The 103,081-nt window shown below is 38.1% G+C and overlaps 10 protein-coding genes across 39 annotated transcripts; 5 read left to right on the top strand and 5 right to left on the bottom strand.

Moving 5' to 3' along the window:
• The first annotated feature begins 5,233 nt into the window (after positions 1–5,233).
• Positions 5,234–13,651, top strand: LOC103715406. 2 transcript variants are annotated; one of them, XM_039130255.1, is made up of 6 exons: positions 5,234–5,493; positions 6,601–6,792; positions 8,463–8,884; positions 8,981–10,224; positions 11,373–13,108; positions 13,235–13,651. In XM_039130255.1, the coding sequence occupies exons 2-5, from the start codon at positions 6,641–6,643 to the stop codon at positions 13,026–13,028; spliced, it is 3,474 nt and encodes a 1,157-aa protein (XP_038986183.1). In that variant the 5' UTR covers positions 5,234–5,493; positions 6,601–6,640; the 3' UTR covers positions 13,029–13,108; positions 13,235–13,651. The 2 variants fall into 2 exon arrangements, with proteins under 2 accessions (XP_038986183.1, XP_017695804.2); XM_017840315.3 differs by having other exon boundaries at positions 5,235–5,493; positions 8,463–8,899.
• A 1,312-nt stretch (positions 13,652–14,963) lies between these two features.
• On the bottom strand, positions 14,964–18,598 carry LOC103715593 (cyclin-dependent kinase F-1-like). The gene is made up of 2 exons (XM_008803306.4): positions 17,854–18,598; positions 14,964–16,130 (listed from the first exon to the last, which is right to left on the bottom strand). Exons 1-2 carry the CDS (start codon positions 18,340–18,342, stop codon positions 15,186–15,188), a joined length of 1,434 nt encoding a protein of 477 aa, XP_008801528.2. The 5' UTR covers positions 18,343–18,598; the 3' UTR covers positions 14,964–15,185.
• Positions 18,599–18,610: 12 nt separating this feature from the next.
• LOC103715510 (cytochrome c-type biogenesis CcmH-like mitochondrial protein) lies at positions 18,611–22,858 on the top strand. Its single transcript, XM_008803200.4, has 4 exons — positions 18,611–18,722; positions 19,336–19,500; positions 21,704–21,835; positions 22,479–22,858. Exons 1-4 carry the CDS (start codon positions 18,627–18,629, stop codon positions 22,659–22,661), a joined length of 576 nt encoding a protein of 191 aa, XP_008801422.4. The 5' UTR covers positions 18,611–18,626; the 3' UTR covers positions 22,662–22,858.
• Positions 22,859–25,687: 2,829 nt separating this feature from the next.
• On the bottom strand, positions 25,688–28,786 carry LOC103715673 (rac-like GTP-binding protein 2). 4 transcript variants are annotated; one of them, XM_039130254.1, is made up of 9 exons: positions 28,620–28,786; positions 28,390–28,516; positions 27,859–27,946; positions 27,655–27,764; positions 27,021–27,084; positions 26,852–26,916; positions 26,696–26,761; positions 26,352–26,481; positions 25,688–25,925 (listed from the first exon to the last, which is right to left on the bottom strand). In XM_039130254.1, the coding sequence occupies exons 2-8, from the start codon at positions 28,486–28,488 to the stop codon at positions 26,389–26,391; spliced, it is 585 nt and encodes a 194-aa protein (XP_038986182.1). In that variant the 5' UTR covers positions 28,489–28,516; positions 28,620–28,786; the 3' UTR covers positions 25,688–25,925; positions 26,352–26,388. The 4 variants fall into 4 exon arrangements, with proteins under 4 accessions (XP_038986182.1, XP_008801650.1, XP_026664774.1 ...); XM_008803428.4 differs by having other exon boundaries at positions 26,352–26,458; positions 28,620–28,783; XM_026808973.2 differs by lacking the exon at positions 28,620–28,786 and having other exon boundaries at positions 26,352–26,458; positions 28,390–28,606.
• Positions 28,787–30,392: 1,606 nt separating this feature from the next.
• On the top strand, positions 30,393–33,406 carry LOC103715755. 3 transcript variants are annotated; one of them, XM_039130252.1, is made up of 5 exons: positions 30,393–30,687; positions 31,998–32,267; positions 32,383–32,523; positions 32,685–32,814; positions 33,092–33,406. In XM_039130252.1, the coding sequence occupies exons 2-5, from the start codon at positions 32,070–32,072 to the stop codon at positions 33,262–33,264; spliced, it is 642 nt and encodes a 213-aa protein (XP_038986180.1). In that variant the 5' UTR covers positions 30,393–30,687; positions 31,998–32,069; the 3' UTR covers positions 33,265–33,406. The 3 variants fall into 3 exon arrangements, 2 of the variants coding, with proteins under 2 accessions (XP_038986180.1, XP_038986181.1); XR_005513392.1 differs by having other exon boundaries at positions 30,396–30,687; positions 32,685–32,897; XM_039130253.1 differs by having other exon boundaries at positions 30,426–30,536.
• A 3,185-nt stretch (positions 33,407–36,591) lies between these two features.
• Positions 36,592–37,626, top strand: LOC113463491. 2 transcript variants are annotated; one of them, XM_039130251.1, is made up of 3 exons: positions 36,592–36,912; positions 37,010–37,168; positions 37,317–37,626. In XM_039130251.1, exons 1-3 carry the CDS (start codon positions 36,709–36,711, stop codon positions 37,470–37,472), a joined length of 519 nt encoding a protein of 172 aa, XP_038986179.1. In that variant the 5' UTR covers positions 36,592–36,708; the 3' UTR covers positions 37,473–37,626. The 2 variants fall into 2 exon arrangements, with proteins under 2 accessions (XP_038986179.1, XP_026664864.2); XM_026809063.2 differs by having other exon boundaries at positions 36,614–36,912; positions 37,028–37,168; positions 37,317–37,619.
• Positions 37,627–40,787: 3,161 nt separating this feature from the next.
• Positions 40,788–52,748, bottom strand: LOC103715837 (protein RTF1 homolog). 22 transcript variants are annotated; one of them, XM_039130236.1, is made up of 10 exons: positions 52,634–52,748; positions 52,307–52,562; positions 51,938–52,060; positions 51,514–51,563; positions 50,280–51,417; positions 43,844–49,760; positions 43,671–43,756; positions 43,397–43,577; positions 43,087–43,163; positions 40,788–43,010 (listed from the first exon to the last, which is right to left on the bottom strand). In XM_039130236.1, exon 10 carries the CDS (start codon positions 42,985–42,987, stop codon positions 41,008–41,010), a length of 1,980 nt encoding a protein of 659 aa, XP_038986164.1. In that variant the 5' UTR covers positions 42,988–43,010; positions 43,087–43,163; positions 43,397–43,577; positions 43,671–43,756; positions 43,844–49,760; positions 50,280–51,417; positions 51,514–51,563; positions 51,938–52,060; positions 52,307–52,562; positions 52,634–52,748; the 3' UTR covers positions 40,788–41,007. The 22 variants fall into 22 exon arrangements, with proteins under 22 accessions (XP_038986164.1, XP_038986162.1, XP_038986175.1 ...); XM_039130234.1 differs by having other exon boundaries at positions 43,695–43,756; XM_039130247.1 differs by having other exon boundaries at positions 43,128–43,163; positions 43,695–43,756.
• A 2,973-nt stretch (positions 52,749–55,721) lies between these two features.
• Positions 55,722–60,308, bottom strand: LOC103716292 (transcription factor bHLH68-like). Its single transcript, XM_039130226.1, has 9 exons — positions 59,892–60,308; positions 59,138–59,441; positions 58,698–58,775; positions 58,394–58,459; positions 58,125–58,190; positions 57,894–57,944; positions 56,653–56,697; positions 56,419–56,463; positions 55,722–56,300 (listed from the first exon to the last, which is right to left on the bottom strand). The coding sequence occupies exons 1-9, from the start codon at positions 60,128–60,130 to the stop codon at positions 56,166–56,168; spliced, it is 1,029 nt and encodes a 342-aa protein (XP_038986154.1). The 5' UTR covers positions 60,131–60,308; the 3' UTR covers positions 55,722–56,165.
• A 16,276-nt stretch (positions 60,309–76,584) lies between these two features.
• LOC103716346 (peroxisome biogenesis protein 2) lies at positions 76,585–84,606 on the bottom strand. Of its 2 annotated transcripts, none has more exons than XM_008804343.3 (8): positions 84,424–84,606; positions 83,980–84,093; positions 83,731–83,887; positions 82,679–82,815; positions 82,479–82,579; positions 81,950–82,067; positions 77,221–77,387; positions 76,585–76,865 (listed from the first exon to the last, which is right to left on the bottom strand). In XM_008804343.3, the coding sequence occupies exons 1-8, from the start codon at positions 84,544–84,546 to the stop codon at positions 76,739–76,741; spliced, it is 1,044 nt and encodes a 347-aa protein (XP_008802565.2). In that variant the 5' UTR covers positions 84,547–84,606; the 3' UTR covers positions 76,585–76,738. The 2 variants fall into 2 exon arrangements, with proteins under 2 accessions (XP_008802565.2, XP_026664999.1); XM_026809198.2 differs by having other exon boundaries at positions 83,980–84,067; positions 84,424–84,561.
• Positions 84,607–87,304: 2,698 nt separating this feature from the next.
• Positions 87,305–101,901, top strand: LOC103716539 (ER membrane protein complex subunit 1). Its single transcript, XM_008804604.4, has 12 exons — positions 87,305–87,517; positions 88,217–88,344; positions 88,516–88,578; positions 90,693–90,814; positions 90,949–91,064; positions 91,168–91,975; positions 94,430–95,161; positions 95,262–95,483; positions 95,638–95,733; positions 95,840–96,034; positions 98,116–98,229; positions 101,492–101,901. The coding sequence occupies exons 1-12, from the start codon at positions 87,417–87,419 to the stop codon at positions 101,750–101,752; spliced, it is 2,958 nt and encodes a 985-aa protein (XP_008802826.2). The 5' UTR covers positions 87,305–87,416; the 3' UTR covers positions 101,753–101,901.
• The last annotated feature ends 1,180 nt before the right edge of the window (positions 101,902–103,081 follow it).

Genomic DNA, 103,081 nt, shown 5'->3' with positions numbered 1-103,081 from the left:
AGAAGTTCAATCATTTAGGGTCAGAAACTGACTGGTCAAATCGAATTTTTTTTTCTTCAGGAAAAGACTTTGATCAAATATTATCTCCATTCCATAAAGAACTAGATAGAGCAGCATAAGTAAAACTTAACGTGAAGTCAAGAACTAACTTTTATAGAATTTTAATTTTTTCTTAATTATCTCTATTGATCATATTTATTTTTGAAGAACTAGTTCTATTCAAATTAGAAGAAAAATCCAACCCAAATTATACAAGGGAGGATCTCAATAGTATTATAAATAGAGGCTATGTACTTCAGTTTATAAGGTTTAGATTATTAATAAAAGAAAATACGACTTAAACCTTATTTTTACATTTCTTTCATTTATTTCTATTTTTTTTGATAGATTTGAGTGGAACGGCTTGAGAAAAATCTTCATTCTCTTTGACTGGATCATGCTCACTACATGGATATTGGTATAAATAATAAAGAGTTTTTAATCAGTCATAAAAGTTCATTGCTTAATATGGATTAGCTTGTGTAGAGTTCCTTGTTTGCTATATGGATATCAATATTAATGACGAAAATTTTTTGCTCGATTGTACAACAAAAATTTAATTATTAAAATATTATATTTATTATAATTTATTATATTATTATATTTTATTTCAAAAATAATTGAAAAAGAGAAGGAGAAAAAACATATTAATGATATCCATATGAAAGATAGGATTTTTTACTCCATCATTATTCAAGCTCTTTGCTTAATATTATGACATAAATTTGGTTATTAATTTTTTTTATTTATTGTAATTTGTTATGCCGTTGTTTTGAATTTCAACAATAGTTAGAAAAAAGAGAAACAAATACTATATCTTGCACAATAATATATATCCAATGCATCGCGCGGGTTATATGCTAGTATAAAATAACAAGGATAGGGCTCTTGGCTTATGTGACTGCTTGGAACACAGATGCTAGCACCAGCCACTAGTCCCCAGACAGCAGTGATAGCTGATTTTTCTGTTATTTTTTTGAATTTATTGTTATTTTTTGAGGTTTTTGTGGTGGTTTGGACTGATTTATCTGGAAACGATGAGATCTTCGAGAAGATTAGTGGCAGTGGGTTGGGATCAGGTGGAAATTTAATTCAATTCGGTCCACAAATGGGTTTTAATTTGGTGTCAGTTCGATTGCTGAATTCTACTGGGTAAGAGAATGGCAGTCCCTTGAGGAGGCACTCTTTGCCGCATGTGTGTGGCGATCATCTCGTCTTTCCTCGTTTGGAAACCACCTTGGGTAGGTTTAGTCTGCACTCTTCGTTGCAATCTCTTTTTATAATGTTCAAAGTGTCAGTGGAAGAACAAAGTTGTGAACTTTTTGGGTGGAATTCATGGCAGAGTTGTCAATGAATCTCTTGAAAGCATTTCTATGGATCTTGGTTTTGCCGGGAATACATTGGCAGAAGGTAATAATTAACCGTTCCAATGGATCTTTTGATCTTGTTGTTCTTTGATTTGCTCGAAATTTCTGAAATGGGTTGGATGCAAGGCTTGTGGTCAGCATGTGTTTGGGTGGTGCACCAGTTGGGTGTTTATTTAGTGGGTCGATTGCATATGGGATTGGGTGACGCAGGAGATATTACACACACTGTGCACCATATGGTCATGTGAGCTACTAATCACAATCTCTTATTTCTATAGGCTTTATGTAACAACTCAGGACTTCATCCAAAATGGCTAACTGAAATGTATTATTTGAGTTTTTTGATCCTGTATAAATACCTAAGATCTACCCAGCAAATAACCGATGTGGGACTCCATTCATCAAGCGTTCGGTGCACCGCTCTAAAACTGAGTCGCTGTGAGTGGTGACATGCACGGCCATGTGGCGCACACCTTTTAAGGTATTATTTCTCATGACTCCAGGCTTGCCAGTTGACTGCTTTGCCCATTGTTTCTAGAGCTTGTTTAAGGGAGCGTATCCACATCATAAACTTTATCAGTTTTTTTCTCTCGTCTTTGTTAAACTCATTTGGTTTTTGCAGCATCTCAAAAGTTAAACTTCTTTATTTCTTAGATTTTTTTTTTTTTTTAAATTGTTCCTTTCAGATGCTAAGTTTGTTCTATGATGTTGCATTTACAATGCTTCAATGACCACTCCAGAGGGTGTGCTTCTAATTGGTAGATTCTTGGTTGGAACATGACTTGGCATTGGTCCGGCTGTAGCTTCCCTGTATATAATGGAGGTACATCAAATTTTTTAATTGCTCGGCAGTATCCTTTAGTTCATGTTTTTACGTAGTCCTCACTTTTATTTTGCTTCTGTATCTGTTATGCTCTTCAGGTTTCTCCTCCTTCTGTGAGGGTGCTCATGGTAGTTTCATTCAGATTGCAGCCCTACATGAATGAGTCTGAAAAACGATGGAAATTTGCTGATGCTAGAAAGGACCATCGGTAAAAAATAAAATGCGCGAGAAGCATCGTCTTGTTATTAGTTTCCACTTACGCATCCTAGCGTCGTCAAGTTAAGATTATTTTTCCGACCCTTGGAATTATATCATCACTCTTAATTGGCATCCCAGTGAAAGAAATCATGGGATGGCAAGAAATATAATGAGATTTAAACACTTCTTTCGTGTGTTTCATCATCAAACTTCGATCTCTGCCTTATGATGAGTATCCGGTTTCTGCTGTCAGATGGTGAGTGTGCTTTTGGTTATCAGCTGCTCCTGCTGCTTTACTTGCTCTCTGCATGGATCTGTGCTGAAAGTCCTCACTGGCTCTATAAGGTTTTCAATTCTCTTTCACAAATGATGGTTAATTCCATCGCGATCACCATGCAGTTGGCAAATGCATGCATTCACTAGTTATTGTAAGATCTTGTTACAAATATAACTACCAAAAATCTTATCTTAATGCTCCACAACCAAGAATGATGTCTTTTAAAACACAGGAAAGGCTTCAGTACCAAAAAATAGTAAAAAAAAAAAAAGACAGGAAAGGCTTTAGAACCACCTTTGATAATGCCTAATTAAACCCATTAATGATGATGAAGATCTGCTGTTGGCACTTAATTAGAAATTAACAAGGATTCGTTTATGTTTAAATTAATGTTCTTCCAATCGTTCTAAATTTTTTTCGCTCAAACTACATGTTTATTAATGAAATAACAACTAGTATATATGTAATAAGATCTCTAGAGTTACTATCACATCCTCATGGTCTCATACATAAAATTGTACAATTTTTTCAAGTCTAATTAACATCATTTAAGCATTTAATTTATGAACTTCATTTGTTTAATTTTATCATTATATGAGTTAGTTAATTAATATTTTAAACATCCTCTTAGTTGTCAATACCAATTTACAAAGGACTATTATGTGAACATTTATTATGTCGCACCACACCATTATGTTGTCTCATATGCTATAGTTTAAACTTGGAAATTGTTTGTTTAATGCATATGCTGATGCATTGATAAATTTGACGGTGTTGTACACCTTAAATCATGGATAAACTTATAAAATTTGAGCGTAATAAAGTTGCAATGTTCATCGCTAAAGGTAGCAATAAAACTAACTAGTATGAGATCTTAGTGGTACCACAGCTGAAAGACATTGCCTTTTCCTATAATTTGAAGGCATATTATACATATATTTCAATTATGATTTTTCATAAGAATAATGGGCTAGCTTTCCATATCCTACAAACATCACCTCTTTTGTACTTTTTGCCATTAAGTTAAATGGAAGCAGCCATTTACCAATCCCTAATGTTGAAAGCAGAAAAAGATGACTTATTAAAGAAAACTATCACCACATATAAGATATATTGCATCTAATAAAAACAGTTTATATAGGTTATATTGCATCTAATAGTCGCTGTTTGTTTAAGAAGGATTTAGTCTATTAAATATGAAAAAGGTATCAATATTCTAAAATGGAAGTTGCTGATCAAAAAGCTATGACACAATGTGATTATCAAGTTGTTAATCTCCCTATTCTAACCTAGAAGAAGAAGCGCCATTTCAATAGTTATGATTAAAATACTCTTAGCACAATATCGAAACTTATCTTGGTTATGTTTTATAGCTACTTTTAAATGTCTTACACATGATGAATGGCATGTTTGAAAGTTAGCTTCACATCTTGCTCTCCGATTTTTTTCTTTCTTATGCTTGCTATAGATTCAAAACAAAAACTTTATACTGAGTTAGAATATTTACTAATCATATTGTTTTTGAATAGGTAAAGAGGTTGGGAAAAACATATAAACTCAAATATGAAAATAAGCTAACACTAGCTTTCTCAAAATGATCTTATTTTGAATGTCCAAAAGAAAAGCTCATGCACATTGAATGACGCATGGGGTAACAGATTCTTATTAGTTAGTTAGTGGTTCAATGATGTATCTTTTTGTTGCTTTCTTTTTGGTTATAGCTTGCCATAGAATAACAGAAAGCAAAATCGCCTATATGTTATGCAATAGAAAACCAAGTTTTTACTAGATGCCAATATATTGTAATTGGAAGTAATTCATGCTATAGTCATGATACAGATTCTACTAATACCACAAATAAGTTTATAAATAAATTTACATCGAAAACTTTTTTTCCCTCTCATTTTGTGCTTTTTAAGCATATTTAATTACTATGGATCTTTCTCTTTTTTTCTCTTGGGACAAGTGAGAAGGCTCATGTCTAGATGGTCTACATTGAAACTCTATCATAGTCCTCGATTTATATCAAATTTGTCTCCTAAGCTTATTTCTCTTATTTGCATTGCGGATCAACATTCAAACATACATCACTATATGAATCAATTTGACACATGCTATAGTTTGGAAGCGTTTAACGCAGCTAACTCATCAACTTACACGCCAAAAAAATTTTGTCGGTGCTTCAACAATGAACGATGTTGTAGACTTTAGTCCTTTTTTTTAAAAATTTTACAAATAAATGCCTCCTATAGTGTGTTGGCTTTTGCTACTGGTACTAGGGTGGAGACATCTTAACAAACTTGATTAGTTATATGTTAATCTTGAGCCAGGGTTAGGGTTAAAGGGTTTTTTTTTTTTTTTTTGTTTTAAAGGGCAGTGGGTGAATTGCGTTGAGGGAGTTAGTGGAGGCGGGGAGGCATCTGATTCGGCCTACTTTTTAATTTTCTTACACCATGGGAGATGACATGTCATCGGAGGCCCAGGCTTTGCAAAGCGAAGATATCCATGTCCACATATATATACTATAAATGCCATGTCCATTCACCTCCGCACTCTCTATCTTTCCACCTTTTCTAAACCCTAGATTAAAACCCATGCTCTCCCTCCCCTTTCGCGCTCCAATTCTCGAAAATCCGTGGCTAGATTCCTCGCGGAACTCGTCTCGCCGGCTCCATCGGTGAGAAATCTCTCTCCCCTCGGTCTCATCTCGTTTCGCCGTGGAGTAGAGGGCGATGAGCTGCCCGAAAGAAAAGTGACTACTTTTTATCCTATATCTCGCTCGATTGGAGGTATTGGTTCTTAGTTTTCTCTATAATCTTTCCTCGGAGCTACTTTGGTACTGTTTGATTCTATTAGGTGTTCTTTCTACCGTTTTTCTTATCAGTTTGAGTTTTGATATGGTTTCCCCCATTTCACCTCGGTTTTCCCATCGGGTTCTCTCTGGAGACGGCCTTTGTAATTGTTGTCGATTGCTTTGAGGTCCGGTTTAGAATCGGAGAGCTGGGTACTCGAAAGAATCTTCTTTCTTCTTTTTTTTTCTTTGTAGGTGGATCTTTATTTGTTTGTTTAGGGGTTTTGGATGCATGATTTTATGGGGTGAAACTTTATTTTATACATTGAGGTTTTAAGAGCAATTGGGTTTGATCGGTTAAAGTTAGGAGATGATACATCTTCCCCCTCGTTTTCTGGATTTTGTAGAGGAAGAATATTGATATGGATTTTGGGTTTTGGCTTCGCATGCGTGATTTCATGAATTACAAGAGCTTTGAGTGGTGGGTGTTGGTAGGTATGACGATCAGTTACTCTATGAGGAGCTTCCATAATAGTGTTGTTCTAATACGATGTTAGGATGTGTAGTAATCTCCACATAAGCCCTAGACTGACGTGGGATTTTATGTACTTTGAACACAAAGAGGTGGGTTTAGAACATAACTTATTAAAAGTACCATCTTTCCTTATATTTCATGTTGTAAATGTGATCATTGTCTAGCAAAAGCTTCTACTATTACTTCTTTATTTGTTTTTCATCACTGATTTGTGTGAGTTCATGGCTCGGTGGCAAGTTACAAGTTGAAAGTTCTTCTTGCAGTTTCTTATATTGTTCTATTATTTGACCATGATGTGTGGACTTATCATTTGTTTTATACATATATCTAAAGGTTGTAAGTAGTTAGATCTTTTGTCTTCCATTGCCAATAAACTAAAGAATGGACCTTTATGTGTGTTACATCTTTGGTCTTCCATGAGCAAGCACAGAATATCTTGTATTTTCGACCTTAATGGATGCAAATAGAGGTGACCTTGTGCTGTTTTTTCTCGTGGGAATATGATATGATGAGTGACTTGCTGTTTAGCTAGTTATGATATTGATGATAACCTTTTCTTTTACGTTATAGGGCATGCTTAGTAGTGGTAGTATTATGCTGGTTTTGCCGGATGGAAGTAATTTTTGTAGAGGAGAGCAATTATAGAAGGGAGCACATTCTTATTTCCCAGTCTAGCCCTTCACTAATAGAACCAAGACTCATTGAGCATGCTGAAGTTGATGGTGTTCAAGGGACAGAAACTTGTGACCACTTTTCCATTCGGTAAGTCCGTCAATCACCCATTAGTTAGTGTATTAGCCTGTATCACTTTTCTGAATGTAACAATTTTTATTTCAGCATCAATATAGGATTAATTGAATCTAGGTTGGTGATATATTTCTTCCCATACACGATATGAATTTTTTTGTTATTAGGACCTGCGGCTGTGATTTGTCTATCCCTGTGTTTATCTATACATATCTTTGCGGGTGTGCATGCATGCCCTCTTGTGCCACATCACATATCTCTATCTATACACAATGTGCATTTTTATATATACATATCTATCCCTATCTTTATTCTATGCACGTTATGTATCTTTATCTGTTCATATCTATTCCCGTCTTTATCTGTACATATTATATATTTTTATCTATACATATTTTTCCCTATCTTTATCTGTACATATCTATGCGGGTTTGCGTGCATGCACTCGTGTGCTATACATACATACATGCATACGCACACACATACATACTATAACTGATCACGAGCCTTCTGGCCCGCCCAGCCCGCCTAGCCTGGTCCGAAATTTTTCGGGCTTGGACATTAAAAAAAAGGCCCATGGGTCGGGCCTGGGCAGGAAAAATGGCCCGACCAAAAAATCAGGCTGGGCCTGAGAACTTTTAAAAATGGCCCGGCCCGACCCCATGTTTTATATATAAAGATAGAAAAATACATCCAGTTTTAAAGAGCCCATTAAGCTGTTGGGCCATTCTGGCCCATTTTCAGATTCCAAACAAAGAAAAAATCGGGCCTGACGGGTCGGGTCGAGCCTGTTGGGTCGGGCCTGGGACTAGATTTATAAAGTCGGGCACAGGCTTGGATAAAAATTTAAGCCCGATAGTCGGGCCGGGCCTGGGCATAGCCATCAGGCCTAATTTCTGCGGTAGAGCCCGGCCCGAGCCCGGCCAGCCCGGATTTTGATCAGCTCTAATACATACATACATACATACATATATGTATGTTTGTGTATATCCATGCTCGCTTTTTTGTATCTATGCGTTCTTGTGGGTGTCTGTGTGTAATGTTTGCAAGCTATATCACACACACACACATATACATATAGACACACAGACATGCATTCGGGGGGAGGGGGGGAGATGTGTGCGTGTGGGGTGCTTGCCATGCATGAGTGAACAAATCAGCCAAAAAATTTATAGGTGTGTACATATGAATGCATATTGCAGTGTATTTAGTTACATACATACATAGGCACATATGGCTTTGGTTAAAATATATGTAATACAGATGAAATTTTTTTTGCAAACCACATAATTTGCCTAAATGCCCTTACTTCGACTGCTTTACACCTCACAGAGAAGAGGGCATTTTATTAATTGGTTTATATTTGCAAGGATACATGTTGTGTGTATGCATGTTCACATGTATGAATGGGTCTGTATCTGATTGGTGATCAGTCAGCATTCCGTGTCCTTGTTTCTCTTAAGTCTTTATCTGTTTTTCAAGGAAAATATCTTGAAGTACCTTATCAGAGAATTCCATTGATTGCATGCAACTTTTATGGTTTTCGGAGTACTTCGCTGTTTGAAGAATAGATTGTCAGAGTACTTTGAGAGTCTTTTATCTGTTTAATCATTCAATTTCAAAGTAGCAGCAAAGCAATCAAATATACCTCCTAGTTTTTCTAATATACTCTGTCTTGACTGCAGCGGATACGTTGCTGAGATTCGTAAGACAGATCCAAAGATATGTTGGCCATTCTCTATGTTTCATGACCAAACATCAGATAAACATATCAGCCTCCTTCCTCCTCTACCTGTGACTAAATTTAAATGTTGGGATTGCCAAAACTGTCTGCGTAAAGCTAATAATTCTGCCACAACAAGAGCAACTGAAGCTCCTTCTAATATTCAGAATATTGAAGCAAACAATGGCACTTATATTCTCGGAAACACCTTCATATCCTTTCATGCCAATGATAAAGAGTTGCTTCCTGGCTTTCATCAACTATCTGAAGAGAAAATTGTAGATGATAGACTAATTGAAGCAGGTAGTTCTGTTAATATGACTAATGATGAATGTCGCCCATCAGCAAATTGTGGCAAGAATACAAACAACTATGTAATTACAGGTGCAGACACAGAAGGTTGTTCACTCCCCTTGAATTTACGTTCCCCTATTTAACTTAATGATTTCATTTTCATGACTCATCTATTGGTTTTCACAGGTTTGCAAGCAGCCAAAGCTAGCCACGGTAGCCGTCAAGGGATCCAGAATCTATCAAGCAACAAGCCTACATATATTGTGACAAAAGGTGAAGCATGCCACATGGGAGGAAGAGGAGAACGAAATGTGATATCGACAGAAAAGTTTTTTGAGGTTTTGTATTGCAAGGACATGGTAAATGCTAAATCAAAGAAGACTGAAGTAGTCAATGGAAGTACCGATTTCAGGATGGTTGCTGGCCCTTCTTTTATTGATAATATATCATGTGGGGAGAAAGATGAACAGTTGGTTAAGGAAATGGGCAGGACAAAAGAACTATGTAAGAAAGCAGCCAGAGAAACTGAAGTGCCACTGGGAAACAATATTGGTATTTCAGAAGTTGATTCTCAAACTGCTGTTGCAGCTTATGTCTCTGACCTGGACTCCAAGGGGTTAGAGGAAAGTGACAATGAAACATCTGACAATAATGTGGCTTTGCCTCAAGTTACTGTCCAAAGTCAAAATGGTGCCAAGCAAGTGGTCACATCTGATGGAAACCTGCAACCGAAAAAGGCTAGGAAGGTGCGTCTATTAGATGACATCATGAGAAGTGAGGAGTTGCACTCATCTGGTAAGGTTCATATCTCTGATGGTAATGAAGAGGCCAATCAAATTGAGGACAGAATTGATAGAAGGCCACATTTATCGAGAAGGAAAGATCAACATTTTGGTCCTAAAATTCATCATACTTCCCGAGAAACCAAAGTGAAGTCTTTGAAGGGTAAGAGGAGATATATAGATCTTGAAAATGTAGATGATGGATCTTCTCTAATGCATTGGCTAGAGAAAGCACGGGAGAAAGTAAAGACAAACAACAGATATAGAGAAATCAAGCACATTGATGCTGCAACAGATGCATCAGCTGAAAATAATTTAGTGCATAGCCTCGAAGTCTCTGGGGCGAAAGAACATAAGCAAAATGCTATTGCATGTATGACGCTAAATGCAATGCATCAGAGCTACCTCTTGCCCCGACAAGAAATTAAGACTAACAAGGACATTGTTATTGTTGATGGTAAAGCAACCAAACGAATGAATGCCAAAACAATTCACTCCAAATCAACAAGAACAATAAAATCCAGGAGGTGCTTGCTTCATGGTCTAAAAACTCATGGCAGCACTAATGAAAAGGTTACCTTGAGAAAGAAGAAAAAGACGGAACATCAAACTGAAAATGAAGAATCTTCCCAGATGCACTTCCCAAAGGTAAGGACGTTTAGTGTTGCTAATACTCATAGAGTTTAAGTTCCTTTCCTTTATGATGTTTAGTGTTGGACTGATGTTCTTATGCTGTCATCTCTTATTAGTTTTCCTTCTTATTGTATTATGGAGTTTGCACAACGAGATGCATTCTAGTTTGATTAGGTTTTAAAATGTACTAGGTCAAAGACTCAGAAGTGTCAACTTTTGGTTAAAAGAGTGAAAAAGGATAGTAACTAGCAACTAACTTCGCACTACTGTGTGTCCGTGCTTATGTGCATGTGTATCTTGTGTCTGTCATGTGGTTCTTCTTGTCTATTCTACTTGTCTTGGTTTAATGTCTTCCTAAAACCATGATGGAGAACTTGATTAGGGTTTTAAATTACCAAATGTAATACTAGATCTATTCCTCAAAGAAGATCAATAAGAGAACAATGAGGCACCTTGTCTAAGATGGTGGAAATTTATGGTTAATTAAACTTTAGGTCACAGGTATTAATGAAAAAAAAGATTAACTGGTTGAATAAGGGGCACAAGACACTGTGGCTGAAAGAATAGGTATATTCCTTGGTCAAGGGAAAAGGGATCATATGAAAATACTTTCGGGTGGGTCTGTAAAAGGGAAGGATCTTTAGAATGAGCCTTTTGATTAAGGTTCTGAGGAGTTGTAAACTAAAAAGCACCAACTAGAGTCATGAAAATTCCTATATTTATTTATCCATATTCACAGCATTAGACATATGTATTTAAGTTCTTGTTTAATGATGTAGCATAATGCTACTTCCACGGCTTAAATGAATTAAGTTTGTCAGATTAATGATAAGTACTACACCAACTACTATATATATATATATATATATATATATGAATTTTGAGGTATCTTTTTCAGAACTTGGTTTGTTTTTGGCTGATGATTACCATAAATGTCATGAAACTCATAATTGTATATGCTTTACAATTACTAACATACATGCATGATGATGCTCATGTTCTTTATACTTCTCCAATCTATAAAGCATGTTATGTCTTTCCCATGGTTATACAAAAAATGTATATATCAATGGCCTAGTATATATTCTTGGCAGTAGTTGATGATGCATTGGATCTAGATCCCATTAGACAAAAGAGAGATTGAGAATGTCATTGGATTTCAGGGCCAGAAAAATGTTGCAGATGAGCGGGAAACCACACAGACATGTGAGCTGGGAGCTTTGGATGACATCCCAATGGACATTGTTGAACTCTTGGCCAAAAATCAACATGAAAGACGGCAGATGAATGCTGAGGTTGCTACGGTTAGCGCACATAATCTATTGGAAAGGACTGAAGTCATGGAGGATAATCATGTTTTGAAAGTCACTGAAGGCCATGGAGACAAGGTACTGGATGCAGTGCATAGGAACCTTTGCCAGCAAAAATATCTGTGGAATAAGACAGGAAATAGTGTTTGGACTGCTCTAAGAAGTGACAAGAATGCTGATGAAAGCATGGAAGATGACTATGCTGCCAGCCATGGGAGACAAAACGATCACATAAATCTAAATCAAGAAGAGCTTACCAGTGCCACTACAGGTTCCCTAACACCTTTGAAATGTAGAGGTCATGCTAGTCTTTCTGTGACTGATACAAAGAAAAATTACCATTCACAGGATCACAGCTGGAGCAAAATGGGGTCGCAGACATTAGAATCATGTCATAAAGGTCAGGAAATTTTAGGTCAGAATACATTCAGAAATGCCCAGGGGGAGTTGCCAGTGCTATTAAAAGGAACCACCTTTGGAAGAAATACTCAAAAGGTCAATGCTGGTTTGAATCATATGAAAATGTTCGGCCATAATACCTTACTTCAAAAAAACCCAAAGACAGTTCCACTCAACATTGATTGTTTGAAAAAGGTGGACCAGGCTAAAATTCACCTCCAAAATAGGAAAGAGAGTGATTCAGCAGTGACATCTTTTGCAGAGGCAGGAAATACACATCATTTAGAAATGGTGAGGCCGCACGATCTATATACAGATGAAAACATACCAGCATTGTATTTGCTCAGGCTGATGGATTCAGCGAAATGGTCAAGTGTCTCTCTTCAAGATCTGCCACATGCAAACCATAAAGGATCTCATCGGGAGCCTTATCTTTGTTCCACAGATCAATGTAAATTGATTGACTCACAACCTAGACTTAAAAGTAGTCAGGCCGCAAAGCCTCCATTGTCAGTTCAACACCCTCATCAAGTTCAGCATCAAGAAATTTCTTGCAAACCTTACTGTCCATTTCCAAGAGTTGGTGGTTTTGGGTCTTTGTTGCAGAGGGAAATCACAAGCCCTTCAGACAATTCTGGAACTCAGTCTGGTTTCAGAATTGGATATTCCAGCAAAATGACATCTTTTGAAGCTAATAGAAAGGATTCTTCTGAACTTTCATACATAGAAAATCAGGCTAGAGTTCCAAATACCCAGAGCCCTGTTTCTAGAGATGAGAATTCTAAACACCCCTTTTCTGCTGTAAACTCTAATGTGCATCCTGGATGTTCTTCTGCAAGGAATGACGTAATTGATGTAGAGATGAGCAGTAAGAGAGCAGCATTTCAGCCCCTGAATAACCATTGTGCAAAGGAAATATGCGCTATTAACAGAAATCCTGCCGACTTCACCATTTTAGATGAGGCCAATGAATATATGATAGAGAGTGATAATATATGTCCTAGACATACAACCCCCACTAAGAAACCACAATGTGCATTTCATCCTGATGGACAGAAAATGCATAAAGTGAGGAGATTTACTGCTTTAAATGGGTTAATGAGAAGCTGATTTTGTTTTCGGGCAGATCTCGATGTCAAGTATTCTTCTATCTACTGGAACCCCTTAAAAGATTTTCTGAAGTACTAGAGGTAAGATTCCTGTTTCTGCAAACTTTCACCCTCAAAGTCATACGGTGGTTTTTGAAATATAGATTGATGCAAATTGCATAATTTGATTGCTAGGACTATTTGCTGATTCTGGTATGCATGTTGCAGGCTTGATGCTGTAAGTGCAGAAACGAACACGGCCAGGAGAGCGATAATTTATCATGTGCTTTGACCTCAAATAAAGTTCTCAGCTATCACTGCTGTGGCTGCCCAATGACCTCTCTCTTGGTTAATGTGCAAAAATAATAAAACTGGGTGCCAATAATCGATCTCAAACAGGAAACAGTCAACTCTTGTGATCATAAATTGGCTAAGTAGGGATCATAAACATGGATCCGGCTGTCTGCTGCTGCTGTTTGTAATATATTGGCTCAAAGCATTTCAAGTGTGATCATGACTTTTTCATGGCTATATGTATATAAAACAATGCAATGTGATTTAGCCCTGTAAGTTAGACTGTCTGTTCTAAGTGCCGCATCAATGTAGGATAAATTTATCAATCCAAATGCTCTGTTCTTTTTATCAGATATTTCCTCGCAACAAGGAGAGGGAATTTGAGGTGAAACCTGAGCAACGAGTTGTACTTCAAAGACAAATGGCATCAGCACTATTTGCACTCTCCCCCCCTCTCCCACGCACATTTTGACTTACCTAACATTTTGAGGTCTGTTTACATCTGTAAGTTGGATTTTGATATGTTTTCTACCATGGGTTTTAGCATGCTTCAGTTCACCATTTCAGCCGTCCTATAGTTCATCTTGTAGCTACGCCTCATGTGCAGAGTCACGGAGTTGTCTTCGGTTTGAAAAGCTCATTTCTTGACGTAGTCATAATTCTTACCCAGTTCGTGTCCTGCCTCATGATTAAAACAGCCTTTGCAGCGTGCATATCGTCCTTTTCAATTTGCGCGCAGAGTTGATTTCGAAGCTTGACTTCTGTTTTAGCACGACAGCAGCTTGCTTTTTCCCAGCGGCGAAAGGGACACGGTCAACTTCAGTCAACCATGGTCAGCTGTGGTTCATCGAGTAAGGTCATCTTCAACTCTAAAATGACTCTGGAATTGCTCCGGCGAGAAAAGGGAGCCATGCCATGCAAGGTCCGGAATACTGCTACGGCTATGGAAAAGCACTCCATTGTCTCGAACCCATCAGCCTCTTTCTCCATTCTACCTTAATAGCTTGAAATTTTCCGTCCACAAACGGCTGGTATTTTGGCGGGTTGGTGTCCATCATCGAAGGTGAGAAATCTCAGCCTCTCAAATTCATATAATTAGTATATTCTCCCTCTCTCGCTCTCGATCACATCTAACAAATCTGGTTCTCCATTCTCTCTCTCTCAATTCCATCTACCTGTCACCTCCCTATCTCTCTTAGCTGAGCCCGAGAAGGACCAGCCCCAAACCCTGCACTCACTCGAAACAAGTTTCGACTCCTTGTAGCAAATGGGATGATGCTTACAAAATGTAGGGAATTTGAGGCAAAAGAGGAAGCAGATAAGTGATTATCCATTCAAGCATTATGAATGTATTTGTTTTTTATTCAGATTTCCAATCTACCCGTTATCCAGAATTTAACGCACTAGTCATGGAGGAAAAATAGCTGATCTACGAACTTCCCGATCAAAAGTTGGGTCTCCCGACCAAAACACACTGGTGAATAGCAAAACCTCCTGAAAGCTTGATAACGACTATGATCACCTGAGAATATATATATATATATATATATATATATATATATATATATATATATATATATATATATATATATATATATATATATATATATATATATGCAACTATTTGCAGCATTTTCTTTTCGCCAACTCTGATAAGTCCTTTTCTCTGCAATCCCAAGTTTCTATACAACTTTTCCCATCCGATTGATTCGAACATTACTGGAGAAAATTGCAATTATGTTTTTTCAGCATCATTGATTACTATAAACACAGCTCCTCATCAGCCTTCCCCATGCATATACAGTTAAGGTTTATGAAATTTTTGCATGCCTATCTGGTCAACACAACGAAAATATACAAAAAATACTAATTGAGGTTGGCTGCATCACGAGAACCTTATAGAGAAACCCTTTTCAATGGTTGTCGCATCCATGCTGCCGAACTCATCAATATCAGAATCTGAACCCAAATCCCTGTAATCAGCCCATTCTCCTGGAGAGCTCTCGTCGTGCCCATCCTTTATGGAAGGAACTGTCAACTCATTTACAGGAACAGGCAGAGGCTCTTCAGCAAAGTATCTGTCTTGAAGCAGCTCCATTGCTGCAGCTCTACTAGCTGGATTATAGCAAAGAAGCCTCCTTACGAGATTAACTTCAGCAGCTGATCGATTTGGCAGACATGCTTCCAAACCAGTTGGGTTTTCAACTTTACTAAAGAAGATCTTATTGTAATCAGGTAACTTGGAGCAACCTGTCCATGTTTCTTCGGTTAAGTCTCCCAAGACGGTAATAATTTTACCAAGCTGATTGATATCCGATGTCCCTGGGAAGAGAGGTTCAAAACTAAGAAGTTCAGCAAAAATGCAGCCTAGCGACCAGAGGTCAATCTCTATCCCATAATTTGTGGATCCATAGAGAAGCTCCGGAGCTCTGAACCACCGTGTTCCAACACATGAGGTGAGGGCACCGGCTTCATCATCTTCTTTAACCTCTTCTACCTCATAAGTATAGGAGCCTTTGAAGGGATCATCTTCCACATCCCCAGTACTACACGTGGCAAGACAAGATGCATCACAATCTTGCAGACTCATCTCCTTATCAGTGTCTTCCATTGCATATTTTGCCTTGAGGTCATCCAACTCCCGCAGATATTCATCCTCGTTGGTAGGTCTCGGCTCCAGAGAATTCTGGTTTTCAGGTCCATCTAGCCATGGCTGGTTTCCCACCCGCACGTCTGCAGGCTGTTGTGGTATCCATGCCTCAATCTCTGAACCTTGTTGATGTGGACTACCGTTTGTGGAGATAAATCTAGTTTCCTCAAGTATCCTTGACTGACAAACCAAAAATAGACAATTTGTTGAATATGACAAATTATAAATCCAATCAAAAAAACACTTAAAGTAAAATCTACTCATGGTTTAAACTTTAAATGCACCCCCCTGCCCTGTGGCTCACAGATAGAGAAACGAAAAGGAAAAACTAGAAACTATTTAGTGGGATGCTGAAGTACCAATATGTTTGCTCTCTCAAGCAGATATACATAATCACATATAAGTGGATATCTGCACTATGTTGTATGTATCTAGAAATCATTATTATATCTCAAACCAACTTGTCAGTAAATACTGGATGACCAAACAATAAAGCAAAAAAAAGGGGCAACCAAATAAAGTGCATGGTAAGTTGAGGTAAGAGGCTATGTCAAGATTGGTATGAGTGTTGGGATCATCATCTGCAATTCCTACAAGGGCTCAAGAAAAGACAACAATTTTCAAGTTCCATAAGGATCTCGACAGAAAGAAAGAAAAAAAGTTTTATCAGCTCTGCTAAATTCAAGTGCTCTAAGTGACATCCAAAGCCGGTTCCATCTATATTCATGCCCAATAAAAAGACAGTACATAAGAAATAGGAAATGCAGAGATTACAATGAGATGAAGTACCAATATCCAACAATATTTCAACTTTTGAGTGTTTGAACACTTTCAGAAGCTTCCCCTTGAACCCTACTTGAGTCCTTTGTCAAACTGTTAATACCCTTATTATATACTCTCCCATAACAAATCCGAATTCTTATATGTGTCATCCATTTGCCTGATACCACATCTTTTTATAACAAGCAAAAATCTACAAAACAGTTCAAAAAATATTTTTTAACTTATAGTATTGACATTTGCTGCATCTTCCACTATCCCTAATAACATGCACAAAGCATAACCTACATACTCTTCTAATACCCATTCTTAGTATATTTTAAAGGTCATCCTTGAAGAAATTATACAAAAGAGAACCACTTCTTTCAGAGCTCACAATCCCATATCTTCACAACTTTAGCTTCCTTTTACCTATAAAACCTAGACCTTGGAATCACAACACCTTATTGTTTCTCTCTACCTTTCACGTTTATTAATTCAAAAGTCTAGCCAGATAAGCAGCTAATTGAGTCCACCAACAACTTTAAAATTAAAAAAGAAAAAAGATAAATCAAGGATTACATTAGAAAACACTAGATCTCGACATCAGGAAAATGAGAAGAAAGACATGCCTCCCTGATATATAACTAACATACCTCTAGTTTTTGTCTAATGGTGTTGATTGTTTTGGCCCTGATGTCAGTCATTTGTTGTCATAAAACACCGTATCCATGCATATTACTAAGGTTTAATCCGCCGATGGCTAACATCACTTATTTCTTGAATAATTATGCTGAAATGGAACTGTTATCGAAAAAAAGGTACTAGGAACAAGCTTATAAAGCATTTGCAACTATTGCCTTCTATAGTAACAATTTCTCATCTCCACACTGTTTAAAAGTAATTGTCTGTTTTACTGGCAAAGAAGCATTCTTTCGGCTATAAAATTGCAATGGGAACAAAAATCATAAAAACAAATAAACAGAAAGCAATTCTTCTTTATCCACCAAGACAAGCACAACCCTAGTGCGTGAAATCAGTGATTCTGTGTTCAAACAAAAGGACTCCGGAATTCATAGAAGCAAAATAGAACCTCAAGAAACCAAAAGATAGCAGCAAATTAGGAGAAAATTCCGGCGGATACCTGCCCAAAATCCGCCAGCTTGAGAATCCCCTGGGAGGAGATGAGCAGATTGGACGGCTTGAGATCCCGATGGACCACTGCGTTCCGGTGGCACGCGCCGACCCCCCGCAGAATCTGGAGCATCCACTGCTTGACCTCGCCGACGGCGATGCCGCCGCCCCTCTTGGCGTCGCGGATGACGGAGGCGAGGTCGGAGGGGAGGAACTCCAGGACGAGGACGGCGTCCTCGTCCTCCTGCCAGAAGTACTCAAGGAGGTCGACGACGTTGGGAGAGTCCCGGAGGATCTGGAGGGCCTCGATCTCCCGGAACGAGCTCTGGTAGTCGTGGATCTCCTTGAGGGCTACCAGGACGCCGTCCGACCGCCGGCAGGCGCGGTAGACGTCGGCATAGGCGCCGTAGCCGATGCGTTCCAGGATCTCGTATCGCTGGGTGATCTCCGACCGGCCGTAGATGCTCCAGCTCCGGGAGGAAGGGGGAGGCGGAACCATGGCGGCGGCGCGTCAGGAGGAAGTAAAGCTAGGATTCCGGCGAGGGTTTCTAGGGCACGGAGTGGCCGGGCTTTTCGACGACGACTCCGAGTAAGCCCCAAGGGCATAACGGCTCTACGTAAATGCGTCTGCTATGACCTCAAAAATACCACAATACCCCCCAGCATATGGTGCACAGGAAAATGCTGTGCGGAAGGAGAGATGGTATTAATGTAAATAACCTAAAGTTTAGGGGCATTAAGAGTAGTCGGTGTGTTTTATAATAATATAAATCCTATGACGTTATGTTTGATATCCGGTTTGAAGTTTATACTGGTGTGGGACCTTACAGGCTAGGATTTTCCCCTACCTTGGTTGGACTTGGAATTCTAGAAAAGAAGGTAAACTAGCTTCATGCTCCCGTAATAGGAATTTCTTTGTTAACTGAGTATATTACTTCCTAAGAATTTCTAATTTCCCCGTCATTATATATTGTTTGAATTCCTTTTCTGTTGTAATTTGTTGTTTGAATTCTTGGAGTAGAATCAAAGAAACATATGCAAAATTCTATTGCCTATTGTTTTAGATATTATGCATGAATTGAGGTGACTGTGAGGGCTATAGTTAAGCAGGAGTAATTTGCAGGTTACCTGTTTGATAAAATGGTTTAAAGAATAATATATGTTTAAGTCCATGCATGAGTTAACTTTTAAAAGGGAAATAGAAATGTTCAATGAAATGCCTCACTTGAAATATATAATTGAAGAGCTAGTTTAAAGGAAAGTGCAGTTCTAGTTTGTGAGCTTCTTTGTGATTCTGGAACTTGCAACAGAACACCTTCTTTGATTGGGGGTTATAGCTTGAAGATTGGTATCTATTAACTCTCGTTATAGCTGCTTTTGTTTATGAATAATAGAATAAAGCTAGTAGATAACTGATATTCATTAGCTAAGTTGCTTCACTATATGGTGCCAACAAAAGCTCAGCCTTCGTGGCTTTTGATCTATGACTTAGTTTTGGGAGGAAGCCTCTTTTGCAATGGAAAATGAAGAAGAATTGAAGAAGGCTCAGACCATAGAGGCCCGGGCAAGGAACATTAGTCATAACGTCCGGTGCACTGAATGTGGGAGCCAGTCCATTGAAGACTCACAGGCAGATATTGCCATTCTTCTCAGAAAGGTATTGCATCTCACATTTTCTTTTGCTTTCTCCATTTGTAAGTTGTCCTTATTAACGGGCTTCTGTGTTACTGGTGTATCTTAATTATGGGAACATACTTAAAAGGAGTGCAGACCCAACCTTAAGAATCTCAGTTTGTCTATTCTATGATCTAACAAAATAGATTTTGTGGCCGGATGCATAAACTTGTTTATATATATATATATATATATAAAATGATTCAGCATAGATGCAATGATCGTGCTCTGAAACCCTTAAAATAAAATTAAAAGAAAAGGATTTCTGCTCAAATGGTAGATAACTTCTAAAGAGGAGAGGCTTCTCATGGCCCAGGGACAAAATGCCCTTAATCAAGTGTTTTTTTGTAAAAATACTAAATAGATGGAAATGCAGAGCAGGGGCCTTAGGCATGTTTGGTGAGTAGTTTCTCAAGGCAGTGGGATTTGCACTTAAAATGCCTGTTTCTTTTGGTAACACACCCATATGGACTCTCTTATATATAGGGAAAAGGAAAGATACATCGAAGTGGGATTATACTTCTCAACATACATCACTACTGATTGCACTAATTCTATCTAAAATATCAATACAGCCATTCAATCGAACAGGTTTTCACTTGAAGTCACAGCCTTCCATGGGATACTTCTCCTTTTTGGGAGAGGAAAGTTACTCCTTCCCCTTAAATCAAATTCATTCATCTAATACCCCTTACTCTTGAATCCATCACACGTCCATATGGCAGGGATAATTTCATCATTGGATGCCATCATAGGCATCAATCAAATACTTTCTCCTCCTGAATTAGATGGTGTTAGATGTGCCATGCCGAAGTTCTTTGTTGATGGGATCACATCTATCCGCTACATATTGTTTTCTCTTCAATCAGTCACATGCATCGCACATGCTGTATAACTTTTTGTGGGTTGTTTGGATTGTTAGTTTCCATCAAAATATCACATACTCCCTCTTGTGCAAGGTTTTAAATACTAGTATCTAATCTCGTACCCTTTTTTTATCAACATGCTACTATATTGATACAGTATCAGTATTAACGATGTACCAAAATTAAGATATTCTGAAAATTGAAAACCATCAGCACCAATCAGTATACATGGTACAGTACCGCCAATATGTATTGGTACGGCCAGTATGGTACCGGTATAGTTGTTTCGGCAGCCCAACACCTATATCGGTGCCGGTTTCATACAAAAATGGTATAGTACCAGTCATGCCATCTCATTTCGGTGGTTTTTGAAAACATGCTTTTGTGTCAAACTGTCAGTTAGATGCAAAGGACCTGCCTAGTAACAAATCTTATTTTAATGGAATTACAATGTCTATCGAATAAGTTTCCCTAAACCAGTTCCTTGAGTTGCTAACATTTCTTTAAGATGCTGTTAATATCCGGAAACTTCTCATGCTACAGTTGTGACTTGGGACAGTTTCTTTATTATTTTCATAAATTAAGACATAACCCTTTCTGAAGGTAGATCTATTATTTCACCTCTGCACAAAATCTTATGTTTATCGATCTCTTTGATCTAGAGCCTATACTTGCTTCAGCTTCAAAGATTCCCTTAGGTAACTTCTCTCTCTCTCTCTCTCTCTCTCTCTCTCTCTCTCTCCCCCTCTCTCTCCCCCCCCCCTACTTCATTGCCCCATGACTTTTGAATCTTTCTCCTTTGGTTTTGTGGTTCTTTTTTTTTTTAAAAAAAAAAACCCCTTATCGATCATGTTTACTGTCTCTGACAAATTGAGACATCTCGAGTCATCCTTTAGCCATGAAAGCCCTTTCAAGAGCATTCCCTTTTGCCATGCTACTCTGAATCTGATGCATCCCTCTCAGGGACTAACCTGCATGACCTGAGTGATGGTCCTGCCACTCCTGCACATCCCTTTCTTTATTATTAGCACACATCGAGTCTAAATTTCTGTAACCTGTCCAATAACTCATTTTGCCCTTTAATGTAACTTGGTCTATTAAATTCCACATTGTTGTATTTGTTGCAGCTCCAAGGACAAGTAAATTTTACAGGCTTTTGTGGCTTCTCATCTTATAACTTTTGTGCTTCAACATATTGTAAACCTTATGCTAGAGTATTGCTTGATAGACATTTTGCCATGTTTCTTTGAGATTGTATCACTTGGTGGCTGAAGAGTGTTGCCTTTTATCCTCTAGTAAAATTTTTCTTACATTGTGCAGTTGATTCGAGATGAGGTCCGAGCTGGAAAAACTGATAAGGAGATCTTTAAAAAGCTAGAGGACGACTTTGGGGAGACAGTACTGTATGCCCCAAAATTTGATCTGCAAACTGCTGCTATCTGGTTATCACCGGTCAGTCTATTTTGACAACCTACATCCCTAATTACAACTTCTATTACTAGTAGTCATTTCACTTGCAAAAATATTAATGCTTCCAGTTTATTAGTGACATATTACTGAAAGATATCAAGTGGTTCTAATAGTTTAGTGATGGCATGTTAACAGCATGGCTATATATTAGCTTGAAGTTATGGATTATCTCCTTCCTTTTGCATTAGCATATAATGGAGACTTTGGCTAATGCTTGATGGTCGAGGTTGTGATTTTTACTGTTTCGCTTCCTGTTTTCACATTTCAGTACAGCAGTATAGTAAGCTAGAGCATCCTATTAACTCATCTATGTTTCACTTCATGAGCTATTAATTAATAATATACTCCCTTTTTGGCTGGTTAAGGATGGTTGTGTTTACTACCTGCAAAAACTGGGATACTGACTAATTGAGACTCGCGAATAAGAAGATGCTATTCTACATACCAACTTGAGAGTTTTGTCTGATGCAACATCACCATAGATACATACTTACCGAGTATGCAGATCTCAGTGACATTAATGTCCATGGAAGGCTGTCGATGTTAATTGGTCTCTAGAGTCGCATTATACATTACTTGATCATATTAATACACTGACACCAATTTGTGAATGAATCATGGACAGTTCCTTGTTGCGGGGGCAGCAGCTGGCGTATGGGCTTACCAGAGGCACAGGCGGAAGACTAATGTGCACATCATGGCGCTGAACCTTGTAAGAGGCGTTCCTTTAACCCCCAAGGAGAAGCAGGCGATGCTCGACCTCCTTAAACCACCACCACCTCCAAAGAGAAGGTGGTGGGGCTGGTGAAACACATTGTCGTGTTTGTATAGCCTAGACATTCCTTCAACCAATGTTTTGTATTTGTAACTGAACTAGCTACTAGCCACTGTTTTCTACTGATATATTGTTGGGTAACACCCAGAAACCAGTTGATGCCAGATGGGTCTTAATACCCAGAACAAGGTCATGGGGAATGAATGGAGGAAGTGTTGCATTTTTGAAGTGATCTTTTCCCTATAGGACACTCTTGTCGAGCAGCATCTACAACATTTAAAGCCAGAGAAGCCAACCCACTGCAATGCATTACAACAGGATGCAGCTAGATTGTTCATACTGTAAAGTAAGACCTATAAAATCCATCAAATCAGGCATTCCATCTAGTTCTCATCTCATGTTTTGAAGCCCCAACTTGGCAAAATGGTCCCAAGCCTGTGTTTCATGGCGAACCATTTCTGGAGGGAATGGTTTTCTAACTCATATGGATGTAGGTTATTCTGGCATTGCTCGGAAAGCATACAGTGATTGAGATCAGTGAAAGAAACCATCTTGTGAGCTGCAATGGGTGGACCTTCGCCTAAATTGACATGAGAAAAGGTGAACACTGGATCACGCCTCCTTGCACGTATTACCATCTGCAAATAGCGTTGTCTTGGCAAATACAAACTTATTGACACTTTGTCTACGGATGTGAAATTTTGAAAAAAAAATACACCAACAGGCTATGAATATGAATACGTATAAATTGCTTAAAGAAAAAAATGATGGCAAAAGATCTAAGCCAAAATATTTCATTGGTTGATGAGATTACAGTCATCCATCATCTCCTCTAGAATCACATATGCGCCTTTTTTTTTTTTTTGCTAAAACCGATGATTCATACTATTCGGGTACGAATGCACCTAGAAGAGTCAGCATACAAAATCTCCCGGATAGCACCAGGTAAATCACCCTCACCGACCCATAGTGAGCCGCCTGAGTGGCACGCAACAAACGCCGCCACCCAGTCTGCCGCACCATTGGCCTCCCGATATACATGCCCAGCTCGAAAGAGCACCCCCTCCCTCACCATCAACCATATATCCCGGAGCAGTGGGTGAACTGCCCTATCGCTATACGGGCCCTTCCGGACCCAACTGATCACAGTGGCCGAGTCTCCCTCCAGGATGATGGAGCTCGCCCGCAAAACGGATCGCGCATATCGCAACACATATGCGCCTTCCTTCTCAACCTATCACAAGATTGGGAAATGAAGAGGAAATATTCAACTTCAGAAATTTCATCCTTTGATTGCACCGTCATACCTCCTCTGCTTTCTTCTCAATAAAATATTGATTTAATCCACACATTTTCTTTTCTATTCCTTCCAATGTAAATAACAAGTGCCTAGTTCTAAGAAAACAACATGGCAAACCTTAAACTATGGTTGCAAATTGCATGATGATGCATCGGTGCTTCTGCATACAAACTTCGCAGAGTAGTATCCAAATTGCTTTCTTAGATCAAGACTTACCTAGTGCGAGTAGTATAACATTTTTTAATTAAATTCTCCTGGTATTCTTTGATATCTTATATCCCTGTTCATATCTTTTATCATGGGGATGAAAAATCTTTATACACTAATGCAGGAAAAAAATTTACAGCATATTAAGGAAAAAGAATTGTCTCAACCAAAGCGTGCCAAAAACGTAGAAGATTAACCAACCTACTCCAGTGATGCGAACATGCCCGTGAGAATGAGGAGGTAATATGTAAATACATCGGCACATCACTAAGCCTACTGAATTGTTTATATAGTTATTTGCTCTAAATGAAATCAGCATAAAAAATATTACAAGAAGCTTGCTTCAAAAACTACGACACTACGAAATTTATGCGTTATCATGTGCCAAAACTTAGCAACCACAACTAAAAAGCCTAAATTCGTTATCATTTTTGCACCATTTATGTATCTTACCTCTCCAGTAACTTAAAGTAAAACCAGTGTTGCTGGCAAGATTAAGATCTCCTTAACAGGCATTAGATGTTATTGAAACATTCGACAACATGATTAGATCTTCACAGCTACTTATGCTTGCTTTCTTTTTATTTGTTATTGTTCATGACATGTTGAGTGTTTGAAGGTTGCACTCTGGGCAGCTTCATGCATGGTTTGCTGTGGCAAGTTCTCGCCTTCTCTATTTTAGGTACCAGCTACCAGCAAAAGCTGAGACTAAATACAACCTGGTCCAGGCTCCAGCTGAGGATTGGAGTGTCCATCTCTTTTCCCCATGCTGTGCCTTCTCCTCGGAGAATATAGAGAGCTCCAAAACAGAGGACTCGACCCGTTGAAAGGTAATCAAATCCTTTTCCTACCATGAACCATGACTTGATGAGTAATGCCCCAGATATCCCAATGATCAGATGACATCCAAAATATCCAAAGGACATAGTGCTAACTTCCCGAATGCCTAGTTTTTAGATAATCTTCTTCCACGAATACATGTTTCAGTTGCTATTCCATGGAAGAAGGCTCTCTCGATTGTGCTAACGGTGCTCGTTGGCAGGTTGTATGGGTTACCTTGCTCAGCAACAAGAAGCAAGCAATTTCCTTTCAAATTCCGGTATAGAAATGACTTCTGTTGGTTGTTTGTTGTTTAGCATTTTAGCTCTCCATACCTTTCCCTACTGCTAAATCTGAATCTTCTGAGTTGGAGTTTGCCTACATTAATATGGTTTTTTCCCACTTTCCCGCACCTGTGCAAATTGACATCAGAAGTTCAAATACTAGCCATTTTACAACTTTTTTAGGTACTGTAATCCTGCAACACAAATTACAGTTTATTTGTCTCATTAACCGCATGCATCTCATTTAATCTAATCTCCAACATCTCTGCCTTTTCAAGCACGTATCCATAATTTTAACTCTTCCCGTCTTCCACTTGTTTTCTTGAGAAGGTTGTAGTTCTGGTGCATGTCTTGTTATATAGTCTGAGGGCATGCATGAGTTATTTTAACTAGAACCTTATTAGAAAGTATGAGTAGGCTCTTTTGGTTTGTGCATCCTATGCTCGCTCTTTTTGATCTGAAGTCCAGCTTCACCAACAAAAGTTTCATTACACATTCATATACCACATATACATAGAAAATATCCAGATCGAACGGGACACATACAACATGAAGGTAAAAGATGTTCAGTTCTCACAATAACATATGTTTCAGCTAACATGGACATTAGCACATCTACCTACAGACAGGTCAAAATAAGCTGCTTTCATGTACTACGCAACACACGCACCTCCACATATGAATCTCCTGCAGAAAAAAGTTGACATACATGTCATGATAGATAGGATTGAAACTTTGTCACAAGGTTCCTTTAAATTGATATGGATGCCATCTGGCCGACCATCTTCAGGGTAGCTTTATGTTTTATTGTCTCTTAGAAAATACCAAATTTAGAAATTATCTGGCCCAGGATGAAAGAGGATGGTGACATATTATTCTGAACATATTGCTTCTATCTAGCAGAAAAATCTATATCCTCCCAACTTCGGGAATCAAGGAGAAGTGAAGAACTGTTTAGTTCAGAGAAAAGAAATGGCATAGCTAGGATGAAATTTATCTATTTTTCAATGAACTCTATCTCAGGATTAAACAGAAAACTGAACATTTGTATTGTTGAATCTAAAGACTGGTCATAAGGAGCTCGAAGACAATCGCAATCAGCTACTTATTTACCTCATCGAGCAACCAGAGTTTCTTCTAGTTTTCTTCTTCACCATGTCCTTCTTTCTTGATGGTTGAAGAACCACCTTGATTGCAGTGTCAAAAACCGCCTTGATGTTCTAATCCAAAACAGAATATTTTTCTGAGAGAAATATCAGCACTGAAATGGACGAGGAAATAACAGAAAAGTAAAACCTCTCAGAAAATGTCATTAGGACACTCAGTTTTGGTAACAAGGTAGTGGGGATGGTTACATATCAAGGCTTGAAAAACTAGAGGAAGGCAACACAAATAAACTAATATAAAAAGCCTAACTTTTATTTTCATTTAAAACACTTATCTCTGGAGGAACATACCTGTTGTGTCTTCGAGCTGCATTCAATATATGCTGCAGCACCTATTTGTTTTCTAAGTTCTCCCCCCTAACACAATGATAATTAGTCGAAATGCTCCCCAAATTTTGGTGATTATATGACTAAAACTCATCCAAGATGACCACAGATGTCACTTACTTGTGCGGACGTAATCACGGATGCGCCTGGATGACCAGCGAGGTATCCTTTATTTTCACGTAGATCTGAGAACATTGCAAAACAAGATAACTAGTGTTGTTTCTTAAAATGCAAGCTCACACTATATCATACAAACCAAGAATTATTCATATGCAAACTCATTACGAACCTAGCTTGGTTCCAACTAGAACAATTGGGACATTGGGTGCAAAGCGACAAAGTTCTGGCATCCACTGATAGGCGAAAACATAAACAAATAATCATCTATTAAGTCATTGTTTATTTGAAGTCATAAAAAGAAAATAATTGAGAGCTTGATACCCAACCGGTGCTGCATAATTCTGTTAATATAGCATGTCACTTGAGAGGAAACTCAGAAGCATCTTCATAGATAACAAGCACATAGTTGCAACAGATGAAAAGAGTACATTAATCCATATGCTTCTTAGAGACCTAAATGAAGGAAGCATAAACTTCCGACCAAACATGATCGGGCATTAAACTGAAATTAGAACAACGCTCCGTTCGAACGCAATCAGAACACAGCCAAATCAAAAAATACAGGAAAAGTAGGGTGGCGGAAAACCGAGTCAAAGAAAGCACTGAATGAGGATACAGTTCATCATTCGACTTCCCGTTTGACCAGGGAAAGCACTAGAGTGTAAAGACTGAGTTGGAGATTTGTCGGTTTTGCTTTATTTCAAAATGAGAAGAAGCCCATTTGCCCAAACACCAAGAATCCAATTCCACAGTGGAAAGGTGAAAAAAGAGAAAAGGTACCAAAGTGATACTTTGATTAATACCTTCTTAAGAACATTCTCATAGCTTGCCCTGCTAATTAAAGAGAAGGCCAGAATGAATATGTCTGCTCCTCTATAACTCAGTGGCCTCAATCTGCTATAATCTTCTTGGCCTATTAACCAAGACATACCAATGTAAAGGCATTGCAAACAATAAACTAGAAAACAAGCAGGATAAAGAAACTGAATTGATGATCTTCTAAGTACCTGCAGTGTCCCACAGTCCCAAGTTGACAATGCTCCCGTCCACAGAAAGACTAGCACTAAAGTTATCGAAGACGGTGGGAATGTAATCCTGCCCGTGAATTCAACAACATGATGGAAACAAGTGATGGTACAATATTTAGAAAGAAATAGTTCTATAGTGAGGAAAGTAAGAACCTTTAAGATACCATAAAATGGTAGAAAAAAGGTAATGAAAAGCCAGAATACTCTGATGAAAAAAAAAAAGATAAAAAGAAAAACAGAAAAAGCAACCAAATAATAATTACGGAAATAGATTAAAGCCTCGAATGAACTAAATCAAGAAATACCATACATTACTTGTTCAAGGAACAGGGTGTGAAGACTTAACTTAAAATTTATGACTAATAAAAAGAAGAGAGTAAATATGCGACATAAATCAAGAATACCAAACAAAAAAATGTTAAAAAAACAAAAAAGGTGGGTACCTAACTCATAGCAACACAATGATAAATTAATTACTTGATATGAATGGGATGGAGAAGTTAAACATACAGTTGGAAACTTGTTGCTGGTGTAGCAGATGAGCATGCAGGTCTTCCCAACAGCTCCATCTCCAACAGTCACGCATTTTATGAACTTTGTGGCACTCATTTCTCTCACCAGTCACCACCCACACTACCTAGCAGAGAAAAGAACACAGCACTCTTACAGAAGATGATGAAACAGCTAGAACGGTAAGATAAAAAGAAGGGGAGAGAGAAGCCCTTAGCAAGCAAACTAACCAGAAATTGCCAGAGAGGAAGAAGAGGAAGAAGGCAAGTCTGAAGTTGGGAAAACAAAGAGGAGCTGATATAAATTTTTATTTTGTGGGGTTCAGAATATATATCGAAGGAAGAGGATCGAGAGAGGCGAGGATCTTCTGCACTTGTCTGCCACGCCATAAATGTCGAAATCTAGCAAGAGATTTTCTTCTTTAATTTGAAACAACTGTGGAGAGAGACGTCAGAACGTGACCACTGTGGAAATAAATGTGGCAGTAACTATCGAACTCGGCCGTAGCCGTGGAACGGTATTAGTGCCGGAATCACGTGAGTCGCACGTGTTAAGTTTGGCCTAGAAACCATCGCACCCATAAAAAAAACGTGACTCATGGCATGAGGAAGACGACGGTTGCCGTCCAATTCACGGGACCCATAAAGGTTTTTTTTTTTTTTTTTTTTTTTTTGGCCACGGTCGCAGATTCCCAGTCCAAGAAAAACTCAACGACTGAGCGGAGGATCGATCCCGATTTTTAGATTTATTTCTTTTTTTTTTATTTGTGATAATTTAGTGGAGGGGATAAAGTTTGGCAATTATTTTTTTTTAAGGAAAAAAAAAAAAGAGGAAGGGACGAGCTCACCCCGGTATAGCAGTCTTTATTGGGCCTCCACCTCATCAAAAGAATGTTCAATGTGGGAAGAAATGGCCGTGTGTTAGGCATCTCGATCCGTTTTACTCATATTCTTTCCATTCATAGACCCGGCTCAGATATCTTTCCAGATTCTGGTACGAATTTTTCGTATGAGTACGTCATATCTGATACCACCAAAGCTATCAGCAAAGTAGTAGCCGTTTCAAACTTCAAGTCCGAGCATCCTTCGAAAGGATATCTTGAGTGCAGTATTATATAATTCTTCCTATGTTTATACAAGTGTTCATCGTTTTATATTCTGTCGGTCATGTTCAGCATTTAGGATAGGGCCCACGTATACAATTAACATCTCCCTTCAAGTAGAGAAAGCAAAGAAAGAAGCAAAGAAGGAGAAGTTGTCTACCCTGAAACGTACCTTTTGTCCTTTCATACAAATAAAAACACTAATCTCTTAGCTCTTACGGGCATTCTTTTAGAAAAATAGAAACATTTTTTTAAAAAAATTCTAGCTCCTTACTTACTTGAGTGACTCAATTTTGGTCTACTTTTAAGTCAAATACAAGCTGCTTACAAAACAACTTGTATCTTTCTGGATAGAACGATAAAATTTTTATTAATAAGACAACGAAGTTTTAATGAATAGTTGCTCTACAATAGAATTAGGAGTTTTTCTATCCTTGTTTTGTAACTTTCTATAAAATTACTTGCTGACTTAAAGAGAGCGTGCAACTGGATTGCGTTTCTCTTTTGTGTGGCTGAAAGAATAAGTAAACAGTTGGAAACATAAATATTCCTATCTTTCAAATTTGCACCCATGTCAGTAAGGTTCTTTAACTAGAACTTCTAAAAAAACTGTGTCAATATTAAGAACTCTTATAACTAGGGCCAATTATGGGCCAGTCCTCATATCTAAATTATATTTTTTTTACATAAGATTATTTAAAATTTGATATTTTTTACATCCAAATTCGGCCTTGATCAGCTCTACCTACAACACCATCCGGCAATCTTACTTCCTTCAAAAATCCCCTTCTATTGGAGAACTCATCAAACTTGCGCTCTCTTCTCTGCTGCTAGATTTGGTGCCCTAATTTTTATTTTTTATATAGTTTTGGGAAGCTTATTTAGTACTCTCTTTCTAGGTAATTTAGCTTTGAAAAAAGATAATTATAATAGTCTGGGAAAAAAAAGGTACCGTAGCGACATCCTAGAGTCCTAGTTGTCGTGTTTGGATTCCCCAGTTCGTATCTTGCGGGCGTTTTCGAAACCAAGCAGTTTATCGCTCATTGTGAGAATTCGTACATATAGATGTTTAATTTTATATCGATTAGATACTGGATTGTTCTTGTACGGGATAAAAAAAGGATCCAAACAGGCTAATTTTTTTGGGTAAGATCTTGGATTGAAAGTCCGCGTGGATCACGTTCACACCCAGATAGGCGACCAGAGTTGGGCAACGGGCCGTGCCGGGCCGGCCCGGCCCAGGCCCCCCGGGCCAAAACTCTAAACGGGCCGTGCCTGGCACGGCCCGCTTATGAAGCGGGCCGTGCCTGGCACGGCCCGTGAGGCACGGAAGGCAAGCCCGGCCCGGCCCCCGGCCCCTCTATTGGTGGGCCGGGCCGGGCACGGCACGGCACGGGCCGTGCCAGGCACGGCCCGTAACGGGCGGTAACGGGCCGTGCCAGGCACGGCCCGTAACTGGTTGTAGTCTAATAAAGACTCCAGAATTCCAGTCCTAGTATGACGATTTTAGATTAAAAAAAAAAGATCCAGAACGAAAATGGGTTCAATTATTATGTGTCCAAAGAATTTATAAATTAGCAATGTCCAGAAAAATTTTAGCATAACATAATCTTATGTTCATTCATATGGACAAATACTCACAAATGTTCCAGAGATGAAATATACTTAAACATCTTATCATTTCCCAGTTGACATATATTGTCGATTGAATTTTATACTGCAAGATCTATCAAGGTTTTCTACAAAAGTAAACTATTCCATAAGATTCAAGAGTTACGGATGAAAGCTTTCAGCTCAAACATTATCGCATTCTGGATTCCCATTTAGCTATCTAGTGAAGTTTTAATATGTTTTTCCATTCTGAAGTAGCAAACAAATGGCACATATATATTCTTTAAGCTAGTAAACAATGACCAATTTCAGACCATTAGTGCTTAGCACATTCTTGGCCCGTTTCTTTTTCACTAGCTATACCGAGCAAAGCCTTGGCAAAGGAAAGCACAAAAGGAAATGGGGGCAAAATTACAGCAGCATAATGGTATCTGAATGATTAAGACTGTCTTGCTATATGCAATTATTCACTACCTACATAGAAATAGATAATAAAGTTCCAATCTAAGAATTCTTTGGACCATTTGGCACAGCTATCTCGTAAGAAGTTACAGAATTAGTATTAAAAGAAGGGATCAAAGTGAAATAATTGTGCATGTCAGTAATTCTTTGGACCAGGCACGGGCCGTGCCAGGCACGGCCCAGGCCCTTATGGGCCGTGCCGTGCTGGCACGCGGGCCGTGCCGTGCTTGGCCCGCGTGCCTAGACCGGGCCGTGCCGGCCCAGGCCCGAAGCGGGCCGTGCCAGTGGCCAGGATTCGCTAGCCCAGCACGGCCCTATCAAAGGGGCCGTGCCAGGCACGGCCCGTCACTGTAGCTGGCGGGCCGTGCCAGGCACGGCCCGCTTTGTGCCGTGCCGGGCCGTGGGCGGCCCGGCCCAGTGCCCATCTCTATAGGCGACTTTTGGTTGCAGGAGACAGAGATATAGCGAGCGGGCGACGACGGGAGGAGAGACCGAGAGGACGGGAATGGGGATGGAGGAGCGAGAGAGGGCGGCCAGGGACTGGCTGGAGGGCATCATCGCGAAGGGCCAAAGCCAAGACGCCGGCGGCGAGGCGGTGTGGAAAGGCGGCTTCTTCGACGCCCTCTCCCTCTCCGGCCTCCGGATCTCCCGCGCCCAGGCCGGCCGAGCCCTCTGCTCCTTCCGCGTCCCCGCCCACCTCACCGTTAAGTACCTACCTCTCCTTTCCTCTTCTTATTCATTCCCTTCTCTCCTTCCTAAGAACAAGAATCGCTGAACCTAAACCCTAGCCTGGATTAAATAAATCCATTTCCGCGCAGGACGGGGAGGGCAATTGGCAGGCCGGGGCGATCGGGACGGTGATGGACGACGTGGGGGCGGCGGCCATCATGACCACCGAGGGCCTCATCAAGGTCTCCGTCCAGTTCGACATCTCCTACTTCTCCCCTGTCCGCGCCAACGTACGGACGTCTCTTCCCTTCGTTTTATTTTATTTTATCCCCAACAACCAAACCATCCATCCAATTCCAATTCCTTGCAAGTTGCAACCAATTATTATTATTTTTATCATCGTCATTGCTATTCTTGATGATGATGGATAATGGAATGGGATTGGGAGCAGGAAGAGGTGGAGATCGACGCACGGATTGTGGAGCACAAAGGAGCCAGAAGGCTGACGGCGGTGGTGGTGGAGATACGGAAGAAGGGGAACGGACAGATGGTGGCCGTGGGAAGGCAGTGGATGACATCTGGTCGCCCCTTCCACAGCAAACTATAACAATCTTATTATCAAGAACGAAAAACTAGAGCAAGCATAGCAAATATAGTTGTCAAGGCAGGCTTTTGGATGAATTGTCCCCTGTGAAATTGTAATCTGTTCATGTTTTCCTAATTAAAAGGAAAAAATTATCACTGGAACAAACAAATTTTATCATGACTTCGATCGAGTTTTGATAAGAGGGGTGCAAATTCCTGGCTGATAATTTGCAAAAATCCAAGTTAACAAATTTCATAATTCTTTGCATGCAGATGCTACGTGCGTTTCGAGATTCTGCACGATACTTGGAGAACAAATGGACAAGTATTTCAAAAAACTCATTAAAATTCAAGTGCAAGAGCGGAGGAATGAGAGAGAGAACAGAAAACAAAGAAGAAAGGAAAAGAAAAGGAGCAAGAAAACAGAAGGATCAATACAAGGTTAGAAATATATTCATTGCCCCAAACGCTATCAATGCCTTTTTAATTGTCAATAACATAAATCTACAACCCCTGATTATCATGGGGTGGTGATGTTCCAAACTCGCTACCTTGGATGAAATATCAAGGAAATCAAATTTTCCATAATCCTAGCTTCCCTCAACTATTAAGTTATGCTTGTTTAGAGAACCAATTTTTTTTATGCACCAAGTTGTTAAATATTGGATTGTGATGAAGGATGTTATGTGTCAAATTGTGATACTTCAAGTTCCAGTTTTCTTCTGTGTGGAAAACCTATAATTGAATCATAGAGGCTGCTTAGTGGACATGAAGCATGGCTTCTTGTGAGTAATTATGCCATAGAAGCTACTTAGTTGACTTCAAAAGTGGCTTTTTGTGAGCAATATCTGAACACCTTCTTTTAATGATACTTTTATTCCATAGAAGCTACTTAATGGATCTATAAAAATTCATCTTGTATTGGGCTATCTTAAACTCGAAATAATGGGTTGATGAATCATTAAGACTGAAAAAATTAAAAGAGAAAACATTTAAAACTCTGAATATCTTAAGATTCAACTTAAATGCCCAGAAGATGTTAAGTAAAAGATTTAGTGGTCTGAAGGGAAAATGAGTGTATTAAGGGGGTTCTTATTATTGAACCCAGTGGACCATGTTGAATGAGCTTGATGTTAGCAAGAAAGGAATTCCAAAAATCCCTGCACATGACAATGAACATTCAAATGTATGCACATAAGTTTTGCCCCTCTGTTAACACTGGAGGACTACCTTTCATGATCCCCATGCAAAAATTTGAACATTCCAGGCTAAGCATATGGTTAATTGAGATCTATATCTGCTAGAATACCATATCTCTGCGTCTCTGTTTCAGGTCTGAATATTTTGGTTCTTCCATAATACTTCAGAAGTCTGGGATTCATGGAGAACCATATTTTCGATCTAAAAACATAAATATAACGAACCTAGCTAATTATGATGTAAGTGGACTCCGTTCGTCTCTCTAAAAAAAAATTGATGATGATGGATGATAACGAACGATGAGGAGGAAAAATTTAAACCTATGTGGGACACATGCATGCATATGCCTCTTTAGAACAATTCACTCTCCCTGCCTTGCTTTAGACTTTAGAGAAGATAAATGTGTCACTGAATCTGTTCCATCTAGCAAAGCAAAATAGATTACAGTCATCTGAAGCATTAGAACCCTTTAATGTGATTTTTGACAGGCAGGACAAAAATTTTCTTTCTCAAGGCCTTTAATGTGATTATCCTTGAGTTCGAAGCATTTTTAATAAAAATTAAAACTTGTTGGAAGATGTTGGAAAGCTAGAGAGATTTTGACAGCATGCCCTCTAGCGGGTGCAGTAGGCAGGTGAGCTTGCGACTCTCTGTATACAACACGACATTGGGGAAAAAAAAAAGAGAAAGAAAATAAGAAAAAATACATTAAAAATGACAAAAAATCTCATTTGGAGTTTTTATTGGAAATGGAAAGTCCTGAGCGCACATATATTTTGATCTTATTAGATTTAATAGAGAAATTGTTGAATTAAAATTATATAGAATATCTTCGTCAATGATGTAGCAAGTGATGGATTGTCAAGGGGACAATCTAAAAAAATTTATACTAGCAATATTTCATTGCCATATTATATAATATTTCACTGTCATATTATATATATTTCACATACAAATATATTTTGTAATTATAAAAGGAAAAATCAAGGGACCAAAGGTTTTTTTTTTTTTTCCTCACGGTCACAGATTCGAAGTCCAAGAAAAACTTAACAACTGAGAGGAGGATCGATCCTGATTTTTAGATTTATTTCTTTTTCTTTTTTTTATTTGTGATAATTTAGTGAATGATTTATTTTGAGCTTTTTATTTTTTTTTGGTGAGGTGGGAGGGATGAAGTTTGCCGATTATACTTTGAAAGGATATCTAGAGTGCAATGTTATATAATTCTTCAGATGCTTATACAAGTTTTCATCCCTTTATATTCTGTCGACCATGTTCAGCATTTTGGGTAGGGCCTACGTATACATTTAACATATCCCTTCAAGTAGAGAGAGTAAAGAAGAAGTTTACAATGAAATCATAAATTATATATATATATATATATATATATATATTGTTTTTTTTATACAAATAAAACAAAAATCATTTAGCTCTTACGGGCATTCTTTTAGTAAAATAGTAATATTTTTTAAAAGAAATTCTAGCTCAGCTTACTTATTTGAGTAAGTCAATTTTGAGCTAAATTTCAAGTTAAATACAAGCTACTCACAAAACAACTTGTATCTTTCTGGATAAAAAGATAAAATTTTTACTAATAAGACTAAAAGAAGTTTTGATGAATAGTTGCTCTACAATAGAATTAGGAGATTTTTCTATCTTTGGTTTGTAATTTTCCACAAAATTGCTTGCTAAGTTAAAAAAAAAATGTGCAATTGGATTATGTTTCTTTTTTGTACGACTGAAAAGATAAGCAGACAATTGGAAATATAAATGTTCCTAATCTTCCAAATTTGCACCCATGTCCGAGAGGTCCAATAACTATGACTTCTTTAAAAAAACTCTGTCAATACTTAAGAACTCTTGGTTCATGTCTTGTGGGTGTTTGGGTAAAAAGGTACCGAAGCGACAGCCTAGACTCCTAGGGCTCGTTTGGTTCGCGGAAAAGAAAGGGGAGAAAATGTGGTCAACAAAAAAGTAATGAGATGTCTCTTGTTTGATTGGAGTTTTCAAAGAAAAGAGACGGAAAAGTTGTATTCCCATGGAAATATGATTCCCACATTTTATAGAAAAATCTTTTCCATGAGAAACATAGGGAAGTTACTTTCTCATGAGGCGGAAATCACTTCATTTTTATTTTTTCCTAAAAAGACCCTTCAGCATTAAAAAAGCATTAAAGAGGCATTAAAGATCTAATTTTTATTAAGGGCATAATAGGAATTATACATAACTTTTTCAGAAAAGTATATGGCCAATCAAACATAAATACTTTGTAAATTTGTCACTTTTCCATGGTCAACCAAACATGCCAAAAATATTTTTATAAACATTCTTTTCTTAGAAATTTGTTTTCTATAAATTATATTAAAAAAAAAAAAAAAAAAAAAAAAAAAAAAAAAACCTTCTCGCGGACCGAACAAGCCGCGAGCGTTTTCGAAACGAAGCAGTCCATCACCACAGCCAGTACAGCAATAGCAGCAGGGCGGTCACTCCTTGCGAGAATTCGTACGAATATATGTTTAATCTTATATCCATTATATATTGGATAGTTCTTGTACAGGATAAGAAAGAATCCAAATAGGCTATTTTTTTAGATAAGATCTTGGGTTGAGAGTGCGCGTAGATCACATTCACACCCGGTAGGCGACTTTTGGTTGCAGGAGACAGAGAGAGGAGAGACCGAGAGGACGGGGATGGGGATGGGGATGGAGGAGCGAGAGAGGGCGGCCAGGGACTGGCTGGAGGGCATCATCGCCAAGGGCCAAAGCCTAGACGCCGCCGGAGAGGCGGTGTGGAAGGGCGGCTTCTTCAACGCCCTCTCCCTCTCCGGCCTCCGGATCTTCCGCGCCCAGGCCGGCCGAGCCCTTTGCTGCTTCCGCGTCCCCGCCCACCTCACCGTTAAGTACCTACCTTTCCTTTCCCTCTTCTTATTTATGCCCTTCTCTCCTTCCTAAGAACAAGAATCGCTGAACCTAAACCTAGCCTGGATTAAAGAAATCCATTTCCGCGCAGGACGGGGAGGGCAATTGGCAGGCCGGGGCGATCGGGACGATGATGGACGACGTGGGGGCGGCGGCCATTATGACCACCGAGGGCCTCATCAAAGTCTCCGTCCAGTTCGACATCTCCTACTTCTCCCCCGTCCGCGCCAACGTACGGACGTCTCTTCCCTTCATTTTATTTTATCCCCAACAACCAACCATCCATCCAATTCTAATTCCTAGCAACCAATTATTACAATTTTTATCATCGTTATTGCTATTCTTGATGATGATGGATAATGAAATGGGATTGGGAGCAGGAAGAGGTGGAGATCGACGCACGGATAGTGGAGCACAAAGGGACCAGAAGGCTGACGGCGGTGGTGGTGGAGATACGGAAGAAGGGGAACGGACAGATGGTGGCCGTGGGAAGGCAGTGGATGACATCCGGTCGCCCCTTCCGCAGTAAACTATAACAATCTTATTATCAGGAACGAAAAACTAGAGCAAGCATGGCAAATATAGTTGTCAACTATGATCATAGAATCTACTTCTTTTAATGATACTTTTATTCCATAGAAACTACTCAATGGATTTATAAAAATTCATATTGTATTGAGCTATCTTAAACTCGAAATAATGGGTTGATGAATCATTAAAACTGAAAAAATTAAAAGAGAAAAAATTTAAAATTCTGAATGTCTTAGGATTGAACTTAAATGCCCAGAAGATGTTAAAGTAAAAGATTTAGTGGTCTGAAGGGAAAAGGAGTTGAGGTTGATGTTTAGCAAGAAAGGAATTCCAAAAATCTCTGCACATGACAATGAACATTCAAATGTATGCACATAAGTTTTGGCACTCTGTTAACACTGGAGGACTGCCTTTCATGATCCCCATGCAAAAATTTGAACAATCCAGTCTAAGTATAAGGTTAATTGAGATCTATATCTGCTAGATACCATATCTCTGTTTCAGGTCTGAATATATTGGTTCTTCCATAATACTTCAGAAATCTGGGATTCATGGAGAACCAGATTTTCGATCTAAAAACATAAATATAATGAACCTAGCTAATTATGATGTAAGTGGACTCTGTTCGTCTCTCTAAAAAAAATTGATGATGATGGAAGATAACGATGATGAGGAAGAATTTAAACCTATGCGGGACACATGCATGCATAGGCCTCTTTAGAACAATTCACTCTCCCTGCTTTGCTTTACACTTTAGAGAAGATATATGTGTCGCTGAATCTGTTGTTCCATCTAGCAAAGCAAAATAGATTACAGTCATCTGAAGCATTAGCACTGCAGTAGGTTACGCAGAACTCAAGTCTTTAATGTGTTTTTTGACAGGCAGGACAAAATTTTTCTTTCTAAAGGCCTTTAATGTGATTATCCTTGAGTTCGAAGCATTTTTAATAAAAATTAAAACTTGTTGGAAGATTTTGTAAAGCTAGAGAGATTTTGCCAGCATGCCCTCTAGCGGGTGCAGCAGGCAGGTGAGCTTCTCACCCTCTATATACAGCATGACATTGCCCAAAAAAAAAAAAAAAAAAAATTAAAAATGTCAAAAAAAATCACATTTTGAGTTTTAATTGGAAATGGAAAGTCCTAAGAGCACATACATTTTGATCTTATTAGATTTTATAGAGAAATTGTTGAATTAAAATTACATAGAATATCTCTGTCAATAATGTAGCAAGTGATGGATTGTCAAGGGGGCAATCTAAAAAAAATTATACCAATATTTCATTATCATATTATATAATAGTACACATACAAATATATTTTGTAATCATAAAAGGAAAAGTCAAATGGATAGTATCTTGTTACATCAAATTCATATACGTGTCTCATATAGTTATGGTTAGCGGCTGTTTTTAAAAAAATTAGTTTTGTCATATCATATAATTTGATATTTATATTCAGCTTAATTATATTAGTAATTTTTTTCCTTCATATCTTTGATTTCATGATGCTTAGGTAAGAAAAGTACTTTAGGTGCGCTGTATCATTGTTTTTTTTAATACTTCATCAGACAGTAATTTAGGTGCACTAAATAATTTTGACAAGTCTAAAAGTGCAGCAAAATAACCTGTTAAATAGCTAATTTCTACCCCAAAACCTACTAGGTACCCCTTTTCTGGTTATAATATTAGATAGGGACAGGATTTTAGTTGGATCTGGGTTTAGATATGGCCAAACCCGACCTCCAACCTCTTTGACACCCCAGTTGTATACCTAAAAGCTGTTTGTATGTGGCCTCACAAGAATGAAAATGTAGCCATGCAATCTCATTTCGGTCGACTAACCAAGGATATGCCAACTTCATCCAATTACAGTTCATGGTGGCATTCCTCCTGGCCCTAGACATAGAACTCATGACGATCAGAAAACCCATGCTTAGTCTCGTTCAGTGCCCTTCTCCATGCTAGAGAAAGTAGAAGGTTTGTGATGGATGCCGGTACACAGCTCAGAGCATTAGTAGGTTTAACTGAAGATGTTCAACAAGGGGAGTTTTAGAGAGGTGGAATTGCATAAATTTGGTTAAAATCAGACAGCAATTCTAACATATGTCATCAACCGCCCTTCGTCCCTGCGCAGCTCCATCGAAAGTTACTTCGGCCATGGTTCAGCTTGCAGCATTTGGACTGCTTTGTGAAACAAGAGTTGCATTGGAATTTGCATTACAATAAATCAAGCATAGGAAAAGCACCAGCTACAACCAGTGGACTTGAAGGAGGTCAGGTTATATGCAATCAAAGAGACCCTTAACAGCTCTTCAATCATTACAGATAACAATTTTCCTACATCAGAAGGATCACATTGATAATTGAAAGGAATTTTCAGTTCAAGAGAAAAGCATGTTTATATGCAAAAGACCATACAATCAGGGATTCGGTTCCCCAATAATTTGTGATGCAGAAGATCAAATCTCTAGTGACAGAAACAATAAAAGCAGAAAGAAGTACTAAAAAATTCTCATATGATAACATGTAAGGTTCCTTCAATATGGAGTCGGAATTAGCATCTGCTACCATCAGCTGTGATGTTTTGCAAGGATTAACAGTCTATGAGTTTATTGTGCACTGCATCGTGCTCATAAATGAAAATGGACTTGTAACACCCGTGCATCACAAACAAATTAGTAATCCCAGAGACATCTTTCCAAAATTGTGGATTGTGCATAGCTGCACTACAAACAAATAATAATTGGGGCATTTTTTTAAAGAAAGTTAGACTAGCACCGAACTAGCACTACTAAGCCAAGTTATAACTCTGACTTTGTGCATGAAGATCAATGCTGAATGTCTAGCATGATATCAAGTAAAAGTTAACATCTACACCATGAAAAGGTCCGCTTAAAGCTGTTGCTCAGACAACAGCAGATATGCCCGCCAAATTTTATAAATTTGACATGTTTCTTCATTAATGGGTCTGTTGACAGGAAAATCTAGCTGACATGCATGCAAAATTTTTTAAATTTGCCATATTTTTTCATTCATGAGTCTACAAACAGGAAGATCAAAAGCAGCCGGTTGAAAATAAATGTTGATGGATGAAGATCTCAAGCACCAACAATTTATTACCAGCAAACATGACTACCAGTGTAAGACAAAACTGCCCTAAAAACTGAGGACAAGTTCAAGCACAAATTAATTCCTTTGGTCTTTGGATTGAGGTTTCAGTATCTGACAAGGATACTTGCATCTTTAAAGACAGGGATACCACTATGCTGATTAATTAAACAAGAAACACATCCAAGAGGTTTCAGCAAACAAGTTCAAGCATCATCAGAACATAAATCCTAATCACCAGGTTCAAAACTTGTCATTAATAAAGTAACTAATATCTTTTATGAAAACAACATAAACTCCAAACATCAATTTTTAAAAAGTCAATAAAGGGGAAGGCAGATGGGAGCATGATGGAGCAATCCAACACACAAAAATGGAACAAAAGAAGTTCCAACCAGATATTGGTAGACTGAAACCTGTTTGAAGCAGTCATTCAAAGCAGACCCCTCCGTCTCTTGTAGTCACTGACTGTCAAAGTTAAAGCATGTCGCCGCCCATCACTGTCTGGAACTTTGTATCCAGTTGTTGCTTCTATCTTCTGTTTCCTTGACATAAAATTCAAATGAACAGCTTGAGGACCCCCAAACTTCTGCAGGGCAGCCAAAGAGATTGACAACTCAAAATCATGCAGCGTGTTTGATTCTGTACCCTGGTCCACTGGTGCACTCGTATCTACCAACTTCCCTGCACCGGCTGCTGCCTCCAGAGCTGCAGCAGTGGCTGCTACACCAGCCTCAACTCCACTCAGTGGCCCCACAGCACCTGCATCTCCATTACCTGTTGTTGCACTTCCATTATTACCATTTGCAGCGGCTGCATTCCCCTCCCCCCCAGGCTTTGACACATAATAATTCCTGGACCTAGTCCACCTCCTAGAAAAGGGATCATAACCTGCCTCCCCAGCCTTTAAGCTTGTGTTCACTGGCTTCAACTCTGAGGCATTCCTAAAGTTCTCAGCTCGGTTCTTCCTATTCATCTCAGCCAATCTAACAGCTTTTGCATCCTTCTGTTCTGCTTGCCGAGACATGTCCTCTAACTCCTTCAGCCTTGCTCGGATCCTTTCCACTTCTACCTCATCTCGCCGACTCTCCGCCACTTCCATCTCCTTCCTCAACCGATCCTTCTCAGCTGCAACATTGATTGGCCTCCCCGAGGCTGACTTCTTCTCTTGCAGCATCTGTTTCACGGTGGCTGCTGAATAGACAAAGTTGTTGATCTTCTGAATAGCTTCCTTCTTATCCTGCACATCCTGACGGGTTGGCATCCGACCACCACTCTTTTCAACCTCGTGTTGCCATTCCTTAAACTCCTTCTCGAGCACCGGAGAGTCTGAAACGTAAGCCATCTCATACTTCACTGACATATTACCCCATGTCAAGTTCAACAACTTGTAAGTTGTATGATGCTCCAGCTTGTACTGTCTACTAGGGTCAGCTGCTTCCACATTACGAACTAAGAAAAGCTTATATCTGGCACCAGATCGAGACCCAACCTGGACTCTTACAAAGCACCCAAGAATGAGCTCTTCAAAGAAAGGTTCCCTGAACCACTTCACCAGCTTCGACCTCCGAATCGTTATATCTTTGATATCCTCAAACTTCAGTGGATCCAATCTGGATGGGGAATCATCTAATAAATCATCCTCCATTTTGTTGTTCCCTGGGAACCTCTCATCCTCACTATCCATTCTGCCTCCGCTTTCACGGTCATTGCTCAAATCACTAGGAGGACTGGCTGCTGATCTATGTTTGGGAGGAGACATATCCTGATTACCAGCACCACTGCTACCTCCATCTCCAATTGCATCCTTGAATCTACTACGATAACCCTCTGGAGCTTGCTGTCTCATCCTCTTGGCACGCAGCTCATCTAAGGCACTCTTGGCGGCAGTCCTATCTGTGCGGGCTGATGAGCGGCTGCGGTACGGAAGAGGGGGAGGGCTTTCTTTCTGGGACTTCTCCATTTTTGCTGATGATGCTCTTGCCATCTTTTTCAATTTGTAATCATCTATCTTCGTGCTCCGCTCTGCTAGTATCAGCTCCCGGTCCAGCTCAGACATCTTTCCTAGTTCCTCCTTATCCGCTTCATCCCTGTAAAGATCACTTCCAACTGATGGAGCGCTGTCAGATTCATCATCGCTGTGCCTGTCGTCATCGTCGTCGTCGTCATCCGCCCAACCACTCCTCTTGTCTTTCTCAGGCGGGTCGAGCCTCTTCTTAAGAGGGACTTGAGAGCCTGCTGGTTTCCTTTTATTGTACCTAGGGTTATCAGAGTCATCATCCTTGGAATCACTTCCATCAGAGTACGAGCCCTCCCTTCGCCACCTTGACTGAGGGCGAGAGTGGTTGTTCTTCCTCCCAGATGTGCCCGTTCTCCCTGCTGCCTGCAACAGCAGGTTCTCCAAGTCTGCCATGATCAAAGATCCCTCCAAACAATCTACAAGTGTTTATCACAATCAGTTAGATAAGTATGCAAAGCCAATTCTTTTATTAGAAACCCCATCAAAACATACATCAAGAACACGTCAAATAAGTAGGCAATCCCTTTCTTCACCTACAGGAAATCTTCCAAACGAGCTTTACAGAGTACCTGAATGCAAGATTCGGAATTCTTTCAAACAAACTAAAATTTTGACTATAAATACTAATATCGCAAATTATAAGACAGCAAATATATAAAAAAATCTGAGTAATAAAGAAGTATCTGATGCCAAAATTCTGTTATAGAAGATGATTAACTTGAAAGAAAAGAATCCACCGCTTAAAAAAAGAAAGGAGCCCTCATCGGATTCAGCCCTAATAAAGGTAGAATTTTGGACATACCAGCTGACGAGATTTTACAAGTTTTCTTTCTTGAACTGATCTTGCCAACCCTGCTTGATGATTCCCAGCATCTTCAGATCAGAAAGGGGATCTCGTATGGCATGAAACAACGGGCTTTCCCCTAGATTTCCTTCGAGAGGAGCTTGACGCAAAGTGGGGCAACGCTGGGTCTTCTATTTATCTGTAGTAGCTTAGAAAACCATCAACAAAGAAAAAAAACCACAGCAATCCGCGGAACTCAGAAGAAATATCGATCGAGAGAAGCGATTAGTACCAAATAAACCGAGGGATAAGATACCTGCGATCAAAACACCGATAAAAACCGGTTTTTGAGACTAAAAGGATCGAAAAATCGGTGACCTAACAGAAAAAATCAACAGCAAATCGCTTTATAACGGGAAGAAGAGGAAATCGAATCAATCAGGGACCAGAAGACGATCGCCATACCTTGGGCTCCCTCCCGATTCGATCCCCCGATGCCCCTTTCTTCCAATCGCCCAGAGACGAGCAGGAAAAAAGCGAGGTTTCTATCACGGCGGAGAGAAAAGGGAAGGAATTAGGGGGAGAAATAATTCCGTGGAAGGGGCACAGAGGAATTCGAAAGGTCCGTATGTCGGGTACTGCGTTTGGCGACCGATACCGGGTATAAATCGGAATACCGAGTTTTATAGACGAGAAGAAGCTTTTTTTCACCAAAATAAAAATAAAAAAAATAAAAAATGAAAAACAGAAAAACTAAGACTTGAAAATTTTAAATGCACCATACATGCACCCAAATTTCATATAACGGGCTAATATTTCAAAATGTTGGCCAAAAATTTAAACAGAATGCATTGTTTAACATAAAATTAAATTTTTATTATTATTAGAATAATTATTGTAAAAGTAGAAGAAACCATCCACAGTTGCCAACTCTCGCATTTCGGAAAGAATTTGGCGGTTTAAAGTTCGGAAGAGCAAGTCGTATGGATATATCGTAAAGAAATTAAAAAAAAATTACGATAAGGGTTTAATATGAAACGAAACAAAAGTTATTGACTATCGCACTAACGAGATTTTAAATTTGGCGGTTGGCGCTACTTTTTTTGATATGTCCGTTGCAGAGAGATTCTAGGTTTAAATTCTCATGAATTAAAATAAATAATTTGAAGTTCGTAAATGAAAACATGTATAGATCTAGTATTAATATATGGGAAAAGTAAAGAAACAGTTTAATGGCACGAAAGATGTCAACGTGCTATTCTAATGGGATTTTAAGTTTGACAGATGGCACCGCTATCCTTAGGGCATGCACCGGAAAGAGAGGACTCAAGTTTGACTTCCTATGAATTAGGATAGATGATTCGAAGTTTAAAAATGGAAACATTCATAAACATCACACAAATACATTAAAAAAAGTAGAAGGAAATGTTGATAATTGCATAATATGGTCAATTGTTGCACTAATTAGACTTATATTTGGCAATTGCATCACTCTCCACAACATATGTGACGGGGAGATTTCACGACTGAATCCCCATCTATTCTAATAAATGATTCGAAGAAGGCGTCTTTATATGGCTCAAATATAAGGTACACAAGGAATGTAATCCCAATGCCAACCTTAAAAAGTTGTAAATTGCTACAATCTCCTTATACGAGGTAGCTTGCCGGCTTTATTCACCGGCTAAGTAATGCTCGATAACAACAAAGGAAATTGTCAATTATGATGAGGGAAAGACAAAAAGAATATTGATCAAAGTGAAAAACCAATAGTATTAGGCTTGTTTAAAATAAGTTTAGGTCAAGTATGGATTAAGCTTGAAGTTAATCTACCTAAATGTTGAAAAGGGATTCGTAATGGTACCTAAACTTGATCCAACCAAATCTGAATCTGCTTGAGATTAAGATAATTTTTCAGTGAGTAGAATGTTAATACACAAAAACAACTACGTGGCACATATGGCACGAAAGAAATACAAATATATTCTTATAAAAAAAAAAGGATGATGGTCGCTTCCTCCATTTTCCAATTCAAAGAAGAAATCTTAATTCACCTTGAATGCAATTAATGTTCCCTTCGAGTTTTTAAGTTTTACTTTTTGTCCTTCCTAATGCCAAAAATTAGGTACGACCCCATTTCACCCCTTTCAGGACCCTTGATCATCAAGAACATAACTGGGTATATAATTTATCCTTGTTATTCCAAATATTATTTCAAACTCATCTCCGCCTCCTGAAATATATTATATTCATTCTCTGTGTTTTTTTGAGCAAATATTCGTTCTGAATTTTTTTGCTCATTCTATTCACTGATGCTCTTATCTATATATATTACAATTGGTCTGACCATATAATTTCAACTCTAAAGGTCTCATGCCAAATAACCACGTTACTCGAAGATAGGATCCAAGCAGATGGCCTTTGATAGCTAAGAACATGTAAATTTAATGAGGACTTTGTGCAAATCTCCACGCCCATAATTTTTTTTGATAGTTTGTAAGTTCTAGGAACTGAAATGAATACAGCTATTGCTTTTATAGATCAAAACTTCTCTACGTGCTACCTACACGACAGGATCTGAGATTGTTTCTTTCTTAATATATGCTGCACTTTTTTTTAAAAAAAAGAAAATTATCAATAAGATTAACTACTGTTAATACAACCAGTGAAAATAAATAAGAGTCAAGCCATTCGTCAGGTTATAAGCATATTGTAAAAGTTTTCTAGACTTTACAGTGTCATTTAGAAGTGCAACTTTGGGTCAACAAGGATATGAATCACTAGCAGCATTTCGTGCCGCCAAGGAACCCAAAACAGAAGCTTCGTTGGACTCAGAAGAGCTACCACCAGCTAAATCTCAGAGGTTCTAAGAAGCTGTAAAGGGAATTTGTTGTTGGAGGCAAATGAGTGCAACTGCAGCCCTCTCTATGTCAATTGGAGTCGCATTATATTTTGGATCTCAGAAAAATGCCCTATAGGCTGCATTACCAATAAAGCTCTTAGCACTGCAACTCCCTTTCACTGTTATCAATATAGGTTTATCAAAAAGGAAACCAAAATTAGAAATTCTTACTGAGTACCGAACTCAAAATTAAATTTTGCAGGAGCTCATTAGAAATGGTTTTCCCATTTTTTCCATTACAGAAGCCATGCCTAAAGAAATTTTTAATATGGTTAACATGAAGACTGACTTCTCATGGATACATAACTATGTTCATGCACTATTACTAGATCTCAGTATTTCAAGATATAAAAAAAAAAATTGTCATGATACATTTCTGCCATATATAGTGATGTGGTTTTGTTGGTAATCTACCATGAAGCTGTGCATGACTTGAAACCTTAGGCATTAATCAGAGAAACTTAGATTCTTAGCCAGGAAGAAAACTAAGATTTCTTCAAAAAATTGAAACTTCATTTTGTGCCTCTGTGCTCTTTATGCATCACAAAGCATCAGCATTTCAAAATCAGACAAAAAAAGTGTTCAAGTTCATGTAATATTACTTTAAGATGTCATAATGAAAAAGAAGTCTAATTAATTCATAGATATAGTACTCCATTAACATCTCTCACTATTTGTTTTTCTTTCTAAAATACCAAACTCATTACTTATTTGCATCATAATTAATCATGAAACTTATACAGAGAAGGTGGGGTGATTGTTTTTGAAAGCTTTGTGAATAGAAGAAGACTGAAACGTCGAATCTTTGACAATCGGTGTAAGACCATAAATATTACCTCTATTTCTTAGAGAATGCGAAGTAATGATTGTCAACAGGAATCCAAAAGGCATGCTCTCTAATTTCAGGAAGTTTATTTACTGGAAAGGCCTCCTCTGGCTGGCACAAAACAAGTTCAAAGAATTCCAAAAAATGTTATTATTTTCATTTATATCAAAATCTGAAAAGTTCAGATAGCCAGTTTTCATGTATAATCGGCCTTGGACTCCAAGGATAGCTCATCACTGGGCCCATCTCCATCTTTGATCAAGGACAAGATTAATACAAAAATTAGTATCTTTAAATTTGAAACAGAACATGAGACAATGAACTGAAAGGAAAATCAGCACCTGCTTGTAACTCCTCACCAAATAAAGAGAATATCAATCCTATGAAGTTGAAGGAAAGTTGCAGGAAAAAAATGGTGAACTTCAAATTTTTTTGTCACTAATTAAGCATGCAAATTCGCAGTTTAGCTCCTAAGACAACCAACACTTGGATGCAGGTAGGGATGTTTTAGGAGCATCCCTTGATTATATGTCAGAGTTGATTTCTATCTAGCAACCATATCAGTACCTTCCAAAATAATCTCTTTCGAGTGATTTTGACGTCACACCTAGCTTAGGCAGAGGCCAGACATGAATAAACCTGATTGATATATTGGTTAAGTACAATTTGACATTATGTAGCCTAACTTAATCCTAGTTGAGTTTGTCGAATGATTAAATGCTTGATCATTTTGGAACAGGAAATTGATACTTTACTATGAAAGAACAATACAAAAATAAACTTTTGACAGGCTAACATGACTTGGGTCCATCATTTGGCACCCCTCAGCACATGTGCTGCAAAGAATTTCCTTTGTTCAAGCATGGATGGCGTATGCAATAAATCCTATCCCAAGGGCTCGATTGCATAAAGATATATTGCTGAAGAGTATTTGACATTTTGTTCAAGATATCATGAAGGTGTAGACACAACATTTAACCGATCTCAAAGAATTATGAGATTGTAGAGAATGCAGAACCTTACAAGTTCTTATCTAATGGAAGAGTATTAGGGAAGGTTGAAAGTATTGTTCTTAACTAAAAATCCTTCACATAAGCACATCGTTGTGTTACTTTACAGTGACAGAATAATTGAGTATCATGGGTTAGTATAGTTATAAGATGATTAAATTCAATGCCCTATCACACAATGTTCTTGACCAAAAATTTAATATGTATGCAGAGAATTTTTGGCTACTCAGTGACAAGTCAACCATAACATTCGTCCTAGCCCAAGGATTGAGCAAAGATGGTTAATCGAGTTATTCCCCGATTAAATTTTCAAACATGTTAGATATATAATATATAAAATATGCATTAATTTCAGTAAGGATCAGCAATGATTAAATAATAATTAATTATATCTTATTTTTAGGTATCGATGATGAAGAGCAATTGTTCAGATGAATTAATAGCGCTATTGCTCGAGGTCCTAACGATATTGTCAACAGATATACGGTTTCAACATCAATGGTTTTAGATTTCATACTAAGGAGCGTGAGAAGTTTAGAAAAATCCAGAATAGTGGAGTTATGGCAGAAGCGGATGGAAAAAACTTATTATGATACACTTACAGATATTTATGAATTGGATTATTGTAGAAAGTTTAAGATAATGTTATTCCAATATGATTGGCTGATGTAAACTCATATAGAGGTTTGAAGCAAGACACAAATGGGTACATAACTTATAAATTTCTTAAGGTTGAAACATAGTGGTGTGTTATTGAAGGATAAGTCATTCGTATTTTCATCTTAAGCTCGACAAGTATTTCCTGTGCAAGATCCAAAAGATAAAGCATGGATTGTTGTTTTTAAGACAAAACCTAGGGACTTATATGATATGAGGAAAGGGTTGGAAATAGAGGACGATGACACTTACACTCAATGCATGCCTTACAATATTGTGCTGACTAATAAACTAAATACTTCAACAAGTTGGATTGGGATGGATTTATTAAACAAGTCAACTTGATGTATTGAAGAAAGGTGCTGCAATTATATAAATGAATACCGGGCACATTCGCGCAATTTACCTTTTATGAACAGCTTCTGTGGAAACAATTATGTTGTTATTCTTATTGCCCAGTACTATGAAAATCAATTCACCAAGGAAGTGTGGTAATTATGTGTACTTAAAATTAATTCATTTAAGGGTGTACTAATTTTGTGCATCTATCCACAGTCAATCACATTCCTACAGATTATAATTATGACTCAAGATCTTCGTAAATGTTTGGTACACTTTGCACACCATACTTGACACTATTTAAGAAGTTTATTTTAGTATGTATCACAATGCTTGATGCTTTTCATTTTTTTTGTCTAATGTCTTAAATTATGAGCTAAATTTGATATTATTTGCTGGATTGTTTCAAGTTCGGTCATCAAAACCAGCACAAACGTCCTAGATGATACAGGTATTTAAGATTGGTTAGAATATGGTTTACAGAATATCACATCATGTCAATTGCATATTTTGAAGCCATCAAAAGCTGTCTCATTTGGAGATTGATGGGCCAACCAATTGCAAATGTCTTATTGTCTTCTGTAGCAGGTTTGAGCATTTTTCCACAGCAACGTGACACACGGTAAAGTACAGTACAGTACTCTGGGTCTGAATCAATCAATAGTAACACAATTAGCAATACATTCGACCATGGATCTAGATCAGATGGTTAACTTTATAATTAAGATATTGCAAGTGAGCAGGTTGCTACAGCTAAATGGCTAAAATTACTGTCATCAAACATTGTCAATTAACCCTTGGTACAGATATTGATCAGAGCTTTAGCATTTTAAGCATTTCGGCACAGTAAATCCCTCCCTTACCACAGAAGCTTATCAATAAACAGCTTTAGCTTTACAAGAATGTATTAATTAATAGTTTTCCATCTTCTTGTGTTATAATTGCACACTTTTTAGGTGTGCTAATTGCATTAACAAGATTACAAGAACATACCGAATTAATGCTTGAATCCAGCTCATAGAGTAACATATTATATTAATATGCAAGCATGATGAGCCAACTGTAGTGATTATTGCTATATCCAAGTTTAGGGAAATGGATGTTTGTATACATGAGTTAAATCATAAAAAGCATATGAATTGGGAAAGAAAGCAAAAGAGGCATAACCTGAGGAGGAACCTCTAAATCTGGAGGAGCTGGATCTTTCCCAGCTATGAAGGGGTTTCCCAATATTAGCTTATGCTCACCCATGAAGTACCAGATAATTCATTATAGGACTGATAAATATATAAAATTTATATCCATGAGAAATCATTATAAATATGTTGAACATTAAATTATGAATTTTAACTTCAACTGAAAAGTATAATGTCAATTATAAGAATAATTAGCATGATTTTAACACAAAAAAAGAATTATGAAGAGATTATTTTTGGGGTCTCCAACATCATGGTAACACCGGTATTAGACAGCAACAAACCAAACTTAATTTGTTAATTTCTATTCGTCCAATAATACACAAACATGTTGAACTTTTCTCTTCAAAAATTGAAAGATTAGCAAAAGTGGGAAATTTTCTCTCTTTCATATATAAGCAATGTGAGTTTGACTTATGGCTGGAACCAGTTGACAACCTTTTCTTCCCTGCTCATCCAAGAAATCCTAAATCTGTTGGTAATTGATGACATGTGTGGGTCAACTTTAGTGTAAGAGGGGTACGAAGAAGCAGCAAAGCATGAAGGATCAATTGTTATCGTATAAAATATAATCTTTAGTAAAAAGTACTTTATTATATCCATCTAAAGATGTCCTGACATTAACAAAAATTAGAATGCACATTTGGAGTGTTTTTCCCCTGCCTAACTCTATCCTCAGCTTCTGCTAACTTGGGGTGCTTCTATTTGGACAAATTTTTCTATTTATATTTCTTAGGTCCCAAAATGTTCACCGCTATAAATGAAAAATCTTCTAAAAGATTATATATGTGCATATCACTATCAAGATACTTTAAGACTACGTGAGTGAACAATATATTTGTTTACTTGTAAACTACCTATGTGCTATGCAATAGTCAAAATGGATAATTTAAGATTATGTGCACAACAACTAAAAGCTGGCACAACATATAAAATTTAGCTTTAATTCGAGGCCAGGGGTTGCCCTATCCATAAATCATATATGAACAATATATTAGGAAAAGACTATTAGATAAAGCAAGAAAAGACTTATCTCCAAAAGGTTTTTAGAAGATTCTTCCGTGCTATCCACACCAAGAATTTGAGCTCCAAACCTAGTAAACCAAAGCCTGTGCAATGCCGTGTATTCTCATTCCATTAGGAAAGGCAGGATTCTCTACCGACTACATGAAACAGAAGATTTGCTGACACTCAGGGATCGATACCTTGAAGTACCAACTTCAAAAATGCCCGAGCAATCCTGTCAAAGTGGTATCTGTTGGAACCAGATAAGCATATAACTTCAACCATAGTCGGCTAACTAGAAGACTACTCGACAAGCATAATGCACTACTAATTTAACATCAAATTAAATGAATCTTAATTAAATCTTTCATTTTGGCCAAAAGAGCATAATCATGTAGCATCTGTATCAGATGACATAAATCCACTCATATTGTGTTTCTGTAAATGAGATTAGAACGAAAATATGTTGATTTGAAACGTGATGCGAAGAAAAACTCTGCAGGCAAGAAGCAATCATAACACTTGGAAATCATATCACGCAACTTTACATAAAGACCAGTTCTTGGATAAAGACCAGAATGGCCGCCATATAAGAAAGCAAAAATGGAGATTGGAAGCTATTACCATCCAGAGTTCAAGAAAATCTGTGAACGAAGATCGATCCCTTGTAAAAGGGGAGGAAATTCAAGAAACGGAGCAATTCTTCGCTGAAGACCAGAGAGCCATACAGGAGAACAGCATTTGTAACTGGAAGCCATAAACACAAAGATTTTAAGAAAATCCATCAATAAAGATCAATACCTTCTAAAGGGGGGAGGAATGTCACGAAACAGAGGTGTTCTTGGCAAAAGACCAGTCTACTACATAAGAAAGCAACATTATACATACACACACTAAGATATCAAGAGAATCTTAGACAGAGATTCCCAAATTCATCCAAACCGACGTAGACAGAAAGCACTCAGAAGGGGAAAAGGCGAGAAAAAAAACTACCTATTGTGAGAAGTCCGAGACTCTCTGTCCGAAGGAGTGGGCAAGTACATGCGCAACGGAGGCCGCGGTCCGCTCTCCGCCAGACACCGCGACCGCCGCTACAGCTCGAGTTCTTGGCCGAAGCCCCTGTTCCGCTTCGGAGAAGGACCTTCGGAGAGAGAAAGGCGCGGCAAGTTTCCTGCCGGAAGCGGGCGGCGGAGACCGGGCTCCGGCGGTGGCGGCGTCCATGTTAGAAGACTTCTCGGGTTCTTGGCATCTGAAACGGAGAAAGGATCGATAAAAAAAGAAAAGAGGGGGAAAAAATAGAGGAGGGAGATCGGACGGTACTTTACAAGGGAAGGAGTCGAAGGCACGACTGCCGTGGGAGCGGAGCTGCGGGCAGTCGGGGAGGATATTTTGTATGCGAGATGAATATTGGGGCCGATTGCCTTTGCCTCGAGGGTGACTCTTCCACGATAATTAATTGGATACGAAGTGTCAATATATAGGGATGGCCATTCTCTGATGTGGAACATGCGTAGATTGGTGCGGGAGCTAACTTTCTATCAGATATCTCATGTATATCAGGAGACGGACAGTGCAGCAGATTGGGTCGCCTCCCATGTTGTCCGGTACTTTGGAAAGATTTTCTGAACTAACTTAGAGTGCATCCCACATTTCTTATTTTGTTTAGTTTTCTTTGATATGTCAGGTTATATTGACGTTAGAGGTATTTGAAATGTAATATCGTTTTGACAACAAAAAAAAAAAAAAAATCGAGGGCCGAGGGTTTTAGACGGTTCGGATGATTGTTTGCTACTAAAGAATGATCGATCCTCTTTTGCGACGTAAACCGTTTGATGGCGCTTCGTGCAGATCATGAAGTGACCATTGCGCGATCCAACGGTGGATGCGCGAGAACTGCCCTCTTGGCTTTTGGATTTGTGTGTCGTCTGGAGAATAATAAATCTTTGCGTTCCACAGTTGTGGCAAATGATTTTTGTAGCAGTAATAAATATTGACCGTGGGATTAGGGATGGAAAATAGATTCGATGGCCCCTGATGAATGGGACCCGTTCCATTTTTTATGCGTGTCCGCACACAAGTCAGAGCGTAGGAATCTTATCTAGGGTTGGAATAGATGGCTAGCATTATCTGGGGTTGGAATCTTGAATTTGAAGAATCTACACAGGCCATGCACGCGGTACGTTACCTTAGTGTAGCTTTTTCTCCAAAGGTACCAAGTGAATGGGAGATAAATGGGGATGGCAATTTTTTATCCTACCCATTTACTTAACTTGGATTTCGCCCATCTAATCCAATTTTTGCACAGGTTGGGTATAAGTTCCAAGATATATATATATAATATTATTATTTTTGATATATATATATACACACACTCACACACTTATATTTGTTTAAATAAATTTCTAGAGTGAATTTGAGTCATTGGATCAATTATCTAATAGCTCAAAATCTAACTAGATTAATAAGAAAGGTAGAAGGACTACTAAACCTAAACCACCTTTAATTTCCACTCTCTTCTCCTCATCTCTTCACCCTCTCTACTCTCGGCTCCCCCATAGAACCACTGTGCCTTACTGCCTACTTTCCTCCTCAGTTCACCACCAACTCAGCGTAATCTTATGGATTCATAGACGTTGATTGAGATTGCAATCTATGTGGTTTCGAGAAATTATCAGCACGGCAAGATGAAATTGTGGAGCTGCTCTACGTGGCTGGTAGATTGGTGCCGAATCTGCTCTCCTAGCAATGGAGATAATGATGGCGCAGGAGGCGACAACCAACCAATGAAGAGCAAGAGTGGAAGGTGAGCATTAGCCTTTAGCTCATAAATAGGTGGATATTGCACCGCCTCCATTGATGAATGAAGAGCGGCTAGAGGAAGATGACAGTAGGATGGATGATGGCCATAGAATCGATCAGAAAATTAAAATCTAGATTATTGTAAAGTTTTTATAAAAATCTAGTCAGATCCATCTTGTCCTTAAATTCTCTAATTCCATTTTATTTTTCATTTGCTTTAATGGTACAAAAAGGGTCAATTTCATAATGATTTTTTGTGGAACAATTTAAGGGTTTTTGGGTAAACATGCTCCAAATTAAATCTTGTAGACATGGAGATTAAATTCGAGGCTCTCAACATAATGAAGCAAATCTTTTTTTCTAAAAAATTCATGTTCTTGTCTCATAAAATAAAACCCATTATTTGCACCATACCTAGCTAGCTAATCAAATAAGTTGGTGGGTTGGCTACAGGTCGGACATGCTGGCCGGCCAAGTTAGGTTCGGGTCAAGCCCTATGAGCCATGATATATGAGCTCAGCTCGATCCAATCCGACATGAACCCAATGACTGCTATCCCTCGCAATGAAAATAAGCTGAGTCCTACCTGAGATTACTGGTTTTGCCCGAAAAGGTCAAAAGAAAATGATAAAAGATGTTCCAAGTTGAGCAGAAGTTTGACGGCGCATATACTGGTATGCGATTTTGGCTAAAAAAATATTTCTTTTATGACTCTTTTTGTAAGACTTCATTTAATAATTGAAGATTTTTTTTTTTATTTGGAAGTCTGATGACGTTTCAACCATTTGTGATATGCTTCTCCAGTGCCAAAAAAGAAACTAAGAAATCAGTGCATACTTGTTACTTTGAATCAATTAATGTATGATCTGCATTAGCTTTTGCACCATGATGCTTAATTGTTAGAGGGCCTATTGTACATCTAAGTGGCATCTGAAACAACTTGCAGAAGAATGCAGGGCCCCAAGCTTAGATTTAGCCACTTAGCCTATAGTCTTTTGCCCATTAGTAATTTCTTCCTTACACAAGAAATTGAAGCCTGTATGTCTTCTCTCCTCTTTTGATATGGTTGGGTGAATTAGTATAGGCTTGTGATGTCCAATAGCAGCCCGTAATGGGAGGGCTTGTTGGATTAATTATATAAAGACTAGGTCCCTTCTCGGCTCCTGTCCAATTAAGAGCCATCATTTAGTCAGGAGAAGAAGAGGAAGATCTAGCTACAACATTCAAGAAAACACTTACATGAATACCAATTGCTCGTGCGAATTGCATACATGGCTAGGATTAACACAAGTATGATGTAATTTTATTAAATTCATTGTTCTAAATTCATATGTGTGATCTTGGAAATTTTGCAAAAACATCAAAAAAGGCACAGACCCTCTATAAATTATTTTCATATTTTTTTTACTAGTGTAAATACTTGATTGCAGGTATTCTACACGAAAAACCAAGGTCATCTTAGCTCCAAACATCTAAGAAGGCATGGCCCCTCTAGAAAACATTGTCATCATTGTTACTAGTATAAAGTTCTTTATTGCAGCTAGGTACACTCCATGATCATAATTAACCATTCATGAAATTTCAAAAAAGCAAAAGTGAGCTGCATGGATAAACAAAACTAGAATTTAATTACTACCATTGCTATTGATTCTGATTGGGCAAACCATGCTACTGCCTCCTAGAGATATGAGCAGTACTAATCAAAATTAAGTAGGATAACTTCAACTCTTTTCTTGACTGAGAAAAGGACAAAATCTAAGTCCTAATATCTAATTACATGTCGATAGCATTCAAGAGGAGTTGCAACAGAACTGGAATTGAATATACATCATAGTGTTCAAGGTAGAGTTCTAAAGAAGCATGTCTCTTTAAATCATGAGGTATATATATATATATATAAAGTCCTCACCATCCTGATTTCTTAGCACAGTTGCTCTCCTAGAATATATAGTGCATAGCATCATGAGCAATCAGCCTTCAGTTTTAGCAGAGTGACTGCTCATGATGTTATGTCCTCGTGGAAAGCCTCAGGCGTGCCGAGATGTTGCTGTACCTATCGAAAACCCCCACCAAGAGATGGAGCCCAGTAATCAGCTCCGTTGTCACTCCCAACATGCAAGGTGCAGGACACTGGAACGAGGCAAAGCCCTCTACTCCTCAAATCCTTCTTTGGCTCATCATTGGCATCCTAGCATTACGAACAATGGAATTTTGAGGTGAATCAATTCAAAACACCACCAGATAGGATTCACATATAATTATGACTGAATCGAATGAATTAGCTGCTTTAAAGTTACGCAAAGTACCTGATCAGGTGGTCCTCTTTTCTTGGTGCAATTGTCATTCAACAGCTGTGGAAGGAATCGCAGTATAAGATATTAGTAATCTCAAATATTTAAGGGAGCCTAAAAGCTGTAAAGTTGAAAACTTTGTTCGTGGACGCCTTTTCGATGTAAAGAGAGAGCGAACTAATGCGCTTCTTTTTAATTACAAGGCTTAGCTTGCTTTTTTGAGGAGGGCATGGATCCAATGAAGTATACCTGACCAGGGTCTTCTGGAAATATACAACTCCTTTCTCCTTGTGCCTAAAAAATAACAATGTACGCTAATCAGTATCAAACTAAGAGATAATTGGAAAAGTTCAGATCTTGCAAAATATGGTGGGTTACATAGACAACTAAAAAAATGTTAATGTTGATTTAAACCTGAGCATGGTAATATTGCACCCTATGTGGCGGTCCAAGTTCAGTGATATACAGTTAGAGAATCATATAAAAATATTCTACATTTTTTGCAGATTTCTATATTAATATGAGCAGATTTATTGCAGTGGTGTACTGAACTTACCAATGCTGCTAAGCTAAAATAAAGTTGCTGTAAGCTATTATAAAGAATATTCTCATAACCTTGCGACCAGGTCATTTCAAGTGGAAAGTTGCAATTTTAAGTTGCTCATTTTCCTACGTCCGAAATTACATTATAGTTTCCTCTTATTATCAAAAAATAAAAAGAAAAAGAAAAAGATTGTTTCCTCAAGCAAAAAATTTGAAGTTCTCCTACACTCAACAAAAATAATCTTATATTTACTAAGTAGTTAATGTGGTAAAGAAAAGATCATCTGCTAAACCTATTACTACAAGCTAGCATATATATATATATATATATATATATATATATATATGAAGAAAATATCTCATAAATGCCAATTTTTCTGATATATTAATGTGACTTTATACTCAATGATCTCATGGTGGAATATGCAAATGAGTGTGATTATGGAAGTAGTCAATACCAAAGATCCAACAATGTCAAGAGCTACACATACGTGAGCTCACATTCATCCATGAATTTACCAAGACTTCTAAATGAATTACCGTGACCATATTTTTCTAAAAAGAAAAGGTTCTTGATTCTCTTAGTCATCTAAGTAAAAAAAACAGCGATTGTGTTCCTAGCCATGCAAATAAATTTGGGATTTTAAGTAGCTAGTGAAGCTTCTTTAAATCATAAATCAAGTCAAAATGTTAAAATTTTTCACTTCCACCGATCTCTGATATGTGGGACCTTGAGAAAACATTCGCGTGCAAAAATGTTTGACGCACGGGTGCACCTTGTGTACTGATGCACGTGTGACTGTGTGCGCGTGTGTGTGTGTGTGCGCGTGTGCGTGAGAGAGAGAGAGAGAGAGAGAGAGAAGGGGAGAAGGGGAGCCGGGGGAGGTGTTATAGTACTAGCAGCCTTGGGAGGGGGGGAGGGGAGTGGTGATGTTTTAGTTACTTACAGGCTGCCTCACGTTCCCTGATCGACTGCCGAAGTACGGGGAGCTCAGAGCCTACATGAAAGAATGGGATGGGTGAGTGCCTCTGAGACAGCATAATCTCCCAAAGCACATGACAATACTAGACACCAATAACTAAAAGATGCTACATAAAACAACACTGTTGGTCTGCACCAGAGAGAGAGAGAGATCGAGAGAGAGAGAGAGAGAGAGGGGGTGAAGGAGGGGTTAGACCTCGATTTGACTCTGGAGGAATCTGATGTAGCCAATGGCTTCTAGCAGTACAGACGCAGTGTCAGTCTGCAAAAGGAGCCCCATGTCAGATCTTTATTTGAATACCAAAGCAAAAGAGATGGGGAAAACTATAGATTTATAGTTTTATATGTCAAAAGAACTGGAAGAGCTTGTATCAGTAAAGGGAACTGGGACTGTAGAAAATACTGCTGAACTGTGTCTACCTCGATCTATAAATCTGAAAAAGGCTGTATTGGTAGTGGTAATACCTTTCCAAATGGGGAGACTAGCTGGTGAAGGGCTGTTATTCTATCCCCTAGCTTCTCCTTCCTCACCTGAAAGTATGCAAGAGAAGACAATATCTCTAAATTGTCATCAGCTGAATTGCCAAACTTTTGATCTTTATTCTGATGGAAAAACAGTGCTTTCGATGCCATATATAACCATGTTTGCATGTTCTTCAAAAAACAAAAGAGATGAGCCGCATCTCACATTGAAGAGAGAGAAGGGAAGAGAGAGAGAGTTATGCATACATGGATCCACTAAATTTAATATCAATAAGAGGATATAAACCTTGAAAGTAGAGTGTGCTGAGGAGGGGCCTTGAACCCTAGCCTTCTTGAAAGCTGCACCAGTTGCTGTGCTGTTGCACTTGAGAAAGGAAAAAGCAAAAAAAATCAATGAGGGCCCATATCTAGGTCTCCCTGAAATCAAACTTAAGAAACCATGGCAGGAGAATGATTCTACTGCACCCTTAGCAAGAGAACATATTGTTAACAATTTCGATGAAAAGTTTTAAAACCTTTAGAAAAAAGATTCCAACCTAAGATAGCATGATTTTTTTTTTCTGTTTTTGAGAGAGAGAGAGAAAGAGATCGTGAAAATTTACCAATATCAGAAGCACGTTACAATTATGAAGCCAACCTTTGATAGTCCCTAACAGAACTCTCAAGAAAAAGAAAAAAGAGTTCTTATTTTACAACAAACAAAAATCGCAGATATATTTATCCAACCTCAGATGACTGATCTGATGGGGGATGCCTCCTCTCTCCCTTGCTGTTTGAGAAGTCCAACATGTTGCTGCTGAAACTAGTCGTAACACAAGATCTAGGAGAGGAAACTGGTAGAAGAGACTTAGAAGCATGGATGTCTCCATTTCCATGGCTATAAGCGTATCCACCTTCAGAACTCTCCTGCTTTACATCAATCATGTATGCACATGTTGATGGGTATACCATCTGATCATCCCAATTCTCTATCTTTTTAGCTTGGAAAGTAGTGAAGCTACATCTCTCCTCTTCCCCCACAGGTCCTCCCCTGGAATCAAATCCACCAAAAAAAGGAAAAAAAAATCCAAAACAAAAATTATTCCTATATCAGTAGACAGTGTGAGGAAATGGCCAGAATTTCGCAAGAATTGATCAGAGATAAAGAAAAGCTAGATAAAGAAGGATATCTAAAGAGGATAAGATTTGAGGTAAGTAAACATACACAAACCACTCATTATATATTTCAGAAACGTTCATCAAGAAGAAACTGAGAGAATAAGTTATTGCTTTCTTTTTAATTTTTCTTCCAGTTTCCACAATAAAAGAAAAGGATTTGAAGGACTTGGGCGAGCGTGATGCATCCATGTACGGGTTCATCTTTAAACATGAACATGAAAACCATTGGAAATTAAGGAAAGAGATACAACAACAGACACCATGCACATAGATAGGGAGCTAGGGAGGGGGTGGGGGAGAGAGAGAGAGAGAGGATCGTTACGGTAACAGCTGGCTCCATGACTCTGGTAGATCTGGGTTGTCATGCCAGGAGGTCATGGGAAGGAAATTTGAAGGCTGGTGGTACTGAGGGAAGACTGAAGAAGAAGAGGATGAGGAAGAAGAGGGTAGGAGAGGAGAAGTCTGTTCCGGGGGTGGCCTCATATTACTCATGCCCCTCCAGCTAGGGTTCCCCCCCATGATCTGCTGCACCAGAGAGCTCTGAAACACCCCTCTATTCATTCCTCAACTCAACCCTTTGGCCTCTCTTGCTCTCTCAACCCTTCTTCTTTTGATCCCACCCTTTTCAGCCACCTTCAGGTCAATCTTTAGAAGCTTTGCTTCTTTTCCTTCTTTGGATGAGGCTTGGGAGAAAAAAGCACAGGCCCTGTTAAAAGCAATGGTTACATGGGTTGGGGAGTCTTTTGTTATGTATTCCTTCCTTCCTCTCCTCCTTTCTTTATTTTCTTTTTCCTCACTTTCATTTTTTTTCCTTGCTTTTTCCTGCTTTTGCTTTATCATAAAGTGGGGCACAAAAGGTGGTGGCAGTGCATTCAGAACAAAAGGAGTGGATTAAGAAGAGACTAATTTCTTAATTTGAGTTGAAGGAAGGGCTAGGGTTAGGGTTATAGGTGGCATTCTTATCTTTTATTACTCCACCGGTACATGGGATTGAGATGTGACGAGGAATGAGTCGGCCACAACAACAACAACAAAAGCTATAATAATGTTTGATAGGTAAGAGAAGGGGGGCCAACCAATGGGTCAATACCACCAAGTGCTTGTACGTGTTTCACTCCATAATAAGGCCAAATATGATTAGTAAGCTCATATTTTCATGGACAGTTAGTAACACCGTTAAAGCTACAGAGCATCCATGATTGAAAAAAAAGAACGACAAAATCAATTGCCCGAAGAAAATTAAACACATTTTTAGTGCCACAGTGTAATGGCCTCAAATATTTGAAAGTGCAGATATAATTTTGTGCTCGAGTATTAGTACACTAGAGATATTCAAGAATGTAAATATTAAATATAATATTATATATATATATATATATATATTATAGCAACCAAAAATGCTAGTCAAAAAGATGTTATTTAGATTTTGTGGCCTTATATAGTCAGTACCATGATAAAGCAGATGTTGCTTACCAAACATGTTTGGATAAAGCCAAATCTAAGATCTCTCAAATACATAATCGATGTAGAACTAAGTATACACTTATACGGGCTCTCACATACTTCTTTTGTTTAATCCTTTGCATCCTTGCTAGGCTAGAATTCTAAATTCTAAATTCAATCAAAGCTAATTATAAATATTATAATCGATCCATGGTCAGTTCAAAAGATCCCATGTTGCAATGTTCCCAAGTCTACATGGACCATGGATCGGGTTCTCTCCAATACTAGTTGTAACAATCCAAACGCTCATCTAAAATGACTAGTCAAAAAATCTTATTTGGATTTCTTGGTCTTGTATAAGTATCCAAATTTTCTTCGTTATACAACTGATATAAGATTAAAAACACACCCAACTAGTCTCTCACATCCATGATGACTATTGTGCTTATTGTCTGTCGGAAATATACATTCACAACATAGTAGGGGTGATATAAACTATCATAACCACTATTTTTAACATTAGAATGACTGTCTATTTTTTTAAATCATGGCCTCTCCCATACTAGAATAAGATGATTTCAAAAGAAGAAGGGCCAAGGCATCTTTCACTTAAAGTAACATGTCGCAATATGATGAATTGCTACATAGGACTGAATATTAGTCTCCTTCATTTCACCTCCATTATGCTCTGACTTATAGAAATGAAAATCTACTGCTCACCAAGCATGAATTGCATTTAACCATCAATGAAAGAAGGGAACTAAAACATAATTCTCTTTCCAGAAGCTTGGAAAAACACATACGTATGAGATGTTAGGAGGCCCTATCTTAAGCTTTAGCTCCATATTGGCAGGTACAATTGCAAAGGCCAAAATGTAGCATCTATGCAAAAAAAGCTAGTAGTTTAAACATACTTAGTTTCTTCTTTGTATTATCAGATTGGCAATTGTATCTAATAGCTAGTTTTAAACTCAAAATAGCAAACCAATAAATATATGGTACTTCATGAGGCAACATTTACGGGGAAAATACTAACATGACATTATCACTACGATCATGTGACATGAGCTGTTGTAAAACCTACGCACTAGTGCTTCTTTTATTTGCGAGAGGAATTATAGGAGCATGGTTGCAAATGGGTTTGATCTGCATCATATTCAACCAAGACCAATATCAAATTAATTTGGCATAACCTAACTTCTAAGTGTGGCTCAAATCACAAATTTGGATTAGAGCCTAATATGTACGGTCCTACGTACTGGGACCATGAAAGTTTGACCAAACCTTCACAAAATCCAACCTTATATTGAGAAAAGAGGACCTTTGCCGATTAGACATGGACCCAACTCATCTAAATGCCAATCTAATTGTTGTGTAGGTTAGGTGGATCCAGATTTAACGTACATGCATCCAAATTTGCATGCGTCTGAAACCAGAGGTCATACTTAGAGGTCGATCAGGCGAGGTTCTCATCGATAAACTTAAATATACTAAATAATACCCAGCTTGACCTATCATGACCTAACAAAATTATTCTCAAAGATTGGACTCCAATATATCGAACTTTTACCTAACTTCGCCATAAGCTCATATAACTATAGCCTATTAACACCCCTCAAGTGAATATATCACCTTGGAATAAATGTTGGACATACAACTGATCCAAGCTCAATCCAAGTTAGCCAAAAATAGACCTCATCGATGGAATAAGCAACTTGTAAAGCAATTATTTAGTTCATAATATAGGCAACAAGCAACTTGTAAAGATTAATAATATAAAGCACTTTGAGCAAATATGGTATGTAGCTAGAACAATGATGCCTCTATCATTAGTGTCATCAGAATAAATAATTTCGGGGGGGAACTGTAGGACATGAGTGTATCAGTATTCTGAGAACGATGTAGGTAAAGCTTTACCCGTTATTGCTTGCAAAATCAATAAATTTTATGGGAGCTGAATTTAGATGTAAACCTTGCATTATTACCACCCAAAGGTTTCAAGATAAACCTTGGCATTTGTACTCTTAACTATCTACTCGACAAGCAGCCAAGACCTAGGTCATAGACCTGTTATTTGTTAATGATTGATTAGTAGAAGGATACGGCAAACAGAAGTTGCTGTTCCTACGTTTCTCCAACAATGAGGAGCCCACACTGCATTACGATAACGCACAAAAAGTAGAGCTCATTCTCTCCAGTTGTTTTTGCCTCCTAACCTTTGCCTTGGGCGCATAAACAAAGCCCTCCATTGGCAGGCCTAAAACGCCGAGCCGGGGCGGGTTTCAGGGGGCTTAAAATACGGTGAGGTTTGTGGTGTCTCCGGAGCCGTACCCTGCTTACAATCCTTGTCTCAGGCGCCGTGTCCTTTCTGAGAACCTCCTTTTCCTTTTTATACTCTTTTCTTCTTAACTCCTTCCTCGGAGACGCATCCCTCCCTCTTGTCTTCTTCTGGCCGCGCTCATATTCCTTTCCGAGCGGTGGCACCGTCTCTTTTCATCCTTTTGGTGAGGTGTCCGGGTTAGATCACGAGGCCAAAGTTACAAACTCCACTGTGCGCCGGCCCTAAAAGCCCGGAAGTCACCCCACTTGCCACCTCAAAGAGCTTGATGCCATGACTGGAGTTAGAGGACAAAAACTTTATTTTGAAAACAGGCACAGTGATATGATACTTGCCTGCATCTCTTCTTGTCTCCTTTCTTAATAGTATCTCTGGCTTGTCATTGGAAGTAATTCTACCAAGTGCCGCTATTTTACCCTCTCAGTTGTCCGCTTGACATGGCAAAGAGAAGAGAAATAAGTGGATAAATGTATAAGGGAGCAGTAGTGCTTCATGATATTTCTCTCTCTCTCTTTTTTCCAAAACATCATCAATGGCTCCGGACCCTCTCCAAATACTCCATGAAACATCTCATCTTATCAATGAAAATTTTGTCCTTAATTGGCTACCCTCCTTTGTGACATTATTATATACTATAAGTCTCATATATTAGCTAATGCTCATTATTGAGATGAGTATCCCGATATCATTGTACTAGATGCGAAACCTAACACTAGGCATTTTCTCTTATTAATAAGAGAAAGTTACATTGCCTTCACTAGATCTAGAGGGAATCTATTGCCTATTGTGCCTGAGGGGGAAACCAATGCACAAACATAGAAGTTCCATGCACGTTTTTTTACCCTAAGAAAGCACATGAAGAAGATACCTGGAAATTCTTTATCATATATGTGGTCTACCATATTTATATATTAAGTAAACTTGTTACATAAACTTTAAGTGAGATTGTTATGGGAAACCCTTGTTTCAAGCTTCATAAAATACTGAGAAGCAGAAACCACGGCAAGTTACGATGATAGGAGTCTTGGGTCCTATATTAATTATTAAGCTGTATGGGCCCAACTGGTGCATAGCTCTACAAGTAGTGGACTATTGTTGCTGGAACCGAATATTATACCTGATTCCTATTAGTGTGGCCCCTAAATCCAATTTGATTTGTATGTTTCTATTGCTTGAGCTGTAACCGAGCGGCAAGCAAAATTTATCCTGCAACAGCGTATTTTACGGGCCAAAGCAGTCCTTCTTGCGGGCGACTTGGCCACAATGATTGGCTGGTCTACAGAGCACTGGTAGCACGGGGAGAGAGGGATGTCACCCCCTTCCCCAGGACATTCAAGCTATGGTGAATAATGATGTTGCTTTCCCGGCCAAGCATGTCTACAGAAGACTAACGAAGCCGTGGATTAGGTAGTTTCGTAAGTGGCTAACTATAGTGGGGAGGGAGGGTTGTGGGTTGAAAAAAAGGAGCTACTTTGAGCACTCTGAGATTTGTTATTTTTTGACCTTTTAGGTGCATCCATACTAGATGTATACGAGCCATCCGCTCTAGCAAAAAAAAAAAAAAAAAAGTCCTGCAACGATTTGGCTTCAGATTATTCGGTTGTCTTAGAACTTGCCATCTCTACCTAACTAATTAATCTTATCAACTTTGGCTGTTTAAAGTATGATAAATGGACATAATACAAGTTGAAGGACAGCTGCATGCATCTGGTAGCCTTTTTTTTTTCGAGAACTAAATAGCCTAATATTTTGTGACAGGAGATATAACTTCCAATCGAGACAGATTTCTTCCTCTAATTATTGGTTCTAATTCACATCGTCGTTTGTTTTGTTTTCTGTGTCATGGTGGTGCTGCCCGGAAAAAATTACAGAATAATGCTTCTCTCTGCAGAGATGCATTACACTGTATATTCTCAACCTATATCTTTCACGTTTCGAGGTGGCATGTACGGCGCCAGATCCTGCACCAGACAATCAGATAGTCCAACATGATTTGCCATCTTCATCCACTTCACGCATTGCCTCTGGTTTGGGTTGTATCTTTCTCACAAAAAGATGGCCGGTCTTCTTCGCCTATAAATTTTAAAGCGCTTCAAAGCTTTTCATTCATATGTATGTATGGATCTTGAAGCAATCATTGTGCAATCTAATGGTGGATTCGCATAAGAAAAGCAGATCTTTCTTTGGCTGTCCGTTGCCACTGTATCCACTGAAGTAACACAGCATCTCATCTTTATTTTTCCTTGTTCTTTTATTTCAAACCTTTCGTTTTGCTTTGCCTGTTTTCAACCTTAATGCTTTTAGACTATTGAAAGGCATCTCTTGGCCACCGCTTTTCCAGAGGGCGTCTCCTTTTCTTTGTACTTAAGGCTAGAGACGTGGCATGCAAAGGAGAATATCAAATAGTTAAAGCTTGGTGCAACAGTACGTCAGTACGTACATGGCTTTAGAATCTCTGGCAAAACCACCACCCTCCAAGTAATAAAACTTTCTGGGGAATGTTGACCATGAATATTGACGAGACCCCAATAGAGTTCTCTTCCTTCTTGGAACTCGAAAGAGAGAGTAGAGCGTACAGTTCAGAAATATTTCCAAGCATGTCTTTAAAAAATAAAAATGTCATATTTTTGTCAAGGAAACAAAGCATATCATTTGTAAAATGTTTGTGACTTAGGGCTGTATTACTAGAAGTTATCGTAAGTACAGCATCACACCAACTCTAAGCAATTCCCAAGATGACCCAATGGTAAAGGATACTATCGTCTAAAATGAGCGCGAAAGTAGGCGACTATAGAAGGACTAAAATGGATACAAAGATGCTAGCAAAATTTTCAACCATTTTTTACAAGCTTCTAGGATAATTATTGTGAGCATCCGTACGGACGTGTGTTTAGTCCCACATCGGTGTAATGCTGAATAGATCTTGGATACTTATATCTTCCGGCTAGTTATTTTAGGTGAGATCCTGATTTATTACAAATAGTATCAGAGCGGACCCGGCCCATAACCAATGTGGAATAGGGTACACTGCAGCACGGATCCATTAAGAGCTGACCACGGCCCGATCATGGTGTTTGTGATTAGATTTGAATGAATTTGAACCCTTAGCCTGACGAAGACGTCATGGTTTAAACGGAGGGAGTATGTGACGACCCGTGTGGACGTGTGTTTAGTCCCACATCAGTTATTTGCTGGGTAGATCTTGAGTACTAATACTGGATCAAGAAACCCAAATAATATCTTTTGGCTAGCCATTTTGGGTGAGGTCCTGGTTGTTACAATTATGAGTATAGAGGGTAGTACATCCATACTGGATATTGCACCAATAATAATCTTGGACTTGTTCGAATAGTTATTTTCCTTTGCTCAGTTATCAGAGATTCTGAATTCAAATCTTGGACGGTGCATCTCCAAATATTGAGACCTAGGTAATTATAATGTGTGTGGGTCTTCCTTAATGTATGAATTATATTTTTCTTGATGTCTGGATGGTGTGGTTCATATAACATGTAGTCATCTTCCATGTATATAAACATGAACTAGAAGATAGTCCCAAAAAAATAAAGATACACCAAATTTTTTTCTCAAACGGAAAACATACATTGAAAAATTCATGATAGTTTTATGGCGTATGAAGTTAGATAACTTTGTTGTGCCAAGTGAATGATTAATAATTATTCATCTATAGATCAGACGTTGGTGGCCCGTAAGCTTTGCGTGCATGCTTTTCCAATATGTTTACCTTGTGATCTCTCTCATGTTCGCTTTATGTGTTCTAAAATACGCAATTCCCCATCTATTTGATAATTGATGAACCTTTCTCCAACCTTATCCTCTCATGACACCGGAAAAAACAAGAAGGAATGTCGTCATTTCAAATATTCTTCCAAGCTAAGGTTAGGGTATATATGTTTCTATATATATATGTCCAAGAAACCCTTTGTTCTTTCGTTGCCTAAATATAGAAAAAGTACCTCTCTTGTAATCTTATTAAACAGAGAAGCGACCAACGTAGGAAAGCAGCGGACGTGCGAGCATGTGGACCGATCATTAAAGATTTTATGCAATAAGAAATTAGTAATATTCTTTTCAATCGTTTTCACTTTAGGGTTTGGGGGAGCTTTTGGAGGGCCAAAAAGCACTTTCTGGCCCTCCAAAAGTACTTTTAGCTAAAAAATGGTGTTTGGTAAATTTTTTGAAAAGCTGTTTCAGCTTTTGCGGGAAGCTGAAAACAGCTTTTGGGGGGGAGCTCCAATTTGGAGCTTTCCGAAAATGCTGTTTTCAGCTTTTTCGGAAAGCTGTCTTTTTGACCAAAATACCCCCATGTAAAAAAAAAATTCCTCCCCCCAAAATCTCGTTGTACCACCTGTTCCTCTCCCAACCGACCTGCCCCAAACCCCCCCTCCCCCCCCGCCCTGTTCCTCTCCCAACCCACCAGCACCCCCACCCCTCCCCCCGCACCGCCGCCGCCGCTGCCGCCTCCCTCTCCCTCGCCGCCGCTGCCGCCTCCCTCTCCCTCGCCGCCGCTGCAGTGCCTCCCTCTCCCCCGCCGCTGCAGTGCCCCGCCGCCGCACCCCCTCCCTCTCCCCCACCGCAGCGGCAGTGCCTCCCTCTCCCCCGCCGCCGCACCCCCTCCCTCTCCCCTACCGCTGCAGAGCCGCACCCCCTCCCTCTCCCCCGCCGCTACACCCCGTCTCTCTCCCCCACCGCGGCACCCCGTCCCGCTCCCCCGCCGCCGTAGTGCTGCACCCCCTTCAGCGCCGTCGGCCACCGAGACTGCCGCCGGCCTCGGCCCGGCCCCCTCCGGCGGCCGCCGCGGCCTGGCCCCCTTCCGGTGCTACGGAGAAGGGGGCAGAGGAAGGAAGGAGAAGAAGAGAAGAAAAAAAGAAAAGAAAAAAAAAGAAGAAAAGGAAATAAAATAAAAGAAAATAAAATAAAATAAAAGAATAAATAAATAAATAAATGTATAAATAAATATTTATATAAATGAATGAATGAATGAATAAATAAATTAGATAATAAATAAATATATTTCAATGGATAAAATAATAAATAAATAAATGTATAAATAAAAATATATATACGAATGAACGTATAAATAAATAAATATAAAGAAAAATAATGAGTGAGTGGCAAATAATCTGATCCTTATGATATTGATAAGTACAGTGAATTTGTCGCCATTGCAAATAGTTAAGTAAAGAGATAATCTATTAAACAGATAAATGGTTATTTATTATTATATTATACTATAAGTATATTATTATATTACATTATATCATAATACATTAATATGTAATCTTAAATAATTTAATATTATGTTATATTATAAAAAATTAATTTATACTAATAATATATTATTTTATACCTTTATTATTGTATTATACTATACATATTATATTATATTACCTTATATCATAATACATTAATATGTTATTTTAAATAATTTAATATTATGTTATATTATGAGAAATTAATTAATACTAATAATTATAATATTTTATACCTTTATTATTGTATTATACTATAAACATAATATATATTATATTATATCATAATACATTAATATGTTATGTTAAATAATTTAATATTATGTTATATTATAGAAAATTAATTTATTCTAATAATTATATTACCATTATGCTATGCTATGCAATATCATATTACTATATTATAATAATAATATTTTATATTATAGTAATATTAAACTATATCGTATATTATATATTAATATATGTTATGTTTTATCATGCTCTATTGTATAATACTATGCAATGTCCTTTATAGTAATTTTATCATATAAAAGTACTTTCTCAGTTTATTTACCAAACCTATGTTAAAGTGCCACAGCACTTTAAAAATATAGTTACCAAACAACAAACAGCTTTTTATAACAGCTCTACTTCAGACAGCTCTACTTCCAACAGCTCTACTTCCAACAGCTCTACTGCCAACAGCTCCCCCAAACAGGGCCTAAGTACTAACCCTCTTTCAGAGCCAACAAAATAACTCATCTTCCTTCTCTATTTTAGCTCATTTATTTATGTCTCTTTAACATATGATCACATAAAAGGAACCACATTAGATTGAGCTCGATATAACAAAAATTATAAATCATATATACGCACACACCATATACTACACATTTCCAGCATCTAATATTTAAGAAACCGCCTCTTTAATTTGACTACAAATAGAAAATCTCATGCGTGGGGCAAAGCTTAATATATATAGAAAGAGAGATGGACTTGGCTATACTTGAGTGGATCTCTATTAGATTTAGATTTGATGATAAAAATTTTGTATCCATGATGTGAGCTATTAAATATGATCCACTATCTCTAAACTATTTACACACCAAAAATCATATAATTTGAATATCCCCATCTTATGCATCAGGTGATCCAAACATTGCACAATCTAAATAACATAAAACTATATATATGTTTTTTTTTTTGATTACTTGATGCATAAGATGAAGCTTTCAACTCTCATAATTTTTTATGTATAAATAGTTTAAAAATAGTAGATCATATTCAACGGCTTGGATCATTAATGTGAAAATCTTTATTAGCCAATATAGGTCAACCGGATCTGAGTGAAGATCAAGTTGAGTATAACCAAATCTAGCTTAAAAGTGGGGTTTGCTCATTAGTAAGCATCATCAAATCATGCGCTGTGGTGAGCGACAGCACACCATACATGATTTAGATGAAATGGGTTCTAACCCAACGTGGCAAATTGGATACTTCTAAACCCAAACGGCGCCTCTCCCCTTAATTGTTCAAAGATTCAAAGATAGTTTCTGGCTATCTCTCTTCTGAATGTTGATATGATTCAAAGATGAATACTTCATCATTGTTCTCTAAAAGGCCCTTAATTGCGATTTACTTCTGTTAAAAATCTTCTCCACCTTTCCTTCTGAGCATCTCAAGATTCCTTCTCTTGTGTTTCACGTCAGGCGTGGTGTTTTTTTTTTTTTTAGCAAGTTCTAGTGGTATTTTTGATAGTGTTATTGTGCCAAAGATGATTACCCACTAGAAAGTAAGGACAAGGACCCATAGCAATAATTCTAGTGAAATTCCAAGATGGTAGAGTGTAACATTCTAGGACCTTACCCAAAAAGGTCACCGATATGGGACTAAATACATGCATGTACGAATCTTCATATACTCTTCTCGTTTAAGCCATGATACCTTAGTCGGGCTAAAGATTCAAATCCATTCAAATCTAATCACAAGCTCCAGTGGATTCGTGTTGCAGTATCCTCTAGTCTATATAGGTTATAGGCCAGGTCCGGTTTGATATTATTTTGGCTCCTTAATTTTGTATAAGTATTCAAGATCTATCTAGTAAATAACTGATATAGAACTAAACACACGCTCACACAAGTCCTCGTATAGAATAAATGAGGAAAACATGATCTCCAAAAAAATAATGTACAACGTACATCCACTCTTTTTCTTTTCAAAAAAAATAAAAAAAAAATCAGACGTTCTACTTACCCATGCTTTGTTAGCCCATAGATTGTTGCTTGGATTCTTCTATTTATTGATAGACATCTTAATTAATTACTTGTTGTGATCACGCACATGTTAAGAGCCTATTTGGACGTTAGAACGTATTGTCCCTTGGACAATGCATGCTCGGGTGCAATTAATTTTAATGGTGTCATTAATTGGATCAATGAAAGCCTTATTCTTTTAACATACTTCATCTCTCCAAGATTTTGAACTTCTTTGATGCCAAGTATATTTTCAAAGAAGCTAATTTTCCATCCAAGGCTGGCTTCCCTATTACAAACTAATTGTATGAGATTTTGTTATTGGAGATCCTGCTGAAATTGTTTTATTGATGGTTTTTTTCCTTCTTGCCAAAAAAAAAACAACAGTAAAGTGCCAAAACATTCGTTCCACCACTCGCCGGCTTCTAAGCGGCTCTCAAGTCTTCATAAACAGCCCGACTCACAAGCGGGAGCAACGACCCCAGAAGAAAGGGAGAGAGAAGATTGCGCGACAACTCTCAGAAGAGGGAGGGAGAGAAAATTGACCTCGGTGTTCAAATATTTGAAAAAAAATAAAAAAAGAAAAAATAATTGTATTTCTATCTCTCTTTTTCAATGTATAAGAACAGTCTTTATATAAACTATGAGGTTGATGAGATTTGGTAAGGTCAATTAAGTTTGGCACAATCAATCATAAATTAATCAAAATAAATTTTGGTAAGAACAATTAAATTTGGCAAAATGTCCTGTACTAATTTTAACACCCAGGCAGAAAGGACAAGAAAGGGCGCGTGGCTAGCCGTCCCTTCTTTTTTTTTTTTTTTTTTGGTCAAAACGGCAAATTATATAGTTCTAAAGTGAGTACATCCTGCCAGATCACAATAAAGTAAGGAGTACAGATCAGAAGAAATATCTCCTATAGATGTCCAAAGGAACTCCCCAGAATGCCGTGCGACGAAAGAGGCAACCCAGTCTGCTGCCCTGTTCGCCTCCCGAAACACGTGGGCTACCTGGAAGCCACCAAACTCCTGAGCCAGTCTCCGAATCTCTCTAATAAGGGGATGACCATCCCCATATCTATCCACACCTCGGATCCAATCAACCACCACAGAGGAATCCCCCTCAAGAAGCACCCACTCGGCACCGAGGACTCTCTTCGCAAAAGACAATCCCTCCCATGCAGCTCGAAGCTCAGCCCCAACAACTAAAAGGCCCGTCGTGCGCTGACCCCCTGCTGCCACCATCCTACCCCAGGAGTCCCTGATCACAAATCCAACCCCTCCAGATCCACCATCCACCAACATACTCCCGTCGAAATTCACTTTGAGATGACCAAGGGGTGGGGGCACCCAAGAGACGAGGGCGAACCTGGGCGCTGTGAAAACGGGTAAAGTGCCCCAGATGTCCCTAGCCATCTCACTAGTGAATACCGCAGAGGCTGCAATAACCTCCCCATACTGTAATAAAGCTCTGTCAACCACCATCCTCGATGACATCCTCCGACCCTCAAAAATGCCAGCATTCCCGTCCCTTTGAAGAGGGAAACACGATGGAGTGGGGGGGCCACCGTGGTAGGACCAGCAGTACCTCTCGTCATTGATCTCGGCGTTTGACGCCTGACGAGCTTTCTCCTCTTGCCAAAAATTAACTGCGTGTCCTTCAATTATTGTGGGTATTTTTAAAAAAAAAATATTTCCCCTCACGTCATGCATGCATCATGTATGAGTCATCAGCTCTTGTTGATAACACTCGGCATGTTTCAAAGAATGATATATTGTTAGAGCATCTAAACATAGCTTTAGTTTATTCTTTCCCCCTGCATAATTGTTTTACTGATCATGATGATGTGCCTTCGACACCGTAAACGTACCTAGTTTAACCTACTGATTATCCCAAAAAATTAGCATTGGTTGGTTATCGCATATTGACTGATAAAAAAAGTGCTAAATGAGCTTATTGGCCTGGGCTCATGAGAGATAGTATCAGAGCTAAGACCATTGTGCATCACAATCATCATCAGACATATAGACCCCTCATTTGGAGATACTAGGGTGGTTAAGTTTTTCTTTTTTTGGACTGTGAGCCTATAATATTGGGCACCTACTATGCATGCATGTGAGATAAAGTATAGATAGGATATAATAAAGATAAACGGTTCATGGTGGTAATTTTTGGCCCAACTAATGATTTCTAATTTAGGGACCTCATATCCACTGCTCTTCTAACAAATTGTAAAAGTTTATCTTGGGAAGAAAAATAGACTTTTAAATAGGAGTATTTTGGTCAAAAAAATAACTTTCCGATAAAGCTGAAAACAGCATTTTCGGAAAGCTCCAAAATGTAGCTTTTTCCAGAAAGCTGTTTTCAGCTTTGTCGGGAAGCTGTAACAACTTTTCGAAATTTTTATCAAACATTCTTTTTCATCCAAAAGTACTTTTGGAAGGTCAAAAAGTGCTTTTTGGCCCTCTAAAAGCTCCCCCAAACAGGACCTAAGTCTTCTATAGAGCTTACAGCGTTGCGGTAAATATTTAGATTCTTGATATTTATGCAGAGCAAATAATTAAGCACAAAGCTTGTTAGCAACTGCAACAATTCAAAGTGAATCGAGGTTGTCCGCCAACCAAAAGTGAAGATTAATAGAAGTATGAGATGCAAGATTATAACCATCCACACCCCCTCTACTTACTCTGTGCTTACCTACCCCTTGAGCCTAGCAAGAGCCAAATTATTCAATTATCTCCTAAAATCACTTTCTTTTTCTCAATTTATGTTTCCAATTAGAAAGACCGAACTCCTTAAAGTTATTTTGGCTAGCTTGTAACGTGGCTATGTCGGATTTAGGAGGTAAGCACGATGTGCCTTTCTCTTAGGTGATACCTTGTTCTCATGGCAATGAAAAGCTCATCATGCTTTCCAATTTCCCTAACTCGAATAGAAGACAAACAAATGAAAAGAGTTTTACAAGAAAATAACCACATGATTTCTCTTGTATTGTCCACAATTCAAGTCGGGACCATTTACCGGATCATATGCTTTTGGAAGTCAATAGATTGATTTTCATTGCATGCTTTGGGAGGGCAATGCCTCTTCCTCACGCTATAAGCTTATCCTCATATTACGTGGTCAGCATCTCTTCCGACATAAAGCACCATTAACATGGAATTTTAGAAAGTTTATTGGTAAAGATAACTCACCCTAGATGCGAATAAATAACGAAGAGTTTGAAAGTACATGCTCAATTATAACCATACAAGATGTTACTATTCTTGTTGATTGCTGTTCTTCAAAATAATAATCACTCCCATGAATCTTCTATTTCTATTTATATCCATTTAATGCAAGTAACTATTAGAGTTAACAACTTTGAATTCTTTTAAAGCACACAATATGATGATTTTAAGGAAGACACAAGCTCTTATGGTTTTGCTTCTCATTTGATGAAGCAAAAGTAGATTTTAAATGGTTTTTTAAGGAAAAAAAAGAGAAAAAAACTACCATACATTTTGTGCATTTGAACCTTTATGTGTGTGTGTGTGTGTGTGTGATGATGTTTGGTCTGCCTACCCATGAAAGCAAGATGTAGAATATCCAATGAAAAGCAATTTCCACTGAACCAGAAGGATCCTTCTCAGCTTCATGCCAAGTTGGGCAGTAATTCCTAGTAGAAGGACCACAAAGGGCAAAGGGACCACCAGAGTGCACTTGACCACCAACTCAAGACCACATCTGTGTAGGTATCAGATTCAAGTCAAAAGTGTCAAACTCAGCAAGCATCAAATTCCACCACTTCTTCCCTTACTTATTCTTGATGAAAGAGCACTGCTAAACCTGCACAAAATGCCGACCACCCATTTATAAAGAAGAAGAAGAAGAAAAAAAACTTACGCCATTTGTAGTCAATTTTTCACCAATATGCTTGTATTAAAATATATATATCTCTGTGATACTCCCAAGTACACGCAGCTCTAGTTCTTATTCCTTCTGCTATTTGAAAAAAAACAAGCGCACGCTCATCATTATTGCATTGCTCAGACTTTGGCTGAGGACGGTGCAGGACTGACTCTTGCGCCAGTTCAGAAGCAATTTGTTCTCCAGCAATTGAGAACTTTCTTGACCATCTTGCATCTCATCCAATTTAAAATATCCCACCTCCCTCTCTTTCCACAGAATTACTTTCACTTTTCCTGCAATTGAGCTTTCTTTCTTCCATGGCCATGGGCTTGTATATATATATATATATATATATCCATCCATTTGGACGTCGTACTGGTCCCCTAAACTCAGCAGAAGGCATTAGATCATGAGTTGACTTCCTTGAACCTTGCTTAGAATCGACGGAGAAATGATTACTAAGGCGTGCTAATCACTTGGCCTCGGACTTTTTTGCTTTCCCCTTTCCTGGGGAAACGGTCGTGATTTGATCAGTGTGCAGTTTTGTACTTGAAAAAAAAAAAGTGTACAAACGCATGAGAAATTTTTGAGAAAGCATATCGAGATAGCAACATATTACTATTTAAAAACTAGGAAGTTGAGGGAAGATATAAATCTAGAGGGAAGATATGAATCTAAGTCTTTGATATCAACATCTAATAACTTTATCAAGCGATCCAATTGGAAATCTCTTTTATGCAATTTGGTAACATCGACTCGAATTGCATTCATTTTCTAAATGAGTTTCTTATAAAACATTTGTTTAAGAATTTTCAGGAACTTACAAATGTTTGTGGGCAGACCAGCTTATGTAGCCAAAAGAAAAATTAACTAACAAGCAGCTGTTGTATGGCTGAATTTATTATGGTAGCCTATATTCATATCCATGAAACTATGACACATACATGCGATAAAGGCAGTACATGCATAATAGACACTCTTGTCAGATGAAAGCTCAGACTATGAGTCTAGGATGTAGCTTTTGTTAAATCATGCCCGGGACAAAGGAGGATAAGTTGGTGGGCAGTTTGTATCAAGGACAAGAATGTATTCCGGCATGGTGGCTCCACCCACTGGCATGCAATTAATCTGCCGTGTTCTCTGAAAGACATGCATGATAGGGACTATGGATTGGTAGCGGTTCGTAGCTACTGCATTCTTATACTTAATCATTGTTTATGAGCATTGATAGTGTTAAAAAAGACTAGCTTAAATTTGTCGAAGTAAGTTTAATAGTCAATCGCATTTCATTGGTTTATATGCAACTCCTTGTTATCTCGTGAATTTTTTTCATAATCTACAAGTGCAATCAAACCTCTTTTAGGTTCATGGTAAAGGAGAACCTGCAACTCATTCCATGGAGCAAAAATTTACACCATATATTACGGTAAATGTTGATCATCTGATTTTTAGCCCCCCATTTAGTATAATCTTAATTTAATCTTAAATTCCCAAGATTACATTAAGGGCTTCTTCTCATTAAATGTTAATAACGAGAAGTTTCGATGTGAAAATTATTAGTGAATGGTCCGAAGGAAAGACAGATGAAATGGTATGACATGGGTCATGGGTGCTTGCAAGCATATAAGCTTTATGAAAATTTTGAGGCATTTCACAATGAGCTATCACAATTGTCCTTCATTTTTTTCTTTTTCTTTTCTTGAATACTGTCAGCTGCGAACGTTGCCAGCACAATTAAATCGCAGCAACCAACACAAATCAACAAGCAAAACTCCAAGCCCTAGACCTGTAAAGCATCCGCTTCAACATTTCAGTGGTGAGAAACACCCAGAGAAATTCACAGCCTAAGAAGAGCTCTGCTGCCAATGGAGAAAACAAAAACGGAATGCTGCAATTCTATTTCTAACTAGATTCCTGTGAGGTTCTTTAAATCAATGAATGTATGCCGCTTCAGGCATATTATACAGTGCTTTTACAATACCAAACTGGGAACTCAATTCTTAGATGTTCTACTTTCTCCTAATCCATGTCGTTGAATGGCCACAACAGCCTCATTGCAACGTGCGCAGCGATATGAGCTGACTGCTGCACAGCGAGTGCGGAGGCAATAGTAACAATACCTGCGATAAATGAAATCAAATCAGCTCATCAAGTTTAATGGGACACATATGGAATGTCACTAGCATGTATGTGAGCTTTCCAAGCAAACCTATATACAGGCCTCTAGATTTACAAATTATTCATTTGTATTATTATTATTAGGCCTGACCACAATATGTTTACGATATTAATTCTCATAAAATCTGAAAACAACAGAGTTCTGCCTTGCGACATCCAACCGAGGTAACCTGTGTTTTACCTCAGTGAATGGTCATAGGTCTCAAACCTTATAACAAAATCACCCGTAAATAATTCAATGTCGAAACTGATTATCACTGTGGAAATAAATAAAACTATAATGGAGGAAGTATATACCTATGCTGACAAGGAAGAGCGACAAACGGAATAGTTGGATTGGCATGGCATATGGGGCACTCTGATTCATTGCTGGAGGAACCAGATGAGTTATCTTTGGAGAATGGGAGAAGGAATTTCTTGATTGATGATGAATTTAAAAGAGGAAGAAGCAAAAGCAACATTTCCTGCATATTCATGCAAAAAAACAATTGAGTTCCGAAATCCATAGATGTCACAAAGCACATATACATATTTTATCTAAAATACTGCAATGAAGAACATCTCAAGTCATGTAAGGAGAGGGGGGGAGTGGGTGTGGTGGGGTGTAAGGACTGGAAATTGACAGGTATTCATGTAGCCAGCTATGGCTAAACCTTTTATGTTATATGTTAATTATGTAAGGATATAACTCCTATACTGGCAGTCAAAAAACACCTTAGGACATAGCCATTAGTGTGATGCAATAACTTTAGGTCTTGAAGTCACTAATGAGTTCAATTCGAAAGCTGCTCCCACAAGTAGATCACTAACCCAATGTATCAATGTCATTCAAACAAAACAACTCACACACTTCCTCTCCACCAGCTTAATGTCAAGTTTGGTACTCAACAAGGTGTCCTCTGCTCCTTGTGATTTTATTTTGTCTATTTGGTGTCATCTACTTACTATGGCATATTTTAGATAAAATGATGAAGTAGCTCCTCAAATAGATGGACTCAAAGCATGGGCAGAGCTCGAGTTTTTAGTGTCAGGGATGATAAAACTGACATACATGGTTATGTCCTGTAAGCTGTACAGAAGAAAAACAATCATAGGGCAGGGCTAAATAAAGAAAAACAAAGGACTCCCGAAAATTTTTGATCCAGCAAGACAAACTTCTCATTCAGCTCTAGACCATAAGATTGTTAATTTCATAATTCTCATCCATAATCATCAATCCTACTTTGATGATATTGAACTTTAAATCATATCCAGCAGATAGAAGGATGGGTGTGTAAGTGTTCTAGAAGGGAGTTAAGAAGATGATTCAAGAATCTGCTATAGGAGGGTAGTAGGTGCAACAGTGATTCTTTTCAAACTTGAACCCTTGGTGGTGTTGGAAAAATGTACTCAATGCCTACAACCCGGGGCTGAAGCTTTGGTACTGTGGTTGCTTCTACTGGCTTCATAGAACCTGTTGGATGTGGAGTTGGGATTGGGAAAGTTAAAGAGCTTATTTGAGAACTAGATCATGTAGTTGTCTGTAGTAGGTTATTGGATTGGGTATCTAGAAGTGAAAGATGAGTTTGAAGTGTCTCTATAAGTAATCTCCTTCTCTCCTTTTGTATCGTGCCATCTTATGGCCAGTTTTGCATGGACATGGATGCAACAGTCGGGCCCTAGAATGTCAGAGAAATTAAATCCTCGAGAACAAGAAATCTGGATAAGAAAAATGATCTGTACAAGATATATTACCAACAAAATCTTCAAATAAGTATTTATCAGAAGTTGAGTTCCTAAATCAAAAAAGATATTATTTCCTTCTCTTTCTTCTTCATGTCTATTGTCTTTATGTTTTCTTAGAATTCTTCAGAACTTCAAATCTTCTTTTGTTCCTCCCGCCAATTAAAAGGAAAAAAAATATTTGCTTTGATATTTGACAAATATGAGAAACCAACTTGTCTGACACAAGGGAAATATGATGGCCCTTCTTTTTTTCCCCTCTTTTAATGGAACATGGATGGAAATGAGTCTAGCGAACACAGCTTACAGCTTGTGAATAGGGGTTCCTCCTACTCCATGTCCCAATTTTATATAACGAAGTTGTGGCCTTGTGGGCCTACTTTATCCATCTGAGAACCTTTGAAACTATTTTGTTGGTAATGCAAAAAAAACAAAAGATGTTCATAAATGTGATCTTAGGTCACAAAATACATCTCGCTAGTGATTTTCCCTTCCTCTTTCAATTCTTAAAAACAGTAAAAAAAAATGGCAGCCTAGTGCACGAGGCTCGCCACTGCAAGGTCTGAAGAGGGTCAAATATACACAGCCTTACCCCATAAGTGCATAGGCCGTTTAAAGTTACAAACCAATGACCTCCATTTAACAATGGAGCAACCATGCCATTGCACCAAGGTTCACCCTCTACCGGGCTCACAACTAGCACAAATCTTATCCGATTTTAAACTTGTTCATTGGAAGATAGGCAGGTCTATGTTCTTGGATCAAGATAAACTTATGGCCGTATGGACCTCCTTGAATTACTTTAATTATTTGAAACAAAAAAAAAATCAAGTAGATCTCTGCAGATAAACTATATGTAAAGATTAGGGATGATGGTATTAGCAAAACACGTATCCTGGCAGAAGACTTGGATACTAACACACTGACTTTAGGCATGAGTGGAAATATGCAAATGTAAAAGTTAGGATGGGGACAGTTTGATTGTTTATATCAGCTGCCTTTTAGCATCGGATTGGTCTTTAAAGTGAGGGGATGATCCTTGAGTGGTTTCAAAGAATTTCAGTAGATTGTCCAGCAGCTAAACAGTCATCTGTATGCTCCAGCAAATTTGCTTGGATTTATTCTATAAACATATATAATATATCTCATAAATGACCCATTAATGGCGATTCTTGATGGACAATGTTTCATGTTTGATATTATTACCTCTTATTAATGGTGTGTGGGTCCCTATAAGGTTTAGTTGGCTTCTTTTCCCATTTCACAATACCTTGTTTGTTTCTTTGCTTGTTATTTTCTTGATAATCAGGTCAAGCTTTTCCTTTTCTGCTGTACTTTTTCACCATCTTTGACACATCTATTCATTATTCTGAAAAAAGTAGGCAGAACCTTGGACAACATGAAGTTCTTGAAGAAGAATTATACAGCAAGCAAACAATTAAGGTAGGAAAACAATATGGGTTATGGAACTGTGACTTACCCATCAATCAAAGTATTTGTGAAAATGTAAAATGCCACCAAAGCACAAAAATAAATGGGATGCACCAAAAACAAAGATGTTTTGTATACATGACTCAGTCACTAAATTGAGGGAAGCCACGAAATAGTAATAAATTATGAAGGATAAGATTAATCTATTTAACATTATTTTCTTGAATCTTCTCGATATAGTTCTCTCTTTAGGAAGCAAAAGTATAGGTCAAATGGATCTTTAGAGTTAAAACACCCAGCACATGTGGTGAAATTAAAAAAAGCTAGAATAGGCATTTAAACCAAATAATTAAATAACTAAAAAATGTCTCCATAAAATAACCAGAACAATATGACAAAACATGGCATAAGCAACAAAAGAAACATCTGGTCAAATTGACCCAAGCAATACCATAATACAAACAAAAACAATTAAAAAAACTAGATTTATTGGTGACAAAGCAAGAGCCGAAGGCAGTCCACATTGAATTCACAATCCATTTTATCAAGTTCAAATGGAAACTTCAAAGATAAGTAGTTCAGCATATAATGCCATGTAAAGGAGAAAATAAGGGATGCTTAAGATTTAAAAATGCAACTGCTGGATTTACAACTCTTATGGGTCCAGCTCTCAAAGTTATGGTGTAATACAATGAAATTGCGACTCCCCTGAGTGGATCTGGCAATCCTACCTGACTCCTAAAGAAGTTTGACATGTTTTATTTGCCTAAAGGCAGATCTAAGGGAGCAAAATGCCAAAGCATTATTACAATCTATCCAACAAGGAATTTTGTAGGATTTTATAGTGAATGGCAAATTTAGGCATGACACTAGGGTGCCAAATAAAGATTTGGATAACTTCAATACTAATGTATGCATATGGGGGAGGGAATGTTAGAGAATGCAAAATATAGTTCAAGTGTGTTTAATATTGTTCTATGTTGCTGCACACTGCCAATTAGCTTCATCCATGTTAATAATTGTAGTGAGAAGGTATGTGCCAACGGGTATGACAATAGGATTGAACAATGTTCTTTGGTCAGAAGGTCATTTAATAGGTTATAAATGCCTAGTGCCTAGTGCATGTGTCAAACAAACAATAGTGGCATAATTGAGCACATAAAAGCATGAATTTAGGTCCCTAAAGGATAAAAGGTAATAACTGCCAAAATAACATGCTGAATTAATTTAGGTAGCATTTTTCATCCCTTCCTGCTTTCAATTTCACAAAAACTAAAGCCAGTTTCTTTGTTCCCCCTGAAAACTAGAAAACCAAAACTTGTTTGATAGTCATTCAGGTTGCATTTGATGTCGGTGGCAGTGGTGGTGGAGATCATTGGCAGCAGTTGCGCGGCGATGTGGCAGGTGGCAGCAGTGGTGGTGGAGATCATTGGCAGCAGTTGCACGGCGATGTGGCAGGTGGCAGCAGAGGTCGTGATAGTAGCTATGGCCATGGGTGGTCCTAGTTTTCAAAAACTTTGAAACCAGATCTTTTAATTTCCATTATTTCTAGAAACTCAGAAAAAGTTTTGGAAAAACTAAAAGTAGGATGTGGGTTACCAAACACCATTTCTGCCACAATTTCTGTACTTTGAAAGAAATAAAAACTGGAATTTGGAAGTGCTACCAAAATGGGCCTTAGTTTCAACTTCGTTTTTAAATATCTACAAGACTAGTAAAATAAAGGAATGTAGTGAATGCAAAAGCAATGTCAGAAAGAAAGAATATATACAGAACATGTCTGTAGAATCAGTTAAAGTTATGAGACCGCAGTTCTAGAGATAAATTATTGTTCACCAAACAAACCAAACTAGCTACAAGAGAGAACATTTACCGAAAATTCATTCCACACCAACTGCCGATTCATGTACTCAAAACTAACAGCTCGATTCATGTTGGGGCTTCCATAAACAAGCCTTGCTTTAAGTGCCCTTTCAATAATACTCCTATACCTGAGTTAATAAAACATTTTAAAAAAATAAAAAAGAGAAAGAAGGAAACTTGAACCAGAAATGAATATTACAAGGTTGCATACAAAGATTGCATCCCAAGCCACTAAAAAGTTTACTAAACAAGTTGGATATGAAGTTATGCAGAATTTAAAATCATAAATTCATAGCGTCAGATATTTGCAATCTTATGGACTTGTTTTCAAGTCCATCACTGCAATAATGTCAGATAAAATTGCTTGGCCCTCATTTTTTAAGATGTGCAAGACTGCAAGCAAATAACGATTTTATGATGAAATTTTCCCTTTTAGAGTCAGGGCTCCTTGATTGAGTAGGCCCTTTCTGCTATTTAATCACAAATATTTATAGAAAAATAATACAGAAAAGGGTAACATTGTTGGGAGAAAAAGGTACCTTCCAGTATACAGGAATATCAACAGATTACTGAAAGATGCAGCTTTGTATAAGCCCTCGACACGTTGTATTAGGAGCCAAAGCCTGCGTCCTAATGGTCTCTGAAGCATCAGCGGAGACAAATCAGACCAAACTTCTGGAGACACTGATGCCCGTAACAAGTTTGAGAATATGGATCAATTTTGTCTAGACATAATTACCTGTTCAAAATCACCCCATCTGCGGAAAGCAGAGAATGATTGCAAGCGGGACCATACATAACGGCCACCCACAATTGTTAGGCAATACCATATCTTCTGCGAGACAGAGAGCCCAGGGCCTTCCAGTCCTGTTCTAACTGAAGCAGAGGTGAAATAGTTACAAAATATTAGTTGGGCTCGTACAAAATGAAAATGCATGAAATTCAATTACAGTACTAATGTTCTAGACTAAACAAAACAAAGTTACTCAAAACAGCACCCCCCCCCAACTCCCTCTCCTCCAACCTGCCCCCAATCCTAAAGAAAGGGGAGAGGGTGGAAGAAGAGGGGGAATCAACATGGTTCTCTTTTCCTAGCTGAAACTAAAACATATGCATGCAAAGCCATGTAAACATGTTCCCAGTCTCGTATTACAACTTATAATGTTCTGAAATCACAGATCCATATCCCTCACAAAATATTGACTTTTTTACAAGAAGTTCATCGAGAAACATGCCATCAGGACAGTAACACACTCCCATATCCAGTAAAACAGGTTGATACTTGTGTGCACTATAATGCAACCCTCCTAACAAGAAGGAAAAAAATATAATGTTGTCATTCACTTGTGCCTTACCAAAACTCAGATTAACATAAGGTATATCCCCAAGCATATATCTCTCTAAAGTATATTAAGGACAACTCAAGGATGGCACTGCTAGCTCAGAAAGGAATATATCTTTGTGAAAAGAATTGCCCCATATACTCAGATCCCTTTAATAAAAAACTTTGAACCATTTCAAAGTATGTGCCTCAGCCCAAGTTCATATTTTTAACAATTCATAAGAATCCAAGAACACTTTTTTTTTTTTTGCTAGACATGAACAATTCATTGGCAGTTAACTTTAGAGATGCATTTCTTCTGAAAGAAGTGTTTCTTCTTTCAGAATAAATGCATCTCTAAAGAGAATTGCCAACCAACTTTCTTGATGTAGGCATAATCATAGTACTATGTGCAAAAAAATGTGGCATCGGACAGTATCTAGCGAGCTATGTAAGTAGAAACTTCATACCGTCTTTTCCTCTGGTAGGCACTGCACGCTCATCTCTATATCTCAGATTCATAAGAGCATTCCCTGGTGTTGGTTTATCTACCCAAATTGAAAACCTCCAAATGAGGAACTCTAGAAAAGCATCAAGTTCTGGCTCGTATTGAAATAGGAACCCTGGCTAATTCCAAAGCAAAAGAATGAAACGAGAATAATTACTGATCCAAAATCCAGCATCACCTTATTCAAGACTTGCATAATAAACTAAAATACCTTCATCAAAGAGAAGACTTTAACTAACTGCTCCTTCAACATAGCAGTCATTTCCACATCCAACCTCGCAGCATCAAACTGGTTGACTCTGGATATCGAAATCGGAATCGGCATCTGCTGAGTAATAAATAAGCATAAAGATGGAATTTGTAACTTGGCAAAGAAAAGTGGCACTAAATCTAACGCATATACCCACATAAGTCTAAAGCAAACTGAAATTTTGAATTTTGTTTCGAAAACAATACATTCCCATAACATCAAAAGATAAGGGCAAATCAACTAGGATGAAGAGCCTGACCTATCGAACAACAAAAAATTGCCTGCCCTAAACTTCCAATATTAAATAGAAACGCGGAGAAAGAGAGAAAGAAGCCCTTACGCTCAGTTCACGCACCAAAAAAAAAACCCTAAAAAAAGAGGATTTTAGCGGAGAGATGAAACAACCTGAGAAGATTCGCGCAAGGACCTCCATCGAGGAAGTAACCCGCGATGCGCGTCGATCCAAGAATCCTCTGGTGGCGGATCCGCGCCCCAAGAAGAGGAGGACGCTAGGGTTTCCTTGCCCATGGACGTGGGCTCTCGCTCCCTCGCCTCGAAAGAAAGAAAGAAAGGGAGAGAAACGACGGCACTCGGAAAGAGGAAGTTTAAAGGAGCAGGTAAAAAAACGGGCGGTTATTTGGGTCGGTTGGGAAGGATATTTTGGTCATGATGGTGAAGATAAAGCTGGAGTAGGTTAAAAAAAAAAAATCTCGAGGGAAATGACTCGGGAAGTTGAGTGCAATTCTTAATATTAAGGTGAACTAAGGGCTCGTTTGGTTCGCAGGAAAAAGAGGGGGAAAAGTGTGGTCAACGGAAAAGTAATGAAATGCCTCTTGTTTGGTTGGAGTTTTCAAAGGAGAGATGGGAAAGTTGTATTCCCATGGAAATATGATTCCCACATTTCATGGGAAAGTCTTTCCCATGAGAAACATGGGAAAGTTACTTTCCCATGAGGTGGGAATCACTCCTTTTTTATTTTTTCCCAAAAAGGCCCTTCAACATTAAAGAAGCATTAAAGAGGCATTAAAAAACTAATTTTTATTAAGGGCATAATAGGAATTATACATAACTTTTCTAGGAAAGTGGATGGTCAACCAAACATAAGCACTTTGGAAATTTGTCACTTTCCCATGGTTAACCAAACATGCCAAAAGTACTTTCCTAGGTATCCTCTTCCTAGGAATCTGATTCCCAGGAATCATATTCCTATGAGGGAAAATACTTCCCGCGAACCAAACGAGCCCTAAAGTTTTGAGTTTGCCTACCACTCCGAGGTGACCCGGCCTGTTGGTGGCACCAGCTTTACGTAATTCTGATCTAATCCGATTTCTTATTCAAAATTTAATATTGAATTCTGACCTAATTCAATAAAAAATTAGATTGGATCAAATCGAATTCCTGGCCAAAATTTTTTGACCCAAAAGATCATTAGAATTGGGTCGGATCGGTTCCATATATAACTGACTCCCAACTTAAAAAAGTTGGATCTGGATTAGGTTCCAGTCGAATCTAGATCATGTATAATATTAAAAGATGGATGACAAAACATGAAACTAATACTAATAAGACTCTCCTTTTTTTTTAGTAACAAGTATACTCCTCATTTTTGTCGCTTACTTTAATACATGAAAGCCACTTATTTTGATAAAAGCCGAAACATATGTACAACTTGGATAGTTTCTCTAATGATTCGATTAATACAACCCCAATTTTTTTTTTCTATTTCCTAATTATTGGTAACCATAACCTTCTGCATTTTTATCCAACATTTACTTCGACATAATATTTTCATTAAGGCCAATGTTCTAATCCATATGGCACTGCGCTCCTTAGTATGATCCTATTTTTAAGATGGAGGAAATACTAAAAACAAACTATACATGAAACAGTTAGATGTTACAAATGGTAGGCAAAACTATTGAAAGAAAATAAACCAAGCGCATTTGGCTATTATGGGATCAAAACCCACATCGGTGCAGCAGAAGATCCGGCAAATTTAGAAAACATGCTAGGCTGAGAAACTTGACAGAATAGCATAACTCATCTTAATTACTTTCATATAGGCTTGATGCTTTTTCTAGAAGAACCAAGTGGATATTTCTTACTCTCTTCATCGGCTTATTTTTTTATTGGTTGTACTCACGTGCGTGTTATATGAGGTGTTAGTGTACCAAAAAAAAATATAGGCTTGATGCGAACTGAGTGATGCCCGTCGATTGTACCGTTCTCTACTTGGAGATTCTAGATTCAAATCCTGGATGGTGCATTTCCAAATACACAGATTTGGGTAACTTTTCCCTCTCTTGCTCTCAAACACAATTATTGGGTCAGCATGATTGTTGCAACTAGCAGGGAGAATAGTGAACAATATTTATGTAGTTCGGTCTATTGATCGACGTCTACAGGCAGAGACAATGCAGAGCTTCACTATAGAAAAAAAAACTAGAGATTACATAGTACAAAATTACCTCATAAACTCTAGCCTTCAATACACTCGATCTCTAAAATACTCAATTGATCATTTTAGGTTACAAAAATTATATATATAATAGAGTAAATCGATTTGGACTTGAACTGGTATTCCTATAATAATCAAAATAGGCCAATATATAACTGGTGTTCTAAGTTGATGTGAATTTGAACTGGTATGCTAAGTCGACCTTCTAGAACTGATGCGGATTCAATCTTTTAGAACTTGTAAACTTAAGCCATACTCAACAATGATAATAATAGCCATACCTTAGACACTAATTAGTGATAGTTTATGGGGAAAAAACAAAGAGGAAGTTGCTACTTAATATTTCAGCCAAGATATTTGCTGTAATACACTGCAAGTTGATCAAATGAATGGTAGCAGAAGCAGTCAATCCCCATCTTGCTAGCCTTATCAATGATCATTTGCCATCCGTCACTGCGGCAAATAGCTTGTCATCTCGTTCGCTCGCCTGCAGGAACACCGATCCAATTTATATCAGCCAGAAAGGAAACAAATCTATCAGCCCCCAGCTACACAGCCCGCAGAGTTCAACAAATTCCTTTAGATCTTCTCTCTCTAGATAAGGCTAGAGAGAGAAGCGTATTAGCAGCCCGAGGATTAACCTACAATTTGGAACCTATGTTTGTTATTCTTTGGGCTAAGCGACTAGGCCTCGCCAGTCCAATCTCGTAGTATCCCGGGCCGGGCTTCACCGAGTATACTAATCGACCCCCGGTTCCAATCCGGCCCAGCCCAGATAAAGTTTGGTTCATGGGTCGGGTTAAGCCCGTGTTTTGTTTCGGAGCATCGATCGAAGCCGGCGGTCAGGATGTAATAGGGCTCATCAGCTCCGCCGCAGGGTTGGAAGAGCTCCGGACTTTTTAATTTTGGTAGATACTCTGGTCTCCGAGCCCGAACTGCCATGGCGATGGCGGTTAGGGTTTGTCTAGGGTTTCTGATCGTCCTCCTCTACTCGAATTTCTCCACCGCGCTGTACGAGGATCAAGTAGGACTCGCAGATTGGTAAGTTGATACGCCCCCTATCCGTCCTTCTTCTCGGATCGGCTTTTCTTTTCTTTCTCACAGATTTCCGGTTGTTCTTCTGGATCTGTCTACTTTTATGAACTTATCGAATTCTTTGAAACTTGGAGCATGGATTCATCTGGGTTCTTGTCAAGTTTCCCTTTTTTTCTGTGGTTCTCAGAGGTTTTCTTTTCATCCGACCTAATGGATCACTGGAAGCAAACTCCTGCTTAGAAATTTTATTTGTTTATGGTTCATTAACTTCTTGGGGGTGTATTTGTTCCTGGCTTGGGTTCTTGTATTCTGGATCAGTAATTATAGTAAAATTTTAGTCTTTGCATGTATTGACTTATAGTAAACTTTTTTAACCTTTCTTTGTCAAAATTGGTTGGCTTCTTGATGAGAACGCATGCATCTGATTATGGGGTATCTGGTAAGTACACGTCGATACATAACTTCAAGATGACGGGTGCAAGATTTTATTCTAAAAAGAGGATTATAGTTGATTTCACCCTTCGGTTGTTCACCTTCTCGTATGCTGTTTCTGCAATTATCACCAAAAAAAACCACATGTAATATGGGATGATATTGTTTTATGTTCTCCTATTTTCTTACTGTTAAAATTTTGCCGCATGAATGACTTGGTTTGATCTGTTACCACTTTTGGAATGCACTGAGCTCTTCAATCTTCTTCTACAGGCATCAGAAGTACATTGGAAAAGTGAAGCAGGCTGTATTTCCGACTCAAAAGTCAGGAAGAAGGCGTGTAGTAGTCTCTACCGAAGAAAATGTCATTGCCTCTCTTGATCTTCGTAGGGGGGATATATGTAAGTTAAACTCTAAATATTATTGTTTGCTTAGGGTTTTCAAGCAAATGAGAACTGACAACTTTTTAGAGTGACATGATCAATGTTTTTTAATGCTTTATGCAGTTGGGTTTCTTTTATTCTTTCTTCTTTAGGTTTCTTTTAAATGTTACTTTCTTTGCCTTAATGCAGTTTGGCGACATGTGCTTGGAAAAGATGACCATGTGGATCAAATTGATATTGCTCTTGGAAAATGTAATTCTCTTATTGCTTTCCTAGTATTATAATTTTTCTTATGTTATCACTTATTTAATGCTTTGAAAGATGCTTATTCTGCTTCTTTAACAACATATCATTTTTCATCTCACGTTGGCTGATTTATATGTCTCTATGTGTGTATGTATATATGCTGCATAGAAATCAGAAAGGTCTCTATCTGTTTGATGGAATTGCCTTCTTAATCAAGAGGTGTCCTGCAGTTACTTCTATATATATGTCACTGTTATGCATGCTAGATTCTACGGAGGGTGTTATCCTCATGGTTTTTCGCTCATAGAAGCTTTAATCAAGAAGTGTCCTACGGTAACTTCTATATATGCTGCTCTAAATTGTTATTATTTACTGTTGCTTTCAAAATCAATTGAAAGCATTCTGATGCCAAACTTTGGAAATTATTTTCAGCAAAATAGTTAGAATGCAATGCCTTTAATCTGATGCTAATGAGGTGACAGTTATAGTGCATTTCTTATCTTCAACTTTGAAATGTCCCACTTTTTGATTTCCTTTATCTGCAAGGTGAAATTGTGTTTTGAGTTTATGTCTGAATTTGATTTTATTCTTATTTAATGAAATTTTTATTTCGGATCTAAAACCAATATTCAAATACTTTAACCTTAAATTTCTATGCAGCTGCCTCTTAAAGGATATAGTTAAATGTAAGCAAGTGCTAGAATATGGAGAGTCAGCAGCTGCATCACCTGGAAACTCTCTCTCTCTCTTTTATCCTTGGGTACAACATGATGTAAAACTCCTTTTTACTTTAAAAATTGGAGTTTTTCTTAATCTAGCGCACAGATACTTCAATGAAGCCACTATTTATTAATTTTTTATACAATATGTAAACAAGTTTTTTAAGAGAACATGCCGTGGATAGTTCATATGCAATCTTATTCCATTGTTGGAAGTTCTGCAGCATTGGATATTTTTTGGAGGATGGATTGTTGGACACTAGGGACACCTTGACATGGAACCTTGGGCTTTTTTTTTAATGTCTAATATGTATATATGTGTTTATATTTTAATATTTCAACTATATGACAACACCATGCTTACCTTATTTAAATCATGAAAGCTGCTACTCTGATTTAGTCTATCAAGGTTATATAATTTAAAAAGATCAAAAATAAAAGGGCCCTTGATGGAATGTTCTGTGTATAACACACCGAGGTAAAAAGTTGGTGCAAACATGTGGATTAGTGTTTTGTTTCCTCTCCAGCAAACTCAGGGCATATTTGGCATCGAGTTTTCCTATTTTCCATTTTTAATAACAAAACGTGGACACTGAGACAAAAGATCTGTTTGGTACTATGACTTATGTTTTCTATTTTTAAAATCAGTTCTCCTACTTTCTAGAAAAACTAAAAGCAAGAAAATAATGCTTTCATTTTTTTAAATGTGGAAAACCTCCCGCCTCCTTGACTCCTCAATTCATGTTCTCCCTTAATCCTCCTCTTTGTTACTGCCGCTGCAGTGGGACTGCCACCATCATCACCACCCACCCCAAATCTTCAATCCCTTTCTCCACGTAATTTGGGTCCACACCACCAGCACTTCCAATCTCTGCTATCTCCCCTCTTCCTCTCCTCATCCTTCTCCTCCTCCTCCTCCTCCTCCTCTTCGGTGTCAGTTTAGTTCTAGTGGAGGAGAGGATCGATAGATTTCTTTTGATATTTTGAAAATTGTTGATCACAGCACAACATGTTTATGTTTTTTAAAAAATAGAAAGAAATAGAAACAACGTTTCTATTTTTGTTTTTAAAATAAATAGGAAAAATGAAAGTGATGCAAAATAAAATATTAATTTGTGGAAAATATGACATTTTTTATTTTTGTTGTATGGAACTTAGTCATTAGCTTGCTGTTCCATTCCAAGTTCCAACCTCTGATATCCTCTATTTATTCTGTTCAACACGACCTCACTTTAAATTAGTAGAAATTACACTACAAGTGCAATGGTGTATTTTGATGAGTGCAGTCTTGTCTTTATACTTGGACATTTTTTTTTCTTTAGTTTCATCTTTCCACAATTAACCCACAGATAAATATGTACATGAGCTGTTAAGTGAGTCCTTAATAAATATCTTTTTCAGATTTTATAACACTCTCTTCGGAAGGTAGTATATTAAGGGCATGGAATCTTCCTGACGGGCAGATGATGTGGGAGTCTGCTTTTTATGTTTCAACACCCTCAAAGTCGTTGTTATATGTTCCGGTAAGAACTAAAGATTTTTTTATCCAATTATTATCTGTCATTCTCTATTTATATAAACCTTTTTTTATGTTCACCTAAAGTAATATAGATAGTTTCATTTTTTAAGAATTTGATATACCTAGATAAACTTGCAGGCAAACATTAATTTGGGAAAAGAAAACTGGTTTCTTGTTTTTAGTGGAGGGTGGCTTCATGCAGTATCAAGCATAGATGGTGAAATTGTTTGGAAAAAAGAATTTGCCATTGATAGGTATTTGCAAACTTGCTGCAAGTCTTGCTTTTCTGAGTTTTTTCAGGGCTTCTTTTGATATATCATATTTACAATGTACACTTCTTTTGTACTATAATTGCAGCTTAGAGATAAAGCAGGTTTTTCAGCCTCCGGAGAGTGATATCATATATGCTGTGGGATTTGTTGGTTCCTCACAGTTTTCTGTATGCGAGCTTAGTTCTAAAAGTGGGGAGGTGCTAAAGCACAACACAGCATCTTTTCCCGGTGGTTTCTGTGGTGAAGCATCACTTGTTTCTAGTGACATGCTAGTGGCATTAGATGCCACCAGGTCGGCTTTAATTGCAATAAGCTTCCAAAGTGGAATTATAAATTTCCATCAGACATATATTTCAGATCTTGTTCAAGATTTTTCTGGGATGGCTGCATTATTACCTGTAAAATTTACTGGTATCTTTGCCATGAAAACTGTCTCAAGTATATATTTAGTAAGAGTTAAGGGTGTGAGTGAGCTGGAGGTCCTTGAGAAATTTAACCATCCAGCTTCTGTTAGTGATGCTCTCACTCTCTCCGAAGAACAACAAGCTTTTGGAATTGTGCAGCATGTAGAAACAAAAATTGATTTCAGGGTGAAGCTGGACAAAGACTTAAGAAATGGTGTTCTTAAAGAAACTATAGAGATGGATCCCCAAAGAGGACATGTTCAGAAGGTTTTCATAAGTAATTATGTTCGCACAGACAAATCTCATGGGTTTCGGGCCTTAATTGTAATGGAAGATCACTCACTATCATTGGTACAACAAGGTGTGGTTGTCTGGAGTAGAGAGGATGGGCTAGCTTCGATTATTGATTCAACAACATCTGAACTACCTGTTGAGAAGGAAGGTGTTTCAGTTGCAGAGGTGGAACACAACCTCTTTGAATGGCTCAAGGTCCTCTTCCTCTTCTTCTATACTTCTTCTGCAAGTTAAAAAACTCTTGACGTTCTTCTTTAAAAGGGAAAAATGTTCCCAAGAGTTTTGTCATCTTAAAATACAGGCTTTCTGGGGAATGCTGGATCATTCACTTTTTTGTAACTGATGTCCATAATAAGATCTAGTTCATGATCTTCTGAACTGCTAATTCAAACTAAATAAAAGTCTTCATCAAAAGTGCTTTGTGCAACATTCTTTCCTAGCTTTTGGGAGACTTTTGTCCACATTTACTTTTATACTACTCTATTAAAATGATATATGAAGTCTAAGTCCAACTATTATTTTGGCATTCCTGCAATCTCATGAAAGTCCTTACCCATACCGCATTGTAGCATGTCTATGGTATGTGTCCATGGCATGAGTTTTGCCTATAGATTATTTGCACATTACATCTGTATGTGCTTTTTTTAATGATTTTGTACCATTGTGTTTCAGCATATGCATCAATGCATGTTGAAACAATAGACACTGATAGAGACAGATGCATAGTGGTACGAACTCATACTTTCCCGCTTAAAATTTGTGTCCAACCATCTTAAAGAGCCCTGCTCTATTCAAGATTAACATTAATGTTGTTGTTGTTCTTGTTGTTATTTGAAAATGATTTGAGAGCTTAATCTACAAGCTGTATATTGTAAATAAAGAAAATATGTTATTATTGAAAGTGGAGGCTAAAAATCAAGATAGCATGTATAAGAGCTTCATATAGAACTGGCAATTTGTGTTCAAAACCTACAAAGTGTTAAAAATGTGAATGTAGTACATGCCTCCTATAGATTTTATTATGAATTTTAAGCTTATTTGTATGGTTATTTTGTAAGCATAATCATGTTCCTTCTTTACATTTATTGCAATTCTTTCTTCACAAATATTATAATTGGAATAGTCTTATTACTCCGAATAATTCTATTTTTCTTTCTTTGTAGTTAGCATAACAAAATATGTCAACCATGCAATGCTCACATATAATAATGATCAATGTAAATATTTAAGATGATTGGTGATAGTAAATCTCTAAATAAATACTAATTTTCTTTTAATGTGCCTGTACAATAATGTGAAGTGGTTAAAATTGATCTGTATATTAAAAAATGAATAGATTCCCATATCATGATGTACTGATTGTGACTATTTTTGAAACCTATGTATCTTTCTCTTCCAGTGGGTGCCAAGTGTTGGTATGTTATGGCAGCCAGCCCCTCAGTATCACAAGCATGATATATGATAGTTGGTATGTTATGGCAGCCAGCCCCTCAGTATCACAAACATGATATGTGATAGTTTAATCCTTGCTCCGCCATGTCCCTCTTGTAATTAATCAGCTCAAAACTTGGTTTAATTAGAGCAATGCATGTATGGTAAACTAACTTGAAGCTTCAAAAGCATTTTTTTGTTTGGATATTTTATTGTGCCTAGTATTGAACTTCATCTCACATATGCTTGCCTATTAGCTTGTTGATTAGTGATACTCATTGCCAACAAGACAGACTATGCATGTTTTGCCAAAGCATGCTTTACCAAGCAAAATTGATATTGGTGACTAAATGTAAGAAGTCATCATGAGAATTAGACACTTTTTTGCAAGGTTTCATTTGAATATGGCCAAATAGTTTTTACCTCTAATTTTAGTGAAAGCGATGCTATGAAGATAATAACTTTTGTGTGCATGCTTTATCTGCATACATAGATATACATACTTACAGACACACACAGATGGATATGTACATAAATACAGACACATATAGATATATAAATATATAGGCCTCGAAAGTTGGGTTAATTTCCAATTAACCATATACCGTGTATTATTGAAAGCAAGGTTCGCCGTACCGGTACCGAACTCCGTACCGGTGCCGCATTAGTATAGGCATACCGAGTGTCGGTACGGTACCGTACGCTCGGTACCGACCGTACCGACATTGGTGTACCGATACCGGTATCCATCGGTATGGGTACGGTACGCTCGGTACCGATCGGTACCGACCGGTACAGCGAACCTTGATTGAAAGGTTCAGAACGTAATTTGTTTCATATTGTTTTAGAAAGAGATGATCTAATTATCTTCTTTTTTATTTCATTGCAATAAACCAGTACTTTTTTAAACACTTAACTTTACAATTCTGGCCCTGTTTTGCAAATTTATCTATATATATTTATGATTGGATGCTTGTCCTTGAGGAAATATGGTCTTCATTCCGTGTTATAAAGAATCTTTCATTCTCTATGTTTTTTTAAATTATGCAACACAGTTGAAATTTGGGAACATACCAATTGTAGGCATATAAGAAAGGGGAAAAAGCTTTGATCATCATCAACATTGTTAAAAATTACTAATGCAGTTTGCATCATTACTTCCACCCTGCTTGTTTGATTTGCTAACTATGAGTCACTATTTTGTTTACTTGTGAATAGGGGCATGCGCTGAAACTTAAAGGGACTCTCTTGCTTGCAAGCCCTGATGAAATAGCTGCCATTCAAGCAATGAGACTAAAAAATTCTGAGAGAAATAAGATGACTCGAGATCACAATGGATTTAGAAAATTAATTATAGTTCTAACTAGAGCTGGAAAGCTTTTGGCACTACATACTGGAGATGGGCGCATTATCTGGTCTCTCTTTTTCCCTTCCCTTCATAGATCAGAAGCCTGTGAACACCCTTCTGCCTTAAATATTTATCAGTGGCAGGTTCCTCATCATCATGCAATGCATGAGAACCCATCTGTTCTTGTAGTTGGCAGATGCGGACCTAGTCATGATGCACTGGGTTTTTTCTCTGTTGTTGATTCTTACACTGGGAAGGAGCGGAACTCTCTAAAGCTTGCTCATTCTATAATTCAAGTCATTCCATTGCCTTTGACAGATTCAACCGAGCAGCGACTTCATCTTATCATAGATGCAAATCTCCAAGCTCATTTATACCCAAGAACTCGTGATTCTGTTAACATTTTTCTTCGTGAAATGTCAAATATATACCGGCATTCAATTGAAGTAGGAAAAGACATGATTAGAGGATATTCATTACAAAGCGGATGCAACCTCGATGTAGCTGATGAGTACTGCTTTAACACTAAAGAGTTGTGGTCTATTGTTTTCCCTTCTGAGTCTGAGAAAATTGCCACAACAGCAACAAGAAAGATAAATGAGGTATGTCTTCCTTGCTACATTCTCCTGCTTTTGTTAATCAGTAGCAAGTAAACAATATGCTAGGTCGTGGGATTAAAAGTTAAGCTATAATGTTTTCTAGGTAGTTCATACCCAAGCGAAAGTTATTGCAGATCAAGACGTAATGTATAAGTATGTATCAAGAAATATACTTTTTGTTGCCACCGTTGCTCCTAAAGCTGCTGGAGAGATTGGATCTGTGACACCAGAAGAAGCTTGGTTAGTTGCATATCTCATTGATGCCGTCACTGGCCGCATACTACATCGAGTGACTCACCATGGTGCACAGGGTCCTATCCATGCTGTAAGTGGTGCCAGTTGTCATAAATATTTCAGCTATCTTTAACTTTAGCACAACTGCTGATGTAAAGAAACTTCTAAACAAATACATCATAACAATTTCATTTAAAAAAGGGGCATGAAGACTGATCTATTCTTTTGTTTCATTCTTTCTGAAGGTTGTGAGTGAGAACTGGGTTGTCTATCACTACTTCAATCTCAGGGCACACAGATACGAGATGTCTGTCATTGAGATTTATGATCGATCTCGAGCAGTAAATTTTTTCTTCATATGCATTTCTATTCTCTTTATTTGTCAGAACTTGACATTTATACATCCTTGTGTCTGAGATTAAGTCTGATGGAAATGAAATCTCACAGGATAACAAAGATGTTTGGAAGCTTGTATTGGGCAAACATAACTTGACATCGCCCGTTTCTTCATATTCTCGGCCAGATGTGATGGTAAAATCCCAGTCATACTTTTTTACCCATTCTGTGAAGGCTATGGCAGTTACAGCAACAGCCAAGGGCATAACATCCAAGCAGCTTCTCATTGGTACTATAGGCGATCAGGTTAGTTAGGAAGTATATAACCATGACTGCAGTGTTCTTCACTTGTTTTAAGAATAATCGGAATGATAAAAATTGGTCCAAAACTCAAATTTAGCTTGTGCCTTAAATTACCTACGTCTGACAATATTTCTGTGCTTTTGTTGTCTCCTGAAGTCTGTTTTTTTCATTTACCAATGCTTAACTTGTGGCATGCAGGAAAATTCATACTTTATATCAGTTTCGGGCTTTTAATGCAATCGTGATGTCTCAACTAAGTAATACATGCATCAGTACTATGTCTGTGAACAAGCAAGTTCACAAGATTTGCTCCTAACTTTGAAGTTTACATATATGTGAATGGTTAAAATTTTTGAAGTGTGCTTATGCATTCAAACCGGTATTTTTGAAACTGGTCAATCACTCAAACTGGGATAACATTGTAGCATTTGCTAGTTGAAACTATCCAAGCAATTATAAAGAAAAAAATTTAGTAACACATTTTCTCTTTTATAAAAAACATGTACATGACAAATAAAAGGGGCTTGAATTCTTGATTCAACTTGGTTAGTGTCATATGATATTCTATGTTGTCATTGGAATTTGCCGATTTTATTGGGTTACATGTCTTATTTAAGTATAAAGTGTCTAAAGGAGTCTTAATTTGTAACATATAATACTGAGAATGATTTAATTGGGGCTTCAAGCCTTCAACTCTTTATCTAGTTTGGTAAATTTGTCGTATGATGTTGTCATCCAAGTCCACCAATTGGATTAGGTTACATATCCAGTTTGAGTAGAAAATAGGAAGCTTCTAAAGCGAGTCTGGTAAGATAAGATTATGAATAGTTTGATTCCACAAATGTTGATCTTAGGGTGCATATTGAAGCCTACCAAACTTGAAATGAAATATTGGAATTTTCCCCCTATAGTGCCACAGGTGTTGATTCCTAATCCTTTTTGGCGGACTTCAACATAACTATCCCTTTTCACACAATTTATAAGTATCACTTTTCATCATTTTCAAGAGAGCCACTATGCCTATCTACTCTACACTTGACCTAATCTACGAGTTGCATAGCTATTCCTATCATTGATACAGAATTTCATACTCTTAGACTTCTTTGAATGCTTGATCACCTTATCCATTAGATATCCCATGGTGTAGGTGGGAATTGCTAAGAAGAGAAGGTCTGGGAGAGGTGAGGGAAGAATTGGTGAAGGTCATTGATCCCTTCATCTGAAGTTCTCTAGACATTAGAATCCACCTAAAAAAGTGATTTATAGTACCCAAAATCTTGGAATTGCAAGATCAGTGAGTTCTTAAAAACCCTTCAACTTCCTTATCCTTGACCTTGTCTCTGCACACCAACAACTTGCATAGAGGATATCAAGTAAGTTAGTCGGCCATAGAAACAAGCCCTTGACCTACTCTTGTAAGACTTAACTGAAAATTTCATCTCAGCCTATAAATTCTACACCTTGTGATTTTATCCCTTGCCTTACAAATCTACTAGAGACCCTATGTCAAATGCATTCCATCTAGACCTAGGACCTAGGTCTTCATAGGGCCATGCTGGGTTTAGATTGGGCCTAAGCTCAGAGTATGGGGCCAACTGGCTGGCCTGAGCCTGGTCAGGTTGGACATGATGTTGGGCCAATATCTTTTAACATGAACTCAACCCAACCATCACTCCCCAGGTTTGAGACTAGCCCAGGCCCGCCTAGTGGACCTAGGGCTAGGCTGTAATCCTCCTTAGGCATCCAATTCTTAGTGCCGTGCCTATAAGGGGGGAGGAAGGGGAGGGGTTTCGAGATAAGAAAGAGGGGACATAGGGGAGGTAGAGGTGCTGAATGTGGTAATGAGGTTTTATAAATTCTTTCTACTGCTATTTACATCTGCATTTAGTAAAAATTTGTGAAGCCTTTTCATAAATGCACAATTTTGTAGCTTGATAGATATGAAGCTTTTATTCATCAAAATCTTAGGTTCTGCTACAGTTTTTTTAATAAAGATTCCTTTATTACAACATTGATAGATTTTTTAACATTATATTCAAATGCTACTTGATATTTTACATTCAGTTAAACATTTCTTAATTCAGGTCTTGGCACTGGATAAGCGTTTTCTTGATCCTCGTCGAAATGTCACTCTCACACAATCAGAAAAGGAAGAGGGAATTATACCACTGACAGATTCTTTGCCAATCATCCCTCAGGTCATTTCTTACATTTTTTCTTGCTATATACATTCTGGTTCATATTGATTATCATGATTGGTTTGGTTAGTATAATAAGAATTGCATTCTCATTTGTTATAAACATCTTATATGGTAAATTTACCTGTAGTTTAGCATGCAAAATATATTTTTATCAACTATTTCTATCAATTTTGATATCAAAACATGGAAAAACATAACTTTTAAATTTATATTCAAGAAAAGTTTGAATTGTTTTATGAACTTCAACGTCTTGTTTCTACTGAAGGAAGTTGTGTTTGCCTTTATTTAACACAATAAATTTGTACTTCAAGTTGCGTGGTTAGTGGTCTTTTAGAACTTTAGTGATGGATTTTGCGAAGTCATTCGCTCACAAATTTAACTGCAAAACTTAGGTGATCTCTCTGCTGAGCTGGCATTTTATGTCAAGTCATCCTTTAGCGCAACATATGGCCAACAATTTCCTGAGAGATGATGTCTTTTTTAAGAATTCATTGAAGTGGCTATTTCATTTTATTTCGGGGGTCCTTGGATGTCGGAAGATCTTCCGGCGATGGTTCATACTTCTAAAATTACATAGCAAGTGTGCCATTTCAAAGAGATGGGGCAGCCACAAATACAGCTAATCCCGGTATTTTGGTGATGATTAATCATTTCTCCATGGTGTTTTATCTCATCCCTAAAAAACAGGGATAAGCTGTGCTCACTGGCTGCTCAATCTTCTCAAGTTAGTTCAAGTTTCCACATAAGAGTTAAAGGAAATGCAGCTGGAAAGATCTTATGAGGCTGATAAGATCTTCCAGCATCCGAACACCCCCCTTCTTGTTTAATGAATGATGGATTATTGTGGGAGAGCAAAGACGTGATTAACAATTTTCCATTTTAGTTACCCATGAAAAGGATTACTGGATTACTGGAGAAACGACATATGAGGGGTACATAATGGGTGAGGATATAACCATATTGGTGACAAATTTTACGAGCATCATGGTTCCTGAAGTTGATGAATGAAGTCTATGGATAGTTATAAAGGGAAAATGCCAATCAATCGGAACTATGATAGCTAAAATTGATACATCTTTGAGGGGAAATATATGCAAACACTAATGTGTTTGGACTGTGTTGTATAACGGAACTTCAGAAAATCATGGCAGAAACAGGTTGCTTTTCTTAAACAGCTAGTGAGAATTAGATAATGAGGAAAGTGCCTTTGTTTTTCTTTTTCTTTTTTTCAGATGTATAATCACTCAAATTTCTAAGAAGAAAGGTGTGGACAAGACTGCACCAACTTTAGGATTTTATTCATGAGTTGCTCGATGAAGTTATTGGAGAGGGGATCAGACGAACTTTATTCAAAATTCGACCAACCATTTCAGATTTATGATGTAAACTTCAATCATTAAGGTGATTTTCGTTTTTAGCCAGTTGATGGAACTTTTTCACAAGGTTCGAACTGGCACAAATTTGTTAAATTTTGTGATAATGAAAGAATTATCCACCACTGGTGCAGTAAAGATGTTGTCTGATAAAGAAAGAATTATCCACAAAGGAACTTTATAGACATGAGAACAGTTCGGTACAATGGTACTAAGAAAAGATAAAATTATAGGAAACCAGGGGTGAAACAAATAGAAAGTGAAGTGTTAAGAGTTAAATTATCGAGTAGCAGTCAGTGATTTACAAATTGCAATCAAGATCAAAGGAGGCAGCTGTAGGAAGACAGTCTAAATTCCTAAGGTAGTACCATGGAAAATTTGGATGGAGGTGGTTAGAGAGGATAATTCTACATAAAGAAGACTCGGAAGTTGGCCTGAAGTAGACTGGATAATGTATGAGAACATTGTTTGCGGGTGTTCATAAGCTGAAAGGTGGGGAATAGGCATTTTCACTTGTTTGCAGTTACTAAGATCTTTCTTGGCATGTTAGTGATGACTCATTCAATATTCATCTGTTTTCTTATAAGAAACATGAAAGATGTGCGAGGAGAAAGACTTTGATAGGTTTAAATGGTTTTGTTCAAGATTCAAGCAAATTGAATCTACAGCATTAGGTGCAAAACATGTATTTGGTCTTTTAGGTATCATCACAAACCCCTCTTTCCCATAGCTATATCTGCCAAAAATAAGACACCAATAGTAGTGTTCATGTTAGGTTTAAAGCTGGTCACTCACAAGCCACCTAAACAAGCTCTCTTTTGAGCCGAGCCTAAGCCTAAATTTTACAAGCCAACTACTGCTCAAGCCTGACTATTTAGTAAGCCAAGCATTGAAGTTTGGACTATATCTGGCTTGTTTTCTGAGTAGACAAACTTGAACAGAACACTTAATGAGCCGAGCCTGAGCTCTTTATATATAGCTCAGTTCTTCTGCAGTCCTACTTCTGGATGGGATTTGCCATCAGTCCGTCACTAACACAATTTGAAGCATGAGAATGACACATCTCCAGGATATGCATTGGCTACCCAGATTCATTGGTTTGATGAGGAATGACTTGTCAAGCAGGAAATGTGAGTGCTCTTTTCTAGGGATCTTGTGTGTCTTGTAGGGATTCTAGAACCTAATTTCTCTCTGTAGTACACAGCCTTCGGGCTCTTTTTCAGGAAAAGGGAAGATGGAACCTACTTGAACGAAAAATTACATTTCAGAGAGCTTTGGTTGAATAGAAGTTTGTTCCCTACTAGGATATCACTGTGCGTACTTTGTATTGAAGAATATGCTCCTTACAGATCATGGTAACACAGGAAGCAAGCTTTGACATAGTATTATATGGTACATTATGGCACTGCAAGGCATATTTGATGCAATCAAGATATGGGACATTGGGTCACAGGAGCATGTTGTTGAGTCCACTGATAGGTTCACTTTTAGGGATCATTCATCACCATCACCTGGACATTGGGCACAATTGAAATTATAGTTGAAAATAAAAATGAAGCAATCATTAGCATGCCCCGGATTGGAGGGCCAGAGTAAAAAAGCTATATTGATAATGCAAACAGCCTTGTTCTTTGACATCAAGGGAAAGCAGGGTAGGAAGAAAATTAGCATATTTTAGGTCTTTCCTAATATACTTCATCATTAGATGATTTCCTTTTAGTCCTTTTTCTGCTTGGTGATCTGTTGAATATTTTAGGCCTATCCTTTTAGTCCTTGTTCGTTTTGTTCTTGGAGTGGTATGTTACTGGTGATGCTGTAGTATTGTGTATTTACGAGCTGTAGGTTTAACAGAAGTTTAATGCTGATGAAACAATTGTTATTTACAGGCCTACGTGACACACGCTCTTCAAGTGGAAGGTCTGCGAGGCATAGTGACAATCCCCGCCCGATTGGAATCCACCACACTTGTTTTCTCGTATGGAGTTGATATCTTTTTCACCAGGATTGCCCCATCAAGAACCTATGATTCGCTTACAGAAGATTTTAGCTACGCACTTCTTCTCATCACGATTGTCGCGCTAGTTGCTGCTATTTTCGCAACATGGATCTTATCTGAGAAAAAGGAGCTGAGAGAGAAATGGAGGTGAAAGCATCCTCCTATTTGCATTGTAGTATTTGTGTACGTTTGGTCATCATAGGCCCTGTTTTTGGTTAATTTTGTTATACTTCCTCAACACAATTGTATTACCGACGACATTCGTACGTAGTATTTGGCAACAGGCGCTTTTTACATTTCTGTGCGAGTCTCGGTATGGATTTGTTTCTATTTTTTAGATGGCAGGGTCACCAAAAACCCACAGAAGCCTCAGATTTTGCTGACAGCAACTTCTTTGTACCCTGGTAAAACAATGCTCGACAGGCCCTCTGCAACCCAGTATCTGTATTGTGACGTTAAATCTGGAACTTGGCTTGCAAGTGACTCTAGACTTAAGGTGAAGCTCAAGCCTCTCTGGTGACGACATTTATGATGATCCCCTTTCTCACCCCACAATCTCCTTTCAAAACCGAAGGGATTCCGGCCATGACCGCCAGCTACGACTCACGGGCGAGGGGGGTGCTCTTTCAATCCGTGTTTCCCCAGAGCTGCCCTCGGAAGCCTTTTCAGAGTCAGGCGGGAGGCTTCCACCGGATGCTGCCATCAAATTTTTAAAGCTCTGGGTTCTCTATGGATGTTACCTGTTGGAAGTTGGCATCTTTTCCTCATCTGGTGGCGGGCCTACATGCCCCACCACCTCAAATCAAAGCACGCGGCATTGGAAGTGATTGGCTCTTCTTATGACCAAGGTGCCATGGATGGGGTGGGGGGCACCTCATTTGCCATTATGTTTTTTTTTTTTTTTGGTATAACGGTTGTTCACACTACTTTAGCATAAATGCAACCAGTAGAATCAAGAAACATAGAAGCATATGAACCAGCTGAAGTAGAGGGGGAATTCATGGTGGTTGGATTCTGAACGCGGTGCGACATGCTCTGCAGACGATCGGGCAGCCACGCCGATTATAGCAGCAGATGTGAGACGTCGTCGGCCACAACTAAAAGAAAAAGCACTTCAAACTGAGCTGCATGTCGAAAATTATGGACTGGGGGTCGAGTCTCTTGGTGCTTTGCTGCTTTTGGGTGTCAGATTCTTTTGGACTTCTGGGTTCCAAATTCTAATCAGTGCTTCTGGTGTCTAAATTCTAATCAATGCATGCCATTTATAGGAACACCATGGAGGCCTACCACTACCTCCCTCACCTTTGAATTCCCTCGCAAGCCATGTGGTGTGATGCTGCCTCCACCTCCATGGAGGTATGTGCCCTGTTCAAGTCCATGTGCGGTCCTACCTCGAGCCCACCCAACTAACATGGATCGAGCACCATTAAAGCTTTCGCTAACCCGGATATCCCCAAATAGCATCATTGTTATGCTGCGG

Source organism: Phoenix dactylifera, chromosome 9 (genome assembly GCF_009389715.1).
Source record: "Phoenix dactylifera cultivar Barhee BC4 chromosome 9, palm_55x_up_171113_PBpolish2nd_filt_p, whole genome shotgun sequence".
In the NCBI taxonomy this organism is placed as follows: domain Eukaryota; kingdom Viridiplantae; phylum Streptophyta; class Magnoliopsida; order Arecales; family Arecaceae; genus Phoenix; species Phoenix dactylifera.
Note: the sequence above shows the minus strand (reverse complement) of the source record. Positions and strands in the feature narration are given on the sequence as shown.

What these genes read in the sequence shown, in the direction of transcription:
- LOC103715406 (XM_017840315.3), top strand. Translation starts at nt 6,641, where the DNA reads ATGGAAGTAATTTTTGTAGAGGAGAGCAATTATAGAAGGGAGCACATT. An exon ending in TGTGACCACTTTTCCATTCG is followed by an intron (nt 6,793 to 8,462) that starts GTAAGTCCGTCA and finishes TCTTGACTGCAG; the next exon opens with CGGATACGTTGCTGAGATTC. An exon ending in CCCAGATGCACTTCCCAAAG is followed by an intron (nt 10,225 to 11,372) that starts GTAAGGACGTTT and finishes ATTGGATTTCAG; the next exon opens with GGCCAGAAAAATGTTGCAGA.
- LOC103715593 (XM_008803306.4), bottom strand. Translation starts at nt 18,342, where the DNA reads ATGGTTCCGCCTCCCCCTTCCTCCCGGAGCTGGAGCATCTACGGCCGG. An exon ending in AGCTGGCGGATTTTGGGCAG is followed by an intron (nt 16,131 to 17,853) that starts GTATCCGCCGGA and finishes TTGGTTTGTCAG; the next exon opens with TCAAGGATACTTGAGGAAAC.
- LOC103715510 (XM_008803200.4), top strand. Translation starts at nt 18,627, where the DNA reads ATGTTTGATATCCGGTTTGAAGTTTATACTGGTGTGGGACCTTACAGG. An exon ending in TTGGAATTCTAGAAAAGAAG is followed by an intron (nt 18,723 to 19,335) that starts GTAAACTAGCTT and finishes TCTATGACTTAG; the next exon opens with TTTTGGGAGGAAGCCTCTTT. An exon ending in TTGCCATTCTTCTCAGAAAG is followed by an intron (nt 19,501 to 21,703) that starts GTATTGCATCTC and finishes TACATTGTGCAG; the next exon opens with TTGATTCGAGATGAGGTCCG.
- LOC103715673 (XM_008803428.4), bottom strand. Translation starts at nt 28,488, where the DNA reads ATGAGTGCCACAAAGTTCATAAAATGCGTGACTGTTGGAGATGGAGCT. An exon ending in CCAGCAACAAGTTTCCAACT is followed by an intron (nt 27,947 to 28,389) that starts GTATGTTTAACT and finishes ATTCACGGGCAG; the next exon opens with GATTACATTCCCACCGTCTT. An exon ending in TCTAGTTGGAACCAAGCTAG is followed by an intron (nt 26,917 to 27,020) that starts GTTCGTAATGAG and finishes CAATGTTCTCAG; the next exon opens with ATCTACGTGAAAATAAAGGA.
- LOC103715755 (XM_039130252.1), top strand. Translation starts at nt 32,070, where the DNA reads ATGGGGATGGAGGAGCGAGAGAGGGCGGCCAGGGACTGGCTGGAGGGC. An exon ending in TCTCCCCTGTCCGCGCCAAC is followed by an intron (nt 32,524 to 32,684) that starts GTACGGACGTCT and finishes GATTGGGAGCAG; the next exon opens with GAAGAGGTGGAGATCGACGC. An exon ending in AAGGCAGTGGATGACATCTG is followed by an intron (nt 32,815 to 33,091) that starts GTCGCCCCTTCC and finishes CTTTGCATGCAG; the next exon opens with ATGCTACGTGCGTTTCGAGA.
- LOC113463491 (XM_039130251.1), top strand. Translation starts at nt 36,709, where the DNA reads ATGGGGATGGGGATGGAGGAGCGAGAGAGGGCGGCCAGGGACTGGCTG. An exon ending in GCGTCCCCGCCCACCTCACC is followed by an intron (nt 36,913 to 37,009) that starts GTTAAGTACCTA and finishes CCTGGATTAAAG; the next exon opens with AAATCCATTTCCGCGCAGGA. An exon ending in TCTCCCCCGTCCGCGCCAAC is followed by an intron (nt 37,169 to 37,316) that starts GTACGGACGTCT and finishes GATTGGGAGCAG; the next exon opens with GAAGAGGTGGAGATCGACGC.
- LOC103715837 (XM_039130228.1), bottom strand. Translation starts at nt 42,987, where the DNA reads ATGGCAGACTTGGAGAACCTGCTGTTGCAGGCAGCAGGGAGAACGGGC.
- LOC103716292 (XM_039130226.1), bottom strand. Translation starts at nt 60,130, where the DNA reads ATGAATAGAGGGGTGTTTCAGAGCTCTCTGGTGCAGCAGATCATGGGG. An exon ending in TCATGGAGCCAGCTGTTACC is followed by an intron (nt 59,442 to 59,891) that starts GTAACGATCCTC and finishes ATTTGATTCCAG; the next exon opens with GGGAGGACCTGTGGGGGAAG. An exon ending in TCCTCCAGAGTCAAATCGAG is followed by an intron (nt 57,945 to 58,124) that starts GTCTAACCCCTC and finishes TCTTTCATGTAG; the next exon opens with GCTCTGAGCTCCCCGTACTT.
- LOC103716346 (XM_008804343.3), bottom strand. Translation starts at nt 84,546, where the DNA reads ATGGGCAAGGAAACCCTAGCGTCCTCCTCTTCTTGGGGCGCGGATCCG. An exon ending in CCTTGCGCGAATCTTCTCAG is followed by an intron (nt 84,094 to 84,423) that starts GTTGTTTCATCT and finishes ATTACTCAGCAG; the next exon opens with ATGCCGATTCCGATTTCGAT. An exon ending in ATATTCCTGTATACTGGAAG is followed by an intron (nt 82,068 to 82,478) that starts GTACCTTTTTCT and finishes TTATTAACTCAG; the next exon opens with GTATAGGAGTATTATTGAAA.
- LOC103716539 (XM_008804604.4), top strand. Translation starts at nt 87,417, where the DNA reads ATGGCGATGGCGGTTAGGGTTTGTCTAGGGTTTCTGATCGTCCTCCTC. An exon ending in ACCTCTTTGAATGGCTCAAG is followed by an intron (nt 91,976 to 94,429) that starts GTCCTCTTCCTC and finishes ACTTGTGAATAG; the next exon opens with GGGCATGCGCTGAAACTTAA. An exon ending in TTTATGATCGATCTCGAGCA is followed by an intron (nt 95,734 to 95,839) that starts GTAAATTTTTTC and finishes GAAATCTCACAG; the next exon opens with GATAACAAAGATGTTTGGAA.